Genomic DNA, 144,179 nt, shown 5'->3' with positions numbered 1-144,179 from the left:
TGCCACACATTTGCCAGCAAGGAAGGCTGGGGCCACCTAATCAACCATTTCTAGAGCATTTGGGCTCCCAGTTTGGCTGGAAAAGAAGTTTTCAACAAATTAATTAAGTATTTCTGCCACACAGCAGCCATAAATAAGTGCTTGCTGCCATGGCCATCTGCTGCTGAAGGTCACTGAACAATAACTATTTCAGGAAAATGTTTAAATTCTTATTGGTAATACCTCTAACCAAAGCCAAGCCAGTAGGGAGATCATGTGTTGGTTAGTGGGTGGCCTTAATGATTTTACCATAAAAGTAATTCCAAAAATACACATATCAGGCACTCCAGCTAATTCTGTAACTTGATTTGACAAGTAGGAACCAAAATATATGTAGTAACCAGGCAGTTATTAGTGGTGGAGCAGAAGCATTAAAGCTACTAAAGCTGTCTTGGCACAAATGCCAACGCGGTGTCTTTGTTTAAAATCACAGGGAAACTCCATTTTTGTGTAATTTCCAGCATTGCCTCGTCTCAGAGGGAAAGCCAAGGAGACAACATAGGTTATTGGTCCATAGGATATTACTTAGAGTCCTTTCCCAAATTGTCACCCCCCTCCTTGCAGGGATGATATTGCCATGTAAAGGTGGGGTTTCTACAGCTCTCCTGAATTTTTGAAGCTTTATGGAAAATTCTGAGGTTCCCAGACTTTATAGACAGAAGGAACCATGAAAATTCATTTTGTTCACAACAGCTGTGAGAAGACTCTCTGGGGACCCAGGCACAGTGGGTGAGCAGGACTTGTAGGACAGCATATAATCTTGTTTCCAGGGGGATCTCCCATGCCTGCTGTTCCTTCTGATTTCATGGAATCACAGGATGATTTGAGTTCGAAGGACCTTAAATCTCTTCTCATTCCAACAGCCCTTATGGGACTAGACCAGGTTGTTTAGAGCCTCATCCACCCTGGCCTTACTCTATTAGTATTCCCAGATTTATCTTTATCTCACCATGTTGTCTCCTCAGCTTGTCACTGGTCTGGTCCCATCCATGTTAGGGGAAACTAGGAAACTTATTTATCAAAGGATAAACTTATTTATCACTGTGAGATAAATAATTGTGAGAAAAGAGCAAGAACACCATGAAATTTGAAAGGGTTTATCTCTATTACTCAACCATGTGTTGAACCAAGGCTTCAAGGGCTGAGAAAGGGTGTAAAATCAGTCATATAAATTTGTTTCCACTGTCTGTGATGGCTCATCCCAAATCAACTCATGAGAGGGACTGGAAATGTAAAATTAATCTTGAAACACACCTCATTTTCAGTATTATTAAGAAGGTACATGATGTTCATGATTTACAGGCTGACAAAGTGCTGGAACAAACCAGAAAAAAAAACATGGTGTCAAAAAGCAGCCAGTACCCCCCACTAACAGAGCATGGTGGGCTTTCACTGCAGAGAGGTTTCTGAGATGCAACAGCCCTTCAGAAGCTGCTTCTACACTCCTGTCCCTACATTTCAAAGTTACAGCCCTGTGTTACACACTTTTATAGGCAGTCCAAGGGATGGCCCAGAGCCCTGTGTGCCCCTGGGACAAGGCAGCTGCCCCACCTCTGGGTCACCAGAGGAGCAGGATGGGAACCCCACGGGCTCGTGCTGACCTTGGGGCACACAGTGACATCAGCACATAGCAGGGCTTAAGCACAAATCCAGAAAGGACTGTTTTGTTCAACCCACACTCGTTGCCACAGGATATCAGAGAGTAGACACGGCTTGAAAAAGAGTTTAGGGACATTCCCACGAGATATATCCATCAGTGACCATGAACAGCAAGGACACACATGCAGCCTCCAGACGAGGAAATCCCCGTGCTGGACTGGCCATAAACTGGGAGATATTCAAGACACTGCTCCTGGTTTTTCTTTTTCTGTGGTATTTCCCTTAGTGCCTGTTACTGGTCTGTCAGAGGAAGAAAACATTATCCTGTGTGGCCATTCTTACCTCTGTGCACATGGCTAAATGCTTTGAGCCCTAAATTTGCTGTCGTGGTTGGTGGGAAGAAGATTTAGGGCTAGAGGCATTTAGGAACTCACCCTCCAGTGAGTGTGTGCATTTTTCTCCTCCAAAAAAATTGTTTTCCTTCACCTTGAGGGAACTTAAAATTCTTTGCCCTCCCCTATCCTGCAAGTAGGACAAAAAGATTTTCATTGTTGGGAGCACCTGTTAATTTTAGAAGAAATAAAGAGAATAAGAGATGTTACTTTGGGCCTTAAGTAACCCCTGGAACTGAGAAATTCTACTAATGCTTGGAGCTGTGCTCATCCCATCCCCCAGGAATCTCCTGCTCAAACAGCCTTTTCACCCCCAGCTTTGCTTTCATTCATAAGGCGGCCTCAGAACTCTGGTTTTCCTTGTACTTCCTGACATTTTGCCATTGTAAAAGCCATGGGGATATTGGAAATACTGACCTAATGTTTAGTGAGGCAGTTGGCCAGTTTAAGGGGATATATGTGTGAATGTGTATAAATGTATGAGTGTATGGATGTACATATATTTTTATATACATATATTATTGAAGGTATATCATTCTATTCCTAATAGCAAGGTACATGCATGTGCACAGAGACAATACTCTCATTTTTCTTCTGAGATACACTTTGCTGTCATTTGTGTAACCTTTCTTTTCAGTTTGTTAATCAATTATACTTCAGGTTTCATCAGAGGGGTCCAAAGTGTAACAGCAGCCACTATTGTTGCAAGGGAAAGAACAAATTGACTGATGGTGGGTAATCAAAGTAATATAGAGACTTGGCATAGGCAATATTTACTTTACATCTGTCACTTAAGACATTTTACTGCCAATCAGTGCCTTCAGAAGGCTGGCTGGAACAATAGAGGTCTTTCTACTTAATTCCTCCTATTGACTGGGGCTTACACTGACAAAGTTCACTTGCTATGTAATCCTCAAGGCATGCACTCGCTGCTGCAGCCAAGTTTTTAGATATATATCCCCCTGTGTCAATGAATTGGAAAAAAGCAGCTCTTTGGAGCCAAAGCATTGAAGGTGGTCCCTGAAACCCAGCCCATGACAGTGTACAATCGGCCTTGTTGGCTTTGGAGGTGTCAAAGTGATAGGAGTGCTTACAGGAACCCTCCCTGCAGCTGCTGGAGATGTGAAAGGCCTTTGATGGTTCACTGGTGACCACTGTTTGCAGGTCAAGTCTGGCCAGGAAGATCCTATGCAATAACAAGTGAGGGGGGGGTGGTGGGAAGCTGGAGGAGGGGTTCATTTTTCTCCATTTGTCTCCTCTTTTTTTTTTTTTCCCTTTCCTTTTCTCTTCGGTCTGTCCTGCCCTGCAGAGACTGATGTTTACAAGATGAGTCAGAAAAGCCACAGACCAGGTTGGAGTGGGGGAGCAAGGAAACTATGAAAAGTGTCTTGTGTGTTCGCTCCAATATTTGGTCCCCTGTGGTGCTGTTGGATACCCAGCATCAGGAGCAGAGGGGTGACAGCCACAGCCATGTCATCTCAGGCAGCATCAGGGCTTTTGGAGGACATGAAGCTGCTCTCACCCTTCCTGGTCAAGGTGAGGAGTGTGCTGAGAGCAGGAAAGGATGAAAATGTCCCTTTCAGCTGGAAGTCATTGGTACCTACAGCATATTCATCTTTCAGGCTCACACTTCCCTGACCCTGACCTAGACCTATTGGACTGGGGGAATGGCTTTAAGCTGAAGGAGGGCAGGGTTAGACTGGATATGAGGAATAAATCCTTTCCTATGAGGGTGGGGAGGCCCTGGCACAGGTTGCCCAGAGAAGCTGGGGCTGCCCCATCCCTGGAAGTGTCCAAGGCCAGGTTGGATGGGGCTTGGAGCAACCTGGGATAGTGGAAGGTGTCATGTCAGAGGGGTTGGAACAAGATGATCTTTAAGGTCCCTTCCAACCCAAACCATTCCATGATTCTGCAAAAATGAGGACACCAGAGTCAGTGACCGTGGGGGGGGGGGGCTGCAAGGCAAAGATCATTCATGTTTACAGGGCAGTTGAGTGTCTGAACAAAGTCCACAGGAATTCAATGGAAAGGGTCTTTTAAACCAGAGACTTAGAGACACCACCTTGACAAACTCCTACACATACAGTAACCTATTCTCCAAAATAACAGAACAAATGCACATTTGGTGTATTTGAACCTTAACACAGGCTCAGCCTTCTTCCATGCCATGTTAGAAAACATCTCTTTCTCTAATTTTGTTTGTACATCCATCCACAAGGACTTGGTGCACATTTTGCCTGTAGCTGGGGCTGATTCAGCTTCCCAGTTTCCCAGCTTCCCAACACTCTTGGCACTTCACTTCTGTGGTGATTCAGCTTCTGAGTTAAACACCAGGTGAGAGCCTTTGAGTCATGGGCTGTACAGCTCCATCTCTTGCACAGTAAAATCAGATTTCTGCCTTCCTTAAACCACACATTAGGTTGCTACAACATGTTTCTGCTGAGGACTTACCAACCGGATTGCAACGTTTTAGTAACTACTCAATTCAACCAAAGAAACTCATGAATTTTCATATATCAAAGGCCAAAGATCCAGCCTTGTTGTTCTAAATGTTTCTCTCATTGGCAGTTTTCTGTCTCACAAATGGCATTTTTTTTTCTGCACACACCATTTTGACTTGCAATAAATATCCTTAAGAGAGTTGAAATCAAAGAATCAGTGGGACTTCCTGGGTTTCAAGACCCTCTGCTCCAAAGAGATTTTATCCTCCTTTTTTAAAAAAAAAAAAAATTTAAAGGGTGGTGGGGAAAGCAGAGCTAAAAAAAAAAATCCTGGGTCTGTGCCAAAATAACTAACTGACTTCCAAGACATGTCTGTCAGTAGGCTTGCTCTGGAATTTCCTCTGCATGTACTGGAGGGTTCAATTTTTCCATAAAACCCAGTATTATGTAAGGGGCACTGACAAATGTTTCCAGTTGCACCCTGAGATTGCAAATGCATTTGTTGGGGACTGACAAGAGATATGAACCCGGGTTTCCAAATCACTGAAGTCACCCCATGACTTGCAGCTCTTCTACTTCTCCCCGAATCAAAAATAACCAGAATTACAGGTTTGAGAGTTAACCAGACCACTTTAGATTATAATAGAGATAAACAGGACTTGGTCAGATTTAAGTGTCAGTATTTAAATGACAACACAGTGACAAAACATGGTTATCACAGCACTCAGCTCTCACAGCTCTTGCCCAGCACCTGGAGCCTTGGAACACATTGGCAAAACTATGGGGATTGTTCTGAAACGTCCCTGAATATTGCATGTCTGTGTACAGCAGGGATTTCGGTGTCAGCACATTTTTCAGCTTTCACTGAGGGCTTGGAATGGCAGAGGGTGTTTCAAGGTCAAGGCTGGGAGACATTGGCAGGGCTGTGCGTGGGAAAGCTTGACATTGCGAGATGTCTGGCTGTGACCATTGCAGTCAGACTGACCTCCCCAGGAACCAAATTCATCTTGTAATTAAGCAGGGGAAAGTAAAAGTAGACTGGCATCTAAGTTTGCAGCTGAGAAAGACTCCAATGTGTAATCATATATGAGTATATATAGACACACATGCCACCTCTTCCATAAAAACCACATACATGCAAGCATCGATATGGTTTGCAAAAATAGAGTCATATAGGTTGATTAGAAATAGGATATTTGTCTATGATTCTCTGCTCCCCTTCTGGAATGACTATAGATTAAGCTGAAAGGCTTGAAAAACCTGAGCTGAAGGCCCTTTTGGACATATTTGTTAAAGACATGGACATAAAAATTCATTACTGTATTGCTTTCCTGCAGCTGATGCCTTTAATGTAGCTCAAGATGGGTTGCACCAATTTGCAGTGGCACTTTGGTGTGTCTTAGATGTGTCTCTCTCATTTCCAAAATGCATTTGTCATTTACCACTTCCATGGTCTGTTACAAACCCTACTGACCTTTGAGACTTCAAGCCACTCTTGGACAAAGTGCTGCCTCCTCTTCTGCTTGGTACCATCATAAATCAGAAAATAGTTTGGGTTGGAAGGGACCTTTCAAGGCCATCTAGGCCAAACCCCGGCAATGAGCAGGGACATCTTCAACTAGATCAGATTCCTCAGAGCCCCATCCAACCTGACCCTGAATGATTACAGGAATGGGGCATCCCACACCTCTCTGAGCAACCTGTGCCATGGTTTCACCACCCCCATGGTAAAAAACTTCTTCCTGACCTGGAGGGATGCTCCATCAGCTGGTGGCTGTCAGGCTTACCCAGAAAAGTGAGTAAAATGTGCTTTAATCTGCAAATCCACCTGAGGTCCCTGTGATCCTCTCTAATATTTCCAGTGTCAGCCCAGGATGAGCAACACAGCAAGGAAATCCCAGAGATAGGGAGTTTTTTGCCATGATGGAGACCTTTCCATGACTCAGTGGAGATCGGGGCTCTAGCACTTACTTCCAGAGAGTTGGAGGGAAGGAAAGGGTGCAGGGGAGCTGTCTTGCTGATAGGTAAAAGGGAAAAGTTCACAAGTCCACAGGCACACATGCCGAATACTTCAGGAACTTAGAGGGATATGGTTTCAGATCACGCTGCTGGAATGCAGCCCTGGCTGCAAGGATTCGGAGCTGAAGGGATGAGGGGGTGACAGAGCTGGGGTTTCACATGATGCACCCACAGGAGATGGGGGGAAAAAAAGAGGAAAAAAGGTTATTCTGGTAGATTCTCCCACATTTAGGAGAAGGGGAACACAGGGAAACGTTTCTGGCTATGCTTGTTCCAGCTCTCGCTCAAGTTCCGGTAGTTTTATTGGTCCCTCAGGGAGTAGACTTGAGCCTTTCTGTCTGAATCTACCTGGAATCCATGGCCAAATACCTGGTCCTTGTAGGTTGCTCAACCAGCTGATTCTAGTTAAAAATTCAACAGCCATTTCTTCCCTCTGAATAAATAATAGTAATTCATATGGTCATAAACGATCTTTTTTTCTCCTAAGAAAGCTCTCCTTGATATTCAGCCACTGGTTGTCAAACAGAGGCTTGTTTCCTTTCCTGTTAATAAGTACCGTCTCTTTTTTGCCTAAACCAGACTTTTTGGAGCATTACATCACTGTGCACAAAGTTATGTCAAGGCTGGATGGAGATAATTCACATCCTGTCAGGTCTGACATAAGAGAGTGGGCTACCTTCCAGCGGGGTAAAATATGAAAGGGAAAGTAAAATGGGTCTATTCTAGTGAAAATGAGGGCTAGTGAGTATGGGATGTATGGATTTGGGAGGTGATTGAGGAAGAAAGTTACATGTTTAACTCCTGTTCACTTTTTGCTCCCCTTTGCTCCACTGATTATGCCTTAAAAGCTTTATGTCATGACCATTTGCCATCTAAATGCCTACAGTGAGTTACAGTTGCCCTCATTACTCACTGGCCATTGAATATATCCAGGTGCTGTTTTGCCACTTCATCACAAAATGGGAAGACAAGGTAAAACTGACCTAAAAATGATCAGAGCCAAAAGCTGTGATCCAGAAATGGCAAAATGAAAATTCAGTCAGAGCCATAAAATCACAAATTGGTTTGGGTTGGAGGGGACCTTAAAGATCATGTTACTCCAACCCCTCTGATATGACACCTTCCACCAGACCAGGTTGCTCCAAACCCCATCCAACCTGGCCTCGGACAGTTCCAGGGATGGAGCAGCCCCAGCTTCCCTGGGCAACCTGTGCCAGGGCCTCTCCACCCTCACAGGGAAGAATTTCCTCCTAATATCCAGTCTAATCCTGCCCTCTATGTTTGAAGCCATTCCCCTCTGTCCTGTCACTCCTGTCCTTGACAAAAGTCCCTCTCCTTCCATTTTCCAGAAGAAACGTTCAGCACTTCCTCAAAGCTCTGCAGCCACTGTGTCTCCCCGAGCCACGAGGGTCCTGGTTTGTCACTCTCACCATTTGGAAACCTTTTCAAGTTTTAATTTGGACTTTCCTTGCTACGATGCAATCCCATTTTTTCTTGTCCCATCAGCCCAAGGATCCAGAGAAGACACCATTCCATTATCTCTGCAGCAGTTTTTAGGTACTCAGACTTCAAACGCTGCCAGTATGAAAAACAGGCTAATTATAGTCCCATTTTAATTAGTGGACACTGACTATGAATCTAACTAAATTCAAGGTGAAGTCAAAGTCTGAAATTTGTTCTTATTCCACAGTAACCAGAAACAGACAACTAGAAACTGGAATCTTGGATTTTGTTTTTATGTTTGTCCCTCAGGGCTCTGCTCTGCGATTAAAATTGGAAAGAACTGATAAGTCACACTTTATAAAATTTACTATAACTTTGCATCAGGACAGTTCCAAATACAAGCTGTGATTACTTGAAGTAAAACTCTTTTCTGAAGATATGTCACTGTTATTTAAGGAGTGGGATTTCAGTTCTGATCTTCCCTGAGATCTCCATTTGAACAGTCTAAAATCAGTGAACACTTAAGCATTTGAGCAGATTTACTCTGGATTTACTTTAAGTAAGGGAGAAGCATCATTGCACATGAATCTCAACTATAGCTGGCAATTCAAAATAAATTTAGTAAGTGCTTTAATGCTTCACATTTGGCCTCAAATTACTACTATATGACAAATTTCAGGGGCATCTGAAACTGGAGCAGCTTTAAAATGAAAAATCTTGCAAGTTATTAGTACAAACTCTTCAGAGTCCTCCACATCCTTTTGGTTTCTGATTTTTAATGAAGCCATCATAAACCCGCAGCAAATTTAACTCAAGGAATTCCAATAAAGTCTTTAGGAAAAAAACCCCAACCTTCTAACATACTATATCTGAAATGACAAGTGTGTTATTACAATCAAATGCAGGCTGACTAATGTTTATTTGGGGTTAGAGAAAAATGGGTTTTAATTCATGACAGCTGATTTTAATACTTTTTTTTTTTAAGAATAAGGATTATTTACCTGTCTGAATCAAATTATGTTGTTTGAATCTGAACAGCTAAGAATGAAAATGTGACTAAGAAAGGTTATCCTCCCATTTTAACAGAAAAACAGCGAAACAAAGAGCCGTGTATTTAAAGGTGAAAGCAAGACTATGTCATTATTGCTTGTGGAGAAATGTGAAGAATTAAGTAAAGGCAAAGGAGATGTGTTTTTTGCATGTGCAGCACATTGGGCTTTTTCATTGTGGAACTTTTCACTACCTCATTTCAGGCACTTTATTGCTCCTCCAATTTCATTTTCTGTGTAATTTAACAAAATTACAAGTTCCTTCCCGCCCAAAGATGGCTTTTCTTTCAAACTGTAAATGTCTAATTTCAAGTTCCAGCCTCACAATGCACCTTTAAAACAAATTGAACCCATATTGCCACAGCTAAGGAGTCATGTTGAAAATGAAGAAAGGTTTCTTGCAGAAGGGTCTGTATCTGTTCTTGTACCAAAAAATCAAGTTTTGCTGTTGACTACCACAGGCTCACTCTCTGTAATACTTTATATATCTATTAAAGTAAACCTTTTAATTATGATTAACCTTTCACACCTACATCCCGGCACAGCCAGCATCAATTTTTCACAGATGGTACGGAGAATATCCATCTCCTTTATTGTGCCTGTTCAGTGATGCTCAGCTGAGCCATCAGAAACTATTCCTAGAAATGCTATTTGTAGAAATGCTGCTTTCATTACTAAAGCAAAGGTACTGGAAATACTGATGAATGGGAAAAAAAAATCTTTCAACAGAAACATCCATGTTTAAGGATGCAAGACCATTGTCTCCTTGCAGTGATGATGATCAATATTTGTTTCCAAACCTGCCATCAGAGGTGGGGACCTGCATCCTGCTCCAGAGTTTTGGTGGAGCCACAAGCCAATGGATAATTTGCGACCACAATTAACACTGCAGATGCTGTTACCTTTATTAATACTATGCCTATAGTTTAAATGCAACTGAGAGGTCTTTTTTCCCCCCAAAAAAAAGGGAAATAAAGTTACAGAGATAGTCTTAAGTAGGTAAAACACAGTCCTTGCTGGTGCTTGCTGCTTGGGAATGTGCTCTGCTTTTGGTTTTTGGGTTGAATCCCTGACCTCTGGATGCACAGGGGTGGTCTGCATCCCAGACCTTCCTCTGACGCTTTCCTCCTTATTTCAGGACCTCTCTTTTGAGTCTCAGTGGATGTGATACAACGGGAAGCAGAGTCTGGGAGTTCATGGAAAGCTTTTCCCCTCATCCCCAGATGCTTCTTTCAATTAAACAATCCATAGTTTCCAAAAATGCTTGGGGATTCACATACCACTAAATTACACTGGGTGTGGACAATTGAAAAATGTGAGGAGTGAAGTGTAAATCTGTGAAAAAAAAAAACCAAACCAACTCTGCAGAACCCACCTTGGTAATTATTTAAGTCAAGGGTATAAAAAATATGCTGATGTTATTGGCTAATCCACCATTATCTTGCCAATGGGATTTCCCACAATTCACCAACAGATTAAAAAATAAGATGATCCCAACTGGCCTCCAGATCCCTTGTGTCAAATGGAAACCTGCTGGAATTACAAGAGAGAGGGAAAAGAAAGATTTCATTTAATTTAGCAAAAATCTAGCATAGCATCAATATCCTGGGGAAATTATTTGTTTTTAGACATATGTAAAAAATTAGAATTAGAGGTAAAAACACTTATTTATACCCTTCTTCCCTCCCCCAAATAACTGTAAAAGCTTCAAACCTGGATTTTACACCCTCAGAAATGAATCTGCAACAGGTTCATAGGTCAGTCTGCAAGATTTGAGGTGATGTTTTGAACTTTGAACAAGTCACAAATACTTCCTGGAACAGCAAATGCAATAAATATCCCAGCAGAAGAAATTTCTTTGACTTCTTTCCCTGGATGAAATCCAGGGATGAAAGTGGGGCCAGAGCCGTTACATGATGAGGAGGAATTTAAAAAGTCAGCTTCAGGAACCTCAGCAGAAAGCTCAGTTCAGGCTTCGTGTGAGTTTTTGATGAACATTTATGGTGTCTTGAAGCATTTTACTCATCCCTGTTAAACGGGGGCTGCATCTGTTAAGTCAGTCAGGAAGGAGCCGCCGTAAATGTGAAAACCAGAAAAGCCTCTGCTGAAGGCCTGAAACCATTTCTCCTTATTTATCATTAGAGGTGCAATTGAGAGCTTGTTTTCCTTCTGTCTGGAAATGTCACCTACAAGATCTTCTAAACCCTCCATCCTTAGCAATTTGAGTTTCCATTTGATTGGGAATGTGTCTCCAAACTCAGCAGGGTGGGCTGGGAGGCGATCGCCAGTTAACTTGTCTCCCGCGACTCCTTTTAGAGTAAATAGATTTATATCCCATATTTATGAATAGTGAAAGTGAGAGTAATGATGGAGGGGGGGGAATGACATATTTTTCCTTGACGTACTTTGTCACCCAGATCTCTTAGAGCTCTGAGCAGTCAAATTAGTTTAGGCCTGCAAAGTGAGTGATGTGCCCTTTTCTCCGAGGTAAAGAGATATTTGTAGTGGCATGAAGGGAGCAGGGAACATTTCTTGTAAGATTGCCCAAAGGAAATAGCACCGTGCACAACTGGCTTTTTGTGTAGAAGACTATATTAAAAAAAAAAAAAAAAGAAAGAAAGAAAAGAAAGAAGAAAAAGGAACACACATAGTCTAAAAGTATATTTATTAAAAAAGGGGAGGGGAAAAAAAGACAACATATTTCAGCTCTTGTCGAAACGCCTGAAAAGTTTCCCTGTGACACTGAATGATCTAAGTCATGTCTCCAAAGAGTAGCTCATCATTTCTCAGACAACAGCAGGAATTTGTGGCTGACCTCCTGAGGGAAATGGTCAACTTTCTCCATCTTTCCTCTCTATGCCAATGTTTGGCTTTAATTTATGTTGGTCAGTTGAAAATGGAAAGTTCAGCACCAAAGCTGAACTGACGGGGGAAAAAAACACAGCATGAGAAAGGGCTTGTTTTGTGGGATGTGTTTTCCAAGGCACTCTGGGTTGACACGGGCTGTTTCCCTGCGCCTTCCAGCCTGTTTATCACCCCAGAGCTGTGAGTGCCCTCCCCAGATGGAGAAATGAAAGGCTGCAGTAATTGAGGTCAGTTGTCTGTTACTGCTAAATGTTTGCAAAGGGTTTTTTACAAGCTGTCAGGCCACCTCCATCTGGTAAGAAGCTACACATCTCCCCTAACCACTGCAGCGTGTTTTCTTTCAAAATATCGTAGAGGAAACATGTTGCTTTGAGAAAGATAGAAGGAACTTTCAACGAAAGCTGGGTGCCTTGACTCTGTGACGTGTGTTGGCAACTCTCTTGTAGATTTGCCTGCTGAAAAAATGCCCCAAAGGGGCATAAGTAGGGTGCCTCAGCAGTTAGGGCAAAGAAAATAAGGTGCACATAGGAGACAGCACCCAAAAATGGCACAGGAGAATTCACACACCAGGCTATGAGAAGCAGAGGGAGGGGAAAGGCTGAATGTCAGATTTGTGTGGTGTCACCCTGGTTGCACATCTTCCTGCACCAAAGGAAAGTCTGAGGGACAGCAGGGCACCCCAGTTCCAGAGTTATGTCCATGATGCTTCTAGAAAAGCGCTGAGGATTTACTACCTCAGCAAGACACACCTGCTTCTACCTTTAACAGGGCTGATATTTAATAGCAGAGCAGATGGATGTTGCTTTTGGATGAGCTGAGCATGCCCAATGTCACAGCCACCAAGGATAAACCCCTCTGCTGGGACCTCTTTAGAAGTTCCCCTAAAAAAATAGCAATACAAGTCTCCAAAAAAGCAACCAGAAGTTGATTAAGCTGCCATCTAAAGTGCAGAGCTGATTGATAGTTAAAGATTTTGTGTCAGTGGAAGGAGCATTAGAGTGGTGCTGTTTGTCAGACAGCATGAGGTACAGATTTTGTCAAAGACAAGTTTGGAGAGAGATTTGAAGGCTGTGCTCTAGTCTGGTTTGGGACAAGTCTCCATCTTGTAGGTGTTAATTACCTTTGCAATTCCTTTTTCCATTTGTAGTTTAGGTTTTTTTGTGAGCTTGTTTTGCTGGTAAGGAGCCTTAATCAACAAGCCATGTGATGTTTTTATCATTTCAAAGAGGTGTTTTTTGCAGAAAACAGTGAGAAACATCTCACAAACTGGGAAATGTCATCTAGATTTTCTTCCAGAACAAGAAACTCTGAGATGAGCTCAGCTGGTGAGAGCATGATGCTAATAACACCAAGGCTGTGGGTTTGATTCTTGTGTGAACCATTCACTAAAGAGTTGGAATGATGATCCCCGTGGGTCCCTTCCAGCTCAGAATATTCTGTGTTTCTGTGAAAGTATTTACAGTCATGGCACACGTGAATAATATCTAAGTTCAGAGTAAAATATTATCTAACCTGAGATAATTCCTTGAATGGTATTCTTTTACCCACTTCAGAGAGTGTCATGAAAAGCTTTTTTCCAGCAGATCACAACCTTCTGAGCCAAATGAATAACCCCAAATTGTGTAAACATAAACAGCAAACAGGTTGGGTTCTACTCCGCTGGTTTGGTTTTTCCTCTCCCTCTGGCACCCAGACACATCATGCTGTCTCATGCTTTTCCACGCCCAGGACTTTGGAAAGAGGTTGTTTAATAGCTCAGCTCCTGCCAGCAGCTCTCGGTGACGTGGGACACGAGCTCACTTTCTGGGCTTCCACCCAAGATTACCACTCCAGGACACTTCATTGGACTTTCTCACTGATTTGGGAACACCTGGCCTTCCCTGTAATGCACATCTGGATGAGATACAACTGCTGGAGGGTCAATTCCAGCAAAGGAAAATTAGAGATGTTGGAAAGATCTCAGAGCACTGGCCAAACATTTAACCATCAGTCACTACCGTGGTCCTGCCATGGTGGGCTCTGGCAAACATGAGGGTTTCAGCTCTTCTGCCATAAAATCAAACATCCCCACAAGCTCCAAACACATTAAACTGAATTTGTACACCTTTAATCCCTCAGGTTTCCCAGGCTTTTCCTAGGAAAGAATCTAGAGCTGATGAGGGGAAGAAGGAGATGCTCATGATTCTCAGCAAGACCAGTGAGGACAATCCACACCCTGCACCACCTTCTCCATCCCTCTCAAATTCCAAGCCTCAGCTCCAGTAGGGCAGATTCTTACAGTCCTGCAAACTGTGGGGCTCAGTTAGTGATGAAGACAACTCTCAGGTGTTTGGGGCAGACCTGAAATGACATATTGCATACACAGATTGCTGAGAATGGCCAAATTTTCCCAAGCCTGGGTGAGAAAAGCCAAGAGTGGACAGAGGTTGCTCATGCAGCACAGGGCATCTGTGCATTGTCTGTAACAGCCCCTGCAGTAGCAAATTGGGTTCTGTATATGAAATATAGTATTTTCACACATCTAGTGAATGCCACAATAAAACAAGGAACTGGTGCAGTTTACGACTGGGCCTCATGCTGAGTCCAATTAAACCTACTGTTTCCAATCAGGTTTAATGTGAGGATAAAGTGAATGCTCCCTGAGATTTGGAGGAGGATAATTTGTCAGTAATAATAAGTGTAGACAAACAGGATGTTCCACAGTGCAGGGGCCTGATTAAAACCAAATGTGTTTCCAGGGATCATCTCGAAACTCCTGGCAGCCAACACAGTCAGCATTGCTTGCAACTTACAGCATTTCTTTTGCAAAGGCTGCAAGCCTTTGCAATTCTTCCCAAATCCCACAGAAAAAAATAGGAGCCAGGCCATTGGGTCACCCAAGAGCCATCTCTGTGCGTTGTTGTTGGTTTTTCAGGTTTTTTTGTCAGAGTATGTTTCAGCTTTATAACCTGTCAATGCAAGGACATCCTAACAGGAAAGGGAAAAAGTCTTGGATTTGCAGCCTGGCCCTATCCTACTTCCTGACAAGAGCCTGTCTAGTTGGACTTAGCATTGGCAAAAATATGTTTCCTGATCAAAATGGGGTTTCCTACAAAAGGTGAATTCTTTCTTGATGAACTTTACCGTAGAAACAAAATTGACAATTATGAGCCCATGGTCCAAAAAGCCAATTCAGCTTTGCAGGAGTTTAGTGTAAAGAAAAAAAGGAAGGTTTCAAACTATCCCAGACTTCAGGTTTTATTAGACTCGAAATCATTCTAATAACCTCCTTCCTTAGGGAATGGAGAGGGTGAATTTCTTAGAAGGATTTTCTCACTTCTTGGCCAGATGGGAGACTCGGTACCTCTGCGCTCGTTAGCTCAGTTATAGTCCCAGAGAAATCCGTGGTTACCTGTTGCTGGAGAGCTGCTTTTGTTCATTAGAGACACCCAGCCTGAGGTCAGTGTGCAGAACACTTAACATACTAACAAACCACTAATTAACCTCCCACAGAAACAGGAGCCCAAAATGTGTCTCTAATTCTCCATTGCTCTGTGTTTACAGCAGCACAATGGATCGTGTGTGGAGCTGTTGCTCCCCCATGGGAAGGGGGTCCCATTGAGGGACCATTGCTGCAAGTCTGCAGGAGACTGGATTAGGGATGGGGGAAATCCCTGATATAAATGCAAAACTGGATATTATGTCCTGTAACATTTTCCCTCCTGCCCAGGAGGGCAATTGGCCCCTCAATACCTCCTTTTTGGCTGTAGGTCTCTGTCCTCTGTTTGCCTTTAGGATGGTTCTGGATTTGCTGGGAAGTTGCTGTCTTGCTCTTCTCTCTCCATCTGACCTGTTTTTTTTTTTCATGGGCAACACTGAAATGCTTAAAAATGGGAATTCTTTTGGAGATCTCCATGTATGATTGCTTGTTTGGTGACATAAGCAATTCCTTATGTCTGGTAACACATCCCCAGAAACCTTCACTACTTCCCTGCATCTCAGTCCTTAATGAATTCTTCTTAGGAAGGTCTGGTGAGCTCCTTTGTGTGCCTCCAAGACCAAATATATATTTTTATCATTTTAATGTATATGCATATGCATAATAAAACCCATTGTAGACTACACACAGGGAGACAACTCCATCATCTGAGTTCCAAAGACCCTTATGGATGAATTCCTATCAAAAATGGAGTACACACAGAAAAAGGTGGAAGATCTAAAGTCCCAAAACAATGTTCTGATGTGGTTTTGGGGCATTTTCCCAGTGAAGTGGCCTTGCAGGAGAAAGTCTGGACAGACACTGAGGAGTTTGTTTCGGTTTCAAAGTGGAGAGAAAACTCCATCCTTCTGTTCAGTTTGGAAAAAAAAAATGCAGGTGAATTCACAGGATTCTGTTTTGAGAGGCCTGGAAGAAATCAAACCTTGGGAGGAAAGTGTTTTGGCACACCTGAAGATTTGAATGCCTCCAGCATGGAAAAATGCAATTTCAAAAAGTCTGGCAATTAAGACAGGAAAATAGCACCAATAAAGAAAAGAAGACCCATCCTGGATGGAAGCATTTCCCTTGGAGGTAGAAAAAAGGCTCCAAAATAGAGATGCCAGTCTGACAGAGGCACCCATGGCTCTCCTTTTCCTGCTGAGGAGTGACAATGGGAAAGACATCTTTTCAGATGGCAGCAGCTTCCCTGAAAACCCCACGATGTCTCTCAGTCAAACTACCCCAGACAAATAAACGGTTTGATTTAATTTAGAGACACAGCTTGTTCCCAGGGAAGGGTAATGGGATCCATGGCAAAGAGCTGGGAAGGGGGCCTGAGATGAAACAAAAGAGGCAGCTCTGCTGCTTGGGATACTTGTTTTCTGCAGTGGAAATTTCTTAAGGAACAAAACCCCTTCTCCACACAGCAGGGCAATTTCACTGACCTAATTTCCTGCCACTGTTCCCTCTCCTCTGATAATGGGGAAGTGTGTTGGTTTTCTCCTCCTACAATTAAACAAACAAAGCATAAAATTAATGTGAATGTTTAATGCAAAAAGGCTGCAGAAGGAGAGCTGCTGTGGACTGAGACCTTTGCAAACATGATGTGACGTGGTTGTAATGCAATTGTTTCTGCTACTGCTGTCCTGCAGCTTCCAGGCTTGGTGCATCCAACTGTTCCGAGAACATCCCTGAAGTTAGAGCTGCCAGGCAGCAGTAAGGGGCTGGGAAAGAGGGAAAGCTGCTTCTGAAGGGCAGCAGAGCTGGGGAAGGGTCTGAAGAACCAGGAGCAGCTGAGGGAGCTGGGGGGGCTCAGCTTGGAGAAAAGGAGGCTCAGGGGGGACCTTCTCGCTCTCTGCAACTCCCTGACAGGAGGGGGGAGCCAGGTGGGGGTCGGGCTCTGCTCCCGGGGAACAAGGGACAGGATGAGAGGAAATGGTCTCAAGCTGTGCCAGGGGAGGTTTAGGTTGGATATTAGGGAAAAATTCTTCACAGAAAGGGTTATCAAGTGTTGTCACAGGCTGCCCAAGGCAGTGGTGGAGTCCCCATCCCTGGAGGGATTTAAAAGCCTCGTAGATGTGGCACTTGGGGACATGGGTTAGTGGTGGCCTTGGGAGTGCTAGGAGAAGGTTGGGCTCAGCAGTCTTAGAGGGCTTTTCCAGCCTGATTCTGTGATCACAGAAATGATTCTGTGATTCCATGCTTTGCCTCCTCCCTTCCCCAGCTCAGCAAGTCAAAGAGATGGTTGAAGAGGAGAGCTGGGTTATCAGCTCTTGGCTGTCATTCCACGCTGCCTGTTGGTGGGACAACTCCCACACGTGTCCAATAAAGGTGAATTGAACACCCAGGGTGGGCTGGGAAGTGGAACTGAGGCCATGTGCTGGCACAGGAAGGGGTGGTTGATGTTCCAGGGTGGTACCATGGACAGAGTGTGGCCATGCACACCTGGGGGTGTTTGCTGAGCACAAATCTGACATTAAAAGGCAAATAAAAGGCGGAGGGGTGGAATCTAAAAAATCACAGCCTAACACATGGACACTTGCAAAGTCCCTGGAAAATCAAGTCAGCATTTGAATCTCATTTGAATCTTCTTGGGTCCTTCTGACCAAGAGCAATCTGGGACAGTGACCTTTTCTTGAGCTGTGACCACTTTGGGCTGACTCAGGAGCTGAGCTGATACAGCCAAGAGATGAGGAATTTACAGTTTTCGTCTGGCTGGGAAACAGTGAAGAAGTGATAACAGTAGTTTGTGGGTTTTTTTTAATCTGGATATAAGTTATCACTTATTTCCTCTCTCCTTCTTCCCTCTGTACATTATTAAATACTCAGCTCTGGACTGTTCTTCCCTACATTTCACAAATGTATAATTTACACTATTTAAAAGGAAGTAAAATCAAAGCCTATTCTGGATAAAATAGTAGTTGTTTGAAATTTTAAGGCATAATATAAACCTTTCTCTCAATGTTGGATTTCCTTTTTATAACTAAATGCTGCCACTATCATTGCTTAAAATCTGGGTAAAGTTTTCATAACTTTATATACTTTTTTTGTAACTGTGACTGGCTTAAAAGTCAGGGTGAGGATGGTAAAGAGCAAATTGGAAGTGTTTTTTCATCTTTTTTTCATCTATTGTTTAAATTTCATACCCTTGAATAATGGAACTGGTTTTGTTCACAAGACTATTTGACCATTGTATATTCCCCCAGAAAATAAGTGCTCAGCCTGGGAATTATTTTAGGAAGATTACTTTTAATCAGATCCATACAGTTATAAAATATAACCAAAATATATTAACTCTCCTTTAGTCCTTTGCTTTGGGCTGGAATTCCTTCTGCCCTTTCATGCCTGGAAAATGAAAAGAGATACATTCAGCTTTCTTCCCACGAGGGAAAAAGGTGTTAAAGCTTCTCTTGTGATGTATTTTTTTTAAAATTTCTTTAAAAAATGTCTGGCCAGAGCCTTTTCAGTGGGCAAGATATTGAGATAATGAGAATATTCCTCCAACGCAGCAACGAAGGTGTCACAGAGCTGTTCAGCAACACGCTTGATGAAGATGGAAGTTGCATATAAAGCTCTTTCCCCGTTTTTTTTTTTCCAAAAGAAAATACTCGCAGAGTCCACTAGAGGGTTCCGCTCGGAGCGGTGCAGCCGAGTGTGCAGAGGCTGCATCCCATCGGGATGCTCTCGGTGGGACAGGTGGAGTGGAGCCTCTGCTGCTCCAACCCCATCCCCGGGACAGAAACCTTCTGCAGCTGGAGAAAAGGAAGAGATCAGCCTTGAAATTCATCCTAATGATCATTATAAAAGGGTCAGTTGCTCTTTGATTCAGGTTAATTAGAAGAAGGGCGTTTATGGGAAGCACAATTCCTATTTCTCGCGGCTCTGCTCATTTCTTCTCCCTGCTCATTGCTTCGGCTGCTTTAGAAAGCTCTCTAGACTTTTAAAACTTCACCTGGGTTTTAGTTTTGGGCATTTTTGTTACAACTCAGGGTAAAAAGAAAGGCAAAAAGCATAAAATCATCTGGAGCCTTTGGAATTACAGCTGGCTTGTGTTGCACTCAGCAAGTCAGCCTGAAATACTGAGTGGCAGGAAAATTGATGTCTTACCTCGGCACTTTTTTCTTCTGGAAAGCACAGAAATATATGAAATAAAGCTTTCTGTGGGAGGCTGAGGGCTAACACAACCTAATGGGATTACAAGGCAGGGGGTACTCAGGGTCATTGTGGATCCCAAATGAGTGAGAGCAATAAACTACTTATTGGCACATTCGTTTCTTTTTTAGCACGTTTGCCAAGACCAAATGCAGGAGAGGACCAGAAGGGGGGTGGTTTTTATGGGATCCCAGAAGGGAGCTGTCAGAGGCCCTCAGGAATGACATTTTGGGCAAGAAAATCCTCTTGTAGTTGAATTTTAGCAGTCAATCATCCATCTTACAGCAATGAGAGTGTTAAATAAACACGGGCAGATAACAGATGGGACCCCACGGGAGGCACAGCTAAATGCACATCAACAACCTGCAAAAGTGGCACAGGGGGAGCAAACCCACACAGAGTCCACCTCCTTTGGGCATCTAATTTTCCAGAGCTCTCAGAGGACACCTTTGAAGGTTTGACCCAAAAAAATCCCTTGAGCAGAACTCGGTGCCCTCAAATCTCACTGCCATGTGTGGTAGGAGGATGCCCTGATGCCACAATCCCGTCTGACATGGCTTTGCCGATGAAGTTGATGAGACTCCTGCACCCAAATGAGCAACTCTGTAACGAGGCAGATTGCAAACACAGGACAGTAACTGGCCAAAAACAACTGTAAGGGAATATCGTTGTTTTAGCAAGAGATTTCATCTCTTCTCGCTTAACTCAGTGGCAAAATTTCCCCCTGTTTTCTGAGGCTCTGGATTTTAGTTTTATCGGGGGGATAGGAAGATAGCGAGATGATATCCACAGCCTTGTCCTCGAAGCTGACAGCTGCTGAGAAAAACGTTCTTTCTGTTAATCTGGCTCCATTGTGCCCGGATTAAGTTAAGGCGTGTAAGATTTCTACTCCTGTCTAAACCCTGAATTTTGTGTGTGCTGTGTCATGGAAAGTTAGGACTTGGCTTTCACATGAATAATTCAGTCTGATACTTTCATGCATTCTGCTGCCAGCAAAGTTGTCATATTTTATAGACAGATCAAAAAGTGTAGCCTTCTAAAAATGTACAGCTTCAGTTGAGAGAAAGGGTTCAGATTGCAGCGGTCCCTGTTTGAAAATGCTGCTTGTATGACTGATTATTTTGCTTCCTACTGGACCAAAGCATACCAAAGTTCCCATTTTTCTGCAATACCCCCACTTTGTATGCCAGGCCCCAGATGGGGCTGGGAGATTTGCTTATGTTAAATAAAAACAAAACACAGAGAGCTGTTCAGAAAGGATCAATAGCAAGTGATCATTTACCAGCCTGCTCAGCCTTTTCTTTGAAAGCAGTGCAAGAAATTCTATCAAATTCCATAAGAACCAGAAGGAGTCTTTACCTGCAAGTCAACGTGGCTTTGGTCTAAACACACCAGGCTGGGATATAAATAAAACTGTGTTTTAATCCTGCACTTTGCCACTGAAGTTGTGCCTTGGATAAACTCTTTTTTTTCTCTCAATGCCTCAGTTTCCTCATCTCTAAAAATGAAAACAAATTTCTAGTTTTCGTATTAAATTTAAAAGTTAGAAAAGAAGTGGGTAAAATAGCAGAACATCTTTCTAGTTACCTCCTGGACTAGTTTTTGCTGGTGTTGTTGCATCTGGTATTTATGGTCTCCAGTACCCTGCAGTCCACACTGTATGAGCATCCTTAAGTAGATCAAACTCTGTTGAGGAGAAAGACTGAGGATACAGGATCAGTACCCAAATCTTGCTAATTCTACTTGATCCATGCAATTATCCAACCTAACAACATGGATCAGACAACCAGTGTAGAAGGTTCAGAGATTCTCCCCAGCTGCTTCTTTGCTGTGAACATCTCCAGGGCCTGATCCCAGTGACACTCGAATCCGAAGGAGACTCGCTGCTGACTTAACTTTTAATTTAGCTGGACCACACAGATCCAGGATACTCCAGCCTCAGTGACAGCTGGCAGGGTTGGCTCCTATTTTCCTTATTTTCTTACTCTGGAATATAAAACTTGTTTTAATCACCAGCCTGTGTATATGATGAATGATGAACTTTATCAAGACGGAATGACAGAAAACACCTCATATATTAAGACCTCTGTCACTGCACCCAGATTATCTTCTATTTGTTTTGTGGGCAAACAGCAAGTTTTTAAAGATTTTAATCCACGGCATTACAACCCACCAAACAAAAACAAGAAAGGGGTTTCTCCCTGCAAATCAAGTCAGGATTAAATCCTCCCGTTGCAAAAGGGACTAGGTAAATATTTTCCTATAGGAGTCGACACCCCCACCCTCTCCACATGCTAAAGAGGCAAGTGTGGGTTTAATGGCTGGGCAGATAAGCCCTTATCTAAAGGATCCAACACTTAGCTTTACAGTCTGCACACTTATTTACCAATTGCTAATGGCTACTGGCTTTATGGCACTTGTGCCTCAATTACGGTGCGAACAGCCCCGGTTATCGGTGGCCCGAGAGCACAGCTCGAATGGGGCTTTTTGGTGGAAAGAAGAGATTTAGAAGGGGTCTGATAGGAAATAATAATAATTAAAAAAGGTGTTTTTCTCACGGCAAACGCCGTTTTAAGCAAACAAAGTGTGCCCCGAGCATTAAAAGCACCGCGCCTGCAGCTGAATTTGAGCTGCGTTTGGGAGAGCTTGGAGTTTGTTTAGATTTCTTGGGTCAAAACGATCGCAAAGGTGATTTTTTTTTTAATTGTTATTATTTTTTTATTATTATTATTATTCTTTTACGGAAAAGAAGAGCGAGGAAAAAACCTCTGAAGCAGGGATGGATGCTGCCCTCAAAGGTTGGGAAGCGGCGCCGGGACCTCCTCCCAGGTGATGTTTATGGCACAGAAAAGCCTCCACGTCCCGGTGTACGACGACCACACTGTAAATACGTCCTTTCCTATCATGTAGGACGTTAAGATCGTTAGTTTTGGCTGGGAATAAAATATATTCCATGCAGACCGCTCTGCTAGTGGGCAGAAAATGCACGCTGCTGCTGAGATGTTTCTGGTTATATTTCCCCTTTGTTCCTAAAAATGACGGAGTTATTGCATAATGCAGGGAAAACAGAGCACAAGGATGGAAGACAGCCTGTCAGTTAGAAGTGTAAAAGAATGCTCGATTTCTTTTATAAAGCAATCCCTCTAAAAAACTAAACGCCTAAAAAAAATTCCTATTCTGACAAGCAAATAGTTTGTTTCCTTCCCATTTCATACAGCCTTGAAAAACCTCCAGCAACTCGTCAGGGGATTTATTTAGACTCTCTTGATTCTTGAATTTTCCCCCGAATTTTGTGTGCGTGCGTTTTATTAGGTTAATAAAACTTGATTTCCAAGGTTTTGGACGCCTCGGGGGTACAATGAGCTCGGATGTCAAATGCATCACATAACTAATGAAGGGATTTCAAAGGTCTCCAAAGTGTCCATAGCAGCAATTTGTAGCGTCTCATAAAGGTAAAGCCCATTCTGGCTACAGCGTGTTTTGTCTGACAGTTTTCCGGGCGCTCCAACTTCGATCTGATGTTTTATTCCGATTTTATATCGTTTTTAAGTGCCCCGGTGTCGCTGTCACAGGGATTGTGGTCAAAGCGAGTCAAACCATCACCCTCCAGTGAGCCCGTGCCCGTATTCCTCGGAAAGGGCAAACGGGAGGTGGGGGGAACCTCATTACAGAGATTTATCAAAAGGGATCCAGAGGGTAAAACGAGATGGGGAAAATCCTCACCCAAGGAAACATTTTACTATGTAAAGGTCTTGCTGGAAGGAGGGAGGGAGAAGCTGAACCGCTTTTTACTCTTTTCCCCCCCTTCTTTCATTTTTTTCCTATTTTTTTCTTAGTTTCTTTTTTCTCTTCTCTTCTCTTCTCTTCTCTTCTCTTCTCTTCTCTTCTCTTCTCTTCTCTTCTCTTCTCTTCTCTTCTCTTCTCTTCTCTTCTCTTCTCTTCTCTTCTCTTCTCTTCTCTTCTCTTCTCTTCCTTTTCTTTCTTTTTTCTTTTCTTTCTTTTTTCTTTATTATTCTTTTTTATTTTCTTTTTAAAATATACTTTATTTATTCTTGGAAGTTTGTTTTATTTGGAGGAGTTGTTTGTTTGGTTTTTGTTTGTTTGTTTTGGGTTGGTTTGGTTTTTTTTTTTATTTTTGGGGGGTTTTTTTGTTCCTATTTCAACTTCTTTTCTCCTAACTCCACGCTCTTTCTGGGGCTGAGCTGGATGCACAGGCGGTGCCAGTGAGGGATGGAGGGATGGATGGAGGGATGGAGAGATGGGGGAGGCTGCGTTGGGTCTGCGGGCTGTTCCCGGTGCTGCTGCGCTCGGCTCGGGACCCTCGGCTCTGCCTCGTATTTTCCCTCCGATTTACTCTCCATTCCCCCTCCTCAGCCTGGTCCTATTTTGGCAAAAGCCAAAAAACAAGCACCCCCCTCCCCGCCCGGCCCATCCCGGGGCGCAGCTTCCCCCGGGATTGGTGTGTTTGTGGAATTCCTGGGCAAATGAACTTGCCGTTGCCAGTTTTCCTCCGCCTTTTCACAAACACCGAGCTCGATTTCCAGAGCTGCAGAGCAGCGCTTTTGGACTGAGCTCCTCTAATAAATGACCCGCTCTCCCACTCGCAGATAGCGCTGGTTCTCCCTCTCCCGGGGTACGGGAGGGTGGGAAAGGGGCTCTTGCCAACAGGCCGGTGGCTGCTGGAAAACCACGCTCTGGCAGTTCCCAGCCCTTCTCGGCTGCCAAATTAAAGACATCAAAATAATAATAATGATGTTTAAAAAAATAAAATTAGTCGGTTTTTTGAAGCCGCTGCTTCGGCTGGGAGAACACACAGAGCCTCTGGGACTCCCAGGCAGGGGAAAGAAGGAGATGGAAAAGGTCCGGGAGGGACTTCCAAAGCCACAGGCAGGGGAGAGATGGAGATGGAAAGGGGCCTGAGGGGACTCCCAGAGCCTCGGGTAGGGGAGAAATGGTGATGGAGAGGGACTTGGAGGACTCCCAGAGCCTCGGTAACTCCCAGGGAGGAGAGAGATGATGATGGAGAGGGATCAGGGGAGACACCCAGAGCCCCGGGCGGGGGAGGGCTGGTGATGGAGAGGGACCGAGGGCTGGGGGCTGTTGTCACCCTAAAACAAAAGGGCCATTGTGGAGCGCAGAGATCAGCAGCAGTAAGAGCTCTCGCAAGGCAGGGCTCTCGCTATGGGGTTAGAACAGCAGTGTTAATCTTCTCTCCAGTGTTTACAGAGCCAGCTCATCCGTGGGGCGGGTGGAAAGCGGCCAGCTCGCAAGAGAACGCTCTTTATTAAAAAACACGGACTTGTGTTGCTTTTAGCAGTGACCCCGGAGCGTGTCCCGCATTTTTGGGGGAGGGCAGTTCCCCTTGCCCGCGGCTCCTCCGCTCCCAGCCCCGCATCCACAGGAGATGGGAGGTCCCCAGTCGCCTTCAGCAACAGCTGGAAGAACCCCCCTCGAGAAAAAAAATCCCTTGTGGAGGTTTGAGGGGTGACTTTCACCCAGATGGGAGCCTGAAGTAGCCTCGAAACGCTCCCTCCTCCGGGCGGGCAGCACCGCACCGCACTTTCTATTGATTCATTTATTTGTTTGTTTTACATAAAGGGGGGGGGGTGGTGGACGGGGTGTGTGTGAGAATTTCGGTCTCTATCAGCAGTTAGAGATCATCATTTGGAGACGAGAAGATAAGGGGGAGGAACGGGGGAAATGTGGAAAAAATAGGGAAAAAAAGGGGCCATAACTGTGAAAAGAATATTAAAATTCTTCCCCAAAAACTCTCCTTGCCTCCCCCGTCCTTGTACAAATTGCACTTTTAGAAGAAATACCGGCACGGAACTCTCTCATTTCTCCATCCTGCTTATCCCAGCCCGTGGGAAGGGACGATAATTCCCGGGAAATAGATGTGCACCCCGCACGGGCGCACAGGGAGCTGCCTCCGGCTCGTTTTTGGGGACAAATGAGCTGCTGTCGGTATTTGTGCCGGGCAGGAACCCCCGGGCTGGGGGAACTCGGGACCCGGCCGGCACCGCCCGCCCCTGCCCCGCGTTCTGCCGCTCCCGCGGGAGATGCTGCGAGTCCGCGGCCGCGTACCTGGCCCGGAGGATGAGTATCCGCGGGGGTCAAAAACCACGGGAATGTTTGGGAATTGCGGGTCGGAGCCCTGTCTGTGGTGCGCAGCGCCCTGCGCTGCCTGCGCGGCTCTGCCCTGCCTGCGCTGCCTGCGCTGCCTGCGCGCCGCCCGCCGGCCCTCGCTCCCCCTCCCCCGCCAAAGCGAATTTGTTGCATTTCCTCAATTGATTGTTTAGTCAGAGGTTTTGCCAACTTCCTGATGGTTCATTTTCTGATTCTGCAAAGAAAAAAAAAAAAAAAGGAACCGCATTTCCTTTTTGACTTAAGAGGGAGAGAGAGAGCGAGCAGCGGAGGCTGGGGGCTGGTGGACGCATCGAGCTGTATGTACTGGACTTTTTCTCTTCCCTCTCCTCCTCTTCCTCTTCCTCCCCTCCGAGCCCGGGATTTGCACCATCCCCTTCCCCTCTCCTGCCTCCAGAGCCCCGCAGGGCTCCAGGGACGGAGCTCGGGCAGGCGAAGCGACCCCGCTGCTCTGCGGAGCCGCTGCTCCTCTGTCTCGGGCTGCAGCACTTGTCTTTGCTTCCTTAAATCGCTTTAAATTTTTTTTTCCTTTATTTCTTTTTCCTGTCTTTTATTTCCCATTTCGCGCCCTGTCCGTGCAGTTCCTGTGGCTGCGACCAGGGATCCAACTGCAGAAAGAAAAGTAAACATGGAAATCGGTTCCACTCCCTGTTATTTGCTTCGGGTTTTCTGTTGTGGGGTTTTTACTATTATTTCGATTTTATTTTTTTTTCGAGAGCAGTAAAGCTACACTTTGCATTTTCTTCCCAGCTCTGCTGTCTGTAATTATTGCCTTTAGTCTGTTGCTTAAAGTGTAAAAACTGTACAAAAACTGTACAATGTAAAAATATAAAAAACCTGTATCTTTCTTATAGTAAATTTTTATCCCTAATCTTGCCATAGCAGAATATGCTTGAAATAGGGGGGGGATGCAAACTTTGGCATAAGCACAGTGCACTTTATAGATAATTACTGTCTTTCTTCCCCCAAACCCATTCCTAAACTGTTTTTGTGTGGCCTGATGTTTATAATTCAAATTATCACCGACTACAGACCTGGCTGCAGCAGGTCAGGAGCTGCAGAAGTGCAGGGCCCTACCCCAAACCTCCTGAAATCAGCAGGAGCTTTGGATCAGGCCCTACAGAAATAAATTAAAGGAAAATCCTGGGTACAGTGTAAAGGAAAATATATAGGAGTCAGAGAGAATGGGGCTTTGTTCAGCTGCAAGGGGGAAAGGGGAGAGCAAAATCCCAACTGCTTGCTGGTAGTCTTGTGTCCAGGGGTGTTTAACCGGCTTATCTTAAATAATCTTCAGATTAGGGCCTGGTTGGGGAATCAATCCTAAAAACTGGTCAGAACTTTGTTTGCTGCAGCAGTGAAAACACAGCGGTTCACCCCTATATTTATATATGTGTGTATGGGTGACCGGCCCGTGCGTGCCTGCCTCTGAACACGGATCTGAAAGCATTCCTGGGAAGGTGAACACATACCTGTGATCTGCAGAAAGCAGACACAACGGGGAAAGGGCAGTTTAAGGCCAGGACAAATTTATTCTCATGCCCTGAACCCCAGTCTCAGGTCTCTCCCCATGGTAACGGCCACGTGCGAGCCTGGATGCGTGAGCTGGGGGTGTGAGCCATGGGGAAGGGGAAGGATGGGGAAGATGAAGGACGGGGAGGATGAAAGCATGGCAGGACCACGCCTCAGAGAGCAGGGATTTGTACATCCCAGAGAGCAGGGATTAGTGCATCCCAGAGAGCAGGGATTAGTGCATCCCAGAGAGAAGGAATTAGAGCATCCCAGCGTGTTTTCCCATTGCTTTGCAACCGGCTCACACCTCTGAGTTTTCTGCCCAACAGGAACGGGGGATTTCTATGGAGATGATAAATCTAAGCCCTGCACCCCATAAAAAACCAAGACTCACGCTTTACTCACACTTTAGGGGCCACGTGCATCTGCCCCCGAGACAGGGATGGGTCGGGACAACGCCGCTCGTTTCAAGTGTTGACACCGAGCGCGGCAATCCAAATATTTGTGCAGCCTTTGCCGCGGGATTTTGTTATTCTACCATTGAAACTATCGCTCTGGAAAGCTTTTGGAAGGCTGGGAAAGCCAAGCGGAGATTGCTATCAGGGCAAAACCTGCCTGCTGGGCTGGTGCGAGGTGCGGGCTCTCCATTAGGTGGCATTGGTAGTTTGGTGGTGGGAGAGGAGAACGTGGCTCTGCCTCGCGATTGGGAGCGTATTTATCTTTTCAGCACTTGTTATATACTTACAGTACAATTTGCTTTATCAACACACAGTTTAATAGCTTTATCGGGTCGTTTTCTGTATCGAGAATGAAAAGCAATACTTCCCTGCCCTCCACGGAGAGCGTTGTAGCAGCTTTTTGTTCAATCAAAGGCGTTATAAAAATAATTTTCTTACTACACAACACTTAAAAAGCATAACAAACAAAAATAATGTGCAACAGATTATACACAGCCCTTTCCTGTTTTCTAAAGGTTCAAACACCTGATAACTCAGCCTGACAGGAATTTGACACCCAAGTTATGGGTATGTTGTCTGCTGCACAAAGACAAGATGGTAATAAGAAAAAAATCCCTTTTTTAATGTGTACAGCACAAATTGGGTTCGATCTGAAGGGTTATAGATGCAATGTTAAATAGTAAAAATAATCAAAATTCTAAAAAAATAGAATTTAATATAAATCACTCAAGAAAAATATTTTTTTCTCCTCACTGTAACTTTTTGTCTCTGGGAGTTCTTCTTTTATTTACATCTCATGCCAGCAGTTCTTGTTCAATTAAAAAAATCCTTCAACTGTTAAAAAAAAAATCTATTTTGTTTGCAAAGACAGAGATAATTTTAATCATTGGATAATTAGCCTAATTCAGTTTACACTGCTGAAATCTCATTAACTAAATTAGACCCAGTCCCTTATTTACAGTGAGGTTTGCGAGAACAAAATCCATCTCAAACTGTTTGCTATTGTTTGTTTTGGTTTGGTTTTTTCCCCTCCCTGACTTCTTGCTGTCATTTAATTTAAAAGGCAGACTTCACATTTATACTCATTTGGGAAAAATATTCTGAAGAATTAAATCTGGATTTTAATTTCAGGGCACTGTGTTTAAAGACCTAAATGGTTTTAAAACCTCCTGATTCACAAAGACTGAACTGTACATTTTGTCAAAGTTATGGCTGAAAGCTGTATAGGAAATGCTACCTCAAGATATATAGATGTATATATATATAAAAATATATAAAAATATATTTTATATATATTATATATATTATGTATATGATGAAATATTTTCACATACTAATGGCTAAATATATGTTAAAATATTTATTTGGTTTCATCTAGAAAAAATATTTTAAGCTACAAAATTTTCTCATAGTACAGTTTTTTCCTCACTTTTACCTTCCTTACGTGTTCCTTTCTTTCCCTGGATTAATATTCTGAGCAAATATTAAAAGTCTAATTTGTTGAACTTCTTTTAATAACCCTTCCTGTGGTCCATGGAAGGGAATATTCTGATTATTTTGACAACTGAAGTTTTCAAAAGCTTTTTTTTAATTTTTTTTTCAGTATAGTTGGCACATAACAACACTTTTATTTCAGTATATGAGTCGATGACAATTAATAAAAAAAATTCCCTGTAATACTTTAGTTTTCCAGACTCCAGCAACAACAAATGGAGTGTTCATGTCCCACATATGTTTTAAAATGTAAGTTTTAAATACTTTCCCTGTAACATCCACAGGAGCCCAAGAGGGTGAATTAATACCAACATCTTCATCGATATATGTGAAGAAAAGTGGCTTTAACTCTTGGGAGCCCAATGGGAAAGTCCTAATCCAGTTCTGCAGCAAGTAAACTCATTGACGACTGAAATTTTGGTTGTTTAAAGGTCATTTTTGCCCCTTGCAGAATCGGGTCACACACACACAAATTTACATGGCTCATTCCATCAATTTTTGATGTCTTATCTAAAGCTGGAGAAATGCAAACCATTTTCCCCCCTTGTATCAGTTTGCAGCTACAAGCAGAAGGGCTGGGGCCAGGGGAGAGAGCGACAGTCAATTAAACCCAACCAAACCCAGCCAGGGCGAAGTGGAATTTCCAAAAGGAGCATTTAAAGCCCTGACCGTGGTTAATTCTGCCACGCCGGGCTCATTAGCATCTCCTGCACAAAGGCACGGGATCGTTACGTTCCCATTTCCAGCTTTCTCCGACTTCTCCTGTCGTTATTTTCCCTTTTTCTCAAGGTGTGTTTACTCGGGTTTGTGTTTTTCTGAAGTAACCCCTGTCATTCAGCACCAACGCTCCAGCACCCTGGGATTTCTGCCCCGTGCTCCGTGCAGGAATAATGATTTCATCATCCCGAGCTGAAACAAAGCAGGACTTCATTTGGGGGGCAGAGGGATATGATAATCAGGGAGAAATCAGAGACCAGATCTGAAACGAGGAGAAATTGGTGAATTTCCATGAAAAATCAATGAGGAGCTGGAATGATTTTTTTTTTCCTTTTTTTTTTTTTTTTTTCCCCCGGGTGGAAGAAAACTGATATCAAAGTCAACAAGCTCCGACTTTACCCTGGTCTGTGGAAATTTCAGCACACATTACCTGCTTTTGACCTTTAGCAGGGCAGCAGAATAAGCAGAGCACAAACGCTGGAGGACAGCGAGGCACCCACACACAGTTTCTTCTTTCATGCAAGGAAACCAGAGGGAAGAAATTTAAATCTTTGATTTTTCTCTGCCAGCGTGCAGCTCCAGTCATCCCCCTTTAAAAAGATGCACACGAATTATCAACGTGGTGGTTGGAATTAAAGCATTTTCCTGGCTTTTCCTAGCACGGGAAGGCCCCGGGTTTGATCCAGCGGCTGAAACTCCTGGAAAGTTCAGCAGAACAAACAAACAAACAAACAAAAAGGGGACGTGTGAGCTCTCAGGGGTCAGGTTACCCCGCTTGCCTATTCACCACCATCTCCTCTAGTAATTTTTAACTACATTTTAGGGTATTTACAGGCTGTGAATTTTTTGGTTCGACTCCTCTTCATGACGGAATCAAATATGCACAGCATTTAGGGGAGTAAAAGATCGTGGGATGAGGCTTGATAGATTCAAATTGTGGTCTTGGGCAGTGATGCAAGTCAAAATAAATACTGAAAAACTCCAGGAAAAACTCTAAACAGGCTTCTAGTTAAAATAAAACCGTAATAATAATAACATGGTAAAAAAGAGGAAGGGCCAAACTCCACTATAAGCCGCCCTAATGATAATTACATTGTGGTAATGACTGTGCAGGCCAGTTTTAAATAACATAAAGACAGTGCCTTTACATTAGCATATCAGTAGGAATAGATGCCCTTGTATAATCCTATAGAAATACATATTGCTCTGCCTTAATTTAGGCTCTTGACCGATTTAGGGTGGCTCTTCCCCATCATGACTGGCACCTTTGAGGCATTTTCTTGCCTTATTCATGGTTTTGTTAAAAAGAGATAGCAACCACAGGCTGTCTCTGATGCCAACCCAAGCTCACATCCACCTTCCAGCAGCCTCTGGAGGTGTCTCAATCCGATGCCACTGAAGCAAAAATCCCGTCACAGGCAAATCTCCGTGCTCGAACACGGGGGGTGTGAAGTATTACCTGATGAATGAAAGCAAGGAAAGTATTTTTTTGCCCATGATTAAAAAAATAAATCTGCTTTAAAAGAACACATTATATTTATTCAGTTTTGAGTTTGGCTGAGGTTTGTTATAAAAATAGTGCCGTAATTTTTTAAGAAACATTTTCTGTTTGGATAGATTAACTGTACACGCAGGCACTTTAGCTTTTGATTCCTTTCAGTAATATAGTAATATTCATTGCTGGCATCAAAAACTCCCCTTAATAAAAACAGTTTTGGAAATCTTTCATGCCAGACAGATAAAATCTCTTTGAAATGTGTGGGGGGGGGGGATGATGAGCAACTGTCAGAGTATGTGATCCCCCTTTGCTCTCAAGGCCCAGAGCCACCGCCTCCAGAAGTGCATCTTCTCCAGTCCTCTGCTACAAATGCCTGGGAGAAAAAGGCATTTGAGAATGATATTATTACTGAGGCACTTGATTGTAATAGCCAGTGTTTTGTGCATTCAGGACAAAAACATTACGAGTGTCTGATCAATGTGGGGTCCTCCCTCTCTCCCTGTACTCCTTACATCTGGGTCAGCATCCCGACGGTAGCAAGCAGGACCCTGGCTCATCCTTCCCAGCCCACTTTGCCTCCTCAGATCCCCTCAGGCTGTCAGAGAACTTTTTTGCTTCCCTTTAAGTGTGGGAAAAACCTGGCTGAAGCAGCAAGGCTGGAGACATGGCACAAGGGGTGCTCTCTCCCTCCCTTCTGTGCCTGCCTTTGAAACAGCTCGTTGTGCCCATTGCCTTTAATCTCTGTGCAGGTTATTTTGCAGCTTGGCAATAATTCCTCAGATGGCCTGAGAAGCTTAGTTATAGCCGATAGTTACCTCCTGTAATTTTCTATCTAAGTCAGAGCAAGATTCATCTGAGTTAAATTTTCATAACTCACTGAAAATCCCCATTTACCGAAGCTGAGGCTGCGACCCCAAACCCCCGCACTGCTGCTGCCAACCCACAGTCAGCAGGAGGGAAAATTAAAACAAAGGAGAAAAATAGCAAAATACTGTAAGAAACAAATATTTCTCTCCATTTTCTGTGTCAGTGGGTCGTTGTGGAGGTGGTCACCCTTGGAGCTGGCTGGGTCCAACTTGTTGGTGCTGCCTACACTGATCCAGCCCGCAGAGCTCATCCCAGCCCCGGCACGTCTGTACACACAGGGCTGTTCCTGGTCCAGGTTTTGTATTTGTTTCTGCCTTGCACTGCTTTTTTTTGTAAATCCTGCAGCATTTCTGTTCACTCCAGTCCTTCATAAAATTCTCATCTTGGGTTTTTTTCTTTCCTTTTGCAGTGTTTTTACTTCAGTGCATACACAGATGTGCTGCCAACACACTCATGAATGCACCCAAAACTGAAGGTTCAATTAAGCAGTTCATTGCTCTTTTGACATTTTAATTTCATCTCCTTTTTTTTTTTTTTAGGAGAATTAGTGGTAACTTTATCTCTCATCAAATTCCAGGATTTTGTCTAATTCAATTATACCTATCGAGATTCTTTTCTTCTTTCTTCATCTTTACTGAACTGACACAGATTAGTGTGTCTGCTTCTGAGAAAATCCAAATCACCCTGGAATTCTCTTTCTTTGTGTATGCCCAATAATATCTCTTACACTTCTTCAAGACTAGAAAGCTTTGATTTATTGTTTATTACATATTATTATTAAACCATTTTAATGATGTTCCGTCTTCAGAGATGGTTAATTTGTTGCAGCAGTGATGATAATAGAAAAAATATTAGGAAGCGCCACCCCTGTGCATTAGCCTTCCTTGCCTTGTTCCCTGTCAGTTCAGATCTCCTTCTCCTCATCTGTGAGATAGAAATAACCTTGGGACTGGGAGAAAAGTGTGTTTCTCATAAGAGCTCGGGACAGGAAAGGCTTTTCTTTAAATCGAAAGCAGTTGGCGGCTGCAAGAGCCTTGAGGCAGAACCTCTGCTGCTGCTGCTGATGTGTGTCAGCCCTTCCACCTGCCCACAGGCACAATTCTCTGGGGTTAATATCGAACCCAAAGTCCTTATTTTTAATTCTGCTCTAATCTGAGACCTGCTGCAAAGCTGTGTGTTCTCCATGTGGGAACAGGCTGGGTTTTCCTGGAGGCTGGAGAGAGCTGCTTGTGGTGATGGGACAGGTCAGAGAATCACAGAAAATGCCAGGTTGGAAGGGACTCACAAGGATCATTGAGTCCAACTCCTGGCCCTGCACAGGACCCTCCCCAAGAGTCACACCATGTGCCTGAGAGTATCATCCAAATGCTTCTTGAGCTCTGTCAGGCTTGGTTATGAGGATATTCTTCCCAGCAAGTCCCTAACCCTGTGAACTGGAAACTGGGCTGGGCTTTGCCCAGTGCAAGTCTCCAGGAACTACCTTAGGATTTTTAGGGGATGTGCCCAGCCTGCTTCTACCACCATCATCTCCTCCATCAGGCACAACTTGAGGACAGCAGCAATATGGCCTGGATGGACAGACTATTTTGGCTCCTCCCTCTTGGAAGGGAGTTTCACCACCTCTCCTTCTGAGATGCACTTTGTCAGCTAGCTGTTAAACAGAGATCCTCTTCTTCTGCACAGCTCTTTCTTTCCTAGGTAATTGGGAGGTCTGTGTGTGCTCCAAGGGAATAATGAGGAGCATCCCCCTTTGTTTGTACCCCAGTAACCCTCTGCATCCAGGTTTGGTGAAGTACAGAATTCGGGTTGGAAGGCATCATTTAGTTCAAACCCTTAATGAGTCCAACCCCTCAAGTGGTTGTTGGTGGTGCTGCATTTAAGGGCAATGCAACCCTGTGAAAACTGATGCTGTTGATTTTACTCAGCGTTGCTCAAAAGTTATCAAAGCCAAGGATGGGTGTCAGCACACAGGGCTGGGCATTCCCAGACCTCATGGCTGTGCAGGTGGATCGGCATGTGGAGAGGTCACACCTACCAACTTCTTAGGCCTCTGGTGTGAAAGATAAAGCCATCTGGTCACCATTTGACAGCTTAAATTGTAATTACACCGTTTGGCCTAGGAATTGCTGCGAGCCACTGTTTGAAGCTGCCTTGTGATTCAGCTCTTCTAGCGCTGATAGGGATCGAGTCATTCCACGGGAGCTGAGTTACTGGAGTTCATCTCGCTTCATCTCCCTGGCCTGCTTTTTGCCTTCCAGAATTTATCCCGGCAGATCCTTCGTTATGATTGTGAACTTGGCAGCAGTTGTTTGGTGTAAATAATCGCAGTGGCCGATAACCAGGAACACCTGCCGGCCCATTACCCGGATAAGGAGGAGAAGATGGGCATCTCCAGCGAAATTCCACAATATGGAAGTGTTTAAAGGAAGACCTGCCCGGCTCAGGGTAGCAGAGATCTGAACCTTTAAATTGCAGCCATTCCCGGCCTGACGATAAGTAAATAAACAATTCACAGCTGCCTGGGCTAAACACAGAAACACATCTATCTCTTCCAGGCGTGATTGCCGAACAAGTAATTAAGTGCGAAATGTGAGCCCTCAATGTCAGTGTGAGCTGATAAAGGTCTTCAGTTGTAAATTAGCTGAACTCCAGCGAGCCCTCGATATTAACCCTTCAGGAGCCCTTGGGTGGCAGTGGGTGCCTTAGCATGACTCCAGTGCAATTTGCATGCAATTATTCCTGACATTTGCCCCTGGGAATATGGAGCTGTTGTTTTAGCAAATTAAAAAAACAAGGGAGGGAGTTCTTTGCTCTCTTTTCCCTGAGCTAGTGCAGGGCACCCTGTAAGTCCCAGTTCATGGCTCTGCCACGCTCGTCCATCACATTCCCTCTGTCACTCTTCCTCCTGGCGATAGCAGAGGTGTCACAAACCCCAAATACATTTAAGTTGGTGAGCTGTTGGTGAGCTTTATCTCAGGCTGTGAGATAAAGAGGGCTGCTAACTCAGATGGGCAGATACCCATCAGTGGCTCAAAATGAGTATACCAGGATTCACCTTGGGAATAAGGATGCAATGAATGACCATAAATTGAAAAACCACCATTTGTTAAGTAATTCATTAAATGGGTTTGGGGTCTTTTTGTTTGGTTTGTGGTTGTTGTTTTTTTTTTTCTCCTTTTTTTTTTTTTCTTCCATGAATGAAGGAGTTAAAAGGGGGCTCACTAATGATTTTACTTTGCAAGGTAACTGATGATTTATCTTAAGAGTTCAGCTCCTGCAATCCTATGACTGTACTCAGTATTCATTTTCAGGTATATATCTCTCATTCTTTTAGCTCACAGTGAAAGCTTTGACAAAGTCCATCAAGTGTCCAGTTTTCAATCCAAGGGACTGCAAACTACAAGACAAATAAAAATAATTCGTAGCAGATTTTTTTAAAACTCATAATTTTCAAGCCATCCATTAATTTTTGAGTCCTAAATATCAACTTTGCAACTTCTGGGATTAACTGTACTTGATGGAGTTTTGCTGCTTAAATGATTCACAAGCTTAGAGAACCTGTTTGATGCTGGGACTGGATTTGACTCAAACCCCTGGTTGTGAAGATGTGTGTGACTGTGAGGCTGGAGGGACAGATCTATGGATCTAGGCCTTGGAACCCCCAGACTCCAGGAGCCTATGGACCGCACGAGGCACTGCACATGCCTGCTGGCTCCTTGCTTCACTGGAAAAAGCTCAAGATGGGCCCAGTTTCACTCTCCTCACCAGCCAGTCTGAACTGGGCATTAGTGGAGCCTCATCCCTGCTTCTACTCTCAACACTTTTGGTTTGGGCAAGCTCTGTCCAGTCACACTGTGACACAGAACAAGAAGGGGAGAGAGGGAAATTTATGGCCATCTTTGGCAAGATGTAGTTGAATTCCAGGCCAGACCTCTAGAAATAACATTTGAACTATGGCTCAAACCTGGTCCAGAGAAATGACTTCTCACATGGAGCCTGCATTGCTTTGTCTTTCACATCATTGTGACTGCAGAGGAGTGGGAGAGGAGACAGAAAGGAGGAGAGATCCCATAGTCCCTCCTCAGCCCCCAAATGCTGACAGAGGAACTCAAAACCACCACTGCAGTTATGCTGTGGTTTATTTTGGGCTCCAGACTGCTCAGGAGCATGGTAAGTCAGCAGGTGCAATGCTGCAGAGCTAAATAGGCTGAGTTCAGGCAAGAGAAAAATCTTTTATCTGCTGGGCTTAACACAGAAGTGACCCCCTGGCAGTCACCACAATGCATCCCAAACCAAACAGATAAATCAAGAGATTGTGTTGTTGCACATATGAGCCTGCTATGAGTATTTTAACCCTTGGACAAAGCTTGCTGACCTTGGCTTTTGTGCCACAAGTGTTTAATCCTTTTATCTAAGACTCCCCCATGTCTCTATTACCTTTCCTAACAGTCTCCCAGGTGGGTAGAAATCACTAGAAGATGTTGAAATTTGGCTCTGGAGCAGCTGTAGTAGGTAAAGACAGTGCAAATGATAGAATATTTTTTTTTTAATGGGAGTTTAATGAGTTTATGATGGGAATTATTTGACCTAGTACCTCCTGTAGAAGGAGATACATTGGATGATTCCAGAGATCCCTTCCAGTCTTATGTCCTGCTTTCCTCTGACTGTGGAAGACAAAGAAACAACCAAACTCACACGTGCCTTGCTGCTGGTCTTGGGACCCAAGGCACTCACTGAACCCACACCTACACAGAGAGGGGAACTTCCTAAAACCTTTCTCCTTAAATGGCTCTATTTTCCCTGTCTTGGCTTCACTAGCATGACACCCTTTCACTACTCCATCATGCCTGGGCATAGCTTTTCATCCTCAGCCCGGGAATCCCACTCAGATCACTCTGTAGTAAATTTTTATGGGGACCAAATGTATTCTTGGGTTCACTGGGGAAGGGAGGAAAGCAGGGAGTGATTAACAGCAGGGATATGGGACATCAATTTTTTTTCTCCCTGCAGCCCATTCTTAGTTTGGAACTGGCCTCATTATTATATATTTCTTCAGATTTAACTCACAGACTTTTACTCTTTTCCTGTTCTGAAGCAGCTGCTTATATTTTACAGCTTTACTTGAAGCCATGACAAGAGCTGTGCTCAAAATGTGGGAGTCTGTATCATAGTTTAGGAAGTCAGCCACCAAATCCCTGGTGCACCTTGGCAGCTGGGAATGCTCCAGCCCAGCCAGGGTGCTGCCAACAAACCAGGATGCCCCTGCCAAACCAGCTGCTGGGAGCACATCAGGAGTGGTGCAAATGGTAGATGGGAACATCAGATAACCAAGCCAGGAATCTCCTCGTGAACCACAAGAGCCTTATCTTTCCCCTCTCCCAGAGAAACCATACAAAAAATGCTCTATTTCACACAGCTGTTTTTTTCAGAGCTGGGGCCGTGGAGAACACGGATCATCCATTTTAGATCCCACTTCCAGTGAGAGGCCCTGGGAACAGGGCAGGGAGACAACTTTCAAAACCCAAGCTGTGAAGGAGCAAGAACACTCCTACAATGTCCCTTCTAAAAGGGAGCCTCCCTTTTGGGTTTCAAATGCTGTCTTTGTCAGCACCCTTGGTAACCTCTCTAGCAAAGAGCTGAATGTTATTAGAAAAGAGCTGAGTATGGGTGGGAAGACAAGAAAACAAAAGGAAATAGAAGTCCTGGAAATTGATTTTCCATTTGAATCTATTATTTTTTTGTCTTCTAATTTTTAATGAGACACTGTATGAAGTTTATTGCACTGCTATCTATTTTCTTTTAGGGTGTGTTATCTTTTGTGACTTAGTTTAGACTAAAATAAACGCCAGTTACTAATTAAGGATAGGAATGGAAATCCAAAGATTTGCTTCTCATCAATGCCAAGTGGTAAATCCTTTAATGCTCTGGGATTTTGCTCTATGGCTCTAAATTTCCCATTGGTATTTAGTAATCTGCTGATTGCATTTACTTTAATTCTTTGGTCTTCAGAGTGTTCATGTTGAGATACTCACTTGCAGTAGCTCTGTGTGTTAAGGGCAATGAGTTAAAAGCGGTAGGGTTTTTTCATTAAATTCCAGCTCTGTTTTTTCTATTGAGTTCCCAACTACTGTGTTATATCATACTAATAAGAGTTGTACTCTGGCTGGACAAATGACAGCGTGTTGCAGTGTCCTGGGGGAGCCATGACATCATTTCTAATTTGCTTATCTGCACTCCAAGAAATGGAAGGGTGAGTGGTGAGAAACTGAATTGTATTTTCACTCTAACTCACCTCATCTTGCTATGATGTTATGGGAACTGTGTCACTGAGCAGCTCACACCCACTGCCCTGGAGACCTCACACCCACCCATTCCCTGGAGACCTCAGATGCACCTATTTCCACCTATTTTCCCATTCCCAAGGGCTAAGCAGCAGCAATTGTGGAGGAAAGGGACACCATTTCTTTTAATGCACGTCCCTCAAGGTTTGTCTGCGGGCTGAGAGGCACCAAGGAGAACCTTCCAAGCAGTTTTGTGCTAGACTCTCACAACCTCTTTGACACTGGGATAAACAAGAATAGAGGTTGGAGAAATTTTTTGGAGCAACTTGGGTACCTTTGGCTGTGTTTGGACTGCATTAGCTCAAACAGGATTTAATTTTTAATTTTTTTTTCACATCCTCACTCAAGCTGAGACTGGAAGAGATGTTCTATTCTCATGGGAGCTGAAACAAGGCTTTCTAACAGAGCTGGTTGAACCTTTGCTGTGGGTCCTTCTCTGCTCATGGAATTAGGACAGGAGGCAGGAAATTTTAGAATTGGAGAGAGACTGTGGCATTTCCCATTTTATTTGTATCATTCTGAGTAAATAGCTTGCATACAGAGAATCTTGGATAAATAGTTATGAAATCACTAAATGCTTTTCTAATTTAACCCAAACTTTTAGCATTTTCTGAAACCGTGGCTGCCTCTTCTCCAAAAAAGATAATCTTGACATTAAGTTTTTAATAACTCTGTAGCACTCAGCCAATTGAGATATTTTATTTTCCCTAAGTGAAGGTCTGGCCATTCTGTCCATTTGTTTTGCAATGAGAACTTTCGAAGTGGAAGGGCAAGGACATTTTTTTGTTGTTTACCTACTTATTGCTCTTATTCCAGAGAATCCCTCATGCACTGAAAGCTGTGCTTGCACTTCCTCACTTCTAATACAAGTGCACATTTAACTGATCCCTGCTCAACCCAGCATCCCACGTGGGCATCTTCCCTCATCCCCCAGAGAGGATTCACTGATGTTCTTTTAAGCTTAAAATTTGGACAGTTCAACTCTCTCTATCAATTTGGGTAAAGTGAGTTTGAAGAAGAGAACTAAAGCTGTATTTTCTGAGTGATTTGGGAAAATAAAATTACTCCAGTCCAAGGAGCTTTCAGTTACACCAGTGCCATAAGCTGGGCACCTGGAACAGCTGCCTTGGCAGTCCAAGGGAGTGAGGACCAAAGGCTCCAGCTCCCTGCACTGGGAATGACATAATGGCACGAGGAAGACACTGAGATAACCTGTTCCTTTAAAAATAGCAAGGTCAGGGAGGCAATAAAGCTGTCAGCATGGCAATCACTGCAGTGCTGGTGTTCCACCAGCTCACCAGGCTGGAGACCAGGAGGGTGGGAATTCCCAACGAGGATGGCCACGTTTGGGTAAACAAACTTGTGGCAATACCCCAGTGCTATTGTCAGCTGAACAGCTCTATTTGTGCCAATGATATTTCCAGGTTAGCTCCTCCTAGGGCGATAAAGATCTTCATTTGATTATTTTTGCCATTTTTTTTCATTTTTTTTTCCCCTTCAGTGCAATGATAGATGGAGTGCCCATAAAACCTCCCGGCACCACGTACGACATCCCCAAGCACCGAGCCAGGTGTGGAGCAACTGGTCACAGACCAGGCTTCCACCCAGGCCTAGGCTTGGCTCCTGTGTGTCTATTCTCTGGTCACTGGGATGCTTCACTCTTTGTTTGCTGTGAGCGTCCAGCTGTGGGAATATTTCACACCAAAGTCCAGGCCAAGAATGGAAAACCATCAAATCTATTCAGCTGAGCAGCCTTGGGAGGTGCTCACGTGGTTCAGGTGGGAGCACAGCCCAATGTTTTCATTGTGCTGAGAGTATATGATTTCAACAAAGGAAGATGTTGTGTAGGGTTCACATCCTGTTGGTGCATCAGATACGTTTCAGCTATTGCTGATTTCCTTTGGATGACATGTCCTTGGCTAAGTCTCCAGTTTAGCTGTTCTTGAACAATAGGTCATAGTGACGAAGCTGATTTTGGGGGCAGCTTTTGGACATGAGTGTTTTGGCTCAAACTGTGCAGTATTGATAAGGGTTGTAAATCTCAGAATCTTTAAGTTTGGAAAAGACCTCTCTGATCATCGAGTCCAACCTGTGACTGATCCCCACCTTGTCACCCAGCCCAGAGCACTCAGTGCCACATCCAGTTATTCCTTGGACACCTCCAGGGATGGGGACTCCACCACCTCCCTGGGCAGCCCATTCCAAGGCCTGACCACCCTTATAGTGAAGAAATTCCTCCTGATGTCCAACCTGAACCTCCTCTGGCACAGCTTGAGGCTGTTTCCTCTTGTCCTGTCACTTGCTATCTGGGAGAAGAGACTGATCCTCACTGGACTACAACCTCCTGTCAGGGAGTTGTAGGGAGTGATGAGGTCTCCTCTGAGCTTCTCTTTCTCCAGGCTGAGTCCCTCCAGCTCCCTCAGCTGCTCCTCATATGACTCAGTCTCTAGACCCTTCACTAGTTTATATGCAAAGGCAGTGCCTAGAAATGAAGCATAAACTTGTGCCACTGATACCAAGGCTTGTTCTGTTAAACCAGGTAAGACACCAAGTCTTCAGCAAATTTTGGTGACATTTTTGACTTTTAAGATTTTTTTTCAGCTTAAAGCACTGAGAAAATGTCCGGGGTTGAGTTCAGAGATGAGAAAGACCAAAAGAGGCATCAGCCTCACATAAATGAAATCTGGTTGCAGTTAGTGCAGCTGCCACTGCCTTGCACAGCTTTTCCCTTCCTTTAGTGGTGGCTCAGAGCTGCACTCAGAATAGCTCAAGGCACTTATAATCTGAAATTCTTGACAATTACATCCATCTTCTTCCATTCTGTCCAAGAAATCCATTTGAAAATGAAGCTTTAAATCCAAACTTCTTGTTTTAACGCTGTTAAAAAGGGTTAGAGATGGGACGTGATTCTGAGCGACTGGAGGGGATAAAGTTGTGGTTGACCAGAAAAATTTGTTGCAACTCAAACAAAACATTTGTAAGTTTTTTAAGTGCATTTGTTAACTTTGCATATTTTGGTGTGTCATCACATTTACTGATTTTGATGGGGACCAAAACCATAAATATTGTGAGACAAGGCTACTTCCGTGGACAGTTTTTGTTCTGTACTGGAGGGAGAAAACCTGTTCTTGTAGGATTTACAGCTAAAAAAGAAATCAGAAAAAAATCATTTGTGAGTGTTTTTCTAAATGGAATAATTAATCTGAACTTGCCTGTCACCAGGTCCTAATTACTTGTTCGTGTTACAGCTAATTACATTAATTCTCCACAGGTGAGGCAGAGTTCTAAGGCAATGAAGGAATTTAAACAGAGTGATTTTTCAGGTTTTGGTTCTATTTACAGACTGTGGTATGTCCATTTGAAGGAAAGCCAGAATCTGAAACTGAAACGCCAGTGTTTTCTTCTTGGCTATAATTGGAATCTTTTAAGACAAGATTCCAATGTTTGAAGGTGTTCACTGCAAGGTTTTGGTCCTTTCCCATCAAGTTTTCAGTGCTGATGTAGAAAACACTAAACCTGATGTTGGCTGCCTTCTTCTGCCATTGAACTCAGCAGGGATTTTATTCTTTGATTTCAGGCAAAGCACAATCACGCCAATGTTTAACACTTCTGGCTGTTCAAAAGACACCCTGGTCCAGATCACCTGCTCTGGATCTGCAGGTTGTGCTTCACAGGTGTCACCAGCCCTTCTTGAGCCACCACTGAAGTGCAGTTTTGACTGGAAACAGGAATTTCTCTCCTGGTTGGACAAACTAACACTCGTGACCTGAAAAGCTGCTGACATTTGTTGCTTCTTGGGAGCAACCCTGTTGGGGAGGAAGTCAAAGGCAGTTAATTTTTGTGATGATAATAAAGTCTTTTAATGAAGGGACTTTGGAGGGTTTGGCCTCCAACTCCTTTGCCTCAGGGAGCGGGTGTGAAGTGAAGCAGCTCATCCTCCCTGGGTTTGCCATCCTATCTGCAAGGGCGTGAGAAGAACAGTGTTTGTACCTCTGCCAAGCTGTTCCCTGCTGGCCTTTGAGAAACCAAGTTGCAAAAAGCTCCTTCTTGCAGAGTGTTGCAAGGACTGTCTTGAATTTGGCTTCAGAAATTAATTCAACTCTTTTTTTTTCCTTTTTTTTTAATCTGGGTTGCTTCACACGATTTAAAAAATCAATATATGATTTATGTGGATCTGTTGAGTGGGGCAGAGGACCTACATCACCTACAGTGATGGTGATGGGGGTGGCAATTACTATGTGCTAGAGCAACAAGTCAGCATTATTTTAAATCCATTCCTTCATCCAATGCAACAGTAACATCTTTTGGACAAGGGATTTTGGAAAAGTTGAAATGTTTGCTTTACAAAACAGACATAAAATTTCTCCTTCAAGGTGCTAAATTTGTGCTGAGCTGGTCCAAAACACGACTGCATCTGGCTGTGTCTCGTGTCTGCTACTAAAAAAATGTCCTAAATTCCAGACAACCTCTGGGGCTTTGAAATAAAACTCATTAATCCTGCATTTGAATTTAATATTTGAAATTTTATCCTAATCTTTTTTTCTTCCACATGAATTAACTTTAGAATACTTGGAAAGGAGCACAAGGGTGGTTTTTTTTCCCTTGGTTTTTTTTTTTTTTAGAGAGAAAGAGAGAGGGAGAACATTCTTAACAAAGGGTATAAAATTAAACTAGATTTGACCTCTGCCTTTAGCAGATTTTCCACCTGGTCTGTGCAGGAAATCAACTTCTATATAGCAGCTCTTTCATAAGGAATAACATACATGAGTCTGTAAGTGACAGTTTTTCTTGGGTGGACAACAATGTTAGTTACTTTTTATGATTAATTGATAAATGTTTTGATATGGTGCCTGGGCTCTGAGTCAAAAATCACTCTAGTTAGATGATCCAACACTTGGGAAGCTGAGCCAATTACAGCTCAGGCACAGTGAAAACAATTCTAAAATATTTGAGCCTAAAAATGTGCATAGTTGTTAAGGAATCTTACACGTGGGTGTATGGTGGTATCCTGAATTACAACTACTTGGTGCGCCAATTTCTTGAGGAATGCAGGGAAGTGCAGGGATTCGAGACTCTTGCCTCTATATTTCAAAAGACTTGGGAAAACAGAAGAACCACATGGACTCTTGTGGCTGGGCACGTGCTGAGGAAAACCAGACCGTGGGCCAAAATGTACTTTTAGTCTCTTGGGTTCCACAAATCCCTTTGCTTTTTTGGGAAGGTTTTAGGTTTCAAGTCTCCTTCCCTTGACTCCTAACCTCCTCTGAGCTTTCTCTTTTCTTTTTTTAGGCTCCAGAACTTACTTTCTATACCAAGATTCCTACTTGGTCCTCGGATTTGCACCCTGACTCTAAGCCCTAATGGATTTTTAAATGATTAATGAGAAATAGGACTTCATCCTGTTGGTGGCTATTGATGAGGTTAGGGTGGACTCAGAGGTTGTGGGTGCAGCCCAGAATTGGTACAGATTAGAAAGAGCTTTTGGAGGTCCTCTAGAAGAATAACCCACCTTGCCACCTTATTAGGAGGCAGAAAAAACACTTTGTATTTTGCTTTCCATGGGTAAGTGAATACAGAGACATTTTCTCAGTAGGAGTTTGGGGTCATCAACTCAAAGACCATTTGGAAAATTTCCTATTGCAGGTTGCTAGTGGCTTTGTGTGTGACACAGCTGCTCCCAGCAAAGTCAGGGAAAGAGAACATCCATCCCCTTTCCTGGTTTGGGTTCCCCAGCCTTCAGTATCTACAACGTTACACGGAGGTTTTGAGGGATGCATGTCTGGATTTCACCAGTGCCACCAGAGATCTGGAAACTGAGGGGCAAATCCTGAATTTCAGAAATCTCAGTGGTTATTTGCTGCTCATCATAGATCTCTGCATTTTTCATGCAAGGATCTAAACTCAACCCCACACATCTCATTGTCTTCAATGGATTTTTATTCCAAGGTCAAGACCAGGAATCACTTTAGAAAAAATGATGTCTAATGAATACAGCTGGAGGCTCTTTGACATCACCAGGGCCATCAACCCCTGAAGGGCTTAGATCTGGAATCCACTGAAGATGTTTGAATAGACTTAGATTTAGATACTACTTCATTTTCTTCTGACCCTTGACAGACCGTTTTGTCTAAAGAAGACAGTGAGGAGAGCTGAAGAATGTGTTTACAAATGGAACAGCATCTTTCCCATCCTTGTTTTACAGTGAAGATCCATAAAGAGGAATGTTCCTTCCAGTCTGTTGTGTGCCTAAAAATGCAACATTTCCACTAATTCTCCCTTTTAAGGTGCCATTTGAATGACATGATACCCCCTTCCCACCCTCCCTCTGTCCTTGACACTCTGTTTGGATCCTGGCTGCTGGATCTGAACACACTCCTGCCTTCACTTTATTTAACACTGGAGGATTTCATCGTTGTTGATACGAAAGGAAAATTTCTAGCAGCACACTGTAAGCTTTACTGCTCGTGACTTCTTAATCATGCAGATTTTATTTCATGTTAAGCTAGCAACTGAACTCTTCTAATAAACAGAGTAAAAATCTAATTAGGCTACTGGAGGGGAATAGAAGAATTTATCCTCCTCCAGACACACAGACATTAGGAATTCTCCCTCAAACATACACACAGGCTTCCTGGCAGCTGCCTCGCTCAAAGAGTGGCTAATGATCATAGTAATTTGCACTTAGCTGATACTGCTACGAGTCCCTCACACATGGAAAATATACTTCTTTCATGAGATCATCCAGGGCAGCATGGCCTCGTAGATTCTGCACAGAGAAAAAGAAATCCCAATTCCTAATCCCATGGCTCACACTACTTGCTGTGTGGTCTCTCCCTCTCAGTTTCTCCATCTCTCTTATCCGGCTCATTCATGGGATTGTGGTGATTACTCAGGCGTTTGTCTGTAATGTGTTTCTAAAGCAGAGGCACAATTAAAGTGCAGGAGCTGTGCTGTGATTAGAGACTCAACAGCACCTCCAAAACACTTGTAGAGAAGATTGACATCCAACATGAATTTGGCTGATTTTTTGTCCTCATTGGGCTTGTAATAACTTCAAGTGTTGCTGGTGAGAAAGAGCTCCAAAACCATCAGGCCTTGGGGGAAGTTGACCCCATGTGAGGGGGCCCATCTTCCCACACAGAGGCCATACAGCCAAAGTACACCCAGCATGTCAGGGACATCTCCATGCACACAGTCTTTCCTGGCCTGCACACCCGTGGTCCATCCAAAGAGGTGATGCTCCCCAGGGAAGTGGTGGAGCCACCATCCCTGGAAGTATTCAAAAAAGGAGTGGATGTGGCACTTTGTGATATGATTTAGTGGACGTGGTGGTATTGGTGGTATTGGACTTTATGATCTTGGAGGTCTTTTACAACCTTAATTAGTCTATGATTTTATGATACCAACTCAAATTTTTACCTCTTACAGCCAAAAGCAGCTGATCCAGCTGATGGGTTCAGGCTTGGCCTCTCTGCTGATTTGGACAGGGATTAATGCATCGTGCAAGTGGCAGGGAGTCCTCCAGCAAATTCCCTCATTGTTCCCTGCAAAGGGCAGCCCAGATGTCCCACAGCAGCCCCAGTTTGACATTGGGAACTATGAGATGTATGTCCAGAATTGGCTGTGCAAGTGTGGACACCATGGAGGCTCCAGGTAACCCAAGGCAACCCTCACTGGGAATCAGTGCTTGAAGATTTTCCCTGTGCCTGAATGTTTTCATTCAGCAGTGGGGTTTTTTTCAGCTGTAATGAAAATAAGAACTGTAATCCCCTTTTCCAAGACTGTTTAGCTCTTTCTATGTTGCTTGTCAGGATTGTTCCTATAAAACCATCAATCATTTCTTTGGTTTGAATGAAATGTAGGGAGACAATATAGGAGTAAATGTTAAAATAAGACCGGAATAAAAGCTGGGGTATGTTTATAAGCAAATAGAATCATAGAATTATAGAATCACAGGATGGCTTGGGTTGGAAGGGGCCTTAAAGATCACCTCATTCCACTCCACTAGACCAGTTTACTCAGAGTTCCATCCAACCTGACCTTGAAAACTTCTGGGAATGGGGCATCCACAGGTTCTCTGGGCAATAAAACAGGACCTAACCCAGCCTCTGGAAACCTCAGAAAACATCTTTCTACTGACCACAGTAGGGCAGGGTGCCAACAGCTCTGGCCCCAGGAGACATAACTGGTCCAGGAGGGATTCAGGTCCCGCTGAGAACAGGTTTGTTCAGGGAAGGGTGTAGCCCCAGCAGTGGGAGGAGAAGACCTGCCTCCTCCTATTTCAGATTTTTGAAAACCATCACCACAAAAGAAACCAAAATACAAAAAATTCCAAAAAACAGTGACCCTGCAGTGGGCTGAAGCTGATGTATCTTTTTATAATACAATGAGTTTTTGTGAAATGGAGTCACTGGCCTGAAACCTGGAGGCATCGCTTAGTTTTAACTTCTGCTTTATGCAGGCAAAACTCCAGTTGATGTGAGAGAGCACTGGGTCATATTAGGATTTGGCCCACAAGGGCGGAGGAGAGCCAAGCTCAGAATGTCACATAAACATATTAACTAGAGACTTGGCTTTCTCCAAGATCCCAGGCATGGAATAGGGCTGTGATTTAGTCTTCTATGAGGCATATAAGGAGGTTAAATTTGTCCTGAGTAAAGCATTAAGAGAACAGGATCCAAACATCTGCACAACCATCTGTATCATCTCTTCCTCCTCCCAGAGATGTCTGGAATATAGTTTGGTTTGTGTGACAGGTAGAAACTGAGCTAAAAGCTGCTTAACCTGTTCTGTGTGGGTGAAAAATAATTTAAAAATCAAACCATAGGTTGTTCATGCTGAAGTCTAAAGCTTGTTCTCCCTGGTGCTGAGGTATGAAGGGGGCATATTGTTCATTTAAACCACACTCTATAGTTTCTGCAGCAGCAAAGTATTTTTGAAACTTTACAGCTGTAGTAGAAATTCCCTGGAGCTTATCCTTCAGTTTTCTGCCAATCAAAAAGCTGAAGGCACTCTGGTTTGGGCTCCAAAAGTGACATTTTAGTGTTACACATCTTAAATGTGGAGTGGTTTCGCGAGAGCATCCTGACAGGTTTTGAACTCCCAAGAAATTGTTTTCTGGTGCCAAGCTACACAGTCTGGGAAAGGCTGCACGCCACTCTCACTCCCTGCAGCTCTGCCAGAACCCAAAATATAGTCACAAAAAAAGAATAAGAAATATGGCTCAGGACTATGGTTTGTGGGTGCATTTCAAGCAGGAGCTTTCTCTAACATTTAATGGATTAACTGCTCTCTGAGCCATAAGGAGTCAGTATAAGGGGAGGTCCATGTACAAGTATATCATGTGGTGACACTATGAAGAAAGGGAGAGACAGGGCAGGAAAGAAAATTCACCAAAAAACATCTACAGTGTGGAGGAAAAGGTAAAACTTGGGCCAATCCACTGTAAGCCCATTAACTTTATAAATTTAAAAGTGACTTTGCAGTGGTTTCTCAAAGGGAAAACACGGGCATCTGAGAAGGTGTGGATGCTAAAGCATTGATGTGGGACCTGTATTTCAGGGAACAAGAATACATCAGTATGCCATGACTGTCTCCACAAAATGGTCTAAAGGAGGATATTGAAGGAAGTCTAAAATTATTGGTTAAAAAAAAAAAAGAGAGAATGGTTATGAGATGGAAAAAATACATTTGGATTCTTGTTATTATTTTATTTAAGTAGAGCAGAGAAGAGCTAGGAGAGAAATAGGCAACATCTTAAGACCTTTAATTGGATGATAAGAATAGACTATCTTTTATTTAAGACCTTGGATGAATCAACTGACAATAATTAATTTTAGCTGGTTAGAGCAGAAGCTGCACTGCCACAGGCAGATTTACCTCCAGGAGTATAATTGAAATGTGATTGTTTATATCAATTGGGGTTCGAAAGAGGTCCCCAACAGGGAATAGCTCAGATGTGGTTCTCATACCTCCCCTGAAGTGCCCTGCACTGACCAGGGCAGAGCCAGGACACCAGGTGAGAGGAGCTCTGAGCTCAGCCCCTCCTGATGTCCTTGCACGCAGGAGGCTTCATGTTTTAGAACACTCTGTCATGGACTCGATGACTTTGGCCCAGTACCTTCTGTTTATTGTTAATGAAAGTCAATTCAAGTGTGGAAAAGTACAAAATGTCAACCTATGACCTTGTGAAATCCATGGCAGGAGAGAGAAAAGAAAGACAACCCACCCTTTGGTACACGCTTTGTGCCTCCTGCTGTGTTGGGATCCAGAAGGAGAAACCTTTCCTCAGGACTGGGGCTCAGTAAGTCAGGAATTTTGTCTCTCTTTATTTTCATTACAGTTAGTTAAATCCTTGGGCTCCTGTTAACACTGAGCTCCAAGCTGATTTTTTTGTTGAAATGCTGAAGCCTAATTTTCGTTTAACAATTTTCTGTTTGAGGCCAACATCAAATTAGTGTGTTTTCCACTGGCAGACCCCAGTAATTTGGTAGGCAGTAGGCTCACACATACTTAAGTTATTCAATACATTTTGTTATACTCTGTACAAAAACCTAGTCAGAAAAGGCTGATTTATGATATTCCTCAGGTTTCCTGTTACTTTAAACCACTAACATCCTATGGCCAAGCCCTTCATAGGCAGCCAGCACATCTGGCCCAGAGTGGGTCTGTCACCTATGGCCGAAATGCCATATTTATAATCAAGTCATCATAGAAAAGAAAGAATTGATTATGATGAAAAAAGAAAAAAAATGGAAATATAAAAAAGGCAAATTTATCAGTGGACATTTGTAAATATGATTGGGTGGGTTTTTTTCCAAACATACATCCCAGACAAAGGGGAGCCTGTAATACACTGAGCAGAATATTAGATACGTCCAATCAGCTCTTCTGGCTCAATTATAAATTACTGAAAGCTCTGATTTTCTCATTTCACACATTTTTAATGTCTATTTTGTGTTTCATTTATAGAGACAACCCACTCCTGGCTGAAGCCAGAGCTCCACAGTCCATGTGAAATCCCACCTGCAATTCTGCAAATGCTTGTAAAGAAGTGAGTCTGCTCCTCACAAAGTGTTTTTTAGCTGGTCTCCTCAGGGGGTTAAGGCTTATGCAGTCATTGTTTCTGTGTTGTATCTGTGTATCCATCTGTCAAATCTGATCAATGAGCCAAAGTCTCCCTAAATATTAACTTCCTACATGTTTCATAAAATAGTTAGAGGCAGAAATTTGGCTTATTGTCCTCCTTTAAGGGAAAGCTGGAGTGCACGTCCATGCTGTAAAAATCATACACAAATCCACAGAGCATGAAATTAGGCTCACAGCACAAATCCTTAATTTTCCTCATAAAACTGTGTGATTAAAAATTAACTTTATAAAAAAGGAGAGTGTAAAGACATGCAATATTCAAGCTGGTACAGGCAGAAGTCAGGCAGTGGTTTGGGGGTGCCAGTACATATAAACCAGCATGAGCATGGATTTAAGCTGTGTGTACTCCTGAAGGGCACAGCCAGAGCTGGCTGTATTTTTTTCCTCTGGAAGATGCATTTCACAGAGATTCATTTTTTTCTAAGGGAGTTGTAAAAGAAACCTGTGGATGATAACGAACAGATTCTCAGCTGTGTCGAACCCTGGAGCGCTGCTATGGAAATATGAAGAGCTGCAGAGGTTCAACCTCTTTGAAAATCTAATCACTGAATATTTCTAGTCAGCTTCCTCTGCCAAAGGAATATGAAATTTTCCAAGTCTGTGCCAAACTGTTCATGACCTGTTTCTCAAGAAGATTTGGATTATGTAACCAATAATCGTGGAACACCTCTTCACTTTCTAAATTACATCTGGCTGAGATGAATTTTTACGTGGAGAACACAACAAAAATGTGAAATACTATGTTTGTGCTAAACTGCAGTTATGACATATGAAAATCTCTATGGTAACATGGCATAACCTAAAGCAACTGTGTGTTCACACAAGAGAGATCCAACACCTTTGTCATTTTGTTCTTTATTATTTCTCACGGATACACTACTTTAAAGACTGAGGCAACTTCTCCATTCTCCAACCAAAGGTGCAACCCAGATTTATATCAGCTGTAATCCTTGGCAAAGTAGTTATCAGTTAATTTCCTGCATAATTTCTCCAGAAACACAAGTGCAGCCTGACTTTTTTTGATCTGGTTGATGAGAAGATCAACATGATGACCCAGCAACGTGCACTTGCAGCCCAGAAAGTCAAACATATCCTGGACTGCATCCAAAAGAATTGTGACCAGCAGATCAAGGGAGAGGATTCTCCCCCTCTACCCCACTCTGATGAGACCCCACCTGCAGAACTGCCTCCAGCTCTGGGGTCCCCAGCACAAAAAGGACATGAAGCTGCTGGAGCAATTTCAGAGAAGGCCACGAAGGTGCTCCAAGGGCTGGACCCCCTCTGCTCTGGAGACAGACTGGGAGAGATGGGAGTGTTCAGCCTGGGGAGGAGAAGGCTCCAGAGAGACCTTGGAGACCCTTCCAGTGCCTAAAGGGGCTCCAGGAGAGTGGGAGAGGGACTTTGGACAAGGGCCTGGAGGGACAGGACAAGGGGGAATGGCTTCCCACTGGCAGGGTAGGGTTAGATGGGATATTGGGAAGGAATTCTGAGCTGTGAGGGTGGTGAGGCCCTGGCACAGGTTGCCCAGAGAAATTGTGTGTGCCCCATCCCTGCAAGTGTCCAAGGCCAGGTTGGATGGGGCTTGGAGCAACCTGGAAGGTATCCCTTCCCTTATCAGGAGGTGGCAATGGATGAGCTTTAAAGTCCCTTCTAACCCACATCATTTATGGTTCTATATGCAGAAAATTATTTAAACACTTGTTCAACTTCAAGCAAGCAATTAAACATCTTTGAACTTCAGATTGTGCCTGAGAGTTGTTAAAACAGGGCCTTGGGGGAAGGACCCACCTGGTTTGTGTGTTCACTCAAGAAGATGATCTTTGCACGACTGTCCAAGGACTGACCAGCTCTCAGCAATAACAATACCTCTTGTTGCTTCTTTTGGCAAGAATTTTGTGAGTCTCTCTCAGAAGAATTAGATCACAGTCAGTCCCACCTTAACTACATATTTGCTCGCTGAATAAACAGGATGAAGTTGGCCCCATGGTCATGTCTGCTGGCAGAATTTAGCACTTCCAGTCCTGTCAGGTTGGTTCCAAGGGTGCACAGCATCCAACCAGTCTCTTGCATCCCAGCTTTTGCCCCCTGCCAAAATGATATCCCAGAAAAAGTTTTCAGTGCTCCCTTCCCCATCATTACGAGTAATGCACAACCAGAAGGACAAATTCATTCACATTTTAAATAGCAGCATCAGCAATATTTATTGCACAATAAAACAACATTTGTTCCAAGTATGCAGCCAGTTATTTATTTGTGTACAATTCTGAGTCATGCAACTTTAATTTGATGTTTAAAGTCTATTTTAACAAACAAGACTTTGTTTTATATGTAAAGTGCCTAATCAGGTGGGTTTTCTGAGCTATTTAAGTAGCTCTGAGAAATGCAAAGTCTGATGGATATTTCACTGCACTAAAAACCTTTTCCTCATATGAGCAAAAGCTTAATTGTTCCTTTATTACATGAAGGTTCTCAAAACTCTGCTTTTGCCTTTCAGGGTTGTTTTGAAAAATAAAGAGCAAGTGTAAACAGAGGATCAAAATTAATTTGGAAGATAGATGACTTCATGAAACAGGGTATTTCCGTTGTGCTTCCACAAGCAGTAGTACTTGTGCTGTGTATAGATAATTCACTTAAAAGGGCATATTTGAGCTGAATTCCCTTTCTGTTATCTTCCAGTGTCCCACTTCTCCACCTGTGAAACAGGGTTGTTTTATCTCTCTGCTAAGTAAAATACAGGTTTAGAAACAATAAGGTGCTCAGATATTGTTGTAAGGGAGCTGAAAAGAATCCCAAAATTCATTAGTATAACAGGTTTCTGTTTAGATCAGCAAGATGACAAAGAGTAGGTGGAATGGACTACTGCAGAATCCATATTACTAACTTTTATCTTGGGTTGCATGATCCCGTAAATAGCTGGAGAAATAAGAAAGATGAAAAATCTCAAATTAACTGTTGCAGTCTTGGGTACCTTTTGTCCTAATGCCCAAACACGCATTTCTAGCTATGAATTTCTAGGTGTGAATGAAGTTACAACAAAATTAATGGTGCCATTCATGGAGGAGGGAGGTCAGGAGGTAATTTTGTATTCTCTGCACTTCTATATCATTGGTAAATGTAGAGTGAACATTTAAACACAAACATGGATGTTGCACACTCGTGTTAAAAGTTACCCTTGGTTTTTGTTGGTAGAAGATTCGCTCGTAGTGGAGAAGAGTAAAATTGATGAGGCCACGTTGTGCTGGCTCCAGAGCTGCTGAAGTGAAAGGAAAAACTGGGAGAGAAACTCAACCCTCCAGCCAGACATGAATAACAGGAGCACAACACTGAGCACTTGAACATATCAGGGTAAGAGGAACTTGACTCCAGGGTCTAAAGAGAGTCTTATCAGCAGTGAGGAGATAGAGGAGGATTAATGGTGTTTGAATGCTTCCTGGCAATGACCTTTCTGCAGCCATTCCTTTGCTTTCAAGAGGGCTTTGGTTGCCCAAGAATAGCAGGGATTGCTGTTTAGGTAACTGTGATTTTACTTCTTCCTATTATCAAAGGATTTGAAGAAAAATCAGAGCTAATGGCAGATCTTGGAATCTCCACGAGGAGCATGTACAGACTGGGCACGAAGAAGCAGTTACTGTGCAAGATTTCTAGAATTAAATCAGGTTATTATGCCATGGATTTCCTGCCATTACATCAATTAATCTGGCCCTTAGTGTTTGTGAAATACTCTCAAGAATCCAGGCTGTACACCAGTATTAATCAGAATGATATTACTTTTTTACAGGATTCTCTTGCTTTGTCTTCATATGACATATCTGTGTAAAAAATATATGTGTGAAATTAAGGAACATGCAAGGAATTCCAGAAAATACTGTATGTAATTAAAGACTTCTGACTAGAATCTGTGGATCCACTGGGGCCATCATATAGCAGAGCAAATGTCAGCATCAGCCTCATCTTTTAAGATGTTGTAGTGGGGTGGATTTTGGTCTCTTCTCTCAAGTAACAGCTGGAATGACCTCAAGTTGTGCCAGGGGAGATAAATTGGATATTAGGGAAAATTTCTTCACTGAAAGGCTTATCAAGCATTGGAACAGGCTGTCCAGGGCAGTGCTTTGGTCACCATCCCTGGAGGGATTTATGACATGTAGATGTGGCACTTGGGGACACGGTTTAGTGGTGGCCTTGGCAGTGCTGGGGAAATGGTTGGACTTGATGATCTTAGAGGTCTTTTCTAATCTAAATGATTCCATGACTCTAAATTCTCAATTTTCCCTGCTTCTCTGACTTTACTGTAGATTTTTCTGGTATGCTTTTATTTCTTTCTTTTTTACTTTCAGTAACAGCAGTTAAAAAAAAAAAAAGTAGAAATGAAAAGTCTTCATTGGAAATATTTGAAATACTCTCCACTGGAAAAATAATATCCTGTAATAGATGGATAGTCATGTAAACACACCTCTGCCTAGCACAACAAAACCAGCCTGGATACACAGGGATGACTTCAGATGGCATCGTGGGGAGGCAGGAGGAGTTTTGCAGGGCATTAATATACCAGGTTTGAACTCCTAGGGATTACAGTTCCAGTTTGGGCTTTGGCTGGGAGGGAAAATAGGTATAATAATAGTGAGTTTCATTAGCACTCTTTACAAGAATCAACCACACAATTTAGTACATTGGCAGCCCTTTGGTAGATAAACCCAGGACTAGAATAACAACGTTTACTGCAAGTTAGACTTGAGGTGTACTGGAAGGGAGGGAAGTTTGCACAAAGCCTGGCTGTACTGAGGACAGTGTTAACAGTCTCTTTACTTTCACTTACTCTGAATTCACTCATATATTTACAAACAACTTGGTTTTAAAGTCTTCTTAAAAAAAAAAGAGGAGGGAATACAAGAGACAAAGACAGACAGGTTTGGAATTGTAGGATGTGTAACAAACCTCATTCTCAACAAGTTTTATTGCTGTTCAACTGAATCCCTGAAGTCTATCTTTAATTAGCTGAATTAGTAAACATGTAAAAGTAATCAGAATATAGTCATTTAGATACTTCTTTTTCTGAAATACAGGAGCTTTATCTTGTGGTTGAATCATTCTACATAACCTTTTACAAAGCACTAGTAACTCAAGGAGTTCATATTCCTAGAGAAAATATCTGAATATATGATCATAATATTTTCAGAGCTTTTTTTTCAATATCACACTATTTTTTTCCCCAGTTAAACAACTTCAACATTTGAACTCAGCAAACTGGATTTCGCGAGCATTTTGCAATAGAGTTTGCTGCACACCACATCTGACCAACTCAGGGGGAGTGTATGGATATAGGTATCGCCCCTCTCCTTCCCAAGGGAGTCTCAAATGAGCCAAATATTCAGCTGATGTAAATCAGTGTTGTTCCAGATCCTTTTGGACATGATATAGTGCATTAAATCAACAGCCAGCCTTCCCCAACCAACTCCATCCCTGGCTGAAGCTGTAATTAAAGCCTGTGTCACTCAGGAGTTCGTGCCCAGCAGCCTCAGAGGATTAATTAGGGCTGATATTTATTTCTTTTGATACAAAACCCAGATGTGTGCAGTTAAGCCAAAAACCATAGGGAGAGCCATCTTGCTTTTTTTTTTTTTTTTTTTTTTTCCAGAGGACAGAAGAAAAGCAGCATTGCCCACCCAGAATTAAAGAACAGAAGCAAATAATTATCATCATGGAGCAATTTGGCAGCAGTGGGGTTTCATAATCTGCTAAGCCACTTTACCTGCCTGATTGTGAAATAATTCAGATGACCTCAGCTTTTTTTTATTATTACCAAGTATTGCAAATATATATATATGTATATATATATATATATATATGTGTTGATTTATTTGTCTGAAAGCTGGGAAGAAAAATATGGAGGGAATACTCTTGCCCTCCATGGTTATAGAGATAAATCAGCTTGTGCTTCACCTTAAGTAAATGTTCTTTAATGTGTTATAAAAATACCTGTCCATCCAGTAAAGGATTTAACCTTAAAATTAATTATTAATATTGGAAAATAGACAGTGAAAACAGTTTAAATCACGAGCAAGTAGTACCACCCTCAATTCCCACAGCAGAAAGGACATCTCCAGCGGGAAAATGTAGTTCAGATTTTATACTTAGAAAGTTGTAGGATTCAGGGCATTTTATGCTGAGCTTTGTGCAGTGGGCACCCCTTTGACAATATTATTTCACTCAGAAAATTCCCCAAATTGGGCTGGAACCAGCTGATCTCACATGATCCATGAAGAACTTTCATGCAATATCAATTCATGCAGCACTTCTCTGTCAGCCTTTTTTTAGAGTGGGAAAAATTATCCATATCCGTAGATATAATTTAGATTTTTTTCATAATTAAAAATAGCAGTAAAAAAAAGGGTTTCCCACCTTCAAACAAAACCCAATTTTGGATGTGTGTACTTTATTCATACCCAGCCTGTATCTCCCCTTCTTTTCCAGTGATAGAATATAAGTAAAGCTATAAGAGTGAGGGTCACCCAAAAACAAATATTGAAAAGAATTATGGAAAGATCAGACCAGTAAGAAATTCCTCCCCTTATTTCAGTGTAAAGAAAAAACTGAACATATTCAAAAGAACATATGAATGCTCAATATTTTTTTCTGACAATTTCTGTTTGTCCTTTCTTGTGTACCTTAGTATTGATTCCCAGTAATGAGGCTCCTGCTGATTTCGCTGAGTTTTGGATTAAATTCCTGGGCATGATTTGAGCCCATGACCTAATGACAAAAAACTGGAGAGCCCACTCCTTTTCCCTGATGCAGTTTGCCAGTATATTATACTGGAGAGATGCAACATTTTTCCCCTCTGAATAATTCCTATAGAACTTTGAGGAGTCTAATTTTTCTCCCTTTCTCACTGATTGCATCAGTCCATTTTACAGTGTCTTCATATATTTTAGATTGCAAGGAAAAAAATGGACTGGAAAACAGCAGATCTACTTTTTTTTCATTTTTGGGGAATGTTTCTGATATTTGGGTTTGGGGTAGACTGTCAAAAGCAGGCTTTTGCATCGTTTCCTGGAGCATTTCCTCACTCCTTTGCAGCTCGTTAAGCTCCATTTTTTGTTTTTCTTGGGGGTTTTTCAGCCCATCTACGGGGCATCTCAGAGGTCTCCACAGCTCCAAATGTCAGCTGAAAAAACAAGCACTCTCTTTTTAGCTCCTGCAGTTGATGCAAGACGCATCAGGACTCAGGGAAAAGGGGGAAAAAAAGGGAAAACCTGCTGCATTTGGAGTTAGGAGCAACTGCTACCGGGGGGTGTCCTAGTCCTCCTCCCCTTCCAGGCTCTGGAGAACATCAGCCAAGGTGACCTCAGCGACAGTCCCTCTCTGCTCTCCCCAGGTCTCTGCTCTGCTTAATCCTGTCAGAAAAGTCTCCAGCAAACATTTGTAATTGCAGGCAGAAAGAACACTGCTGTCTTTATTTTTCCTAACTTGACATCTATCAAATTTAGTTTAAGTGTTCCCCTGGGTCAGCCGAGTTGCTGAGCTATAAACTAAAAATAATTAAAATAAAATATTAAAAAAACCTCAAGCCCTGCTTGCCAGGAGCTATCGTTGGGAGTTAACAGCTCTCAATCATGAATTTCAGAGTTGGAGGAGCTGAAATAAGAGAGGTAGGTTTAATGCAACAGGAGACTGAAATTCTTTGATATTTTGATGCTGCAGGCTTGATTCTTGCACTTCAGGACAAAACTGGTTTCTGTAACAGGCACTGAGAATTTAAATGCATTTTTTTTTTATTTAATACTACAGTTAATATAAATTTTATAACAAAAAGAAAAGGCAGGGCAAGGTAGAAAGAATCTTTCTGACGAATATTTCAGATAATCAAAACCTCACCCTGACAATTCCTCTAAGGCAGAAATCACCTTCTCATGCTATAAAAGATGACTCTGCCAATTTATTGACCCCCAGCTGACGGATCAGCTCTCCCCAAAATTGGAAATTCTAGTTACAATGACTTCAATTTTGGCTTAAACCCGAGCAGACAGACAGCATGTTCCCAGACTGGTCACATTCATAAATGTCATAAAAAACATACTTGTTCTATGACACGCACGAAATAAAATTCTCAAGCAAGACATCTCTAACCAGAAAGGCATGAAACAAAAATCTCCAACCACGTGACGGGGCACCGGGGCTGCTAAGAATGGTATTTTGACACTGGTGGAAGTAAAAACGAAATAAAACTTCTCCAGGCATAACTTGAACGTTGGGTTTATTATTTTTGTTATTCTTAGAGCTCACAGAAACCATGTTGGGGAAGAGCGGGGAAAAAAAAATAAAATCGGTCAAAACAACGGTCAAAATTTTTGTGTGAGTTGTTCCAGGGCAAATTTAGGGAGAAAAAAAATTAAGAATCACATTCAGGGGAGCTGAGCAGAATCAAACATTTAGAGGTGCAGCCAAAGAATTAACTTGGGTTGTCCAAACGAGTCCGTGCTTTTGCTTCTTATTATGTATCTTCTGCACTTTATGCGGTCATTTTTACACCAAGTGAAAAAATATATATAAGTTCATCTTATCTTTTTCGTTGATGTTAGAATTGAAAAACACTCCTGGAAAACTAATATTTTTAGAAAAAAAAAGCTGGCATTACCAATACTTTTATATTTCTTTTCAAAAGTTTGCGATTTCTTATTTCTGCTAACACCGTTAAATACAACAGGATTCTCTATTTGAAGATGCTAAAGCCAAAAAATGGAGTGCATTGCCTGCACTTAACCTTCAAAAACAGAAAACTGATCCTTTCAAACCCTACAAAATAGGAATAATTTAATTTTTTTTAAGTGTGACACTGCAACGAGCTCTAAATCAAAACCAGACATAATATCATTGCTCTGTTTTTGTCAAAAATGCTGGAAAACTCCCTCCTCAGCTTTAAATTGAGGCTGAATGTCACCTCCAAAAGGATCTTGGATATAAATTGCCTCCCTTTAGATGGGGCCAAGCTGCCTTGAAAAAGGGATGCCCTGGAGTGGAGAGGACTATGCCCTGGGATGGTCTGCTCCAGAACTTTCCAAGGATTTGGAAGTGAAATGTGCTCCAGAGAACAGACTAGAGGTGGTTGGGAATTTTCCAAGGTACTTCTTTGGCAGAGTGTCACAGAATGGCAATTTGTTGAAGCCGAAACCATTCCCAAGGGAAGGTCTGTTTGTCTGCACAAAGCTCCCAACCCAGAGGGAAAAGCAAAAACAGCAAAGCAAGTAAGAAAACACAAAATAAAAAAAGAGGAGGAACAGAGAGTGGTTAGAGAAACTGCCCCTTTCTGATAATCCTGCAGGAAAAGGCTCAGGGGTCTGGCTTGATGTGATTTGCCTTTGTCACTGTAAACAACAATTTATGCAGAAGGTTTATTTAGAACAGAATTACAAAGTCAAAGTGGAAGAGAACAACAGAAAGGAAATTTGCTCCGTCTGATCTCCTGAAATGAACCATTCCTGCACTCTTTGAAATTATGATTTTTAATCCGTTTCTGAGGTGTTAGTACTTATTGCCAAGAATTGCTAAAACACAACATAAAATCTGATTGAATCAAAATACCTGATTCAGCCACTGGTACATGATTAAGCAACTTATACCTGCAGGAAATTGTCTGTCAAACCTGTTCTTATACTGCTCCTTTTATAAGGCACTTTTTCATAAAATCTCCCTGCTTTTTGGGTCGACTTCTCAAAAAACCAAACACGAGAAACCCAAATTATTTCACAGCTTTTTAGGCACAGTGAGAAAGAAGAAGCAATTCCCTATTAGAACTTATAAGAGCTGCCTCGAGAATGGATTTCCTGAGTTAGTTACCTTAGAATAGGGTAAAGTGACTTTAAAATAATGCCAGAGGGTATTTTGAGGGAGCAGATGCTGCTGTTTCACCTTTTTTATGGGCATAACAGAAAGTTTATGGTTCAGTCACGACACGCTTGCTCTGCGGTGAGGAATTATGACCTGGCTGTCCTTTGCCACTAATTTCACTGAGATGTTTTCTGTCCTCTGGGGCTCTACCTTCCATTTCTTGAAGGAGAAGAAAAATAAAAGCAGGCTGAAGTGAACATGCACATGGTAAAATCAGACTCGATACGAGTACAACCCTCCTGATACGCGGGATAATCACTCCTTTTTGTATCAGAGCTGGTTTTGGTCTTGTGTAGGTTGAATCCATTTGCTACAGCCCTGACATAAATCAGGCAGTAAAGATGTGTGAGTTAAAGGGTTGGTCCTGCAAGCTGGGAGGATGGAGACCTTTAGTGGAGGTGGGATATGCAGAAATGGAATTGCACAGACCATGAAGGCGGCTGGACATCTAGAAACAAGTATAATATCCTGACAACTGTAAATATTGGCTTATTAACCAGCTGTAACTTGGCTTAAGCCAGGTCTGGGATGAGTTTTAACCCCTGGATCAGCCAAATGGGCTTTAAGCAGCTCTTTATCCCAGAGGGAGCATTTGGTGAATGTTGTCACCAAAGTTGTGTTTGAGCACCTGAGCCTCAATGAGTGTTGTCACCCACACGGTGTTTTTCTCTCTCTTTCTATCCCACACTCAGTGGAAGAAAGAGCCAGGACTTGCCATCTCTCAGCATTCACATGCAAAAAGGAGGAAGATTTTAGGGTCTCCTTCCTGAAGAAACATTCTATTTCCTTTCGCCCAAATATTCCTTCTCCCTTGTTATCCGCACCCCAGTTCTTCCCTTACCTCTGGCCTGGAGAAGGAGAAAACAGACAGAAAGAAAAGAAAAGAGAGAAATACGCTGCCTGGATTGGAAAAGTCATCTTTTCCCAGGAGCAGCGTAATAATGTTAATGGAAGGGAGAACGGGAAAGAGGAAATGTTTCGCTAACGTGGAGAATTTCTGGCCTGGGTTCTTTCTGAGGCCTGTTTGTCAGGGGGAAAAGGAAATTGGTGGCTGGATGAAATATGAGCTGATGCAGCTGCAATGCCTTTAAATACAAGCTTTTTTAGGCACACTGGTGCTTCAGTTTGGGGATATAAGCAGATGCTGAATGCCTTTCCCTACTTCACATGGGGCCTTTGCGTGCTGTGGTTTTAAGGCCAGTGTTCAGGTGATAAAAAAAAAAAAAGGAGGGGGGGAATGAAATGTCATTTTTGGAGAGGCAAAAAATACTTCAGGCTCTTTGGCGTGTAAGTCATAAAGGGCTTTTTGTGCACGGGTAGTCAGTGCAGTGTCAAGAGAAATCACTTGCACAAGGTGGAGTAACACTATCTGAAATTAAATTCTGGCCTCCATTTACAAGTAACACTTTAAGGTTAAAAAAAAATAAAGTAAAAGCTTTTTCTTTCCAAGAAATGGAAGAGAACTGAGAGACGCCCCCTCCTCTCCTCCAAAAACACACCCCTGGTGTTCTTGCCATCCATAACATGGCAGCCCCAAGCATAAGGTAATTAGCAGAGTTCATCAGCCAGCCCTAATGAGCACGCTGTGTATGGTGGGGGGAAACCTGGCTGGAGGTTTAGAGCTGCTCTGATCTGAAAGGGTTTGAACTGAAAAGGTTTGAACTCTCGTGCTATGGCTTTCCAGGCTCTTTGAGCCTGATTCCTATTTACACTAAGTTTCCTCAGCATAAAGGGGCCTTCAAGTGGGCATGCAGTGAAGGAATATTTCAAGGCAAGGAGCATGCAGAGCAGCTCTGGCTGCCCTCCTTGCACCTTCCTTGGAACAAGCCCCTCACTGTTTTCTTAGGAGGGTGAAGTGCCAGATGTAGCTCCAGTCCGAGGTGGAGGAGAAAGGCTCCTGCTCTTAGTCCTGTTGAAGCTCTTTTGCAGTGTGTTGCTATATCTCAAGGACCTAAATAATTGCTTATGATCTTTTTTCTAGATCTGCTTTTTATTCCTGCTCCTGGAGTTCTGATTTTTTACTCTTTCTCTATCAAAAATTCACATCAAGTTGGTCATCCAGTGTGAAAGCTCTGCTGACACACTCTGGAGATGTCATTGAAATAGCAAATAAATTATTAAAAATATTTCATCCCCTTTGAATGATTGCTTCAGAATTTTAGGATTATTCCCAACCTGGGAGACCTCCTTGGCTCATTCCTGGCTGGGACCTTTAATATATTTTTAAATGCCAGTCCCTCTTTCTCACTCCTAAGGAAATTAAGGCACATTAAACACGCTGCAAAATCTGGCTTTTTGTCCTAAGAGAGTCTCACAATTTTCTGTGACAATATTTATGAACTCAGATTCTCATCTAGTCCACCAAAGTCCCTGAAGAAAATGCTTCTTACTATTTGTACCTGCCCCTTTGCCAAGTAAAGATCTTTCAGACTGTGGAATAATCTCCCAAAAGATGTATTGGAAACCTGGTTTGGCCTGCTCAGTGTAGCAGGTTGTCATTTTTAGAACTAATTATTTTTAACAGAAATGGTCTTTACCCCAAAAAACTTTCTATACTTTATTTCTTTCCACATTTTCATAATGTCTATTGAAGGGTTTTGCTATGACTTGCTTACCAAAAACGTTTCAATATTTCATTTTAATCCAATAACCATTTCAGAAAGAAAACGAATCTGTTTCAAAGCATTATGATTTTTAAAAGGATCTATTTTGACCTCAGAATATTGAAACTCAGAGTAATTGCAAACACAGGTTTTCAACAATCAAGTTTATTTTCTCTGCAGCAAACCTCACCCATATGCCTGCAGGGAATAGCTGCATTTGCCAAATCCAACTTTTGGTGCACAGAAGAAGTGGGATGTATAAATAGAAAGTGTAAGCTTTTGGATATACAAAATGGGGTTGTAATTTAAGGCCTCCCAGCCGGTGGCAACAATTGTCCGTGTCTTGTGGGGTGTCAATTTTCCCTCTTCTCTTTACTTGGCTCAGCAAGTCGCCTTCTGAGAGCAGAGTTTAAAGTCTTGGCTTGTGCCTCCTCTGTCTTCAATCTCACATCGAGTCGCTGTCGTCCCAGGGAGATGCAGGAGCCTCTCCATTAATCCTGTACTCCAATATCCAGGCCTGTGGTGGGATACTAAAAAAAAAAAAAAAAAAGAAAAAAAAAAGGGAAAAAAAAAACCCAACAAACAAAAAAGTTTTCCTAAATGATCTACCAAATTACACATTATTTCACTTGACAAACAAAAACGCTCTTGTGGTTCACAGGACGAATCATGTACATCATAATTTTGACAGCGAGTTCTGAGGCTGAACTGGCTCTTTAAACAATTTCCCTGTGTATGCAGTGCTGTTCCAGTTCAGTGAGAGCATATGGCAAACACAGAAACTGCACTTACTGATGCCAGGGCATGACCAAAATCTATAATAATGTTGTTTACTTTCACCAGCTCTGCGAGGAAGAATGTGGCCTCATGCACTGAAACGACCTCAGAAGAGTCACACTTTTGCTTTGTCAATAATTTACTCAAAACACACTTTTTCCCTTAGAAACATAAGGACCCAAGACACTGCAGGAACTGAGTCAAACTCTTCCATAGAGTCTCCTGGAGAAAACTTAAGGAAATTCTCTCCATGACGTTGGTGAGAGTAGAGGGAGGCGGGAGACGAGCGCAGCTTTTGGAGCACCCTTGGCTTACTCTCTTTTTGCTGTTGTCATTTCTGATAAAAATCAGACTATTTCAAAGTCTTTACGGACAGAGCTCTGCCAACTTCCTTCTCCCACTAAATTGGCCGTTCCTGAGCTCTGCCAGGAAAGAACATATTTCAGCATCTCAGCGCTGCGTGGTCTGGCAGGAGAGCATTGGGAGGCTGAGGGGGTTGGCCACTCCTCTGCAGAAGGTTGTAACACCCCGTGCTCAAGGGGGTTTTCCTCGACACTTTTGTCAGGCACTAAAGCTGCCCTGGTGATGTGGAGCCACAGGACAGTGCAGGCTTTGAAACGGGGGAATAAACAAACTCAACTGGCTGCCTTCGGAAACTCCAGCTCTCGCAGAAATAACATCCTTCTTCACAGCCAAACTCAGAGTGTCAACAGGAGAAGAGTCCTCATTTCACTCTGCTTTGAAACATCCTCAGGAAAGAAGAGGGACAGCCTGAAGGGATGGGATGTCCTAAGTAAATGTGTTGAGGGAACAAGATTCGAGGAATTTGAGCGACTATTCCTTCAATAGCTCAGATAAATTTTAAATGGCAGCAACTGCAAAGATTAATGTTTTAGGAGATGCCATGGAAATGGAAATGCATAAAATAATTTCCCAGTTGCCTGGAAAGCACCTGGACATAGATTTCAAGCATCAGAGTCTTAAATCTATGAGGAGCTGAGCTGCATTAACTGCCACTGCAGGCACTGAGAAACAGGACTCTGCATCTGAGGGTACATTGCTTAAAATCAACATTACCTCTGCTGCAGACGGTGTTTGTACAAGGCTGAAGCAGGATAACCTATTGGTGGAGTCATAAATATTTATTTATGGAAGAAGAGAACATCACTAATTTATGTTTCCTCCCTTTTACAGTTCCTAATTCACAGTGTCCTCTCCCATTTCTTAGTCACCAGAGCTATGTAGTGTAGGCACATGTAAACAACTGATAAAAATTTGAGAAACTAATAAACTCAGTACCCAAGCAGAAACAAGATATTTTTCCAGCAGTTAAAACTCAGTTACAGTTGAGTCACATGTTCACTCTACTCAATAGCTCATAAAATGGGCAATGAACTCACCAGGTTCTCGAGCGCTGGACGGATGAGAGAAGGTACCAGAAGATGAAATACCAGAGAAGCTGAAGCCTTTGGGATTTACTGCCTGAGGTTTGATTGTCTCTGGGTGGAGGCAGAGCTGTGCTAGTCTAAAAAGCCCAGCTGGGTTCTGTCTGGGTCTGCAAAGAGTTGAAGTGAGTCTGCAAGAAAATAGAGCATCCACAAATATTCAAGAGTTGATTTGCATGCCTGTTTTGATCTAGGAAGGGGTAGATGTTACATGAGCATGGAAAAGTCCCAAGGCAATCCAAGGGTTTAGTCACCAGCAGTTCCACACATAAAAACCCCCAAAACCAAAATTAAGAATTAGCTGCAAATAGACATTTACCAATTTGCCTGAAGCAGAGAAGTTTATAAATCTTTGCAGCTGTTACACTGCAGGAACAACTCCTTTCAGGAACTGGGGCAGATACCCATGTTTATGACACGTCAAAGAGCAAGATCCCAAAGGCCAAAGAAGGGACTGAAAGTTGCTCATTAGGGTCACATTTCCAGGTACCATAAGCAAAAGCCCAGAGAACAGATTTTGTTGGAGGCACTGGAGTGTGAGTGGATCCACATCACACCATTCTGCTCATCTTGGAGCAAACCCAAACGTGGAGATTTCCACCCCCAGCCCCCCAAAGTATTGCTCAATGGTTAGTTTTGATTTCTGCGTGTGATATGTTCCTGGCTGGGTCAGGGCCACTACTAATAACAAAAATGCAGGCATCAGCATTGGGGTTTTTTTTCTTCCTTTCCTTCTTTTTTTTTTTTTTACTGTTCACATAGAATTTAAATCATAAGGTCCCATCATTGTCTGGATGTCCACACTTTTGCTGTCATCAGGTTCTCTATTCTTTTTAGCTCAGACCTCTACAAATGGTGTGTTTCCATATTATTAATCTGGTCTTGTACTGTTTTAAGGGTTTGCAGCAAATTTCTAGCAATTTTGAAAGTTCATGTTTGAAAGCTAAACATGAACTTGGGCTTAAGATTAGTTCCTCTGAGTTGACCATTTACTCTTTCAACTTCTAATCTGAGTTCCTTCTTTCACCTCTCTGGGTGACTCTAAGATGAATTAAGATTTCTCCTCTGCTAGGAGGAGAACTCTCCAGTTCTACCAGTAAAAATATTGCCAAAAAAGAAAGGGTAAAGGGGGATCTGATTCATCTCTTAACAAATTATGTAAGTGAAGAAATAACACCACTGAAATTAATAGACTTAACAGAAGAAAAGGAAGCAAAGAAATGTTGTTTCTTTATCACTATGTGTTCATGCAGACAAACTTACAGTCACATTTAATCTTTCCAAAAAGGTCAGTGAAATGATTCCCAATCTCTAGTTTCACATGATTTTGCAGCTTCTTCGTTCCAGCCCTGAGGAGAAGCAGGGGTCCTGAAATACAGAAAGATAGGATATCCTCTTTGTGTCACTTTTCCTACTGGAAAGAAGAAATAATGGAAATCTTGTAAGTCCTGTTCTCATGAGACTTCCAGCTTCTTTATTCAGACCAAATCATCCTGGCTGGTTCAGATAAGGTGACTTCGGCTATTTACCCATTGTGAAGTAAATTATCAAAAGTCTTCAGGCTTGTCCATCATTAACAAAGGTTGAAAAATCCACTCTTTCCCATGCCAGGGTTAAGAAAACAATGTTAAAATCTATTTCGGGATCTAAGAGATGCACAATTCAGTGCCAAAAGCATTCTTGTAAAAAGATAATAAGTTTCTCCACAGCTCTACTACTTATCCATGCATTTGCTTTGGAAGTTGTAGAAGCTACAGGGAATATTCTTTGGGTATGTCTATTCAGTAAGTCATCCTGAGACCTTTAAAAATGAACATCTTTTTCTGGTGTGATTTTTTTCTCCTTGTATTTCTCGTTATATCTATTTAAATTGAACCTGGTGGCTTGTTTCAGGCGGCATTTTGTCTCAGATGGACAGACTGTGGTTCTCCCTGCAAAGCCATGAATTCCCAGCCTTGCCAGTGAGGATTCCTATTGCTAGAGGAGGAAATCGCTGCTTGAGGCAAGATAATTCACCAGCCTCCTTTTATACCCTTCCAGACAGTCTGACCTGTCTCTTCAGCTGCACTTTACACCAGGTTGAGCTCCTACACCAAACCTCCTCTCGTGCCTTGTCTCATGGTCTGACAGAAAAGAGGGACCACGTGAAGGAGGTGAGCTCCCCCCCAGCACTGCCTATAGCAGAGGCCCATGGAAATACCAGCACAAGATTTGTAGCATCACTTGGTGATTTTTCACTGCTCCACTGTACCTCTGCACTCAGACACTCTTTGTTTATTGTGTGCCCTTCTAATCCTGGCACTGTCAAAGCCCGCTCCATTAACTCAGCATTATTGTGATTTATTAGCTGTGCATGGCTAACACAGTGTTATGACAGTTGGGATGAGATTAGGTTGCAGGTCAACCTGCTCCATAGACTGGAACATTTTCAGGTCTCTTTGGAGCTAAGCATGAGGTTTAGACTGAGGAAGTCCCAGAGGAGAAAGAAAGGGAGGTGTGCGGTGCTTCTCCATCCTGTGCTCGTGACACCTCTGATAAATGGCAAGAGAAACCTACTTCTTAGAAAGCAGAGGTGGAATGAAAAAGGTATTTGATGAAGGTGGAGGCACAGGGCTCCTTCTCTCAAAACAAGAAGCTCCCAGACCGAGAGAAAACACACTCACACTTTCCAGTCCACGCCTAATTTCAGCCATAATTTATGAGATCAAAACACATTGGTGATCAAAAGTAGGCACTTCTTGCGTGTTTCTCATTTTTTTCCACCTCACTGAAAACAGTTGGGGAGAGTTTAGTCAGATTCTTTCTACAGGCCAGAAATCCCAGCTCCAAGCATCAGAAGTTTCCCTAAATTAGAACAAGAATACTCTCAGGTTTGCCAGCTTCTAAGTGCCTTCTTTTATTTTGCTGAATAATTATCTCTCTGTTTGTCCAGGGGAATATCTAATAAATCCCTGCTCATGGAAGGGCATTGACCCTGAATGAACCAAAAATAACCAAACAGAAATTCCAGCAATATGCTTAATAATGGGATTTGAAGGCCCCTCTGGATCCGATGCGTTACATCCCATCACGCTGTGACAAAGCTGAGCGGGACAAGGTGTTGACCATTTCCCAAGAGGAAAATCAAGTATTTGCTGGGTGGGAGGAAGGAGGGCTGGTGGTGTTCCCCCATCCCAGACCCGCTGTCGTTCCAGGCTCACATCCAGTAAATTGTTTCAATCCAGTTGTGGTCGGGAGAAATATGCTCCGTATAATCCGCTGCAGCCTCCTGCCTGTGGACTCCACTGTGGAGAGCACGGCCTTAAATGCTTTTTTTTCCTCTCTTTCTCTTTTTTGCTCAATTGAATTAATTTAGAACCACAATATAAGTCAATGATAAAATCCCTTACTAAACCACTGATAGCTCCATGCTACAGGACAGACAAATAGCCCTTGTAGTCTGGAATCCTTTATGCTTCTATAGGGGTTATAATACATCTAAATTGTTCAATAATTTAGCACAGAGATAATTTATTTCATGGCAAAAGCCTGTGTATTAAACCCTTCCAAAGTGCAGCAGAGTGTAGCAGGTGAGATGATTAAAATAACTCGGTTCTTTTCCAAACTTTAAAGCTGAATTTCTGTGTATCCAGCACCGGTCATTCAGTTCCTTCCTCCTCTTCCATCTGTCATCTCCATGGTCCTGCTTTGCTTTCTGCCTGTGGAGAATAAGCTCCAACCTTATTCTTAGCCTATATTTTTATTATCACCTAAACAACGTGGCTTTGATCTCAGTAATGATTTCAGATGGACTTGTAATAATTAATTAAAACTAGCTTGAGTGGTATTTTGACTGCAATGTGACCTAAATCCTTCTGCCTAATCTTGGAAATCTACCTGCTTTGGGTATATCCCAAGGCAGGGAGTGCCAAAGATTAACTATAGACTGTGAGATATTTTGTTCTGCAGATTTAAAAGTGTTTCCCTTAAAGGCAATGCTGGTTTTTTTTTTTCTTTTAATGGGTAAGCAGCCTCATTAGTACCAGGTGATTCATTTAAAGCACAATTACACAGGGAATTCAGCTAATTGATTGGATAACCCTCGATTCATTTGTAAAAACACAATCCCCAAACCTGAAGTGCTTGGACTTAGTGGTAGTCATGTACCGAGAAGTTTTCTTTGAAAGCAAACGTTTAGGTTAATGGGATCCATATGATATAAATTCCTAATAACTTTACCATGGGTGGGCTTATCGAACTGCTTTTCATAACACAAGTCGGGCCATTTCAAAGGATCTTTCTTCTGAGAATTTCTGAAGACTTTTCTTTCACCCCAGATCTATAGAAAATTCCACCAACTCTCCATTGAGAAAATATTTGAGCTCCCTCTCAGGTCGTGATTCAAAGGGATTCTTTTCCAAATGTGTATTTATTAACCCTTTGCTGGCAGGACAAAGTGTTTAATAGAGGTGTGTGATTCTGTGAAGGGGCAAGAGCTCTGAGCAGGAGAGTCTGTGATGCTGCTGCTCTCAGGTCCTATTTATATATAAAAGTGGCTGGGGGCTTGGACTACACTTGTCTGAAGAACTTGAGGGTAATTTGGGCTCTCTCAAACCCGGGGAAATCAATGCACGTCTTCCAGCTGACCTCTGTGGGTTTCCAATCAGATCCATAGAGCAATTCTAACCACTATTTCTAATTACACAGAGGAATAAATGAGAACAAACATCCCCTAAAGAAGCATTGGAATATTTAGGAATCAAAGAAACAAGGCCACCTGCAATTTGAAGGCAAAATTTCCTGTGCAGAACTAAATCATCTTAGGAATGAGCAGAGAAGCTGCTGCTACAAGAACTGTAGTTCCCTAATTTATTAATAAAAAATTCTAAATTAAACCCATTTGTATCTATCAGAAAACATGTTACTGGAAACTTAAATCTTCTCTCTTTTTCCTGAATTATACTAATATTGATTGTATACTTTTCCCCCCATATAACTTCTTTTAATGTAGAAAAGCATAGAAATAATTTTAAATAGCTAAACATGACAATAGAGTTTTATATAAATATGTGTATGTGCATTTAAAGAGAAATCCAATATCCTGATAATCTCTTGGAAAGAAGAAGCTGCCAGAATCATAGCAGGTATGAAAATTGCCATAACCTTCACTGAAGATGGCACAGTAATTTTATCACTGTACTTTTGGTATTTAATTAAAACAAAAACTCAGCAGAAGAGGGGGACAGCACCATAAAGCATAATCATGTGGATGAGATTCCTGCTGGGATAACTGCATGGACTGAAAAAAGCAAAAAGATTACAACTGCTAACTGTAGTCATGTTTGGCATTGACCTATGGGGACATTAAAATGATCTACAAATATGTGGAAAAGGATGATTAAGAGCAGTCATTTAAGAACACAAAAATAAAGAGGGAGAGAAAGGCTTAGAATGGTCCAGTGTGAAGGAAAAAACAGGTTATGTTTCAGGGAGAACTTCAGAGACAGACCCACTTGCTTGAAAGAGGGTTTCCAGTGGACACACTGCTGTCATCATTCATGATAAATAAATCATACTAAACACAAAAACCATGCAAGATTTTGGCACAATTTAACCCAAAGATCTGTGATCCTTCGAGAATTAAGAAAAAATAAATTGAACACTGCATTGAGTGTAAAATGTGAAATAGAATGAAAAACCATAGTTCTAAGCTAATCAACCTGCAAAAGGTTGTAGAAATCACTGTCATCCTTGTCTGCAATGTTTGGTCATGCCCTTAGAGCTGTTATAGTGTTTTTTTTAAGCCCTTAATCAGCTGTCCTACATAACCAATGTCTAAAATGGTTCCATTTCTCTGCTGGAAATGCAATATTATTGAAAGGAGGTGTATTTGTGACCACTGTATCCCGTTACAGCATGAGGGATAATGGGCTGGCACATTAGGAGCTGTACAAGGTGATGAGAGGCCGGTGCAGGAGTCCAGAGTGTTGATGTACTGAGTTTCCAAACATTAACTAATGCAGAAGGGAAGTCAACACTGGAAAATCTTGTTCTTGCCCGTGGTGGGACAGCTGAACACTTCATAACACTATCAATTAATGCACTACAGACACTGGTCTCCTCAGAGGAGACCGCCAGGTTGGGAACAGCTCGGAGGTGGGCATGTCACAGGAAAAGATTTGGGGTTGCTGGCAGAGAAGTGTGGAAGATGCCTGGAGGTTTCTTGTCAGCACTTTGCCCTGGGCCAGACCAGGTGTGTTGAATCATGGGATGCAAAGCCACATGTGGATGTATATGGATGGGAAAACAAAATACCAGAGGCTCTACAGCCGTGTCCTTCACACCAACATTAGGTTTCTTCTCTTTTTCTGGAGGATGAGAAGAACCTATTGAACATCACTGTCCTAAAGACCAAAACCTCTCCAGAAATAAAAAAAGTAGGTATGGATTGCAAAACTCCCAGAGACCGAATTATCCAGGAATCTTGCCTCTAGGAGGCCTCAGAAGTAACCAAAAATGGATACAGGCTGGGATCTCTCATTGCTGGGCTGTAAGATTATTGTGTTAGAGGCTTAACAGGCTTGAAAAAGCGGCAGTGAAAGAGAGCACAGTGTTTATTGAGCAATAAAAGAAACATTATGTTTCATTGCTCAGCCAAACTGCCCTACAGAAGCAAATCCCCGTGCCTTATAATATGGGGTGTAATAAATACTAATACTATAAAGGGGGCAGTTGGAAGCCTCCAGCAGGGCCCTATCACGGTGTAATCAAGCCCCCCGTTAAATTAACGTCTCGCGGCTTTATTGTCTGACGGGAGCGAGTGCCTGGAGGGCTGAACTCCGGGGGGGGGTTCACCTCCTGCACGGCTGCACTCTGCTCACCCTCTCCCAGGGACATCTCTCCGAGGCCAAGGGTTAGGTTTCCTCCCAAGGATTAAGCAGTAGGCTCATGTCAACAAGGTGGTCGTGGAGATAGAGGCAGAGCAGGAAGGACTCGTGAGGCCGGTGGAGAAAGATCCAGCTATTTCAAGGCAGCAGATTAATCCTGATAATACTGAGCTGGGCCATTTTTTCTCCCCCTGGTTGGGTCAAGTTCCCTTAGCAACCACAAAGCCTGTCATTAATAAAATTAAAAAACTCCATCATAATTCCCAACCTCTGTGCCCCTTTCGGAGGCGAAAAGACAAATTGAATATAAAATGAAAGCCTTGCTTTTTGGCCTTTGCAAAAACCCCTCTTCTCGCTTTTCCACTTTTCCTCCCCATAATTCTGCAGTGCTGACCTTCTTCCAGTTGCAACCAGCTCGGGAGTGAAGGCAACATATGGACCTCATTGTCCTATGGAGTGAGGAGGGCATGGATACCATTCCCACTGACCTTTCCTTACCCAGGCTGGGGTAATTACTGAGGGCATCTGCACAGACCTACCTGGCCTGAGCTGCAGCAGCTTCATCTTGAACCTTTGTCTGATATTCCAATTATTATCACTAACAGAGCTGCCTTCCAGGGTTTCTTTGGAACGAAAAAAAGGGGCCTTTTTTTCCCCTAACTGAATTTTTTGGCTAAAATTTGTATTTCTGCTAAGATGATTTAGTTGCTGCGTTCTGCAAGGAAGGAAGAAAACCAAAAGAGGGAAAAATATGGATATAGCTGAAGATGCTTCAATTTTCAGAAACCAAAAGTAATGGAAGAACGGTTGCTAAAAATTGGAAAAGTATTGTGTTTGGGGTTTTTGTCAGTAAACAAGAGAGTTTCTGCGGAAATTTCGGGTTTTTCAGTTGCTTACAAAAATCACTGGAGAACCACCACACTCCAACCACCTCTTTTTCATTTTCTTCTGGTCATATAACACCAGGTTTCCATTTGCTGGGCATAAATGAGGAAGCCATGGGGTATTCCTGCTCTTTTTATTCATGCAAATAATCCCATTAAAGTCCACAGGAGTTCTCGTATCCAGTGGGCAGGTTCTGACCCCAATTGTTTTAACAGTTCTTTTTGTTCACACCTCATATTGCAGCTAAAAAGTCTTATAGAGCTTGACAGAAGGCTTAAAAATCATGAGTCTGCCCAACGATGGAATTAGTGTCACGTGTGTATCCTGCTCAGTTGACTTAGCTCAGGTAAAAACAGGAGAAAATAACACAAGAAACAAAGTTTTGAGGGTAAACAGATGGCTGAAGTTTGGTGAGTCAGGCTGATACCATCATTCACTTCTGAGAAACCAAAGTGAACCTATTTTTACCCTCTGTGCCTCACTTTCCCTGCCTGTAAACTGGGATTTATCAAACTTCACTTTCTCAAAGGGTTGTGAACATGTAATCAGTGATAAACTTTGGGTGATCAAATGTAAGAGAGAAAACTGCACGTTTCTTCAAATAAATTGAAAATCAGTCCATTTTATTAAAAGGATTATCCTTTTATCCTGTTACCCAGCTGCTACTCAGTCCTTCCCTTTGCAATCACAGATGCTGAAAATGAAAGAGGTGACTGAGCTCTGTGCACACTCACACAGTCCTAAGCACCTCTTTGAGTGATATTTGATGCAGAATCATGAACAGATTGATGAAATATTTTAATTTTAATCAAATTTTTTTCAGAGCATCTAACAACTTTTTCCTCATTATAACTTGCCCCTCTGCCAAGAAAGATTTTTACCTTTTCCAGGCTGAATGCAAAAAGAAAAATACATAAAACCTTTTTAAAAATACAAGAAAAGTTTTTAAAACTGCAATTTAATTATTTTATGGAATCAGAGATTGGGTTGGGTTGGAATTTTTGTGACTTATTTATATGATGCCAGCAGCATGTACAGAGAAAGGTATTCCATTCCAACAACATTCTTCCTTGTGTCTTAAACCTTATAGTAGCCAACCTAATTTTATTTCAGCTTTTGAAGAAACAAAAGTCCCCTCTAAGTTCAGACTAAACATGAGAAATTGTATCCAGAATTTTTTTTTTTTAGAAAGTTATGTGGGAAGATATAAAACCAGCGGGTTGGAATGGAATGACTCTTTCAACTTGAGTTTACTGTGTTTACAGATTTACTCGGGTTCTGAGAAAACTAATCACCATCACAAATCTCACCAACATCCCCTGTTTTAGGGCTCGAGTTTTCTACATTTTCTGCTGGTTTAAAGCCCAACAACAAAGCAGGTTCTTGATAGGACAAGCTCTAAAACTACTCTGACATACAGAGATCTAAAACCTCAGTCTTGGGTATCCAAAGTCTCCACTGCAACTTTAGCAACAAATTCCCTCCCCTCCCTCCAACCCCTCCTACATCCCATAATAGCCTCTATGTTTCCCAAGCAGTGCTCCACATCTGTAACATATTATGTGCATAATTTGCACTTAATTACCAACCACATTGATTAAACCGTTGCGCAACAATTAAACTTAATTAGGTTTTTTTACAGTGCCTTCACTATTCAACTGAGTGTCTTATCAGCTCTAATCGAGGTGATCACTGGAGGTGCTGAGCCTGAGGTGTGAGCACCATTTCGTTCCAATTTCAGGTGAAGGCAGAACTGGGGATTAACAAATGTGTGTCAGTCTGTGACCCAGCATGAGCCACTTTGCATTCCCGATTGTTTCCATGTGGATGTCAGCAAATGTTCATCTCAAGCCTATAAATAGATGACCAGCCTGCCCCCACCATGAAATTAGACAAGTTCTGTAGCACTTACCAGGAATGGGGTTTCAGTGGTTATTAAGAGTTAAGCTGTGAAATTCAAAGGGCATATTGAATTTTTCAGTAATAATTTAAAGATATTCCTTTCCTCAAGCTGCTATAAAAAATTAGTTAGAATTTCGAAAACTTCAGCTAATGATGGAATTAAAGAAGCTTAATGAGGTGTACAAATACTGACAAGCTGATAGTTACTTTAAGGAGTTAATTTTTTTCCTCTATTGGTGTAGTTCATGGATTTGCATGTTTATGGATTTCAGGGAGTTGATTCTTTTTCTCTAGAGAAAGAAACAACAAAATATTGGATACTTTGAAAGTGTGGTTCCTATGGCAGATCCTGTGGGTAGACCCCATAGCTAATCCTTGCATGAAATGACAAAGTTAAATATCACTTTAGTAAAGTCTAATCTGACTGGGGCTCAGCTGGGGGTGAAAATTGTAAATGAAAGGAAAAGATAAAATAGAGTCTCTAACTGGTAGGTCACTCTCTGATCAAAGAAAACAAGTTAAAAAGTGATTCATGTTCACTGTAGTATTTCAGTGTTGTCAATAGTATGTTTGTAACTAAAAATCTTCCAAATTCATTGAGTGTTTGAATTTCTCTCTGCTCCTCTGAAAAATATATTTCTCACAATTACACACTTAGTCAATTCACATCCAAACTTCTATACCTTTACTTGATGTTCCATCTATTTTCTTAAGAAGTGAGAATTTTTTATATTTAATTCACATACTGATACTGAAAAAACCCTTATCTGTAAGCCTGAATAATTCAATGAGATAAATATAAAATGACATATATATGTTATAAATATAATGATGTGTCAGTGGCACAGGCTATACTCCTAATTTTGATTGTAACTTATCATCTCTTTTTCAGGAGGGAATATTTAATCTTTCTTCTATAAAATGTCTTAAGCAATATTTTTTTTTGGGGGGGGGTTAAGCAGTAAGTTAGTTCTGCTACAAGTCATGGGGTTCATATTTGCAGATAAAGAATTTCTGATTTTTCAGTAGCATATAACCAATTATTTAAAAAATCTACTTCCTTGGCAGAGAAAGTCACTGCAGGATTTTGATTGCCATCAGATCCACCAGTGATTGGAGTCTGTGGAACAAATTCACAGGACAATGCTTTTGGCAGATTTTTACAACATGTCTTTTAGTAAATGATTTGACTAAGATGATATTCATCTCTTTCCCAGTTGATAGTATTGCTTTGGGAATTTGCCCATCCATTCCAGAGGAGAAAAGATTCCTGTGAACTCTTTCAAATAATCATTTCGAGCAAGAAATATTTTCCTTTGAGTCACCCAGTCCAGTGAGTGTGGAAACTGCAAGGAAAGCTATGCTGGGAAAAGTTCAGTGTTCGTACAGAGTGCCTCAAGTCAATAAAAGTTATTTCATTTTTGCCTTTTTTATTTTCTTTTTGCCTTTTTCGTTGTCTTTAACGAGTCAGAAACAATAAAAATAACAGCATGATTTAACTGCAAACGTGCCCTGGGCACTTCAGCAAAGTGGGGAAAGCCAAACTTTCCCCTTCAATACCCACCCAGGGCACCTCTGGGCAGGGTCCACCTTAAGAGATTGGCTGTGGGGTGGGGGTAGACATCTATTTTTAACCAGCAGGAGAGTTCAAGCCCCTGCCGTGGTTAACACGGAGCCTCCTCCCGGTGTTCCCAGTGATTCCTCTGGGCGAGCGTGAAATGCCATAAAGCGCTGCAGTGATGCCTTTATGAATGGTCTGTTTGTCTCCCTCTCCCCTGCCAGCCCATTTTTTTTTTTTTAATTATTTTTTTTCCCCTTCCTTTTTCACCCCACACTCGCCCAGTGGCCCAAAGCAGTTTAGCAGATATGGCAGCTCCCATGAATTATGAAAATGGGAATGTGGCTCCGCTGACTTGTGCCCCGCGCGCCGACGCTTTGTCGGGTTGTTGTTTTTATTCACTGCAAAATTTCTTCTTTGTGAGAAGGTAGAGGACAAGGAACTGCTTTTATTCCTGGAGACATGACTCTGGGCACCTCACAGGAAAAATAATTGGTCAAATTTAAACATTCATTGCCCAATATAACCCAAATCCAAAATCTTTCTCCATCACCAGCAGCTCCAACACCGCAGTCGAAGTCTGGATCCAGGGATAATTTCTGCAGGTGGAATTCATCTCTGAAATAAATCCCTGTCTGGGAGACAACCAGGATCAGGCTGAGTTCTCTCCTTCATGCCACCCTCTAAAAGGACAAAAATTGATCTTTTGTGCACTCTGGGAGAGAGGAGCCTAAAAAATGTTGGAGGTTTGTTTAATTAGGTGGCCTGGCAGTTCATTCTAAAAGGATTGCTGGCAAATCACCCAACCTGCTTCCAGGGCTGAGGTTAAAATCTGTTTCCACATTTTCTTGGGGGGGGGGGAAGAAGGGAAAAAAAGGTTATCCTTCACCCCTTCCAGCAAGCCAGGAAAGCTTGAAACTGAAATGGTGGCTTAATGCCCAGACAGAGAGGAACTGAAATAAATATGAGCAGGGTGAAGAATTTTCTTTATTGAGAGCACCTGCTCCAATTTTATATGTAGCGTTGCTAAAAATTCCTTCATTACAGTGGGCTCAGCTCTGTGGGAGTTCAGGGAAGCCTTTGGTGCCCAGAAACCCAAATGAGCCCTTCAGATTTCTCCATGGAAAGGTTTTTCTCTTCCAAATGAATTCGATGTGTCCAAAGGTAAGGTAGTGCTGGAGCTCCAGGTGATGCTCCCAGGGGCAGTTGCAGGTGGTGTGTAACTCTTCCTTGCTGTGGGGGAGTTGCAGGGCAGGGATGTGAATAAATGAATTTGGCAAATTTTTGTGAATTTTCATGCAAAATTGCAATTTCTGCCGCTTTTTGCAGGTAGCCTCACACCTCCTGGGTGTATCAGGCACACCTGGAGATCAGCAGCCCCTGTACCTTTCAGTCACCTTCTCAAGAATTCTCCAGAGGAGCTGCATTCTGAGCTTAGTTTGCGATGCACCAAAGTTCAATATTTTGTGCTCGCTGTGATGGGAGAAAGACAAGTTTTCAGAGACAGGAATATGTTCTTGTTGATCAGGCTGGTGTAGCTGGAAAAAACATACTCCTGGCCAGATCTTGAAGGCTTAAGCAAGAAATTTCAAGCTAATTTCTCAGCAAAATTAATAATTTCAGTTTAAATTTAATAATGTTAATCCATTAAATTGAGACTTTGACTGAGACAACACCATTCTTTTGGCTTTTGTCTGAGGGTAAAAGAGTTAGAGACTAATCCTTTAAACTGTATTATTTTTGGAGTTGAGGTTGATTATTCACAGACCACTCAAACCTTCTAGTACTGCTGTCAGAGTCCAGAGCTCCAGAGGCCTTTTGCTGTAGTTGATGTAGATGATCTGAGGACACACAGCTTGTCTAAGAAAAGGAGCAGCCTCTCTTACAAACCCCTTTCAGCTCAGATCTATATTTTCACACAGCCTCATGACAAAAGAAGTGATCTTGGACGTTGGCAGCTTAATCTCAATGTTGACAATGAGTCTCTCAGTAGCCCTGGCTAAATTTCTTGCTTTCTTGCACCTTGCTTTCCCTGAACAGCTGACAACTGCTTTGTTAATGGTCTGAAAATAATATTCACAATAAACTTTTCAACTGAGTTAAAGCCTGAAGATGACAGAAGTGTTTTAGGAAGTGCTGTTTGAGTGCTAATAAAAATGATTATACATAAGGAAACAGCAGCATGATGGAGATGGGCAACAAATTCAGTGGAACTGCCATGTTTTGCACAAAATACCTCCCCCAGCTGCAGAGAGATTCATTTTGTACTTGGCTGGTGCCTCCTGAAGGGGTTTCACAGTTTGACCACCCCCAGTGAGCTGTCAGAGGGCAATTAAATAGTCCATAATCCTGGCATGGTTGAGAGGGGATGTTGCAGTGGAGATGGCAAAGTTGGCTCTGTATGTGCTGAGAAGTGGAAGAGAAGTTTGGACAGAGACTCTTTAGAGAGGCCTGGAATGACAGGACAAGGGGAAATGGCTTCAGACTGAAAGAGATCTGGTTTCGATTGGATATACAGGAGAAATTCTTCCCTGTGAGGGTGGTGAGGCCCTGGCACAGGTTGCCCAGAGAAGATGTGGCTGCCCCATCCCTGGAAGTGTCCAAGGCCAGGTTGGTCAGGGCTTGGAGCAACCTGGGCTAGTGGAAGGTGTCCCTGCCCATGGCAGGGGGTGGGACTGGATGAGCTGTAAAATCCCTTCCAACCCGAACCATTCCATGATTCTAGCAGGAGCATGGATTCAGTGATGCCACCACAGTACAAGGCCATGGTGAGCCAGAGAGAAGTGACCAGCATCAGTAAAAGAAGGAGATGAAAATGTTCACCAGCATTTCAGCTGATGGGTGTTCGTTTAATCCTGGGCATGATTTTGGTTAACTGGGAATTAAATCCAGTAAAAATCTGACACTTGGAATTGGTCTCTTCTCTTGTGAATAGTGGTATTTTCGGGGAGATGGCCCTGACAATAACTTTTATCTGAAGGTTATCTCCCTCAGGTCCCCTCTGTGCTGGAATAACACTGTCCCAGCATTATTGAGCACTGTCTGTTAAACACCACATTTTTTCCAGACCCTTCAATAGCAGCTTTTGTTCACTAACACAGCAAAGGACAGTTTTCTGCCCTTTTTTATGTCAGATTTAAGAAGCCACAGTCATACCCCACAAAGCACTGTAGTGCTTTCAGTATAAGCTGGAAAATGAGACAGGAATGCTGCAGTGAATTCACACCTGACCCACAGCCAGGATCTATGGCTAGAATACATCTGCAGCTTTGAGATCCATGGGGAGCCACCAGGGAGCTGCCACCCTGGCATGTGGGAAACTGCTTCCATGGCTGAGGATGGGCACGAGAATAGGTGGAATACAAGTGCACAAAGCTCCTGCATCAGCTGCTTCATTGAGATGTTTTCCCCAAAAGCTGGTATAGCCTAAGCCTAAGACCTGGCAGGGATTCTTGCTTCACTGGGAGAGGAGTAACATTCTTGAACTTACAGAAATTACACAATTTTACTAGGGGATAAATCTAATCAGATTGTATCCAAATGGCCTATCTGTAAATTTTAGCCCCAGATGTATCTCATTTTCTTAATACCTAAGCTGCTTAGAAGCTTTAGAATATTTACTTTCCTTTCACCCCTGCAATGCAGAGATACACTGTCCCTATTTTACAGCTGGGGAAGTTACTCACAGGGAGATTTAAGTGCCTGTATTCAGGGAAGTCAGTGAGTAGAACGGAATTCAGCATGGCTGGAAAACCCACCTGAGAAGCTGGGTAAATACTTGGGCAAGTAGCTCAGTGTTAATGCCAGGACTGCCCACGCTAATTCATTGAAAACAGATTTAAGTGCACCCACTTGCACTCCCTGCAGGGTAGAAATGGTTTGAGTGAATCAGTCCTGGGATCTCAGCTGTGTCCTCGAGGTTGGTGGTGGCTGAAGCCTCCTCCTGCCTGCTCCCTGCTCCATGGGCAGGGGCTCTCCCACCAGGAGCACTGAGTTATGTATGCCACAGGAGCTGGATATGAGGGGGAGGCACTAAAGAGAACTAAAATCTCTGGTCTTTGCATTCTCACCTCTTTTTTTCCCTGTAGCTGTGTAAGAGGCATCCACCAGTCCAGACCAAGTTATCAACCCCCCTGTCCCCTCCTGTCTCCCAATCAATCACTCCAGCTCAGTGAATTCCCTGCTTTTTTTCAGAGACTTGAACAGAACCTTTGAGAGAAGCAAGGACACAATGATAAATCAGAGCAGCAACATGTGCACGAGCGTGGCACCACAGCAGACACCATTCCTTGAGTCCCAAGTCATAATTAACTCCCTGAAGGACAGAAACCTGACAGGAAATCCAAAATCTCTTTGCAATCCACTAAATATTACAGGAATGAATGGCTGGCACAGGGGAAGGAATTTTGGCTGGAAGTGAAGCTTTTTGGTTTGAGCTTTTCCTGAGCTGTGTTTATTTAGCATATAGCTCAGAGGCACTTGCTGTTTTGTATCTAGGAATGGAAGTCACAGATAGCATTGCACTGGGAAATGGAAGGGTGGCAGCCCAATCTGCTGAGACCTGGAGCTAATTCTGCACCTGCACAGGGCCTGGGGTGGTGTTTAAAACATCTGAAAGGTTTAGCTGCGTGTTTACGTTGAACAGTTCAAAACGTGTCTGCCCTGTGGGTCTTTGTGCTCAGACCGTGAAGTCTGAGGTGTGATTCCTTCTGGCTTTTTCATTTTCCCTGGATGAAATGGAAAGGACACACTAACAGTGTATCTTAACTTTTCTCCTGTCAAACCAAAAAAACCCACTGCATTTCAGATTTAGTTTCCCTCCAGGACAGGAGGAGAGGACATCATGTAACCACTACAGAAGATGTTCAGATGTGACACAGTGAGGGTCCCACATGAAAAAAATATAGAACATAAATTCTTAGTCTCAGTGAAATGATGTTGCTTCCCACCAGCTGCACATTGACCCCTTCCCCAAGAGCTCTGGCTTTGCCAAGTTTCTGACTGCAGCCTTTCCTTGTCTTGGGGTGACATTCCCATCTGTTCCACCCTTATGAGCCATTTTTGGATGTGTTTGAGAGCATCACCCTCGGCTAGCTCAGCTCTGCTGCTGCATGGCCAGGCAGGACCAGGCACCCTGTGATCTTTCCAATGACCAGTGTCTGCTCCATCCCAAAGCACCAGACCTGGAATAGCAGAGGGCTTGATTTTATGAGGCATTACCAAGCCCTCGGTGTTGAAACACAGGTGATGAGTTTCCAATCAGATAAGGGATGGTAATTCCAGATGACCCTGCCATCAGTTGCAGGAATCGCCATGCGGGGAATGTCGGGATTAGGTTTCACTCAGAGCCTGGACACATTTATAACGTTTCACTAAATGAACAGGGAGTACTGTGACCCAGCTGGGAAATTTATGGCCTTGGTTGTGGCTCTGACAGGACTTTGGAGTGAGATATCATGGGCTTCGGGGGTGGAGGCTCATCTTAGACTTAAATTGGGGTGGGGGTAGGGGTGAGAAGCAGAGATAAAGCAGCTGCTGAAAAGCTTAAGCTGTGTGTCTCTGGCTAAAAGCCGCTTGAGAACGTGCTCACCGAGGTGTCAACCGGCTACGAAGTGCCCAGTAATTGAAAAATAGTCCAACTGGACCCTGAAGGACGGATTGAGTCACATGTTTGGGAGGTCTGGGCACTCACTCGTAAAATGTGCAGATTTTGTAGGAGGAGGAAGAGGAGGAACAGTTCTGTGGGAGGAAAGGTCATTCCTGACAAAGCACAGCCACCACAAGGCTCGAGTTGTGGAGCTTTGCCACACAGGGACCTTTCACTCCACGGCCTGAGGTCACTGAACTGATTTTCTCTCAGGGTTGGACCGGGGGGGCGGATTTATTGCACCTTTTGGATTTTCAACAGCATCTGTTACATGGTCTAAAACGAGCACTGCAAGAAGTGGAAGCTAATCTTTGCCTAAACTAAGATGATATGCTGTGACCTTCCTGACTGATACTTAGTCAAACTTCCCTTAGAGGCAGAGGGTGAAAAGCAGGGTTTAAAGATTTACTGGGACGTTTGCAAGTGCGATAACGTTTTTCAGCCTGTTTTGTTTTATGATAAATCATTTTTTATTGCCCCAGAAAAACCTGGGAGATGGTGACCAGGAGTTGAGTGGTTTTGGCTTTGTCATTGGAAAATCAGACCCAAAGTGTTTCAGCTATGAATGGAAGGAAATTTAAAGCACAGAACAATCTGAGGTAACCAGTCAAAGCAGTTGATGTGGCTGTCCAAAAAAAACCCCCCAAAATGCCCAGAAATAAACAAAAGCTGTATTTTGTGGGCCACTGAAAAGGTCTTTATTTTTTTTTCCCTTTTGATATCGAAGAATTTTTTTGAATTTTTTCCAAAGAAAGTAGTGAGGTCGAAAAATGGGGGGGGGGGGGGAGTTGCATTAAAAATATGAATGTTTGGAGAAAAACCAAGTGGTCATGATTTGTTTTATTTGAAAAATTTCAACCAGCTGTACCTATGAAACTGGAAACCAGGTAAAAATTGCCCCGATCTTGGCTTTTTTTTGAAACTGAAAAGTCAACCAAGGTTCAGAATGGTTTTTGAGCTTCCAACTAACTGTCCTAGGTTTGCTGGAAACTGGACCTGGAAAACAGAATTGTAGGAAATCATATGGACTCAGCTGAGTTTCACTTTCATTTTTGCACACAAAGTCAAGTTATGTGGCATTTGTGCCAAAAGCAAACTGAGATTTACACATAAAAACCTTTCCATACTAATTGATACCAGCAAATCAAGTTACACAGAAATGAATTTAGGGTTGCATTAAAATAATTAGGATTTTTTTTCACATGACTGGGAATCAGAGTTTACCCTGAACATCCACCAGTAAGATTAACCTGACCCCTGATGTGATATGTGTAAACAGACAGTGTTAGCTATTTTCTAAAAGAATTATCTCTTTTTTAATTCTTCTAAATTTATCAACTGAAGAAAAACTCATCAATGTATCTCAGTGAACAGCAGTTCTCTGTTGAAAGCCAGTATAGCTTGAGCTTCTTTCAAGTTTAGAGTAAGAAAAGGATTTATCAACCAGAAAACATCCTGGAGGTCACCTTTTTCAGCTCCATATTAGCACCATCTCTAGTCATTAATTCCTGATCCATGAGTAGGACTTTAAGCAACATGAATGAGGTACACAAAAACAGCTGAATAATAAAATGAAAGCTACTTTCAGTCTCAATTCAGCTGCAGATTTGTGCAGGTCTTTTTTTAAGGGCCCATAGTCTTGCAATTATAATTTAGCAGTGAGCTACCAAAGCGTGTTTGACTTCAGGACCCCTCATTGGATAGTTCACCTGCATGAGGAAAAAAGGGTTGATATTCTGGATATGGAGCAAACCAAAATCAGAGGCACCAAGTCTGTTTTTTCAGGGCAATCTACACCTATGCAGTAGCTTCCCTGGAATCTGAACCATCTCATCCAGCACAGAACACTGAATCCCTGCCAGGAATGATAAACATATCCCATTTTTCTTTCCTTATCTGTTTGCATTTTGCTAATATCTCCCCTCAAGCCCTTCCACTCACTTCCAGTGGTTATTATCAGCAGCCAGCAAAGAAATCCTTCCCCACCAACGTCTGGAACTATGGTGTGGGAAATTTTCTCACCCTACGTGCTCTACATGTGCATAAGATGGGATATACAACAGTGGTGATGCAGGGATTGATTATGGGAGTTAAATTAAGATCAGTCACATAACAGGTACAATACAGGGATAGAGGAAGGCACAACTTCTCAAAGCTCTGATTACATGAGCCACCAAAATATATTGCCACAGAAATTATGGAAAACATTCCTTTGGCTTGCTGAGAGGAGGTTTAACATTGGTTGGAAGCCTCATGCTGGTGTTTGTTGCAATATTGATGTTCATTGCTAAAGAGTAAAAACAAAAAATCAAGAGAGAGAAACTACTGATTTTGAGTTCCTAATGAGTTCATTTTGTACTTTTTTATTACATTATATGTGTGCCATAAAAAAAGAGAATATATGCTTTTGTACGTCTAAGCAAATTGGAAAGCTCTTGGGTAATGTATAGAAATAAATTTGAATGAGTAAAGCTTTTTTACTTGATTGCCTATATTTTATATTCTGTGTGGAGGGAGGGAATTTGCCATCAGTACTTCTTTATTCAGTGTTTAATTAATTTGATAAATGCAGCCTGGAAGGCAGGACAGTTTTGAGCGTGATAGGTTCTCAAGCTTAAGGCAAGCTACGGAGTATATACATCATTAATAGCAATATATATATGAATTAATAAAAATTTTCAATGCTGGAGATGCCACAGTGCTCAGGTGGGAATAAGGCCATTTTAAAATAGTACACTCCAGACAGAAACCCAGCTCAATAATGTTTGCTACTAACGTGGGAGTTGCTGAGGGAGAAGCCAATATTGCATTCCTCAGGTCTAGGGTAGAAAAAGTGGAGGAGTTAAGATGAAGTACAGATTTTCTCCTAATCAAATCCAGAAGACGTGCTGTAAACCTTATTCTAGGAGATCCGCTAAGTCTGCAGCACGAACATGACAGGCAGGCAAAAATTGTGGATTTGATCATTTAAAAACCTGTGGATTCCTGGGGTTTTGGCCACGTTAAAGGCTCTGAGAAAAGACACGCTGAAAATTGCCGAGGGGTGTTACCAAACCCACTTGCCAAAGGCTTAGTCTGCCTGGGTAATACAGAGAGCAGCTGGTTGAGCTAAACTCCCAGTTAATTACCTCTTCATTTCTGCAATCACTCCACAGTTTGTTTAGGGCAAGGTGGACTGGAGGGTTTTGGTGCTCAAATCATTCAATTTATTCATTTTGCTGCAGAAAATAAAAGTCAGGAAATAAAGACCTCATTATTGTACATGTTTTTTCATTTAATTCGTTACGGGGCGTATTACAAAATGGCTTTGTAATTTGGGTAATCACGCACAAATGGTGGGCTTTGCTGCAGCATATTCAGATCAAACACTGGTTTGGCTGGGGCTGGCGGGCAGCACTGGGGCAAGCCCAGCTCGTGGAGGGTGGAGAAGTGATTGACTAAATGCCCCTATAAATCTTACAGAGCCAGACCCTCATGTCTTCTCACACTCTCCAATGCCCGGGATATGAAAGGCACTTTTTCATGGAAGTCATATGGAGCGTGGAGATCAAAGCTCTATATACAATTTATCTGGGGAGGAAAATGCAGATATGGCACATCTTCCTGCCATTTAATGGGATCATTGCAGAACTGTTTCCTACAGCAAAGGGTTTCAAGTCCTTTGCCCCAACTACTTTATTTAAATACTCCATTGTAGGTCTCAGGGTGACAACTAAGTGTGACAGTCAATCCCAACTTCCACTGCTCAGGATAATCCCTGTAGATGATCCTAAACAATAGAGGTTTTTTGCTTGTCATTTTTTTAAATAGAATTCCAAGTTACAATCTCCTACGATGGCAGCCTTCTTTTAACTCTGCAGCACGTCTAAAATCAGCATTTAAGAAATGTTTAAGTTGTAAACTCAAGCTCTGAGAAGATTAGGAAGTGCTTGGATCCAGAACACCCAAGCAACCTTAAATTGTCCCCATTCTATAAAGCCTTTAGATATCTGATTGCTACAAGTTCATGCCCCGTCCAACTACTGTGAAAAAAAGAGGCGAGACATGCAAAAACTAGTCCATTTGAGGCACAGCCTGGATTCATTCCCGCTGTGCTTTCCATCCAAGGCTTTGAATGAAGTAGGGGGTTGGATGGAAAGAAACACAACGTGATCATGTAATTAACATTTTCTTGTGTGGAACCACAGCAGCCCCTGGCAACTGGGGAGAGCAGATGGAAGAGGGTTCTCATCCCCACTTCGACAATATTGTGTGAAATTAGCCCACCCTTCCCTCAGAAAAGGCCTTGAAAGTTTGATACTAATATATTTTGACTTAGTGATGAGGAGTTGTGATGGAAGACTGCAGAGTCACTTGAAAATCTGATATTCCACTGAGAATCTCTTCTAGTCTACACTGAGGGTTAGAGACCAAATGTAATATCTGTTCTGAGATTCAGACCCACTTGTCCAAATCATCAGATGCTCCTCCAGCCCCTGCTTTTGCACCCCCTATTTTAGCTTTAAGTTTAAAACCAACCAGAAAACACACACCCCCAAAAAATCCCTTTTCTTTGTTCTGTTTGGTTCTAAACAACCTCTTGTGCTGACTGTGGGGGGAGGCAGGTCTTCATGAGCCTTTCCAGTGCTGGATCCAACATCTGTTTTCTGAGGGACTTACTGGAATAGTCTGCCCCGTGAGTGATCCAGCTGGCTGAGCATTCCTAGGTGTTGGATTATCATGCAACAGGGAGGAAAGACATACTTGTGGGTATGTCAGAAAATGCCATTTAGTGTGAAGTGTTCCAATGTCACTTTATTTAGGAAAGTAAGCAGGTCAAGTGAGAAAGATGACTGTTTTACGTTTTTTCTGTGTTCTCCATAATCCTCCTCCCCAACTCCTCAAAGAGGACAAAAATATGAAAAAAAATACAGTAAGATGCTTTTCATGTTGCATCTTGCTATAATCCCTAATTCCAGACCAGTGCTGTGGAAGAAATGATCAAACTTTATTCCCTTTCTCCCTGTGAAATTTTTTAAAAAGTGTGTTTCCAGCTGACTTTCCTACTGCTGTACTCGCTTTGCCTGGAATAGTTTTGGCTTTCACAGCCTGGGTAGGCTCAACATGGCCACGAGGGATTTGGAAGACCTCACAGGGAAGACCTCCTACAATCAGTGGTGAATGCTGTCCCTTCAGTCAAAAAATAGCTTTTTAGCTTCGAGGAGGTATTGCCTCAGCATCCCAGGAGGGTGATCTGCTCTTGGAAGGGTCTGCTTTCCTTGAGTGCTCTCAAGACTTTGACCACTCTTTCACCAAATGGCTTTATGGGAGAACTGTGCCTGTTCACTCTAATATCCTCTTGACATCTGAGGGTGTTTCCATCCAGAATAGGGACAGTTCTTTCCAAAAGTAGAGGTTCTTTATGGAGAAAGTCCTACCCATTTCCCTTTATTAAGAAATTATACATTTTTTTTTTTTTTAAAGTGCCTTGCTTAAGCCATCCAGAGCTTCAAATGTCAGAACTCTAACTGGAGCACAGCTCAGAGGCCTCTGGTGTTACCATATTGTTCCAGTGAAAAACCCAACTCATGAAGTGGGTTGATCAGCTTCCAGTTGATTAAAGATGTTCTCCAGAAGAACAGCCTGATTTGGAGTTGACAAAGGCATGGAAACTCTGCCTGCTTCCAATAAAACTCTCTGCCTCCTTGCCAGGCTCAGAAGAAAAAAGACCTGCCTTCAAACTCCTGGCCATGAACTTGCCTCATGTTTTAGCACTGCTAAGAAATTACCAGAATATCACCTGCATACAAAACCAGGGTGTTCTTTGACATATTTTCTTGTTTCTTCCCCATCCCAGTAGCAGCATGTTAGTCTGGGCTGGGCTGCAGGATACTCCTTTTATGCCAGTCCAGTAAACTCCAAAGCACAAACTGGAAAGCGATTTGGCCAGGGGTGTTCTTTCCTCTGGAGGCACCCCCAGTTGTGCTGTGTGTTGCCCTAACCTTTGAAAAATATTTTGGACAAAAGTGACACGTTGAGGTTGGTTGTTGCTTTCTGTGCCAGTGCTGAAGGTGGTGATTGCCCTGCAGAGCAGTGCATCATGCTGGATTCATTTAGTGTGTGTTCTGCACCCTGTGGGCTGTGATTCATTCGCTGCTCTGCAACGTGCTTTTTGGAATCCCACTCCAGCAGTGACTTTCTGACATGCGGTTCAAATCCTCATTTGGTTTCAGCCCCTGCTTTTATTACAGTGAGGAGATCTGGGTATGGCTTCAGACTGCTGCAAATTTCCAAGGGCCGCGTCCCAACCAGTATCACTTTCCAATTTCATTCCCCTCAAGAAATTCTGTCAACAGCTTCTCCCAATTCCATTAATCTTGTGTTTTACCATCTTAAAGCCTCCCATTCTCTCAACTCCCTTAAAGATGTGACCAGTGTTTCTCCTTGAGTGCTGACAATTACTTTCTCATTCATATGTGGAGCTGCTCTCCCCACTAAGAACCACATGCAGTTTTCAATAATACCTATTCATCTGTAATGTATATAGTGAGCCAGGTCTGGATTTCCACACTGAGGTACTGATGTATTTTACATACCTTTCCTTTCTCAAAAGGGATTTTCTGTCTCTGAACACTAAATATGAGAAGCATTTTTCAAATTCTTTGACAGAATGCTTTTAACATATCAGCAGGGTTAATAAATCTTTCCAATTTGTTCTGTTCACTTTTATTCATAGTGAAGTATTGATCAGGAACAAGCAGAGATTGTGAGGACAGTTCTCAAATGAAAGTGATCTATGGTGCTACCAGGACACAGCTACAAATGGTTTCACTTGGAGCTGTGCACCTTTAGCCCTGAGGATTTGCTCTCAGCAGCGAGGAAACCCAGAAAGAGATCATTCAACCCCACCAGACCACCAACTTGTCAGAGCTCTCTGCATTAAGTTTTCAGATTTGCTTTTCTTCACCCCCTTTTCACTCTGATGCTCTTGAATAACACAAGCATTTTATGTTTCCAAAATGGAAGCAATTGATGGGGTCCAAGTGACTGATTGAAATCAAGGATGGGGTGACAAAGGGCACAATAATATTGATGTCAGTTGGAAACTCTATTTTGCCTTCTGTCCGTGCCTCAGGTCTGGAATATCCAGAGAGTCATACCTTCATTGTACAATTTTCTCTGGTTATCTCTGTGCACTCTTTAGAGATACCTTATGACTGTGACACAATTAAATCTGTTTCTCCCCAGACAGACAGAGAGGCATCTTTGTTCCTCTGGGATTTGGCTGAAAGATTATTTGTGAATCCTGAGAAAGCTCATGCTCACGGGTGGTCTGTGGGATGGCCTTTGGAGCAGCACAGTGAAATGGGACTGTCACGTACCCAGACTTGAGCACAGTGTTCACAGAGACCCTCTGGCAGCTCCTTGGATGGAGAAACCTGAAAGTGTGTGATGGGAACCAGGAACAGGTCTCTGCAAAACACAGCATTGAGCAGGGAATGAACAAACAACAAGGAGACAAGGAAGTTCAAGTTCCACAGCATAGTTGAGAGCTTCCTCTGGAAGAAATAGCAAAGAAATATTCAAATAAGAGACTTATTGCAAAAATTCTACATTTACAGCATTTTTGGCTACATCAGACCTGATGTTCCTCTACTGCTTCCCCTGTTGCTCTAAGGGATTAGAAAAGTGGGCAGAAAAGAAAAAATATAATAAATAAATAAACAAAACAAACAAACAAAAACAAAATCAACAAATCCTTTAGAAAGGGGTAGTCAAAAGGACAAATATACAAAAAAAGGGGAAAAAAATGAAAAAGCCAACACTGACAAAAATCTGAGCTATTGCTGACAAACAGTAAATCACTAGTTTTTCACAAGTGTATATTAATATTGGGAAAATGAACTCTTGGGATGTATGTGGGGGTGACATCCAGGAGACAACTGCTCTTCTGTGGTCAGGTCACATCACCCCACCTGCTGTCCCTTGTTACCAGCAAAGTGTTACCTGATTTTGTGATATTCAAAAGAGTCACCAGGATAAACAGGATAAACAACAGCCAAAACCAAAGGAAAATTGGAAAGCTGAAAGATAATTTATCCTAATTAGAAACAAAGAATAATTTAATTTGGAAAAGACTTCTAAGATTATTGAGTACCTCAGTTTTGATAAAACACCAGGCAGGGATATTACCCTACAAATATTTGTAGAAAAAATAGACATTTCCTGTGGAGAAAGTCTCAGTACCTCGAGTCCTTTCATGAGAATGGGATGGAAAGAGTGGTGGTGATGAGGTCCATGATGGGAAAGGACAGGAAACTGTTCTGAGAGGAGGAATTCAGTCAGAAACACTGGGAGATAACTTGGATTGTGGATAATCTTTTTAGATACTGGGGAGAGATCTCTCATTTAGGGCTTTTAAACCAGCCAGTGCCATAGGGGATCATCCCTAATTAGCAAACAAACTGCCTGGATAACCTAATGATTTTCCATTTGGAGTTTCCATGACTCTGTAATTCTGTGATTTTTTTTTTCTCTGTTGGTCTTCATATGAAAAAAGTTTCTCAACACATCATTGGGGTTTTTTGTTGGTTTGTTTTTTTTTCCTGTCTGGTCGTTGGAATTCCTGTTCAAAAAATTTGGTGACACGTTGTGCTTTTGTCAGCCTTGGCAGGGAGGCAGAGACGGGGCATGTGATCCACCAGGGAGAACAGAATGTCAAAAGGCAGTTGTGGCACGAGAAGAGTCGGCAAAAGTCTGGAATTGGGAGTCTATTTTTAGCAGCTAAAGATCGTTCCAAGGTTAAAGGAACATACAATTCTGGGGGAAGGTGGAGGGAATATTTGCCCTCCCTGGAGGGAATCCAAGAGGATTGCAGAATAAGAGGTCAGAGGAGCAAGGGGAGGGGTGGGCTATCTGTGACACAGCTGTTTTGGAAAACAAAAAGCAAAAAAAAAAAAAGGAGCTGGATGGTAATTCCTTACATTGCATCCCACTGAAGGGTTTTTCGGTGGTGGAGTGGAACAAATGTACAGTCATATTTAAGGCATCAGACCACCTACATCTTAACAGATCCACAAATTGACGTTAATGAAGCCATTTATGTTTAAAAAAAAAATTCAAATTCAGCTGGAAAAATAGAATGAATGTTGAAACACTGGCTGGCTTGTTCAAACCAGCTTTCTAAAGTGGTATTTGATATGTTTGCTGGAGAAAGGAGCAGAAAAGACAAAGCTGTCCAAGGAAGATGTATCTCAGGCAATACTTCCCTTCAGCCTGTTCCCAACCAAGAGTGGAAGACTCCAGGTTATAACAGTGACAAATGTTTGTGCACAAAAAGGGAAACAGCAGTTTATTTTTTTGACAGAAAAAAAAAGAACATTTGGGCAGTGTAGGACCCTTTTGGAGTCATTTAGTGGAGATGGAAATTGCTGATGCAGCAAGGTCTATTCACTGGAAATTAGTGATGCCTAAACTGTGAAAACAGTGTGATTTTTATTTTTTAAGAGGCACTTGCAAACTACGTAAGCCTTGTATGGTTTTTCTGTTGTGTTTATTTAGAAAATTGAAAGTACAGTAATTTTTTCTTGCGGGACTATTTTATTGACTCATTTTTTTCAAGAGGACAGGTAGCAACTCAACATTTGAAGCAGGAAAAGGCACAGGAGCTGCCTAATTTTGCTACATTTTTCTTTGCCCTGAAGAATTGTAAGTTTTCTCCAAGGAAATGCAGAGTGAATGGTTAAACTACATCTGAAAACAAATCAGTGTGTGTATTCCAATGTGTGCACAAGTCAAACTGCTTTTCATGCAGGTTAAGAACGTGCTCAGGATTATTTCCTTTCACCTGCCAATCCACAGTTACCCACACAAGCCTTGGATGTGCGTAGGAGTCTTTCAAAGGTTGTCCTCTGTGTTTGAGGATAGAGCAGAAAGCCAGTATTGTTCATTTGAGGGCTATTTTAATGGCTACATACAGAGAGCTCTCTAGAGTTGCCATAAATATCCTGTTTGCTTTCTTTGTTTCTCTTTCATTTGGGTCCCTTGGTATCAACCACACTATTCTTTCTAAAACGCTTTACTAAATCCCTGCTGCTCCCTTTGGAGGAGAAAATCAGGGAAACACATTTGCAGGGGGAAAGGTGTATTTATTCAGCAATGAGGAACTTTTAAAAATAGTTAAATCAATTTAGAACAAACTTTCAACAGCGAACGCTCACCTTTGGACAGAGATCAAGAATGGAAACTCTCAGACCAGAAGGAATTCGTGCAGGATGTAACGAGGAATAAAAAAAATGTGTGTGGGTCTGGGGGGTGCCAGGACCGACACAGAGCCAGGTCATCCTGAGTGCCAGGGAAAGAGCTGCCTTTTCTCCCCTCTCACGCAGCACACAAAGGTCTAACATTTCGCTGAGAGCGTGAAGTGCAAACCCAAGCGCCCACCAGGATTAATTTACGTGTCTGAGTGGGGAGCTGGGCTTGAACAACGCGGCTCAGCCCTGCGTCACACGAGTGCACAAACACACACACAGGCATTTGAGTGCCTGCAGAGCATTTTCTTGTTGCTAAAGGCACGTGTGATGTTGGGCTCGTTAAGATGAGGCACGTGAAATCAGACCCTTCTTTCTTCCTGCTCAGCTCTGCCTTTCTTTCTGCTGAGTGTCAGAAAAGCAGATTGCATTTGTTCAGCCTTCAGCATTGGAGCTGAAGTTTATCTCCATCTTCCTTCTATTTTTTTTTTCTTTGGAAATTCTTGGTTTCCTCATTCAGAAGCTCCTGAAAGAGGGAAATTCTCCTACTGCAGGAAAGCACTTATGTGCTTGAACAGAGGGTTATTTTATTTTTTTAATAAAGCAGATGTTACATTTCTGACCTTTTCCTATGCCCGTTCTCCAGGCTGGCATGTGCAGACTCCAGGAACTCCACTGACTGCTGTCCCTCACACCTGGGCTGAGAGCCTGCCCTCACCAGGAGGGCTTTGCATCACACCCCTCAACAAGCTGGGGAAAATGCCTTCCAGCAGCTCCTCTCACCTCATAAAAGCCGGAGTGTGAATTGCCGGCACATGTGGGAGACCCTGCAGGCTCCAGGGACACTGAATCTCTCCTGTTCTCCCACTAAGTCCTCAGCAAATCCCTCCCATTGCCATTTTAGCAGCACCATCCCCTCCTTGGATGCTCCTCTCCCTCCCATGCTCCCACGTGTTGCTGGGACCTTGCTGGCAACATGAGACAAGAGGATCAGTCCCAGCTTCCTACAGCTGTACATAATTTTTGCTGGGCATGCAGCCTCCTAACCATCAACCACGTGGCTTTTAGGGTCATCCTCAGCACAAGAGCCTGAGACAGGGATCTGCAGAGAGAAGGCAGCTGTGGCTGCCCCAGGCTTGGAATTGTTCCAGGCCAGGTTGGACGGGACTTGGAGCAACCTGGGATAGTGGAAGGTGTCCCTGCCCATGGCAAGGGGATGGAATGAGATGAGCTTTAAGGTCCCTTCCAACCCAAACTACTGTGGGATTCCATGGCTTTACATCCCATCTGGAAAACCAGTGACTGTAGCACAAGAACATACAGCAGTGAAGGAAAGGTACAACACAGTCAAGGCCATGTCACATGTTTGTGCTCCTCGAGGATCAATAGCACCTGCCTCCCCGGAGGAAAATCCAGGGGAATCGTAGATGCCTTTGTAGCCTTGTCTGCCTTATTAGGTTAAAGGACTCCTGCTTTGGCCTTTTCTTGGGGGTATCCAGTTGCCTTTGCCCAGCAGGGGCTGAGGTATGCTGAATTAAGATGATATATTCCATGGACAGGTGCAGAACGGAATAATTTCTTCAGGCAGGAGGAAAAGAAAGGCAGTTAGAAAGCTTATTCTGTGCTACAGAATAATCACTGGGTACCTGGGAGTTAGATATTTTTTATTGTATATGTTTTTTAAGTTCAATGTGTGTGTTCAAGGTTGGCTTGCACAGTGTGTTCCCAAGTCAGAGGTCTGTGGGTCCCAATAATAGTTACACATTTAGCACAATAGCACACCCTTTTTTTCCCAGGATGGACAGGCAATGAAAGGATGACATTGATTGGATATTTTCTACATCCAAATGCAAGGAATGTCAGACCCCAGGTCTCATAAAATGCAATTCCATTGCTGCCTTTAGCATAATACCTGTTAAGGGAAGTGAATCCTGGAGGTCTGTGTGTTACTGTCCTGCCTGTAAGAGGGTGAAAGAGGGACCAGGGAAGGAAGGAAAAGGGAGGAAAATTCTGAGGATATCGTGACCTTGACATTTTATGGTTTCAGGCAAAGATGTCAGACCTGGCCTACACCATCTCCATCAGATATCCTGGTCCCTGGCCTGGGTGTCCCCAAAATAGGAGAGAGTGAAAAAGCCTCTGTCAGCTCTTGGCTGTGGATGGCAGGAGATGCTGGTGCTCCTTGAGGGTGAAGGCATTTGCTGCTTGGGAAGCTTTGGACTTTTCTAAAGAGTGAAGATCCCCTGAGGGCTGTGGCAGCTTGGTGGGAAGGACCATGCTGCTGCAGGGGGGTCAGATGGCCAAACAGGAGCATTTCTGACAGCTAAACACACTGGATGGCTCAGTAAGAGATGCCACCATGTCAGTGACCCTACAACCCACATTGCAGCAGAGAGGTTTGCTCACTGCAGTCCCCATAAGGAAGCCTGGCAGATGCTCATGGGCATCCATCCATTGCATTGTTGGGGAAAGGCTCCCACTCCAGATATTTTACCCCACTAGTGACACCACTCCTGGCAAACCACAGGCATCCACAAGACAAAAAGCAAAGCTTTTGAATTGTCAGCACTGCTGCTGATGGCTCACAGTGAAATCTGGGCAGAGTGTGGTATGTTTGCACATCCTACGTGAGTGAAAACACCTCTCTGTGTCCCCCCAAAGCCATTAACGCTCTGAGGAGTCAGCAGATGAACTGGAGTGGTTAAACTCATTAACATCAGGTTAACTTCCATTGTGAAGCTCCTGGCTCAACATCAGAGGGCAATAAAACACCAAGAGCAACATGATGACTGTTATGATCAGGAAATTTGGGACATGTGTCATTAGAGGGAACAAACAGGGCAGCAGAGGTGTCTGGCAGTAACACTGCTGAGTGTTCACTGCCACTCACTCCCCCTCCATGTTCCTCTTAGGCCCTTTATCAGCTTCCTCCGATGCTGGGTGCAAACAAAGTCTGGCCCTTACCTGAGGGTCAGAGAGATGAGAGACAGTGTTAGACAGGATATTCCCAGCATTTTCAATGCTTCCTCTTTGGTGCGTTACGAATGTCTGACTGACATGGCCGAGCGAAAGTGCTGCGGGTTCCCGCGGGACCCGTGTGGCTGTAAAACTCACAAACATAATAATAACAAAGTCATAAATTCTGACCTGTGGTACAGTCCGAGTCGAATAACAGCTCCCCAGCTGTGGAATATGTGCCCTTGTTGTGTGAAGGTGGCAGACCCAGGGGTAAAGTTCACCTCGTATTTGTCAGGTTGTGTAAAGCCAGGCCCGTTTAATGATCTAAAAGCAGCCAAAAGCCCCAGCAGCAGGACAGATGCCCAACTGTGTTTTGAGTCTGTTATGATTTATTGAATATTTTGTGAAGAGAGAAAGCTTAAAAAAATAGAGGATGAGGGACAGATAACAGAGCTGGGGCAGCAAGTGGTGGACATCCCATCGCAAAGAATGGGTTTATCCCCTTTAAAACACACAGGATTTTTATCTTCAGAGCTTCGTCCTCAATGCCTTCAGGACATGAGGACTGAATGCAGCCCAAGAGGAGGGATACAATAACCCACGGCTGTTTCTGCTTCTTTCTGCAGTGATTTCTTCCCAGCCAAAACCCCAAAACTTTGAAAGACATTAGGAAAGCTCCAGAACTTGCAGAAAGGCAGGGAGCTACACTAGATGAATATTAGGGAAGCCTAATGGAGCCATGAGCTAATTTAGAGTAGGAAGAGTTTGACACAATGAAAACCCCCAAGCACCCTATGCCTGCCTTTGACATGTGCTGAGATGGGTGGGTAGGACCCATAGGAGAGGTCAAGGAGAAAGCTTGGCAGGATCAGCCATCCTCAGGAGTGGATTTTCCAAGGGAAAGGGACTTGAAGACGACTTCTTCATTCCCCCATCACCTCTGTCAGACTGGGACCGTGTCCACCTCGAGCCTCAGTGACAAGCGGAGCGGGCTGCCCGCCATCCGGAGAAGGAAGGACGAGATGATTTGTTTTTGTGTGTGTTTTTCTTTCCATGTCTGCTACTTGGAAGGAAACATGTCTGCTTTTAGAGAACAATGCTGCCCAGGGCCGTGGGAGTGAGTTACTGATGTGTGCAATCCTAACCCGGACCCTGTTCCCAGGCCAGCTCTTGGCCATGCTCAGCTGTGCTCCGGCCCCTTGCACAGGGTTAAATGCTAAATGAGGAGGGCTGGGGGCAATTTGGAAGTGCAGCCCCTTCCTCCCTTCATGGGGAGGACTTGTTGTCAAGAGGGATGTTCTGGGGCTTATTGAACACCCCAAAAATCCATGGTCTGCAACCTATGACCTGCTCTCCTACCTCTAATTCTTCTTCTCCTTCTTACCCCAAATGTTTTCTCTGGACTCTTCTTATAGCTATTTCTTCTCTTCTTCTCCATCCATATGCCAATGGACTGATGAGGACAACAAAATGGGTTTAGGACAGCCACCAACCATCTTTCTCCCCTGAAACCAAGAGTTACGTCAGATCTCCTCTTCTTGAGACAGCAAAACACTCTTGAAAGTTGTGAAATTCCAGTTACACATTTCCACATCTCTATTAATCACACCAAGTGTTGCATATCATCATTCTCTAAAATCTGCCTTTGGAAGCAGAGAGGGCTCCAGTCAGGTCATGTTTTGTTCTGGTGCTCTCCACACATCAAATTTTGAAGTGGAATTTGAGCTACAACCTGTTAACTTCACTTGTAATGGCTGTTTGCTGTATCTCAGGGATACAAACCAGCATTTTAAGGATTCCCAGCCAGCTCTCTCCAAACTGACCAAAAGCACTTGGCATAAATTAGGGAACATTCAGAAAGGCTGTAATTTCCACCTATGACTGAGCAGTGCAGGACTGGGAGCAGGAGGTGTTACAGAGGAGTCAAATACTATGAATTTGGAGTTATTGAGGTGAAGGGGATCAAAAGAGCAGCAAAGGTGACTTTGGCAGAGTTTAGGGCAGTACCCATGATCTCCAGATAAGCACTGAGCCGAGAAAATGCATTCCAGCAACAGGGACTAGCCAGGATTTTACTTATTTTACAGCATTTCTCGTCACCTCGTAGCTCCTTGTACATTGCAGTCCTTTGAGTCCAGCGGTGCCCTGAGGTGGGGAAGGCTGTGGAGGGAGGTTGTCCTCTCTCTCACCAAAATAAAACCCTTTTGGGGTCCTTTACAGTGGTCCTTAAGGTCCACAAATCACCTTTAATACAAACTGTTGCCCTGGCACTTCAGGGAGTGCTCAAACAAGGCGCCTTAACACACCCTCCGTGTTCGCCCAGCACTTCTCCCGCTGCCCGCCTTCCCAATCCCGGCCATGGCAGCGTTGAATGGGACCTTAGTTTTAAGGATAAACACATCCATCACAAAGCTGTTTGGCATACACTGGCGCTGGCACCCTCATCCCCTCCATGAAACCCCTTTTGAGGACTCTCTGTCCACCTCTGATCCAGTTTCCACTCCCCAATCTGCTTTTTCCAACGCTCCCCAAGCAAAATCCCGCAGTTTACCAGGAACGAGAAGACACGCAGGAAAACAAGGGCCACTTTAACCCCTATTTTAAAGCTGTAGATCCCTCCTGGTTTGGTATATTTAGTTTGGGCACAGTTCTGAAACAAAAGGTACAAAGGAGCCAAGTTGTTGGGGCAGGGGGAGGGAAGAAAGTTGGTTTGATTTTGAGAGCCCTGGAAGATCATTAAAATTTCATAACAGGCAGAAAAAAAAGGGTTGTTTGCTTATAAGGTCTCTAGTGTTTAAAGAGCTCGAGACAAAACTGCCGAGCAGTATATTCCAGTTTATCCTGTGGAATAGGAAGGAATGGCCCCAGACATAATTACAAGTAAGTAGTGCAGCGAGAGAGGGGAAAAAGCTCAGGAAATCTGATGTCTAAGAGCGGTTTTTTTCGCCGCTGTTTAATCAGTTTGCCCGGTTGGTTGTTTGTGTTTTTTCCTTTTTTTCCAACCTGCCTCTGTTTTAAGGTATTGGTTCCTTTGATGGGGAACGGACGGGGATGGGGAGAATTTTTGCTGCTGAAATTTAGGGGCAGCTTAAAGCAAAGGCAGGGAACAAGGGTGAAATGAGAAGCGTGTTTTGTGAGTTTACGGAGCTGCAAGTCCGAGTGTGGTCTCGCTGCTCACCGGCTTTTGGGTTTTTATCCAACAAGCAACATGAGAGAGATTTTTACAAAAGCAGGGAAATGATATCTCATTAATATTTCTACCTAGCAAAAAAAAAAGAAAAAAAATAAAAGAAGGGAATAATAACATTAGTGGTTCTAAAGCAGCAGGGAGATGATGATGAATGTTAGGCTGTATATGAAAACTATACAAGGCTGTATAGTTTTCAAAAAATATGTGCTATTTCTGTTCTCGAGCTTCACTCTTTAAAAATACATTACCATTGAAATGGAATTTTAGAAGGGAATAACAACGTTGGCAAAATATTTCTCTGAAACACACAAGCCCTGATCTGAAAACCAAAATCGGTCGTAAATCGTGGAACACATTAACAGCCACAACATGTATAGAAATTTAACTTCATAAAATATTCTTCTCAGTACAAAATAACATTTAAAACCAGTGCATTATATTGATACAAACACTAATAAAGGGATTCTATTCTTGCCAAGGTTGCAGATATCAGTTCCATTTTAAAATCACAGTACAGTATTTTTAAAAATCATTAATAGTGAAAACTATTTTATATATTACATCGTACTTATTTATGAACAGTAGAAACTAATTTCATTATATCTTATATTCATATTTTACTATAAATCTACTTTTAATTGTCGGTAATTTGTACATCACTATATTTAATGGCATAGTTCTTGAAGAAAAAGATATATATCTTAATTTTCTATTTATTTTTACAAAAAAAAAAAACCTAGAAAAAATAATCTTACTTATAATTTCCTGTAGTTAAAACCTAAGTAACCTTCAAACTGAACACAAAGAAAACACATTGAATTATTTCTTGAAAATGTATGTTTTCTGGCTGATTTAGTGAGTATAGCATGTTATCCTTCCTCCGTGTATGCCTAATATGCACACGTTGGACCCATAATAACAGCTTTGTAATTAGAGGAAGCATTTTTAGAAGTGTGTAACTGAATGTAAAGTGAAGTCCTATTATCTCATGTGGGATTTGTGCTCCTGAAATCATTAGGTACAGTAAATTGTTCCTCTGATTCGAAATGCTCATCCCACAAGGAGAATTAATGTTATTCTATTAGTATATAGTTTTCTCCTTATTTTTCTATTTGCTGGGAAAAGATCACCTTCCTTACTTTTCAGTTTTCACCTGCACGAGGATAGAAATAAACCACTGATATTATTTCTGGTGGGTTGTACATATGTGAACTCCAGATAGGAGCCTGATCCAAGGCATGTTGAATTTAATGAGCATTTCTATCTCCTGCAAAGGGATCTGGAGCAGAACGCTGGACTCCTTACAAATTGGAGGCTGAACTTTCATGAGAACATGAATTTAATCATTTTGCAAAATCAGGCATAGTTACCACGGAGTAGTTTAGATTGTAGTCGGAGAGTGTAGTTTGGTCTGATAATGATATTTTCCTCCATGTATTTTGGCCTGATCAGTGGCTTTGTGGCCAACACAGTGTGTCAGCCTTGTGTTAATAAAACAATGTGCTTTAAAGTAGTGTCTGTGTAGAAAAATATAAAAAAAAATTTTAACCTGTCTCTGATTTTACTATTTTTCAAAAATAGACAACGTCATTACTCATATATGAGTCCATTCCACATTTCAGTAATTAACAGAGTAGCCTGTAATCTCGTTACCTCAATTAGAAAATGGAGAAGTCTGAGGGCTTGCAGGAATTTCTGGAGTCAGTGAAGGTTCAAATGCTTTTTGCCTCCTTTTCTCTCTTGCTTTTATACTTTTCCTTCGTCGCGTTGCGTGAGCCTTTCCACAAAGCTTTCATTGGGAGCAGGGAGGAGGGTTTGAAAAGGGTCAGCTTAGTCTAAACAGGGTATGGAAACAAGGACTATGTTGTCACATCAGGTTTGCTCAACACTTAAAATCTAACTTGGGTCTCCATGTCCTGCCATAATGCAAATGAGAATGTTCTTGCTGGGAACATGTCATTCCCGTGAACGCTCAGGGCTGTCATGCAAAGCTCGTGGGAGCCAGGCTGCAGCAAGTCCTCCTGATTTAAGAGCTATTACTGATGCTGCTATTATTACTTTCCAGGGGTACAGCAGGGATTCACAACCTCGGTTCTCAACCTTTCCCTTATTTCTCCATGGAAAGGAGGGAAGTGGCAAGGCTCCCAGCTAGACACATTTGTCGTCCCAGTATGTAGGAATAATTGGGGCAAGGCTCATGTTGTGGACTTTCACTCGTAAAAGGAACCTCCCTCGGATCATTTTTCTGACAGAAAGCTTTAAAAATGCGACTCTTGTTTGAATGTGCCAAGAAAGGATCAGTGGGTGCAGTCATTTGCACATGCTACAGATAATGAAGTTTTTGAGCCCAGAAATCTTCTGAGCTTTGCCAGCCTGGACAGCTGGGGGTACATGGAGGGTCTTATCACTGCTTGTGTAAGGGGAGCAGGTGATTCTCATCATCTGATCTGTTCCCCATAACTTCCCAAGTTATGTGAGCCATCCCAAAAAAACATTGAAAGAGATGGTTAAGGATCAAGCTTGCATGGGATAAGTGAAAAGCTGGATTCTACTTAATTTCAGTTCTTTCTATGCATTTGTGCAGGCAAAATTCTCAGGGGCCCAGTGCAAAGAGTGCAAAAGAGACCAGAAGTGGCAGAGCCAAAGTGTGGTGGATCATTCCCAATACCCTGTACCACTGACTTCCCACTCTACTCCCACTCCCACAGAGAAATCTTTGCTGGCTCAGGGATGCAGTTTGCAAATCTCTCTGCATCAACACTTGTAAATAAAGGCCTTTTCATATCTGAGTTTTCATATTCAGAAGAAAACCATCTCTGGCCATGAAAAACATCTTTTTGTAGCTCTGTTGAGGGCAGACCAGCCAAGTGTTCAACGTGGTATGGAAATGCTTCCTGCAGGCTTGGAGCCATAGGTATGTCATTTTTCTTCCTTTTGTCTTGATCCTGACCCAGCCATGATGTTCTTTCTGGAGGGTGGCAACTCACAAAATGCCAAATATCTGATTTTTTTGTAGCTAAGAAAATGGTTCCTGCACGAGCTTTTTCAGTGTGATGCTTGGGGATGGTCCTGTGCAGGGCCAGGAGTTGGACTCGATGATCCTTTTGGAATATTCTGTGATTCTGTGATCTACCAAAACCCTTAAACTCTCCAAAATTGCCCTCAGCACTGGGGTTGTTATCACAGCTCCAGCACCCCCGGAGAGGATGAAGCTCCTTATCCTTCACACAGCCCTGGTCTGCAGCAGAGGCAAGACAGGGGACGGGGCTGAAGTGGATAAATGAGGTTGTAATAGGTTGGGGAGCAGCTGTAAAGCCCAAAACTCGGCAGAGAGGCAGCTGCCCTTTCCTACTCCCAGTGAAGTCTCCTCCTTCTGACAGTTTGCTGAAAGGACCTCCATTGTGTGTTACTTAGCACATCTGGGAATTTATTGCGAGCTGATGCTTTCTGTTTTCTATCTCAGTGACACAAAAAGAAGATGTGGAAGAGCAATTCATCCCAGATCTCTGACTCCACGCTGCATCCAAATGTGGTAAAGCCCTGGAAAGCTCTGACGTAGGAGAGCCCTGCTTGTCCCGGCCTGATCCTGAATGACACTGACACCCACTGACTTCTCCCTGTAACAGATGCTTAGGAAAAGTATGAGAATTGGAATAAATGGTAGGAAAAAAAAGGAGGCTGATTTCCAAAATACACTCTTTAAATGCAGGGCACTGGAATGTGTGGCAGGGCTGGAATACAGCATTGACCAGATTCCTCACGTTTCCTGACTTTATTACCCTCCTGAATATGGAGAAAGGGAAAGAATAAAGACCTCTCAGGCAGGAATAAAGCTCAAATCTCAGCTTCTCAAACTCAACAAATGATCAAGGAGGGGTTGTGCGTGGCAGAGAGAATTACCCTGGTAATCTCCTGACCCTCCTGTTCTCCCCACCCAACAGTTGCACTGGAAGATAGCTGTGTTATAGCACAATATAGGGATTTTCCAGCCAGAGAGTGGGCTGTGAGCACAGGGCATCTGTATCCCAACACCTTCCCTGCCCTTTACCTCAGTTAGCCCTTTGCAATAGGCTGCAATGAAATCATGTTCCCAACAGCAAGAACACAAAATAACTCATGATGTGCCTCAAACTGTGAGAAAAGAGTATCTGATCCTGCCCAAACACAGACCTGCTCACTTCAAAGGGGGAAATATTTAGATTGTAATCAACATCCCCTTTAATTCCCTTTTCTGGCCCAAATATTCCTTTCTGTGCATATTTGCTCAGCCACTGCCCCTCAAGAAAATCTGCACTGACTGATGAGAAAGGTGGGGAACATTTGGATCTGAGTGGTGCTCCAAGGCAATGCCTGGATCCCAGGAACCATCCAAGGGCTACAAGTCCTGATGCCCCAGGACTAAGGATTTTCTCCTGGCTCATTTTATTTATAACCAACAACTTTTGGCAGGGCCAGTGACAATCCAGATTTCTGTGTTTTCCACAACACTTCCTGAATTAAAGCTCTCTCCCATGTAAGTGAGTAAAGAAACTTCTTCCCTGTCTCAGAGATGGGGAAACGGGAGCAAAGAACCAAATTGCAGTCTCAAAGTGTGATTTATAACTCCCAGAAGGAACAAGAAATCCCTTTTGCCATCTTTTTGCTGACTTCAAAATCTCAGAATGACCAGCTGGGCAGAATGAAATTTCTTCAGTTCTCAGATACTGTGATAAATATTTAATAAATAATCAAATAAAAGCTGAATGTTGCTTGTATTTTTTTTCCCCTTAGGTCAGCATCTGCAGATTCTCGTGCTGTTATTTCTGAAACAGCTTTAATAACTTATTATGAAAGCAGGCATTTGTTATGCAGCAAATCTAAGCTTCACAGTCAATGGGTGTTTTGTGGCCTGGGAAAAAGTAAACATAAACTGAAAAAATCACTTGTGCCTATTCTTGTTTTGGCCCAATAAGAATTAGTATCAGATGTGTAAATGGTGAAGTTCCTTGAAGGAAATGCATCTCCTTTGTTGAGGGACTGTTAGCTAAAAACACCAGAGCCCAGGATGATGTAATAGCCAGACGTCTGCAGACTTTAGGAACAATTGTCATTTATTTCCAGGAATAAGAGGAATTTTATTTCTACTTCTCTTCCCACATCACTCATCCTAGGAGGGAAAGATGCTTTCCAAGACATTTCAGCAGTCACTAATGACATAGTTCTGTGTGGGTCACTCCACTCGACAGATAGATTAGAATCTAGTGTCAAACCAGGGAAGAATTGAGAAGTCTTGATATGAGAAAGGAGACAGACTGATGAGTCCACCCTGATGATAGGACTTAATTATTCAGGGGCAAAAGATAAAAGTTGACTGTGATCAGATGCCAAAAATTCATCTGGAAGTATATGTCTGAGTGAGAAAACATCAGCTAAAATGCAGGATAGAGAAATGTCAAATTATGTGCATGGGGAGACCATACTGGAAATCCTCTAAACTGATTCTCTTACACTCTAAACTAACTCTAATAGCTGAGAATAGTTAGATCTATGATAGTAATTATCCTGTGAAATAGGTTGCATTTGTAGCTCTCAAGACAGGAATGAAGGGGAGGGGGAGAAAAAGAGAGAGAGAGAGAAAGAGAGAAGGTGTTATTTTATAAACCTTTGGTGTATCTCCACCTGGAATACCTGAAATATTCCAGCTACTAAAGGAACCAGTCAAACTGAGGCTTAGAGGCTTAGAGGATTGCACCAAGGGTAATTAAAGACTTGGTCTTCAGTGTGAGAACCATTAAATAGGCTATGTGTCTTCAGCCAGAAAAGAGATGACTGAGAGGATACGATGGACTTCTCAGGAATTGTGAATGACAAGGAGAGAATAGCAAGCAGCTGTTTGATGGTTTTTCTTCTAATACAACAACTCAGAAGCATGAAATGAAGCTGGTAGCTGGCAGTTTAAACCAAGAAGGAGTAATCCTTGACACTGTGCTTCATCATCTTGTGGAAGTCCTTGCCACAGGATACTGGGACTGCAAGAAGTTTACTGGATACATTCATGAAAGAAAAACTCATCAGAGGTTTTTAAAATCCATCTGGGTTTTGTATTAAACAGAAAGACTCCAAGTCTGGTTCAGAAAGTGCCTGAGCCAGAAACCACTCTAGGTTGGGCAAGTATTTTGGGGGAAGTATTGCTGCAGATCTGACCTACATTTGTGCTCCTTCCTGGGCTCTCTCTACTGTTGCAGATAGGAGGTTATTTGGTATGGGCTTCCAGCCTAACCTGCTAAAGCTGTTCATATCTTCTTGGGAGCCTAGACTTCCAAGTGATAAGTAATTCCAGACAAATGCATTCCTTATGATCTCTCTTAAATGTAATCATAATGTTAACTATTAAGTCAGGTGATGACAAACCAACACAGAGTGGCCTCAGGTCTTGGGCTTCTCCTTTCCCAGTTCTTCATTTTTTTGGCCTGGGTTAAGGTGACCCAGAGCAACCCACAGGTGCTGTAGGGGCACATCCACATGGGTGGACACCAATTCCCTCTGCCAGTCTTGGCACCACAGAGCTGTGCAGAGCAACCAAGACACAAGGGGGTTTAGCTAAGGCACAGCAGGACACCAACAAGGGTGATGTGGTGCCCAGGCCCACTTTGGCTTTGCATCTGAATATCACAGGAGCAATGCTCAGATCTCTCCAGTCAAGGAGTTATGCCTGGATTTCCTCCTCCTACTAAACAACTCTGGGGTGGTGATACAGCAGCTGGAACTCAGAGAGTTTTAGCAGGGGACAAAGTTAGTTTAAAAGCACTGCCTTTGGCTCTAAACTAGCAGAAGACCTCCATAAGAGATATTCACAATCTTGTAACCAGCTACTCCAACTTTAACTTCCTGGCGAGGAAGATTGAAACAGCTCTGATGGTTTCTGGGCAAATATATCTGTGTTTTAGTGAAGCGTTTGATAATCTCATAAAATATTATTTGAAAGATTGACTCAGTCTGGCCTGGATAGAGAAACTTGCCTGTGGTCTCTGTGTTGGCTGAAATACCATAAAGTAAGATAAATTTTGACATGTCAGGTTTGAGGAGATGAAGGAGGTGCTACTTGGAGAGGAAAATGCGCTAAGCCCGACTTTATCTAATTTCTTCATTAATAAAGTGGAAGAAACAGCAAACAAAATGTGCTTTGAGTTTGCAGATGGATGGAAACACTTGGGAAAAACACTGGAGCTGAATTATTGGCAAACCCTCAACAAGTCAGGCTAAGTCACCTCGAGCAGAAAAGGTCTATGTGCATGTAGAGGTGTTTGTGACTATCAAAGGGGAGCACATCTGATCTCTGCTGGCTGTAGGATATGGCACTGGAAAACTGGTCATTTATGGGGACTCCAAAAAGAGAGATGAAGCTGAATCAACCAGAAAGAGAAGAGTTTTCCAAAGTGTGCTAATGGTGATCCTCTAATTTTTTTAATGCTGTTCCATTCAGAGAACCCCAGCAAGGTATCAACAACACAGAGAGAGCTCTGGGAGGGAGGAGGAAAGGAAAAAGCAAAATAATAATAATAAAAAAGTAATAAAAATAATGAAGGGCCAAAAGGGAACTGACTTACGAGAAAAGATTAAAATATCTAAATATGGTTAAGTTGGCCAAATTATGACTAAGAGAGGATATGATAACTGTCTGCATGTATATGAGGGCTGTAAACCACTAGGAAAGGAAAGACATTTTTTGATTGGCATAAAAAGAAATTTCAGAGAACTCCCATTATATTAAACAAAGGAAAATGTTGAATGAATGAATAACGGGAATTGTTCCTAATGGTAAATTTGACCAGAATTTGAAAAACATTTTATATAACTTGATCTGAACAAAACATCAAGGAGATGTGAGAAAGCTGCTTGGATCCCAGTTCTTAAAGATATTGGCTTCTAGTGCTTCCTGTAGCAAAGCAAGAAACAAGAACAATCGACAGCAACTCAATGGAAAGGGTTTGGCTCTCTTTGTTTTCTGGTGCAGGAAACCAATGATTTTAGAAAGTTCTGCCAATGGTCTCGTTGTTAAAAATGTAGTGAGTGTATCCAGCAAGCTCTCAGTCACAAAAGACCACGGGTTTCTGAGAGCTCATGGCTGAGTCCTCCTTCCTTCCAGAGTTTCAGAGTATTTCCCAGCAAACCCTGCCAGAACACACCCCCGGGGTGCTGCGGGAACACAAGGTGTGATGAAAGAGGGAAGGAGCATAATTTACATTCCCAGTACAAACATCAGGTGATATAGGACAAGCTGGTCCAGATCCAGTTTTCTTGAAGTGGTTTTTGACCAGAATTCCCAGGGAGGTGCCCAAATGTGGACACCAATTCCCGTGTTGTCTTTCTGGTACACCCAAACCACAGGGGGAGTCCATATGTACTGGGGTATGTTCACATAACCACATGGCCCAGCTCTCTTACTGGAAGCTGTCTAGAGCTGGCAGGAGACAACATAACATGGAATTCCTACCTGGCACTGGGCCCCATGTTCCTTTCACAGGACCACTTCCATCCATGGAGGCAGAGCATGTATGCCCCAGTGTAACCACCTAATTGAGGTGTCCTTGGTGGCTTTTCTTCCAACAAGAACTATGCAGCAGATTCAATCCCAGAATCCTGGAATCAATAGTTTGAGTTGGAAGGGACCTTAAAGATCACCTAGTCCAACCCCCTGCAATAAGGAGGGACAGAAGTCATAGAATCACAGAATGGTTTGGGTCAGAAGGGACCTTAAAGACCACCTTGTTCCAACTGCCTGCCATGGGCAGGGACACCTTCCACTAGACCAGGTTCTTCAATGCCCCATCCAACCTGACACCTTCAACAAGACCCATTTGTTCAGAGCCTTGTCCAGCCTGGCCTTGGATGTTTCCAGGGATGGGGCACGGACAGGTCTTCAACAAACCTGCTGTGCCATGATTTGATTTTGGCCATGAACAAGTGAAAGAAGCTTTTTAGTACAAACATGTTGGATTAAAAAAAAGCAGATGGGCAAATGAGACCTTGGAACCCTCCAGACACCAGGACTTTTTGATAATGACAGCAAGATCAGGGTTTTACTTTGAGAACCTTGAGTTTCTAAGTCCCTTCTTGCTTCTGGAATCCTCTCTTTGGTCTTAAATGACCTGATTCTCTGAAGAACTCGAAGACTGAGCATTTCCAATTAAGTTTAAGCAGGAAAGGAGGAAGTTCTCCTCACCTTTTTGAATCTCTGCACAGTTTGTGTCACTTCATTACCACCTTACAAAAGCTGTGCTCTTAAATCAGGTCTCTATCAAATCCCTGGATTGCTGCAAGTTAATCAAATACATAGAGGTGCCTGGCATCACTTCAATAATATGGATCGTATCAAGACTCAGGATTTTCATATTTCAAAGAATGTTATGATTTTTAAAATCACAAACAGGGCTGTATTTCTGCACAGCCCCATGCTGTGTGCTGCATTATCCACTTAGACTCACATTACAAAAATAAGCTGTAAACACTTTTGATGAAAGGGTTGGACACTTCGTTTACACCCTGAGAATGGACTTTTGTTTTAATGCCCAATTTCACTTTGGTATTTAACCTTTCCCCTCCGTTTTACATATATTCTGTCATTTCGTTCCAGCTTTCTATTTATTTATCTTTGTGCAGGGAAGAAAAAAAAAAGGAAATAATATTTTTTTTAAAAAAGGATAAGTAAATACATTTACAAAAAAGTGTTCACTCAGCTCTTAGGTAAATGTATGCTGCAAACCAGAGTCTGTTTACCCTGAGAGTGTTTTAGCTGGGGTCTTAGATGATTTCTACTGGCCATGAATGAGCATCAGCTAAAAGCAAAACGAGAAACCTTTTAGCTGTCAAGACATTAATTAAAGTTTAATTAGCTCCTGTTTGCACAGTGCTTTGAAGATGTGAAAGCATTCTGGAAATCCTGTGTGGACTAGGGCCTGCACTGGCTACTCCTGGATTAGTTTTTGGCATTAGAAATATCCAATATGGAATCAGGACTTAGTGCATCACATCAAGGCCTTGCTGTCTAATGCCTATCCAGGGTTGTGATGGCAACACAGAAGAAACACACATCTTGGCAGCTCCATAAAAGCAGTTTTTTCATATATTTTTTAAAGGCTGGAATCCGCCCTAGCTGGCTTGGGCTTTCCCACAAATTAAACCTTCCCTCAAGGACACACTGTGCCAGAAGAACTGAGTGCAAGCACCAAGTCTCTCATTGAATGGTCCAAAACATCTCAGCAAGGATGAGATCTTCATCACAAGGTCCATCTCCTTGGGCACCTTGTTCAACAAAGCCCATTCTAAAGGCAACTAAAATAGGACAAATGATGAATTTTGGGATTACTTGGTGTCCTTTGCTCTCTGAGCAACCACACCGAAGTCAGTATTGGTCAGAATATTGGCAAAATTATTTTCTCCCTCCAGGAGGGAGGAAACACAACTTTTTATGGATTTTATTGTTCTTTGTAGGCACTGTGGCAGAAGAAAATGTAAAAGGAGAGCTTTGAAGCAAGGAAACAAGCAAGCTGTATGGATATTTATGGTAAGATCTCCTCCCAGCTCTGAGGAACAGAGTGTGAGAAAGAAAACGTAAAAAGTGGGGTGGTGGACAGTGGTGTTAAGAGGATGTGGCTGGAGAGGTGGGTGCTTGGTCGTGGGAGAGAGAGACATGGGTGTGCCAAGTGAGCTGAGTGGAAAGGGAGAAGCAGCACCTTGAGATGAGCTGGATACAGAAGAGGAAACCAAAAAACGTGATTTCTAGAGAGAGTTTCCATAGATATCTGATAATCATCTGAACTCTTCTGACATTTTCCTGAACCACCAAATTCTCCCCCTCTGCCCCTCCTTTTTTTTTTCTTTTTGATATTCAGCCATCACTAATTGTAAATGAGCCCCTTGGCTTCCTTTTCTCCCAGACCTTTAAACTGCCCAGGCACGATTAAACAGTAAAAAATGTCACAGGATTCGCAGAGAGAGAGAATAATAGTGAAATCTGTTCCTCATTTTTTTTTATATTTCATATGGGATGCAAACCGTTTACTCCATAGTAATTGCAGATGTTAGACTGGGACTGTAATAATGTAGCTGGCAATAACTATTGCTTCACCACAAAAAGCTTCCCAGTAGCATTAAAAAGACAACAGAAACAATAGTTTCAACACATTCATCTGTACTGGTATTCTGGAAGCACTCAAGCTACTGATTTATCATGTAAACTTTTGCTGGTGTACGTAGGAACTCCAAATATTTTCTCATGCTGTTGTTGAAGAGATGACAATCTCAGATTCGATCATGTAATCGCTCAAATTTGCAGACAAGATTTGCCTTCCCATGAATTAAAACCTCTTTAATTTCTTTCTAATATATCCCAGAAAACAATCACTTTAATTTTTCCTTTTTTTTTTTTTTTTTTTTTTTTTTTTTTAACATTTGTGCTTTCTGATTTCTTTGCCTGTTTCAATTTGGTGTAATGGGTGATAATTTTGAATTCAAATGTAAAATTTCCTGCTGTCCTTTTAAAAAAGCTTTTACAGCCTCCTGGCCTTTGAGCTGTCCTGCATAACATGAATATAGGGGATACATTAAGCAAATACACCTCAAATTGACCCTTCCAAGCTGAGTGGATGCTCTTATCACACATTTTCATGTGCAAGGCAAGACCAGGCGGGTATCACGGTACCTTCAAAGTCCCCCATTTTTGCCACAGATGTTTTGCATAAATAAATGGTGTCATCCAGGCTGATTAAATCAATACATCTGTATCAACTTGCAGTTCCTGACAGCGTGTTCCAGAGGATATCTTCTGCTCCCACTGTACCCTTTGAAATTGCAGAGAGAAACAAATAATAATAATAAAACCTTGTTTTTCCCAGGTTAACTTTTCATCTTTATCTAAGGATAACAGTAGCTGAGCTGATTGTGGTGGAGGAAAACAACACACGGATAACGCGGATGAAGCCGTTTCAGCACAAGGTTATCCATCTGGTGGGACTGGAAACCACAGGAGCAGAGCTCAGCTCCAGTGTCATCAGATCCCTGAGCTGGAATGTTCTTCTACTACAATTAAGGTTTCCCAGCCATTCCTTTCTAATCCAACTCTCATACAGTGAAGCCTCATTTTCTTTCCATCCATTGTTGCATATTTGTGTGTTTGGTACAGTAGTGTGAGATTAGGAAATTTCAGTTTGAAAAAGGGCCTGGGGCTGTGGTTTCTGGTTGTGTTCACATTGCAAGGAGGTCACTTCTCCACTGATACTTGCTGAAAGTAATGAGATTTGTAGTATGCCAGTAATAATATCACATTGTGTATCTGCTTTGTGCGTCTGGATATCTTCAGAGCTCCTATCTATCATGTGTGTGTGTTTAGTCATGGTATTAACAGTGTGAGATCAGGACCAGGAACTGGAATTTTAGGGACTTTACAGCTACCAGGGGGAAAAAAGTCCCAGAGATAATGTTCACAGTTTTGTATTTAAATTAATAGCAAGTAAAAGGATGAGTAACGTATGGCAGAAATGTTGCACAGCGGACAGACTCCCATTAGGATTTAAAGATCACATTCTCCTCTGGCTGCTCATTTCTGCCTCACTTCCTGGGTTTACATCATTTATGGAGCATTTCATGAGCTGGTGTTAATATGTCAACGTGTATCTATGCCATCCTTGGGTGCAGAACATAAACTGATCCACCCAAACTGGCCACTACTGGGCTGAAATTTGGACCCTGATGCCAATTATGCTGATTAGACTTATTTTCATATGTGACTGTGCTTGGTCTGGGTTTAAGAATAGCCTTACATGCTGAGGCTGCATCCACAATTATGTTGATGTGGATTAGAGATAAACATGAATAAACTCAGGGTGTAGCACAGTAAGGCATAAACACTCAGGAAAAAAAAAAAAGAAGCATAAATATTAACATTACCTCTGGCTTTTATACATCTTTGGTGTGAGGTATTGCCAGGGCCCCATTTTACCAAGTGAAAAAGATCTTCTTGGAATCAAAAGAGACAGGATAAAAGCACTAATAGTCAGAATTTCTTAGCATCATCCTCCCACAGCTCTTTTTAGGTGGTTCTCAGGGTCATCATCAGGGACAACATCCAAGCACCTTTTGTAGAAAACTAAAAGCAACATAATGCTATAAATGAGTAAAAATTTAGGAAAGAATGAGAAGAAAGTGTGCCTTCTTTCTCCCTCCAAAGATCTGGTGTTTTATGGGGAGCTGGAATATTTCTGCCTTCATTATCTGCATCTTGGCTTGGCTTATCTTCAAGCCCCAAGTTTTACAGAAGTGTATCTCTGTATCACTCTGACCTTCCAAAGACATCAGTCTGGCTAGGAAATCCAGAGAATTTCTGGCATTGAGGGTACTGACTCACTCATTGTTCCTGTTCATTGTCAGTTCAGGAATTTCCTCTGGTTTGGTTGGAAGGAAAAAAATCCATCCAACGGCAGTTGTTGGTATTTTGCTGTTGTTTGCCAGGAGTCTAAACCCCAAAATATTTTCTCTTCTCAACAGCATCGTGTTTCTGATTAATCAAGGTCAACTCTTCTTTTTCTCTCTTGACCTCTGCTAGTGACCCCAATGTTCCTTTTAATTTCCTTGATCTATTTGCAACATTCCCAGCCAGGTCTCTGGAGTGTTGAAGACTGAAAGTAATTTCCAAACACCTTCAGCTGTATTCTGGTTCCAGTTAAACTGGTCTGAATCAGGGCTCACTCTGCAGTAATCACGGGGCAAAATGGATGTGGGAGCCAAACCACAGTTTATAACATTAGGGATCATGCTTTTCCAGGGCAAAAAGAAAGCTCTCACAAAATCTCTATGGGATTTGCCTTGCCTTGCTAATACAGATCTCTCCTTGTCTTCCTTATCAGCAGAATGTTCCTCTGTATGGAGGTGTTTTCCCAGCTCTCTTGGTCAGAGGACACAAAAAAAAGAGAATGGTCGTGTTGCATGGAGCACAGACATGGGATGCTGGATCTGCTCCTGCATCTCTGAGCGACTCCATCCAGCCTCTTCCCCACGAATCCCAGACTGACAACAGGGACTATTTCTGAGACATGTTTCTGGGGGAAAGGATGGAGCTGGACTTCCTATTCTTACCAAGACAGAAAGACAGCAAGGGAATAACTACCATCTTCACTTATTAAAGAACATTTTCAGGCTGGATATCACCCGGGTAACCGTGCCTACTCCTAAGGATCCATTCTGATAGATATCTGCTCTTTCCATAGGCTTGCTTCTGGGAGGTATAAACTCCATCAGACATGAACTCAAACTGTGAAGTTCGGAGAGGCTGCTGTGCCTGAGCTTTCAGGGCTGTGCTCAGGACCTCAGGAGTCAGATACAGCTCAGTGGACTGGGGGGGAACAGGCTTTGACGCAGAGGGTTTCTGCACAGAGAGGCCCTGAGGATGGATTTGGGCTTGAAAAAGTAACCACAATATATTTACAGTATAATGTATATAATGGGGTGTGGGTATGTGTTTGTGAGGGAATGATGGAAGGGGGTTCATGCAATAGGGCACAATTTATGTTGGCTCCATAGAGGATCTAGCCTCTTTTTATCCCATCTGAAGACTAGTCTGGGAATTTCATCACAGTAGGAAAACAGTGAAGTGGAAAGACATCCTCACTTCAGGTGATCTAACCCTGCTCCAGCTCAGTAGCATCTGAGAGCAGGTTACCACAAGCACACTCCTGGTGCCAGGACTTAAACAGTTTCCATCTCCCAATAAAGCCCAGTTCACATTATCCAGCGGAGGTGAACAAAATTTCCATTTGCCATGGTGGGCTCATTAGTTACAGGTAAAAGTTTGTTCTCCTCTCTGGCTAAATCCCTTCAGGGTACTTTGGGTCCGTTCCTAGTCCCATTAAAGCCAGTGGGAGCAGGATTGGGTATTATTCTGGTACTACCTTCTGGTATTATTCTTAATTTAAACATTAATAGCTTAACTCTCTGTTGTTAATAATAATAACCCCTTGGAAAATTCGGCCTGAAACCCGTTTCCTTGCGGAATTTCTTCTCTCCCATCAGGCATGCAGGCTGGTTTGTTATTGTTGGGTTGCTCTGGAGTGCTTTGGGTTGCACACACTGGTTTGTTATTGTTGGGTTGTCCTTCGGCGCTGCACCAACTAATTTGTTATTGGAGTGTTGGTCTGAGCTCCACACTCCAGTTTATTACCGAGGGGTTGCTCACTGTGTGTTGGGCTGCTGTCCTTGTTTTATGATTATTATTACTGAGCTCTTTTGTGAAGTTCCTACCCACACAAATAGAAGGGCAGGCACTGTGGCAAATTTAATGCAATGTTTTGGGATTAATCTATTTTGCCTAACTTTTAAAAGGGGGCTAATTAAGGCTTGCAGAATTAGGAAACCCACTTCTTACTTTAATATGGTTTAAAATACCATTTCCTTCCCTACTTTCCTTTCTTCCCACATCCTTCTTTTGAAACATAACTTTTTATAGGTATCCTATCTTCCATCTTAATGCTCCTGTTAGCTTCCCACAGGCCTTACAGGAAAAACTTCTTTATGGAAGATTTCCTTTCAGGTTCAGTGCAAGAGCAAATACTCGTGACCCTTGATCTCATTACTTACTTTATTCTATAACGTCTTCATTTCATTTTAGTTCATATGTTCATAATCACCAGGAAAATGGAAAGAAAATGATTGGAAAATATTAGTTGGACAAGGATCTGGCATATTTATATGATATAAAACAGGATTCTTCATTACAATCATTACTGAGCAACATAATATTGAATAAAATTTTTATTTCCCCTGTTCCACAAGCAGTGCCACTGGTGATCTGGTAGTGCTAATTTGGGGAAACTGAGGCCAGAAGTAGCTGTAAAAAAGACATCGTGACATAAAACAGCTAAGACCTCTGAAATTACCACTGTTTACATCTTATTTTCCTTTGCCAAATATTTTTTTTGTGTTTTTAATCTATCCTTGGATTTGAAAAAAATTAGTTTGAGTGGAGTAGGTGTATCATTCTTTGGCAAAAGTGAAATCAAACGGCTATGAGCTGAACAGGACTGTTATTCACAGCAGTGATTATTTCACTATTATATTAATGTGTTTAAAAAGAGGAAGGAGAGGAATTCTTGAGTAATTCATGAAATGTTTCTTGCATGACCCATCACACACAATCTCTCTTCCATGTGCATCACTGGGTTTGTGTCTGTGTGGGTTTTCAATTCAATTCAATGACTGTAAAAACTCAAATGTGAGCAGAAGACACAAGGCTGAAGAAATCTCATTGCTAAATCCAACTGCCTGCTACCAAAACTCACCACAGCAGTCTTGTTGAACTCCATCCTGAAACCACTTAGGGTTTGATTCTACATTCCCTGCTCCTCTGGGCACATCTGGACAGTGGTCATGGACTGGACAATGACCACAGACATGAACATGGAAGTATCCTTGCATTTTTTTGCCTATTGTCCACCAAACCCCAAAGAATGGATGTTGGCAGTTTAGAAAGGGAAGTGATTACTGGGTTTGATTTAAGGAGAAGCCAGTGAAGGAAAAGCAGTTCAGCCCTCAAAGCGATGGGCAGTTTGGGAGGAGAGAAACCAGGACCCAGCAGTGGGTCTCCATCTCAAAGTGGCTTTTCAGCTCCCAGCAAAAACCAGCCAGAGTTTGAAGAAGTACTTTCACTGTCCTGTCTAAGAAAGGTTGTGCTACTGGCCTGAAAGCACTCCCTGGTCGGAACACTTGTATCACATCTCATCTTTGTTCTGGGAAGAAAGGTGCATTTTAAACAAAAATTACCACATGGTAACATCCCCTGCTCCCTGTGGATGCTGCCTGCTCCTCAAAATAAAAATAGCAGTGTCTTTTGATTTTCCTAACTCAAACACCAGTTGCTTCAAGTCTTTATTTTCCTTTCTATAGAGTTCATTTTCTGAGGGACATTCAGGCCTGGCTGGGCCTGGTTCCCTTCAGGAACGTGTTCCGTGCCTGAATAAATGGAGCGAGGGGGCCCGGAGCCAAACCCTGCCCTCAGCTAAACACTCACGATGCTCATCGACTTCCCAAGCTGCCCCTGCATATCTGAGGGCAGACTTGGCCTACGGATGTGTTGTTTTGGTTGTTTTTCAATTCCAGCCCAGAAATGGATTTTTCCCTCGCTGAAGGAAAGGACTCCAGAGCCACATCCCTGGTAAGCGAAGCCCAGCGGCTTTATCGGCATTGACTTTTAACTACTGGGCTGTGTTGAGATTCTCATGTTTTACAGCCGGGATATAGGATCTCTGATATGAACACCCAAGGATTTATTGGTCCCACAAGGACTTGGGGTTTTGCTGGCAGTGCAGTTCAGAGAGTCAGGAGAAGTCAAAGGTTATCTTTTGTAGGGTAGTATGGGATTTACCAGCTGACCCTCCCCCCCTTCTCTGGTTCATCTGCTAAAATCATTAACGAGCTTTCCTTTACCCTCAAGAACTGTTAGTGTCTTTTTAGCACTGAGATCAAGTTACTGACCTCTGCATTGCCAATATACCTTGAGGATTTCAAGAGCTTGGGGGTATTTTCAGTGTTAAAAGGAACAGCACGAAGAAAGATGAATAGGTGGGTGCTTTGCCCAAAATGAAGTTTAATGTTTTTCTCTCTTGTTAAAGGGAGGCCTTGCTTGTTTATACATCACTGTCTCAAGAGGGCTTTTTTGTTTGAGAAAAGGCTTCACTCTTGCAATGCAATGAGAAAATAATGGGAATGAAAGTGGGATGTAAAAATAAATGAATGGTATTACAAATGCTGAACTCAGGATGGTGCTCCCCATCCCAGGGAAGATGAGGTTGCTCCTGCTCAGGAATGATGGGGAAATCATTTTGAGGTTCAACCACACTGCTGGAGGAGCCTTTACATCTCTTCTGAGCTTTCTGTGCATCAGCCCCAGGGTCTATCAAAGTCCCCTCACCCTGCCATACTTGGAAGTGAACAGCATGATTTTTGGGCTCTTCACCCCTCCATGCCCTCCATCAGGTCTCCTTGCACAGGCTTCAGCAAATTTGTTTCCAATTAAGCTCATTTTGGAACAAGGCCACCACAAAATTAACCACAGAATAATGGCAACCCTGCCCCATCTAGCTGGGCTTTTCTCACCGTATCAAAGAGCAGCGAGCAGAGGTCATTTAAGGCCTCCCAGTGGTGTCCCTTCCTCCCTTCTCCTGTCCCCTGCCCCATACATCAGTGATCTAATCACTTGTGAAACCCAAAGCAGGGGGCTCTGCTGTTATCCCGTTACAAAATCAGGATTTATCGGAACATGAGAAGCCTGACAGGGTTTTATGATATGCACGGCGCCATTCCTTTCTCTTAACCTATTTGTTACATTTATACTCAGGGACTTTTTATCATTCCTGACACCCCTCCATCTGCTCCTCACCAGGCAGTAGCTGGGGGTCTTGTTTCATGGGACAGCAGGGATGAAATCACTTCATCTCAATAATGGGTTACAGTAATTAAGTTGCTGTTTGAACACTTGGATTTCGATCTGCTTTTGGGATAAAGTCCCTGGGCTTCCTTTCCTTCCCATCCCTCATAGAATTTGACACCCATAGAGCTTCTACTCCACCAACTATTGACTTTAAAATTTAATATATTTTCTTTATAACAGAAAGAATCTGAATATCACACTTCCTCTGTGTAAAAGTAAAGCAGGGGACAAATGTTCTCAGGCATTAATTAGACCCAGATTATCTGATATCAGGATCCAGAGAGTAGGTTTTTGATATGTAATATAAAGTGCAAAAAGGAGACGTGGAGGCGAAAAAAAAAGTCTCTTTGTTTTCACTTCAGTGTCAAACCATTTGGAACCTGTTAAGTGAGCACAACAGCTCCAAGATGCTATTGATTAATAGCAATTACAGTGATGCAGCAACGAGCTCAGTGACATGACCAACACCTTCTTGCCAACACTTTTAATGATCTAGTTAAAAAGTTAAATTCTGTTTGCATTACATGGAACCCATCAGGAAACTGGAAAATATTGTACATGCTTTGAGCTCCATGGATTCCAGAGCCAGATCCTCCACACACGCTGTGTCGCTGCAAGCCTGTGTTGGCAAAATTAGCAAGGAAGAAGTTCCTTCATGTCATTCCTTAGATGACAATATCCAGATACACACAGAAAGGCTTGTGGATAGAGTTCTGGACACAAGGCATCTGCTTCATTAAATCTGGGCTGTTGTGCTCAGCTCCAGCCCAGTGGACCCCTAAGTTTTTGTGGATACATCACAGAGCATGTTGCAATTGTCCTGCAAACATTTCCCACCAATTATCTGCATCTGGTTGAAGCTGATGCTCTTCACAGACCACTGAATGTCTAAGAGAAAGAGCAGAGACTGGGTCTCTTCCCAAGCTACACCCAGAGTTTCAGGGGCAGGTCTTTGACTGGCAAAAGTGTTTTAATTAATTAGAGTCAGGTATGTGAATGTCAGATACAGAGCTGTAAGGGTTATAAGCAGTGTCTGTGTGATATGTGGGTGTAAATACAGCAAAGTGTCTGCCAAGTCTTCAGCTGAGTGAGTTTTGCTCATGTAGGGTAAGCTGGCTCCCAAAAAACATTCTCCTGCCTTCAGAGGGAATATTTGTAACACAAAGACTGGCTCCACCTGCCTCTGGATGGAAATGTCCAGCAAACACCAGTGCTGAGAGAAAACACAAGTGGTTAAAAGCAGAAAGTTAATCTTGGTAGAACTGAACTGAAACTATTAACTCTTTTTCTCATAACACAGCTCTGCACTGGCTTTAAAGTTTGGCTTAAAAATTACCATTTTCTGCCTTATTTAGACTCGGTGCCCCAGCCTGGCTGAGCAAGAGACCTGGGAGGCACAACCGTTTAGAGAAGTTCAAATAACTAAACTGGCCGTGACCTGAACTAAAACTAATAGTTTGTGTTTGTGATGGCTACGAGAACGGCATCTGGCTTACATTTAAATAGAAGGCTATTCAATAAAGCCACTGCTTCTCGAAACTGCACAGAAGCAAAGATTAATTATTGCAACTAATGACATTTCGGCCATTCACGCGCCCAAGGGAGAAAGGCAACCCCTGCCCCAAGAACCAATAGCAACAAAACCTTGCAGAACGCCCAACAAATGAGAAACACCAAGAATATATTGTTGTTCCTGATATTCTGCCCATGGAATTAAATTCAACATGCAATTAAATATAATTTTTACCAGCAAATTCCTTTTTTTTTTCTTGTTACCCTCCCAAAGGAGAACCCAGAGTTTCAAATGGGCTTTTAATAGCAACGCTCTGAGAATCCAGCCTCTATGTCTTCCAGCGTCTTAGGGAGATCATGTTTCACATTTCACTCATTCCTCAGTGTGTTGGCACAGCCTAACACTGGCTTCAGACATTTGGTATTTGAAACAGAAAATCTCAGTTTTTCATTCCTTGCCTCACTTCTCCCTGTGTTTCTCCAGCATCATATAATATTGACAGCCCCTGCCTGTAAAGAAAGGCCAGGTTCCCCTCGTTTATTCAGCTGCAGGCTTTAAAAATGTAGAATAGGGGTTTTGTTCATAGGAGAGAGCAACTGCCAGTGAACTTTTTCCTTCTTTACATAAAAGTGGGATAGCACAATAAACAATGGCAGGAGAAGTGGGACCCAGGGTAGGTATGCACATATGAAATATTTTTTAGCTGACTGTTTTTTCAGTGCCCGAGTTTCAGGGTACAAATCTTGTCTTATTGTGTGAGTGATGTACATACTTTGATAATCTCAAAACTTGCCCCTTCACACATCAAAATCTATAGGGAAGGATCTGGCCACAGGTTCATCTGATGTTTTGGTGAGTCACACACCGAACCATATCAGTGACCACAGTTGTGTCTCCAGGGCTTTTAGGACTAAGAGCATGCCCACATTTGGGAAATAAAGGAGAGGAGAAATAGAAGATACAGCAAAGAGTCACCCTTATCACAAGTGGAAAACATCCAATGATAATGTCTACCTGGAGATTTCATCCTTGGGACCATCACTACTTGTGGGATATTATTCCTAGGATCAGGAACCACTGAGATTTTCTAGATTTTTCCCATATGGATAAATTTTCTAAGGAGAGTAGATGTAGGACTGACTGTCTCCTCTTTCTCTCCAACTAACACACTTTTTCTGTGCCAACCACAATGAACTTTATTATTATTATTATTATTATTATTATTATTATGCAAATGTCTCCATGTCTCTGCTTTTAATACATCATTTCTTGAAGCAGTGCTTCAGCATCAAGAGGATGCCTCCTGTGCCATCATGGCAATGAGGAAAAAACTGAAGCACACTATTTCCTTGCAGGTATAAAACTGAAATCATTGAAGATCTATTGCTTTGCTTCATACAGAGGCCTGTCCCATCTTCTCCAATTCCTCAGTTTAATCTCCCCATCCCAGCTGTTCCCCTCACCTCCAAACCCTGGAGGAGCCAGAATTGGATGACCGAGTCACCCTTAGAGCCACCTGTTTGGGACAGACCTTGTTAACCTCTTCTGTTCAACAGACATGGCTTTGATGGACATATGAGCATGCTGAGGGGGTGCATTCCTCTAGCTGCAGTCCCTGTGTCCGGGCGTGACATCCCCATCCAAAGGAGGGTCCAAAGGAGGAGAAAAGTGGAGGAAAGGAACAATGATGGAGTATTGTTCTGAGAATCACAAGGTGTGAGCAAAAACAGGAATGAAATGTCTGCTCTGCCATGAGTGTTGCTACAACAGCGCTGGAGAGCTGGATTTGTGTATCCCCGTCCTCGTCGGGAAGCAGGGAGGAGGGAGCATGCTGACATCATCTCCCAGGCGTCCTCACACATGATTAATGCTGTTTCCCTCTGCTTCTGATCTTCCTTTGGGGAATTTTCATGCTCCTTTTGGCCATAAGCACAAGAGGGATGTGAAAGGGAAAGCGGATTTTGGATCATTGCTGTGTCTGTTGTGACGAACGTGGAGCAAAGCGGAGCTTTAGTGTGAACTGTTTGCTTGCTGGAGTGTAATAGCTCTGGAGCTGTCATCGGGTGTAGTATTGTGTAAATATATATCCAGGCACTTCTTATGGAAGTGGATATGTGACCCAATAGGCTTTATTTAGCTCCTTCTGGCAACTGTGGGAATGCATCATTTTTGGCATGGTCAAAAGTAATCAGAGTAGATTCAGTCCTGTGGAAGTAAAGGACCTACGAGGGATGGAGAGTGAGTGAGTGAGGAAGTGCCTCATCTGAAGGCTGGGGCTTTGCCCAAGATGGGCATGAATTCCTGAACTACAGAAATTAGAGACTCATTTTCTTTAAAGTGGGTCAGGTTTTTCCTTCAATACTCAGTGTAACAAAGTAATGGGATGGCACATCTTCAAAACTCTCTGCACTGTGGATTTATATGGAGAGACCTGAATTTGCTTTATATGGAGGCTTCAAAAAGGGAAATATCTCATGGAGGTCCACGTTGCAGCTTAGCAGCTCCTTTATAACCACAGCAAGGTCCAGATGAGACCCTGAGATGCTCCTCTGGGGTCCTGGAGAACTCTGGGTGCCCAAGGTCCCCAGGGCACCACCAGCCAGGGGGGATGTGACAGCTCACCCACTGTGCCTGTGGGGAGGAGCAGTTTTGAAATTACACCTCAATTTGCAAGTGAATAACTACATTTACGAATGCCCAACTAAGCATTTAATTTATAACATATTATGGGAAGGTGGTAGAATTTTTTTTTTCTCCAGAGATTTCTTTCAATTAAAAAATACTTTTTAACCAAAAATTTCCCGTGATCACTTTCCATTGCATTTGTGAATTTTTTGTCATAAAGTCTTACACCCAAAACTTGACACTTTGAGGCTGTAAAAGAGGTCCAGGTATGAAGATTGAGGTAAAAATTGAATTTTAAAAAAAACCAGAATGTTTTGACAAAACTAGATCTATTCTCAGTGAACCAAAAATGGCTTTGGACTGAACAGTGTCCTTTAGAAAGACAGCTGAAAGTACAATTTGATACTAGAATAAATATATCAGCTAGTAAATATATTAATTTTTTATGTCTGTATTTAAATTTATGTGTTTGTATTTACTCAAAGCTTGTCTATATTATTTAAAGATCATATCACAACCAGTTTTAAACTTCAGATTGCTCCTTTTTCCTTCTTTTACTGAAAACCTGGGTTATCTTATAATTTGCCTTTTCTGATATAAAAAATAAAGTATTTAGCCGGTTCCAACTAATCTCCCAGAGCAAAAAAAATTAAAACCCAAAAGCTTTTACTGAGCTTTGTCCAAAAAATCTGACTCTGGTGCCCTTCCTCTCTTTGGTCTGATATTTCAAATTTAGGATGGAATTAAAGCGATGATAAGCACATCCAAAGGCAGGGACAGGCAGCCGGGTTGGATACCCGGCTTTCTGGAGGTCTCTGTCTCAGATATGGATCAGATTTCCTCCTGTTTACATGTAAGGAGGTTGTGAAGATCTGCAATTTCAAGATACATCTGGTTCTCGCATCAAATTAAACAGCAACTAAAGCCCGAGCACTGGGGCAGATTTTAAAATGTAGGAATGAATGTGTGTTTATACAGTATTTGCATTAATGCTTCCTACGGTTTATTTTGAAAGTGAAGAAAGAACATTGCATAGTAGGCAACTTAACCCAAACAATATCGGTTTAAAGTTAGGGCCATGCTCCTTGGAATATTTTCCTAGTGTTTTGAAGTGTCCACTTGAAGAGGGAGCAGGGAGGAGGGGGGGGGGTGGGGGAAGAAAAGGATTGTTCTGTCTTCTGCTCTGTGTTTGGCCTGGCTCAGTAGGGCTATTGCTGTTGCTCATCTGGTATGGATTAGTCCTTCTCTCTCACACTCTGTCAACTTGGGTGTTCTGCACGCAGGCTGTTCCTGCAGGGGGCTTGGTTTTGCTTTTTTTAACGGCAGGAAGTGCCCCACTCAGACCACATGTGAAATTGTGTGGGAACAGTGGGGGGGATGAAAGAGCCCCATCAAACATACCAAAAGTGTGGGTGGAGAGACAGGGAGCGTAAGGGGAGAGACACCAACTGAGTAATTGAACCTCCTGGGCTGCCCAGGCTGGGGACACAGGGGAAGTTTTGCTGCCTTAAAAGTGTCTGATGCTCGTGACATGGATTTCTGATATTTTAGAATATCGGGGGCTGTGGGGAGTGTGAGGGATTACAGCTGCCGTTTAATTTGTTCTAAATTTCCTGCAAGCCTCACCAGACATGTACAGGAAATAGGCAGTAAATGTTTAATAGGTAATACCTAACTGGACAATTAACAGGTGCTGTCACACTGAAAAGCCAAGCCTGGGTGTGTGGGTGCACTTTGGAGATGTGCAGCACCACCAACAGCAATCCCTGAGGAACATCTCTCACACATCCACACAGGGACTCATCCCAGCACTGTGGTACCCAGCCTTAGGTCCCTCACATTCCCAATTTCACCCCTGTTCCCACACCCAGGCTTGGAACCAAGAAGATTTTTGTCTTTTTAAACCACTCACTGATGATTTTGATATTTTCAGGAATAAATATCATCAGAGAAACTGGTCCAGCCTCCATCCAGCAGGATGCTAGGAAGCCTCCATGCATCTATTTAATGTGTAAACTCCACATTTGTTACTCACAGCTTGGAAGAGGCAAATCCAAAGCTCATCAAGAGATAGAAAGGTGTAACCTGTTTTTCCACATCAGAATAAATGCCTGTCTGTCCTGTCACCTTGGTGCTACCAGGGACCAACAGATACCTACAAAAAAAAAATTGCAATGGGCAGGATATATTAAATGATCTTTCCCTTCTGGACTTTCTCAACTTCTGGCAATCAACAGGTATGAGGTTTCCTGCTCTGGAGTGTGTATCTGGACTTTAATAGTCATTGATGGAGGTTTTTTCTTCATTTTAAATTAATTTTTATTTCTGGTCTCCATAAAATTCCGCTGCAATGAGTTCTACAAGTTAATAGTGTGTTCTGTGAAAAGTGCTCAGAATTGTTTTAAATCTCAGTATTAAATGTGACTTGACTTCTAAGTTGGGTTTTTCTCGGTAGAAGATTATTTTAAAATAAATTTTCCATGAGATTGCCAACACCATGGGAATCAGGTAGCGTCAATCAGACACAGTTCTTGGGATTGGCTTCTCCACATTAAGATGCCAATTAAATTAAAAAATATTTTTATGATATGATTTCTATTTTTATATTATTATTTCTATTAAATTCTCTTATAACTGCTATTACACTCCAATTATTTTGCTGCAATAGCAGCAATCTTTTACAATTTTTCATTTATCAGCAGATAAAATATTAGGGAATAAGCCCTTTTCAACCTTCAACCTTCTTTACTAGTTATGAGCTTGCAATTAAGTTCTGATTGTTCATAATTATTGCATTTCCGATGAAGGTAGAATTAGGTTAATTGAATTGCTGTTATTACCTACAGAGCAATATTGGTTTAATATGTTTGGCCGACACAAAGCAAAGCTTTCCTTTGGAATTTGCTTTTATTAAGTTCAAGTCCAATCGAGTTCAAAAGATCCTTCTGTAAAACTTTGCTGTCCCCTAATAGTGCATGACTAATGTCTTACACTTGGCTTTCCTATAAATTGCTCTCTTTACTGAGCAATTTCTGTGTCAATACTCAGACATCCTTATCAGCACTTGATGTTCATGTAAACCAACTCTTGTTAATGACTACAAGGATGGGGAGGAGGGAAAAAAAGTAACATTGCCCAGACCTCAAGGCTCCTGCTCCATCTGAACTTTGAAGTCCAGCTGTTAATAGCAGCGTTGACTACTTACATAAAAATGTGTAGTAAACTGCACTGACATTGTCTGATTTCAAGTGATTGGTTTAAACCATCACAAACTGCTCGAGCTTCCACCCCTTTTTCATCTCTCTGTCCCCGTGCTGTCACTCAGGATGATTAACGCTGCTTTGTGATACGAAGGCTTTTGTCCCAGCCTGAAAAAAAGTAAACATTTTTACAGTTGGGAGCAAGAAAAATTTCAAACAAGTTCCCCTTTTGCATGAAAAAGGGATCCCCAGCTGCTGTTTATTATCTCTCTGTTTACATCACACATGTGCATGTGGAGGACAAAGTAGTTCAATAAATTACTCCTGACTATCGGGTTGGCCAGTCCAGGCTGCCAGGAACAAAAGCATTTAATGGTTTGTTGAATGTCTCTGGATGTTCCTACGGTCATTTTTAACTCTCACCAAGTAGCTGATCTGATTTCATCTGCTTTACTACTTTGTTTAGGGCTCAGAATGTTTTTTCTTCGTACATGCAGTGAAATAAAATATCCATGCTCTACTGTTAAGGTAGTTAATACAGATCAGCACTGGGTTATCTGACATTGAGGATTCCAATCCTAGAATTGCCTACATCTTCCATGAGATCTGACAAAGTTCCTAACACCTCACTTTTGCACTCAGTAATTTACCCAATATCTCCATTTCTGCATTTCTTGCACTGGGGAATATCTTCTTTCCAAAGGAAGAATTTTTTTTAAAAAGTAAAAATAGCAAAATAATGGGTTTTCCCCCATAACAATAACTAACCCAGACTGTGTGGTTGAGTACACACACGTTCATGCCACTTTGCCATCTCTCCAACCTTGAAAGTGATTGGAAATTCCTTACATTTTTTAATGAAAGTCCCTGTTCAGATATGAGTTTGGATGCTCTTTAGCACACAACCTGCAGTTGGGCACTGGGATTTCCCTGGTGGTGAGGATGAGTCCAGCTGCCTCCCAAGCCCCTGCCATGCCATCCCTCTCACCCCTGTTCCCCATTCCCTGCCTTTCTCTCTCTGAAGGTCCATTTCTTGCACAAATCTATACAACAATCTACCTCTCAGCTGGTACCAAATCTCAGGCAGCATTTTTAGAAGACTTTGTGTAATAATGGGGGGAATGCCACAATTTGGAGCCTGCTGCCTCAACAGCATCATCTCAAAGCAATGCTGTCACAAAAAGATGTCCAGCCCATGTTGTTCTGATGCAGGCAGAGGATGAGGAGTTGGAGGGGGAAAAAAACCAACAAGAGCCACATGCAGGCTTATTTAGGTTTTCAAAAGAGAAGCAGAATTTAATCTTTCTGTTACACTAAAATATTTGGTAACCTTTCTTTGGCGTGTGTTTGGACTCAAGTGAACATTGCACCACAACGAAGCATCAGACATGGAAGCAGTAAGGAGCTGGAATTTCCCACAGGCACCTTGTTCTGGTGCATTTTTCCAGCCCAGGTTTCTTAACTTAAGAAATGTGAGTATTTATAAGCCTCAGGAACCAAATGAACTCTGGGAGGATCCTCTGACTGAAACCCAGGATTTTTCAGTCTTGCTGGTGACTGTGTCACACTGAAGTTGCACCAAGTCTGAAGTTACACAGTAGTTGTAGTCAGTCATATAAAGACACTGACTTTCTTGATTCATTTTTGGCTAAGAGCAATCTCTTGTACATTCCTACCTTTCACCCCTTCTTCATTAAGTGGAAAATCCAAAGTTTCCTTTAATCAGGTCTGAGCTTGGACTGATGTGATGTTTACTGACTGAGACAGTGGTTTTCAGATGACGGCAGGAACATCTGGCCTCGTGGCTTGGCAGAGAGCCCAGCAAATTGCCAATCCCATGGCCCAAGTTCACAAGCAGCTTTGGGGCTTTCATCCCGTAACAAGAAAACCCTGAGGGCAGGGGAGGTGGAACTGCTCCTCCCTGTTCAATCATTCTGCTTTACTACCTGTGTGCTCCACAGCTCTGAGTTCTCCCAGAGTCTTTGGATTAGGGTCCTGCAGGGGTCCAGCCCAGCTCTGCCATGCTGGCCTTGTCTCTGTGTTCCCACTGTATCCCACCACTTTCACTGGCTGCCACTCCCGAGGAGCAGATGGGACCAAGGAAGGCTGTGCTCCCTCTGAGCAGGGACAACACACGCAGCACATCCCTGTGTTCTGTCCTGCACATCCCACCCTCCAGACTCTCTGTGTTTCCATCTGCCACTCCTGCCTTCACAGACAGCTGTTCCCTAAGGCATCCAAGAAGTCTGTGCCATGCAAAGGGTTGAACCCAGGTCTCCAACGTCCCAGTGGAGCAGCCTGACCAGAAGACCAAGCTGACACTTTGACAGCAAAGCCCGCCTGGAAACAGCAGCAGCAGCAGATGTTCTGCATACGGAAAACATTTGCATCCAGGGTAGTTTATGGCTCCATACATGCTTTAAAAGCTAATTCTGTAATACTTTACTTGTGTGAGTCACTTCAAGAAGTAGATCCATCCACTCCAGCAAACAGGGAAATAAGACCTCAGATGCAACCTAAGGTTGATCTCACTGAGAGGAACCTTAGGCATTGTGACCTGGGCCCATCTGGTTCAGATTGCATCCTCTGTAATGGGGTGTTGGCTGGAGAATGAAAGTTTAACCAGTTAAACAATGAGCAGGAGATCCCTGTTTTCTACAAATGTCATTACAACATACCTAGCCTAGGGAAACAATGATTCCTGTTTACACATAAGTGAGAATCTCTGAAGGTAGAAGGTCATGTGGCTTTCACTGCCTGGAAAATAGATGTGGAGAGGCTCACAGTCAAATGAGATGTTTGTTTGTTGGAAAACAAAACATAACATGGCCCTTTAGGGATCAGCACCAGTTGTCTTTAAATGGTTAGTGAGGTGAGGGAGACAAGGCAGCCAAGGGAAAAAAAATGTTTCCAAAAATCAGTGACCAATCGCCAAGAGAACAGAGAGTCTCCATCCTGACCTCCCGCGAGCTCTGAACTCTGCTGGCACTGTCCAGCCTCCTTCCCTGAGAAACACAAGGCTTACGGAGAAAGTCATCTTTGTTTCATGGAATATTTACATTGGAGAAGGGAAGGTCTTTTGTATATTGTCACTGACCTCTGGAGGGAGGCAGGGGGGGGCGATTGTAATCAGGTTTCACGATCACAATTTTCACAGCTGCAAATCATAATTTGATTCAGGTATTTGATTCACGCACTGAAGCTGAAAACTCCTCTAGAACCAGCAACTGCTCTGCTTTCCCACAGCCTGCTCTGCAGAGAGATACCCTCGACCTGGGCATGGGCCATGCATGGAAACATTTTGTGCTGAACACTCTAAGAAAAGGAAAAGGAATAAAGAAGTTCAGTAAAAATGCCTGTGCCTGGCTTTTGTGTCTGATGATTTTTTTTTTCCTTCCAAACAGTCACAAATGAAAAGGAAGAGCTAATAGGAGTTTGGCTCCATCTCTTCTTCCTGAGACAGAGTGGGGTCTACAGAATTTCCTGCTCCTGTGCAGCTATCTTAGAAAGGCTTAAAAACACAGCCAGGTCCAAGAAAAATCAAAGGGCCATCTCTGAAAAGGGATACAGAATTTCCAGATCCCAGGGTGGGAGCTGCATTGATGTGGCAAATTACGTGGTGCTGGAAAAAGGAAGCAGGTTCAGTGTAAGATTTCATCTGTATGGCCTTTAGTACCTCCACAGCCTAACAGGGATATGGGGAGGGAGTGCCTGGATGGGGGAGAGGAAAGATTCAGGCTCCTTATTTCCTCTGTAACAAAACACAGTCACTTACTACTCTTAACACTGCCTTACATGACAAAAATGTGTAATAGCATTAAAAACCAAGGTTAAAACATTTGTCCCTTCGATGTTAAAGCTTTAGAGACATCAATATGTAGCCTGCTCTGGCTGTGGGGTCTCCCACAGATGCCATGCTGTCAGGGTTCAAAGGGTCAAAATAAGGCAGACTGGATCAGAGGAAATCTTTTATTCCCCAAAAGACTCCAGCTGCCTGTCCTAGCTGGAAAACTATTCATCCTTTATGTATTTGTGCATGTGTATTTAGCTTTGTTTCACACCTAAAATAGGTGTGTTCAACTATGAGGCTGCAATTGCTCAGGCTGAGTTTTCAAAACATAAACTTAAAGTGGAAATTCACCTTTTTCTGCAACCAGTTCTCCTGCCCCACTAACACTGAATCAGGAGATCTGATTCACATCAACCATGAAAAAAGAGCTGAGCAGAAGTGAATAAAGTAGGCACAAGATCTCTGGTCACAGAAACCTCTCAGGGACTTCAATGTACTTGGATGTAAATTGTCACAACAGGGCAGCAAACTCCCAAACATCACTGAGATACATAAAGACGCAGGAGTTTTTTTTATTAAAAATGAGTCTGAAGCAGCATCCCCTCATTTTTAAAGAAACCTTATGGAAATGCTCCACAACTAGGAGTGGGTGGGAGGCAGAGGTTAGGTGGCCAGCAGAGATGTGTGGGAAAGCCCATGACCTCTGAGCGCACAGTTTGCCATTTATATCATTGTCTTTCCACATTTTAAGCATCAGGGATAATCTGGAATGCACTCCTCCTGTTTCAGAGACAGATGGCAACGAGGAAGCAGGTTGGAAGAAAGGAATAATAAATATCCGAAGGTGAGTAAGTGTCTTGGCTTCAGGCAGCTGCGCCTGTGGTTTTTCTCAGGGTGCACAAATGTCCCCACATTTACTGTGCTGAGTGGTTCTAGTAACTTTTTTATTACATGTTTCCTGTACTGTCTGGCCAAGGGTCAGAGATCTTAAGTCCTGGGGGAAACCTGGAGTTGAGAGCACGGTGTGATCAGGGTGTGATAAGGCAGATTGACGGGCTGCTTTGTGGTTGGGAAGGTACAGTTGGTTTGGCAGGGCAGAAAAGGTTGTGGAAAGTTTCTTTGTTAGCAAGAAGGGGTATTTATTCCAATTTTTGGATCACTCAGAAGACAGCTTACCTTCTTTGTCAGCTCTGTGGACAGTAGCAGAACAGCAGTTGGAAGTAAAACACAGAACTCATTTGAGATCCTCTTGCACCCTTAATCCCAGACAGGGAAACATCACAAACCATGATTCACCATTGGGTAGGGGAGAGATTTTATCTTATGTGAGTTATCTGGTGGCCATGGGCTGATTGCAGGTCCATGGTTTGGAGGCAGCTCTGTGCTGTAATCTACCCTCAGGAGGGCTCTGAAGGAGCTGAAAACAGTTGGAATAGAGCTGCCAGCTTCCTGATCTCATCTATCCCCTGTGAGGAGATGCAGACCTAGTGGAGAAGTCATGTTTCCACTGTCTGAAGAGTGAGAATTTGTGGAGACTTACTTGTTCTTCATTTCTTTCTGGGACAAAATTTGCATCCCAAACTGGACAACCACCAGAGGTGGGAGATGGGTAATTCCACAAAGCAATGCTGTGCAACTGTTTAGGACAGAAAAATGGAGAGAAAATTGTCAGAGCCAAAGTACACTGCGTGGAGTTGACATAGGAGGCTGAAATAAGATAGGCAGTTTGTAATTACTTACATTGGAATTTGTCCAGGACATCGAGGTTAACATCACAACTTCACAAGGACTTCAGAAGCAGCTGAGGATCTCTCTGAGCTGAGAAGACACACAGGGAACTTCCCTGAAACCTCCTGGCTTGGGCCATCCTGCACAACACACGCAAGCTCTCGCCAAGGCCGAGGCCGGGAGGAGCACAATGGGTAGGAGCAGAATCTGCTACGTGTTCATTGACATGCCAGAACCAAATAAACAAGCAGAGGGCCTCCTGCTCCTCAGCTCAGGGCTCTTGGGCTTCTGCCACAGAGTTGTCATTCTCCTTGACAGCGTTCATCTGCCTGGGAGAGTCCACCTTCGGAGACGAGGGAGCATAGGAGGGACACGGAGTACAAAGGCAAACCAGCTGCAGCCCACGAGCGTCCCACAGCACACCAAGAGGAAGGGAGAGCTGGAAGAAACTCCACACAGCCAGGAAATGATCAAGATTTTTCTTTTTTCAAAAAATAACTTTATTTCAATAAGCATAAGAGCCATCTCTGGGCTCATCCCACCTGCAAGACAGGCTGGAAGCACAAGCTGCTGGGTGTCTCTCCACCAACACTGTATTTTATGACAGCTCTTAATTTGACCCTACCCACACTCAGAGGCAATAATTTTGGAATGTTTCTCTCCAGAAACACCATACCTCCAAGTTTTTCTTGGAACTCAGTTACATTAAGAGCAATCCTGTTCTTTAGGGGATAAACTTTTATTTTTATTTCCTACTAAGAACTCAGGTGTTTGAACCATGAACTAAGATGCCAACAGTTCACCTCTTTGCTTTAATTTAAGCAAAGCTGCAGCCTCACGAGAGGAGTACAAAAAATGCTGAAAAAAGTAAAGATGGCATGTGGACCATGACATGGGAGAAAGGAAATTTCTTTTATCCATTAAACCTTGTGAAAGGAGGGAGAGAGAAAAGAAGGGTTTGGCAAAAGACCTTTTGCACATGTTCAGAGATGTATAGATGAGCTCTCTACCAGTCAAAATAGGAAATACCACCCATTAAATCTGGACGTTGGAAGGTCTGAAAAGCTTTGTGAAACTGTGCCATGGAGTGCTAAGTAGAATGGAAAAACCATCATTCCTAAAGCTGGTCTCTGGAGATTTCTGGGAAAATTGGCTTACTCACTAATTTTTGCTCGATTCTTGATGTGATTGGGCTTAACCCTGGCAAGGCCTCTAATCTACTCACTTAATCTGGCTGCAAAACTGTGCCATATTGCAAAGAGCTGAGATGCTGTTTAGGCAATTTAGCTTCACTTTTTCTTTCCCCTGTTGCAAGCAGAACCAGCCCGTTTTTGTTCACTTGAACAGCTTCCTCTTCAAAGGGACTGTGGAAAAGTCTTATTTCTTCCCCCAAGTGACAGGTTTTGAAGCAATCTCAAAGATATCTTGTCTGACAGAATTACCCTCCACAAATCTGACCCTGACAGAGCTGAGGTAAAGCGTGATTTTTAACCTCCAGCACTAAAACATGTCAGGAAAGTTGTAGTTGTGGCAGAAGGACCTTGAGGTGGCTAAAATTTATGGAGAAGAGACGTTGAAAGTTTTAAATTCCAGATGTGCGAAGTTACAGTCATTTGGTGAACGATTGTGGAATTTTGGACCATTTCTCAAGCACGGATTTCAACCTGAGAAATCTCTTCAGAATGTGGCTCAGCTATTTAATTGTCTGATCATAATTTATGCAAATAGTTTATTCACATCCTAGGATATAAGACATTTGCTGTTTCTTAGAGTCATGGAAGGAGGTGTATCAATGCCACATTTTTGAAAGAGCATCCAGGTACTTCTGCCAAAGAATCCCCTGTAAAATGTCACTCAGCTTTTTCATTTATTGAGGAGAACTGGGAGATGACATGTTGCAGAATTATTAGAAAATGCATGATACACTTAGAGTCAATTTAACCTCCAGTCATATTTTAGGCTAAATATGAGGATAAAGACTGTCATTGGGACTATATTGATTTCTGCTTCAATTCCTGCCTCAAATACACAGACTCAATTTCCCATGAGCATTTGCAGGATGAGGGTCTGTAACAGCAGAAGTATGTGTTGAAAAGCCAAATTATATACCTCCCATCCCAAACTGTGGGAAAAGGAAATCAGGGGATCTAATGATGGGAACAGTTTGTATCAAGATGGGGTCTATTAGTGGACTAAAAAGAGTAAAAGAGAATTAAGAAGAAAAAAGAAAAATAATTTAAGGAATTATTTTTTTTAACCTTTTAATCTTGGTAGAAGCACCATTTTGGGACTTGGGTCCTTCTCCAGACTCAGTGTGGTACATCATGAAAGGAAATTCTGGTGCAGCAAAGGCAGCCAGATTTTCTCTTCTTGTCTATCTCTGGCTGTCTCTGTCACAGCAAAATAGTTTCCTTCTAGATGCTGCTTTCCCACACTGGTTGGGCAGAGCAGCATGAGCCAGCACAGCCAGATCCAGCTTTTTTTGCCACCTGGAAATGAGTGACGTGGGATTTTTCAGAGGAAGCAGTGATGGCAGAAATGCTTTGGGGTGAAAATAGATGGGCCAAATCAAAAGGTCAGTCCCCACTCTCCAACATTCTCAGCCTGTTTGGGAGTGACAAATTAGAGGCATGAAAACAAGCAGGGATGTGACAGCAAGGGAGGGGAGTGGTGTGCAATGAATGGCTTAATAACAGGTTGCACTGATGGACAAATTGCACCTCTGGACTGTTTGGCTCCTTGTGTCTGCAGAAGGATGCTTGGACCCTTGTCAGGGAAAACTGAAAGATGGCTCCCAGTTGGACCATGCAAATAATCAGTTGGCCCCAGCCTCCAGCAACGGACCATGGACCTGGCAGAACCCTAATCCCCTGCTCCCTGGGGCCCTATCAGTGGGAAACCAAAAGGATACAGGGGGAAGGGTCGGGCAGGCTTCAAAGGAGACATGGTCTTGGTTTGAAATTTAACCCCTTTGTAGTTTAAATCTCATCCAGATCTCCACGTGGCCAAGTGGCGCTGTTTGCCTCTGAGCAGCCAGAGGGACTGTCCAGCATCAGCCACAAACACCCGGATATCACACACAGGGGATCCTGGATTTCTCTCCTGATGGATTTCTCTCCTGATGGTCTTCAGTAAGATAGTTTTACATGACCCAGAAGCTGCTCCCAGGGAATATTGCTCTGCACATACATGAAATGGGGTCTGTGGGAGTCTGACCATCACTCTGTGGGTTTTCTGCGCTGGCAGTTCTTGCTCCAGCAACTCATTCATATCTGGCATTAAGATAAGCTGTCATTATTAAACACATCATGACTTTAATAAATAAGGCTTCCTAAAGTAACCTGCAATATTTCAACAATATAAACTGTCTTTCCTTGTGTTGGACATGATATACAGCACTGCCCATGACCTGGTGTAATTCCTCCTGGTGGCTCTTGCTGAAGGTCTGCAAATCTTTTTTGGTCATAATTCTTTAGTGCAACAGTTGGGGGTCCTCTGTCCCCACTTTCTCCTCCTCCAGCCTGTCCCAGGACATTTTGTCCCCTTTGCCTTCCCAGCCTTCTCAGAAAAAAACATTACAGCCTTCCCACCAGGGCTGGAGAGGAACAAATTAGTGGGGATAAAAGGAAATGCTACAGGCAGATGGGAGTTGCTGGGGCCACTGGTGTTCCCTTCCTTGGGAGACATTCACACCATAAGCCCCCAGAGCTGGTTCTCAGCCCTCATGCAACACAAATACCAAATAATGATCATAAATTCAAAGAATGGGCTTGTGGGATGACCCCAAATGGCTCGAGGCATGTGGAGAAAATATACCCTGTAAATTGAGAGGAAATGAAAGCATCTCCTCTTCATTGAGGTCTTCTGCTTGGATTTTGAGGCACATTCTTTAGCCTTCAGTTGGGCATTTGGGGTTACCACAGATGCCATCTGCCAGTGACAGTGTTTTCCACTGGAGATGCAGACCACAGAAAAAGAAAAAAAAAATAATTGTTCCTGACATTTCCCCAGAGGAGTTTGCTCCCAGACTAACTGTTGTTAAAAATTAAAATAAAAAAAATCCCCAAATAAAATTGTTCAGCCAAATATTTTCCATTCTTTTTTATTCTATGTATCCTGGCTGCTTTTGGGCATCACTTCTCTTCCTGTGCACTCTGTGGGTGAGTGTGCTGTACCAAGAGCAGTAAAACCTCATGCCTCAAATAAGTTGTTATGCAGCTACTCCTCTTGGTCAATTCTACTTCTACTTCCTGAGAGTTCTACTCAAGATGCAAAATAGTCACTGATTTTGCTGTTTTAGTTAAGCAAAAAAATATAAGGTATTTTTTTTCTATTATCCTAAAAATATAATCAGTCTCATGATCCTTTCTGCATCACTGAATTATTATTATTATCTTTAATCACAGAATGGTTTGGGTTGGAAGGGACCTTAAAGCTCAATCTGGTTCCAACCCCCGGGGATAATATTTAACCGCTCACTGTATTTGCAATTAGGGACTTCTAATTGTGAATACAGGGACCTACAATATTTATGGAAAATCCAAAGAATTCCCAATTGATAAAAATTTGAAAGCCAATCCACCCCACCAACACACATGAATGGAAGGGATAGGGCTGAACTGGGAAGAAGAGCATCCTCCTTTATGACGGTGAATCCTGTGTTGAAAAGCTGTGCTCCTTCAATTAAAAAAACCCCAAAACACATTAGATGCAGTACAGTCATGTCATTAGGCTGAAAAGTGAAACATCTGAAAAATCATGAAGTGGAAAAAGGGGTGGTTGCCCAGCCCATTACTGTGGTGCTGATGAAGAGCCTTGGGCTGGGCACTCTGGGGACATGTGAGAAGGAGTTCCCTAATCTGGGGTCACTGGTAATGACAAAGGGCAGGGACAAACCTCTGCCGTGCTGGCAGAGTTTTACAGAGCAACTATAGAGACTCGGGGGTGGGAAGCCAACCAAAACTTCAATCTCTGATTAAAAAAGAAAATAAAAACAAAGAAGGAAAATAAGTGGGTTTTCTTAAATGTGTTTACACACATACGCAATTGCTTCTTTTTAACTGCTAATGAAAACAGGATACACAGGCAGAGCTGGTACTTTTGGTAATAAATCCATGTACAGTAGCCCTGTAATCCACGATTTCACGCTCAGGGTAAAGGTGGACTAGCAGAGCTATGAGTCAGGCACAGTTTAAAAGCATAGGAGAGATTAAAAAACACATGCGGGGTCTGACAAGCAGCAAACCAAAAATGGATTTAATTCTGATTTTGTTCTTGTGTTTCAAGCAGTCATATTTCTCACTCTTTCTTAATCAAGCACATAATTTTGTGGCTGTGGAACACAGGGTCACTCTGACACTGACTGAACTATTCAGACAGGATTTTTTCCTCTCCTCATCCTCGTAAATGTGATACCAAACTAGCTGGGTTCAGAAGTGGAGGGAGAATGTCTTTAAAAACTGGTATTCTGGCAAAGCTACTTTTGAGGCTGTAATCTGATCTGAAGCCTCAGAAAATGAAAACTTTTGACCTCCTTTCAAAGGAGAATATGTCCTCAACTGTGAAGATCAGAAGTTCACCGTAAGGCTCCATATTTGAATATTTGGTAATGCTCAGCGCGGCGAAACACCCAACGTCTTCCGCTGAGATCAGCCTGAACTGTCAGAGCCATCCAGGGTTTAAATCCCTTCCAGCCTCACCCACTTGGGATGAGTTTCCTTTGATCAGCAGGGGTAAGTAATCCCTGGTGTGTCAGTGCTACAATTAACCCACTGTGTCCAATTCACAGATGACGCAAATCTATCACGGCGCTGCTTCAGCAACTTCAGCTCAAATTGTTTCAACTGTCGACTTAAAGCCTGGATGCAATTGTGCAGTCAAGGAAAAAACACAGAGAAATGATGTTATTCCCTCCCATAGCATTTGTTGTGTTTTATACTTGCTCAGTAAATGAATGTAGCCATATTTTAATTGACCAGTACTTTATTGCTGAGGAACATTGGCCAAACCCAGTCCTGACCCCAGCAGGATTTATTTGATGTCCAAAAGATGATGGATATTTCCTCCCAGGGTGAGTTAGTTATTTGTCTGGAGCTGTTGGCATGCACCAGGTTCTGACTCTTACAGGTAATTTTGAAAAATGGGGTTTGCAAGAATATGAAAGAAAGGAACAGAACTTGGTGAGCACGCAAAAGGGTCACCTACAGCTTTTAAAATGCTTGTTGTGTCTTTGGTGGAGGAGCTTGAATGAAATCATTTATATTAACTGCAATATCTGGCTGACTCCACTGATCTCCAGAATCAAAAGCAAGAGATTTGGAGGGGAGAAGGGGAAGGGGGAGCAGGGGAAAGTGTGTATAATTAAAACCTTGTTCTAATCCTGCTTTGATGCTTTTGCCAGGACAGGTTGGACTAGTCAAAAGCCCCAAACATTTTAGGTAGGTTTTTGTTTTGTTTTTTTGGTGTTTTTTTTTTTTTTTAGTCTGTCAGTGGCTGCAAAGCAGCAAAGTGCTTATTAGCCTTATAAGGTATCAAGGTAAATATTTCAGATCCCCTGTGAATTTCAGTCTCTCCCGACTGGGTTTATTTGTTCTTGTCAGTGGACAGTGAAGTTTTGTTTGTGGAGACCAGTTGGGGCACAGAGTGACAGCACCAAGGCGCTGTGATTTATTTTCTGCCGGCCCGGCACTTCCCCCGCGCTTCTTCCTTGCCAGCCCTCACGGCCCCCACAGCCCTCCCACCCCAGACCCAGGATGGGGGACAACACCAGCACCTCAGACACCAGCTGTGGGGTGACCCCACACAACTCCTCCAGCACCAGGGTTTTTCTTTCTCCCTTTTGTTATAGTTGTCTCAGGGCCCTGCTGTTGATCCGTGAGAAGGAGCGACACCGTTCTGGGGGCACAGGGTCCTTGTGGCGTCAGGTTTGTCTGCAGGGGAGTCTTCCTTCCTCATGAGACATGGCTGCTGGTAGCCTATAGGGTAAGGATGTACAAGGTGTTGATCTCCAGTGGCACATCCAGTGGGATGGGCAGCTGGAGAAGCAATGACCACCATGGGCATCGTGGCTGATGTGAACTCAAAACGTGCACACAATACAGTCAATCCCACCCCACAAGCAACTACAAAAAGGGTGTGCAAAACTGCATAGAATCATTTAGGTTGGAAAAGACCTAAGATTATTGAATCCAATCATTAACCCATGACTGCCAAGGCCACTACTAAACCATGTCACCAAATGCCACATCTACACATCTTTTAAATCCCTGCAGGGATGGTGACTTCCCCTGTTCCCTGGGAAACCTGCTCCAATGCTTGACAACCCTTTCAATGAAGAATTTTTTCTTAATATCCAGTCTAAACCTTGCCTGGCACAACTTCAGGTCATTTTCTCTTGTCCCATCAAACATGACATCCTCTTGTCCTTGCAAACATGACTTCATTACCCAAAACTCTGTTGCCAGATGGAATCTCTTCAGCTTGAAGGCAGAAGGGACGGAGAGGAGTTGACAGTCAAGCCTCAAAATATCTCTTTGGGCCATTATTTTGGAGAGGATGTACTGAGAATCTTGAATGGGTTTTGTAAGTAGAGCAGACTGCTTTGCAAAAAAACCAGCTTTCCTTTGCAAAAGCATTTGTTTCAAATATAGGAGGGCTCTGAAGGAGCAGACTGAAGGAAATTGGTCTATTTAGCTTATTAAAAAGATCAAACAGAGACTTGATTACAGCACATAACTATTTTCACCAAGGAAAAAATAACATATATTAGAGGTCTGTTTAATCTAGCCAAGAGAGGACAGCTGAAGTGCAATGGCTGGGAGAAAAAGACAAATAAATTGAAATTGGAAATGAAGCATTTCATTTAATTCTGTTCCTTTTGTGGGAAAGGACAAGGTTGGATAACAATGACAACAAACAATAGCCACAGCCAAGGGTATGTCATGCAAGTGATCTGAAGGAAGGCCTTTCTGGGTGACGTGGCTTGTCAGGGCTAGGGATTGTGAGGAAAATACGAAAAGGGGATGTGAAGCAACAACTGGAGCAGGAAGCCAAAAAAGCAAAGTCATGCTGATATCAGAGCCCATCTCTGTTGGTGGCACTGTACCACTGATGGGAAGAACCTCAGCCAACCCCATGGCCAAGACACAAGAAGGTCCCTCCCAGGACCAGATATCCCATCCAGTTCCCTCAACCTGCAGTTCACCCCCCAGGAGTTCCCCTGGCATGATTTATTTGATATTCCAGACATATGTCACTTCCCTCGGACTCAGAGGTATTTTACAAGATCCCCTTTGCTCTCTCCTGGACTTGACTGCAAAGACCTCAAGGTTTCTGCAAGGGTGTGGGAGTTTCTTCTGCCAGGTACAAGTTGAGTCTGTAGCAATTAGGTCTGTAGAGCAGAAAGGGGAATTCTGGGAATAGAAACCACAGAGCTGGATTTATCCAAACCGAGCCGAGACAGGAAGGGAGTGGCCCTGTCATTAGGTGTCCCTGAAGAAGCCAACGACTAGACCAGCTCTCCTCTTCTGTGAGGGCATGGATGTGCTGGAGTAACTCCAGAGGAGGATCATGAACAGGGTCAGAGGGCTGGAGCACCTCTGCTCTGGAGACAGGCTGAGAGCTGGGGGTGTTCACCCTGCAGAAGACAAGGCCACATGATGATGCATTATCAATATTTTCCCCACCACTCCTGAGTAGCAGCTCACACCAGTTCATAATTTTCTAGTCACTGAAGCAGCGAATTAAATCGTTCAGTTCTAGTGACAGAGATGGTGCTAAAATCCCTTGGGACATGAATCATCCTCTTGCAATAATAATGGTGTTCTGTGCACAGTGGTGAGAGTTTGTTAACCTGACTGCCCTCTCCCAGCCCAGTTCAGTCCCATGGACTGAAATGGAAGTACTTTGTTGTGCTGTGGCTTTACCTGGGACTTACTTCACATCCTTAATACTGGGGCCAGAACTCGGCCCTTCTTTCTTCACAATTTCCTTCTCCTTCCTTCATGTTTGCTGATCTCCAGAAAAAGTGTTGCTCACTCCATGTTCTCCTGTTTTGCCTGTTATTCATTTATTTATTTATTTCTGTACTTCCTTGACGTAAACAACAAAAACCACACCAGTAATAGAGAAAGAAGCTCAAGGTTCAAAATGTTTTCAGCTGAAAAACACAAATGAATTATTCTTAACAGCACATTCTGAAGGCTGAAATCTATAATTTAGCCTGACATTTTAAGTGTACATCACTTGAATAGCTGCCAGCTTCCTAGAGTGATTAGGTGACTTGAAAAAGGCAAATATTTTTTCATATGATTCCACTGAATTGGAAACTCTGCTGCTGAAAAGACTTCAATAATCCTGGCTGTATTTATTTCTTAAAGCCTCACTCATCATTGTCAAAATGTTATCAGCCATCCTCAGCTTTCTCTCCATCCCAGAATCTAATTCCAACTATCAAAAAAAAAAAAAAAAAAAAGAAAAGAAAAAATGCCCTTTCTGGAAATTAATCTTCTGCAGCACTCTCTATTTTTCACATAAGACTTAATCAGTTATTTAATGGAATGTATTTATTAAATGGAATGTACTTGCCACATAACCGTGGTGCTTCAGTGAAACTACTCTTTTGTTTTGGAGGAACTCATGGCATGGGGCTTCAGCAGCCTTGGTGGGGAGCTGGAAGCATGTGGTTCATGGGAATCTGCAGCAACACTTTGGGATCTTGGACACAGGATGCAAATTCACCACTGGGGATTGTGTTGGAAGGAGGATTGGATGGGAAGGAGCCCATTCTTGACCTCTTCTCCTAGTTGCAGCTAGAAATTAGGAATTTGGTTCCAAAAAGATATCACCTCTGTCTGAAAAGCACCAGAGAGAGGGATGAGGAATCAACCTTGTTTACTTGGCCCTATCAGCAGGAGGGGAACTCAGTGCCTGCAAAAGTTGCAGTAGGTTTGTCATCTCCTGTTTCTTTCCAGGATCTTGGTCTCTGTAATTTGTCATAGCAACAGCTGGGAAACAGGCTTGGGAAAAACACCTAAAAAGAACATTTTGTGCCTTAGGAGAAGGCAATGGAAGAGGAGTCAGCAAGGGAATCTCATCTTCAAAGCTGACAGTTCAGGGTAGGGCTTCAGACAGAGCCAAAACCCTCTTATTCTCCAATGAGTGTTTTTGCAGTGACTTATACAGGATAACTGTAGGGACATAAATCCACACCTTTCCCCACTTTGCTGGGGCTTCCTTGGAAGTCAAAGGTTTGTTCTTAACTTCTCCAGGATCAGTGTTTCCCCTGAAAGTACCTAATGGAAAAAAAAGGGAAAAGTTCAAGGCATCATTGAATGTACTTCACTTATTTTTAGTTGGTATTTCATGACAGTTGCTTTCTGAAGCTGCTCTGAGCATCTTTGTGTGCAAAGCCCTCGTGTTTTTAGGACTGGGTGAGGGTTTGTAGCTGTTTGATTGTCACCTAAAAGTAGATGCTTGGTGCTGTAGTGCCTTGAGTCATGAAGGTCTAATAGAATTAAGATGCCTTTGAGACTCCCTGGAAAATCCCAGGTTTGCTGATATCTGGGTGGCATCAAGGTCAGGTTTCCATATCTTAAGTGATGAACTCTCAGTGACTCTCTGGATCGTGTTCTCCTACCACTGAACTTTCCCTGCCTGTGATGGGAAAAGGGTAGTGAAGGAGTCAGAGGAACCAAGCATCGAGTTAGCACATTTATACCTTAGGGGGGTTTAAGGAGTTCATGCCTGTTTTTACAGGGAGTTTTTCAACCTTCTTTGAACTACCTTAAAACAATAAAGTTCCCTTTTCAGCAGCTTGGTTTAATGGAAAGATTTACTGTATTTTCATTTTCCTGCTGAAAAGTGATAATGAAGCCAAGTTCAGAATTCAGTGTCAAAGGGAAGGTCTATTTAGGAGAATTAAAGGTTCTAATAACATTCATCCCACCTGGATTGCTTACAGGCAGGAGACATGGATAGCCCTTCATGGACCACCCCTTCATACATGTGAATTTTTATTAAAATTGTGCCAATAAATAAAATAATTTGCTGAATTTAAAATTTGTAAATAAATTAACTGTTTGGACTGTTCTACCAAAGGCTCTTCTCCTGCTTGTGAAAGGCAACACATTCCTGATGATGTTTGTGTGCCTGGTCCCAGTGAGGATGATGATCTTCCTTCACTGACACCAGAGACTCAACCAGGGCTTCAGCCACTCATGTTAAATGATGAAAATGAATTAACAGTTGGACATGTGCTTATTTTTAAGCATGTGAGCTATTTATTGGCTTGAGTGCAATTGTTTAAGTGCTTGATATAAAGTACATGTTTGAAGGGTTTGGGGAGAGAAGATGTGGCTGCAAAGAACAGCTTTACAAGTCTGCTCCCAGATTCCCTCACTGAGGAATCCATGAAGCTGCTGTTTGCTTTTTGTATTTTCCTTCCCAAAAGTTTGCACTAGAAATGACCCATTTTATGGACTGCAGTTTTCAGGTTTGAACCCTTTAATCCCCCACATAATGCTGGATAAGGAATTTTAGCTTGCAGAAACATCTGCAACAGCAGCAGCAAGAGTGTATCCTTTCAAAGTCTCCCTCGCCTGGTTTGTGCTGAAGAAAATAAGCAAAACAAGCCTGAAATTGGGTTTGTTAATTTTTTGACAAGTTTTAACTAAGCACAGTGACAGGGAGCTTTGCAGGAGAAATTTTAGAAGCCCAGGAACCGAGGCATAATAAGCTGTCAGAGAAAAGATCAAGTAGCATTCTCTAATTCATCTAACCAACATCAGTGTTCCAGCTAACAGTAGACAGTGTTAGCCAGATTCTTGCCCTTTTTATCTATGAAAAGCTACATTTATCAAAATAAGCAAAAAATGTGAGGTATGGAATGCAGTTCATTGGAGGGCAGGGCTTTATTGGTTGATTGGTAAATTGAAACACATGGAAAAGTGCTACATGTAGGAACACACTGCTGACTGTATTACTCATTTTTTATTGGTTAATCTCTAATAAGAACCAGCTGGTAATAAAGGACTGAGTTCATGGGAACCCACCCTTTGTTGAAAGCGAAGTTGGTGTCAATACTAGAAACACATGAGCACAAAGAAAACAGATGTAATTGGCTTCTGGAGGTCAGGTTATGTAAAGACCCCAGTGAACAGAGGTGAGGGTTTGGCTGCAGAGAATGACAGGCTAAAATAGCCATTACTCCTGTGTCTGCAAGTGTGTGTGTCTTGGGAGGGGGTGGCAGTCACAGAAACCTCAGTTTTGGGTAGGAATTGGGGCTTTCCAGTCCCCAGAAAACAGAGAGCTTCTCCTGAAACAGGCACTTCATGAATCAGGGAACAATTGCTCTTTAAGGAAGGAAATCCATAGATTTGCCTTCAATTACAGATTAAACCTGCTCTGAGGATTAGTAGAATTAATTCATTTTTGGTAGCAAAATCGTAGAACTATAGAATGGTTTGGGTTGGAAAGGACATTAAAGCTTATCTCATTCCAGCCCCCTGCCATGGGCAGGGACACTTTCCACTAGCCCAGGTTGCTCCAAAACACATCCAACTTGGCCTTAAATACTTAAAATAAATATTTATGAGACCCACTTTCACCCATAGCTATTCCTGATGTCCTGCAGCCCTGGAGGAAACAGGCTGGAGCTCCAGCACAGGTTTCAGCTTAAACAGATGCTTTGATAGTTTCTGGCACAATAAATAACACCTATTTCTTCAGTCAGAACATAAAATGCTCTTGTTAAAGCTTTAAACGAATTTATAAAAAGGGCATAGAGGAGATTTTTCCTCTTTTTTTTTTTTTTTATTTCTCTGAGGGCAGCAGTGTAAGTTACACAAAAAACGTTAACATAGCAGGTTAGAAATGTAAAGAATCAAAATTACCATATCCTGGGGTGTATCAACACAGACTGTAACAGGGCATTTAAACCCAGCTCTGTCTGTCTTGCACAGAAGAGATCCTTCAAGAAAAAGCTCACATGTGGGGATCTGCTCCTTGATTTAGATTTCTCCATTCTTTCTATAACAAGATGCCAAACAAAAGATTAGCGTGAATAACGTGGGCAACAAGTGAATTTTCAGATACAGCCTTTGCTCAGCATAATTAGCCAAAAATATGATGGCCAGGGGGTTGCCTGGGAGCAGTTCAGCAGCAATGATACAAACCTCAAGCATTGTAGGTGACATTTGAGCAGTCATGTGGTGGCAGCTTTGCCCCACAGTTGGCTTGGTGTGATCCTCCAAATCAGGATTCTGTTGTGAATTTTTGTGGGTTGAAGTTCAAACTTCATTTTCTTCAAACATTCTCTAACACTAGAGTCACAGACACTCTTTCCTGCCTGCAGAATTCTTGCTGGAATTCCACTTGCCTGGAAATTCTCGAGAGACTCAAACTCACCCCAGGTGGATCCAGGTCTGATCAGCGATCCTGCTCTACATTTACATCAGAAAAACTGCAATAAGACCCTTATTCTTGGTTTAATTCTCATGGGAGCTGCAGAAACATCTAAAAAAACCCAAACAAACAAAAAAAACCCAAACCAAACCAAACCAAAACCAAAACAAAACAAAACAAAAAAAAACACAAAAAAAGGAAAACTAAACAAAACAAAAACAAAAACAAAAAAGCAACCAACTGAACAAAAAAAAACAGGTTCTCCAAAAAACAGTTTTTAGGGTGCAAAAAACAAGAAGGGAAAAGATCATCTCAACTTCCTGAGGTCTTTCCACCCTACAGAGCTGAGAGCTGGATTGCTTCAAGGTGAGGTCTAGTTAAGGTTCCTGGGTAAGGCAAGTACAGAGAAGGTACTTGTGCAAAAGATGGCCAAAAAATGTGAATGAGTCCTTGGATGATTTGCTCTGGACCCCTATGCTGACATATTTTTGAAACACCTAAAGGAGGGACAGAGGCACCATAAACTGTATTTGAAAGGTTTTTGTTCCTGCAGAAAGAACATAAAGGGAGATTTTTTTTTTTTTTGAAAAGGATTTGCTGCTGTTATTTTAAAGTCAGCTTAATGCCTTAATGCCTTTCAAGAAGCAGCGGTTACCGAAAAAATAAAAGGGCTGGGAAAGAATTATTAACACAAAATTCAATAACATCCCCCTGGTTTCTCCGAGGTATTGCCTGAGTGACTGCAGCATTTACAAAAGGGATTCTAATCTGAAATGAATTTGCAGCTAATTCAACCTGTAGGCTGGTGACTCTGGGATTTCCTAGATAATACAATCCAGACAGTAATGTTGATGGATGTTAAAGGCTTGCCTGTGTAACTGTTGTAAAGCTCTGTCATAAGAACAAATGAGGCATTATTGCTTTAACAAAAGTAATCCCACTGCTCCAGTAAATTCTGTGCTCCTTCAATATCACACGATTATTAGTTACAGCCACTTAGTGATGTATCTTCCTTCAAGGAGACAACAGACACTTCTCTCCAGGTTTTTCCATGCAAAAAGCTCCCTGAAAACCAGTCTTTTAAAATTTGATTGCCTTTATTTTATTATTATTATTATTATTAACACAGAGTGAATTCAATGTCACAGGGTTTCTTATCTGTATGGACGAGCTGGAAGAAATGTGGCCAGTGAGTAACAACTGGTACTGGGGTCATGGGGGCGACAAAAGCAGATGGTGATTTTTCATTCCTCCCTATTTTGCTCCTGACTCAGCCCTGTGAGGCAGGTCAGGAGGGGTGGGAGGAAAAAACTAGTCTTAAACAGCTAAAAGAGTATTTTCTCTTTGGAGGGCACTGAGTAAAAATGGTTTAGTGGCTGCATATTTTCCTAAAAGCTTCTATTGAAGCCACAGATATTTGGCTAACCTGGACTAGACTCTTTACTATGTTCACCCCAGAACTAATGTGTTTTATGGATTTTGATTCCTGGACCAAGCCTCACTTCCAGCATCCAGATTTCCATCCTTCTCTTTGCTCTTGACTAAAATGGTCAGCCTGTCTTTTTCTTTCCTAGGCATCCACACTCTCCAGCATTACCACATATTACACCCTGTGCCCATAATGTATTTTTTTATCCAATGCTTTAGTCATCCTCTTACATATTTTGTCATCTACTCATCTTTTGCAGAAAGGAGCTCTTCAGAAAAAAAAAATGAACTAAAGCCAAAATAATTCTTGACTTTGGTAGGAGAGAAATATTGACCAATGGTGGGGAAAAAAGGTTGAATTTGCACACATTTTACCTATCAAGTCCTGCTGTGGTGTTAAAACTCTGCCTATAAACTCTGAGGGCCTCTTCTGCTGATAAGTTCAGCATTAAAAATCCCATTTTTC

At 42.6% G+C, this 144,179-nt stretch overlaps 1 long non-coding RNA gene across 7 annotated transcripts; it reads left to right on the top strand.

Annotated features, from left to right (window-relative positions):
- Positions 1-45,373: 45,373 nt before the first annotated feature.
- Positions 45,374-102,226, top strand: LOC127477465 (uncharacterized). Of its 7 annotated transcripts, none has more exons than XR_007906957.1 (6): positions 45,381-46,137; positions 48,688-48,787; positions 49,456-49,537; positions 50,058-51,660; positions 52,822-53,288; positions 53,411-53,949. It is a non-coding gene; the product is annotated as an uncharacterized LOC127477465 (long non-coding RNA). The 7 variants fall into 7 exon arrangements; XR_007906956.1 differs by lacking the exon at positions 53,411-53,949 and adding an exon at positions 101,038-102,226 and having other exon boundaries at positions 45,383-46,137; positions 52,822-52,977; XR_007906959.1 differs by lacking the exon at positions 53,411-53,949 and adding an exon at positions 53,967-55,222 and having other exon boundaries at positions 45,383-46,137; positions 52,822-52,977.
- Positions 102,227-144,179: the final 41,953 nt, after the last annotated feature.

The sequence above is a fragment of the Manacus candei genome, unplaced genomic scaffold (assembly GCF_025592945.1).
Source record: "Manacus candei isolate 608988 ecotype Guabito, Panama unplaced genomic scaffold, ASM2559294v1 h1tg000053l, whole genome shotgun sequence".
NCBI lineage: Eukaryota > Metazoa > Chordata > Aves > Passeriformes > Pipridae > Manacus > Manacus candei.
The sequence above is the reverse complement of the archived record's forward strand: the minus strand, read 5'-3'. Positions and strand labels throughout refer to the sequence as shown.